The following is a 144,179-nucleotide window of genomic DNA, read 5'->3' as shown; positions in this document are numbered from 1 at the left end:
TATGTTTATTTCAAGCATTCATTTACATTCTTAATGCTAAAGTTATATCACCAGAAATAATGTAAAGTGCAGTTTGTAGTGCATGTACAGCAGTTTGAGAAATACTGTTATAAAATCTTCTCCCATTTTCGAATCTAGTATATTTCAAATTGAGTGTCAAAATTTAAAAAAAAAATCATTGATTTATGCACTTAAAAAATCTTAACAAGTTCAATTATACCATTAGTAGAATTAAGAAAAAAGGCGGATATGGTTCGCTTTTTTTTTACAAAAAATTTTAAATTGATGATCTGACACAATTCACATATTCAATTTGCCAATTTTTCTTTAAGGCAAGTTATCGACACTTGCCTTAAAGAAAATTGGCACTCGAAAAGATGAACTTTTCTTCAAAGTTCTGTTTCATTGAGGACGGCAATGTATATACAAATTTTGCATATCTAGCAGAACTGGGTTTGGCTCTATTATGAAGAATAGAATAATAGGCTAAGAATAATTTTTTCCCAGTTTCTGATCGACTACAGTAGTCTTAACTAATTCTTCTTGATAAATTAAAAGCAAACGACTTTCAGGCTATTTTTTTTAAATAAGTGAATTTAGTTACCAGATGACCCAAAACATTTGATTTTTGACCCATCGTCCTGGATTGGAAGAATGTCCTAGTTATCCTGATTTTTTATAGGTAAATAAGTAAAAAGAAATATTTAAATTTGTAATAAGCAAATTTTTGAGAAAGAAAATGTGACTTACATTATTTAAACACTTGTTTAAGGATCACTAGAAAAACAAGCAGTCGACTATTATTTAGTCGACTGGAAACTATCCTGTCGACTAAATAAAATGTAACATTATTTTGGTTGAAGCAGAATGCAGGTTCAAAGACATTGATGTGACTTAGTATTTTTAATTTCGTTTTATTCTCTTCTTGGAGACAGGCATGACTTATTACAGGAAGGCGCAGCACGACACAAAAGCAGAAGTAAGAAAGAAGGCAAAAAGGAACGAAACAAATGATCTCTAATCTTATATAACATAAGATTTCCGGCCACGTGCAAATGGAATATATATGATGCCTTTGACAAGGGCAACGGAAGAATCACTTTCATTTGATACGTAGTACTGATGGCGCATTATTTTTACAAAGGAATAAATTAAACCGAAAATGGAATAGGATCACGAAATAAGAGAATATTTTACTATGAAGTTACTATGGGCTAAATTAAGATAAAATCTTGGAAATTAATTAAATAGAAATTCGAATTAAAATATCAATACAATTTTCCCCCCACCGCAAACCATGGAAGTGCATCAGGGCCCTCGACACACATCCATACCTTACAGTGGTGTCTGAGTATGTTCAATTTAAAAGTATGTTGAAAGTGACACCTAAGTTTCCCTTCCTTTACATTATACAAATATTAATACAGACATCGAATTTTTCATTTTATATTAGAAGCATAAAAAAGAATTATATTTGTAAAAAATATTATATCAAAACTTTAATAATCAACAATAACAAAATATTAATAAATTTAACAGTATATTGCACAAAGCTATTTTGACCATTTTTATGTAAAAACAGAATTGATGAAATTAATTTAATGAAGTCAGTCTATGGTATATTTGCCTATGTTATTCTTAAATTATAGGAAATATGACTCAACAAAATTATTAATTTAAAAATAAAGTATTAAATTATTAAATATAATATCAGTATTGGTATGATTTCAAATAAAGTATTGAAACTGTAAATAAAAACACAAGATTCAAAACTTCAGGTAAAAACTTGGATATGAAATTAATACTTGCAAAAATCAACAATATCAAATGAAAAACTTAAAACCAAAAGTAAGAAATGCGAAATTTAAAGATTTCAAACAAAACACTTGTGAATGATCGCAACAAATTCACGAATCAAAATACTCTTATAATATTTCTGCGGGAAGGGGGAATGTAATATAAGAAATACTTGAGTAACTGAAGAAAAAAAAAAAAACATTTGTATTTTGTAAAAACAAGTATTTAGACACAGTGATAATAGAGGGCAGCTTAATAACTGTCAGGGGTGTAATAATTTCCCCTGTGTTATTTACTACCTTAGTCTAACTATCATGTGCCATTAATTCTGAAGTATATAAGAATCTTGGTATATTAGTTTTTTCGTTCACAAGATTTGTATGCATAATTTATTAAATAATAAATTTGAAAAAAAAATTAAAAACTCAATATTTTAAATTAAAACACATGATATTTTGAATAATAATATAAAAAGATTATTTGCAATTATATTATAATAGTAAAATGCAATTTAACATCAAATCAAAAGTGCGGAATATAAATTTTGAATTTCATCCGTTGAGTCAGTTGATGGAGGCTTTTTTTTTTCACACTAATAACTTTTTGATGAATCATGGCACAGGTTAGAACTACTTGAAAATAAGCAGCACAAACAAAGGGGGAAATAGAGCACAAACACGTCGGAGAGATGGAACGTCGGATGAGGTCGTAGATTACGGCGGAGTAGCGATGATACGGTAATAAAAACGGAAGCCATATCATTCGTAGAATTAAAGCGACGTTGTCGGATCTGAAGACGCTATGCCACGGGAGGTCACCTGTCAGGTCACGGAAAGCCAGCATGGAACCATCTTCAGAAGTACGGCAAATCAAGGAGCCGTACCGTAACATCAAATATCCGCTCACCCCGGGGAATAATTCTTTTAAAACTTTTTCACAGGAAACTATCCTGTCGATTAAACAGAATGTAACATTATTTTGGTTGAAGCAGAATGCAGGTTCGAAGACATTGATGAAACTTAGTATTTTTAATTTCGTTTCATTCTCTTCTTGGAGACAGGCATGACTTATTACAAGAAGGCGCAGGGCGACGCAAAAGCTGAAGTAAGAAAGATGGCAAAAAGGGACGAAACAAATGATCTCTAGTCTTATATAATATAAGATTTCCGGCCCCGTACCAAAAGAATATATATGATGACCTTTGACAAGGGCAACGGAAGAATCACTTTCATTTGATACGTAGTACTGATGGCGCATTATTTTTACAAAGGAATAAATTAAACCGAAAATGGAATAGGATCACGAAATAAGAGAATATTTTGCTATGAAGTTACTATGGGCTAAATTAAGATAAAATCATGGAAATTAATTAAATTGATATTCGAATTAAAATATCATTACAATTTTCCCCCCACCGCAAACCATGGAAGTGCATCAGGGCCACCGACACACATCCATACCTTACAGTGGTGTCTGAGTAAGTTCAATTTAAAAGTATGTTGAAAGTGACACCTCAGTTTCCCTTGCCTTTACATTATACAAATATTAATACAGACATCGAATTTATCATTTTATATTAGAAGTATAAAAAAGAATTATATTTGTAAAAAATATTATATTCAAACCTTAATAATCAACAATAACAAAATATTAATAAATTTAAAAGTATATTGCACAAAGCTATTTTTTTAATTTCGTTTCATTCTCTTCCTGGAGACAGGCATGACTTATTACAAGAAGGTGCACCGCAACACAAAAGAAGTAAGAAAGAAGGCAAAAAGGAACGGAACAAATGATCACTAGTCTTATATAATATAAGATTTCTGGATACGCGCAAATGAAATATATATGATGACCTTTGATAAGGGCAACGGAAGAATCACCTTCATTTGATACGTAGTACTAATGGCGCATTATTTTTACAAAGGAATTAATTAAACCGAAAGTGGAATTGGATTATGAAATAAGAGAATATTTTACTAAGGCCAAAATTAAGATAAAATCTTGGAAATTAATTAAATTGAAATTAGAATTAAAATATCATTTCATTACATATATATATATATAAACCAGAATTTTACGAATTGTTTAAGCTACAGTTTGGAAGACAAAGTTTTATTAATCTCTTTTGCAATTGTACATTAGTATTGCAAATGGGATTCGAGCTGCAGAAAAGAAGTGTATAGTACATTTGCCCATTGTCGAATTTTTGATCTCTGTAAGGATGGTATGTATCATAGTTTAGTGAAATGGTTGTAGCACCTTCAGAATATTTTACAGAAAAAAATTAAAATGAGCGAAAAGAGTTGTGCTAACAGCTCTGCAATCTAATACTTTTTATAGATTCCTGCTATTGGTTTAAGAGGAAGAGAATATTTTTGTTCTTCGATTAGTTAAAATGAAATCTATCATTTCCATACAAAATTTTAGAAATCAGGATAAAAATAAAAGCAGCATAGGGCATACCAAAATGGGTCTGTCATCATCACAAGTTTTGTTGATGACAGACCAAATAAGAGGTAAGGTAAATGAAAAGCCAAATCAATAAGAATAAAAAGAACAGCATATAACAGCATTGCATGACAATAAAATTGTAAATAGAATAGATGCAGCCAATTCATACGAATTTTATTCTTCTAAAAAATAACAGAAAAAAGGGATCATTAGCTGCAGTTTTATTTTACAATGTTGATTGTAGCATCTGCAATCGTGGATTTTCACAAAAGATAGCTTATAGCTTTAAAGAAGCATCATTTGACACATATGGGGGAGAAACCACATGTTTGTAGTGTGTGCAGTAAAGGCTTAACAACTAAGGGTAATTTGAAATCTCACTTCAAGCGCCAAACACGTGAGAAATCAAATGGTTGAATTACAATGTTGATTGCAGAGAGCTAAAATACAACAAAATAACTTTTTTTAAAAATGTTATTTCGAGGATTTTAATTTGCCCACTATATATCAACTTGAACTAATAAAAAACATCATAAAGAGGACACAACAAGAAAAGGAAGACTTTTAACATCAATATTTCTTTCATTAAATTGCAACACTGAAGGGAGGGGGCATTTTTGTTTTCAAAGATGAATATTTCCATGATATTTCACCAGAAGATCAAAAGTCTCTGTAGAATAGTTAAAGTATTTGTTTAGGATTTTTAAGAATAGGCATGTTTCCAAAAAATAAAGAATATATGGATGAGATGCTCATTTGCTATCATAAGCTTGGAATTCACATGATTCAGAAGATTCACTTTCTCCATGGCAACACTGATTTGTTTTCACACAATTATTGCATCAGTGATGAAAATATTGCTGCCACTGAGAAAAAGCATAAAGGGAAATGATAGATAGAAAAGATAGGAAACTAACTAATATTGGAAATCAGGTTTGGTTTGGATTAGTTTAGTTACATTAACGACCCATTTTAAAGCAAAACGTGGGCTATTTAGGGATGGACCTCGTAATTTTGAAAAGTGGGCCAATGACGAAGAATCGAGCTGTCAATCCCTCATCATAAAAACAAGAGGACATTTGGATTCAACATGCACCATAACTGCTTGGTTCTTTATTGGAATAGAGTATCAAACATAGGACCTTCCAGTACTGAAACTGAGATCTTATTACCAAAACATTGCAGCCCCATGGAAATCAAGAGACACTCCTCAGATATAATAAAATCTATAAGTTATGAGAAGTTGGATTATCAAATAGACAAATTAAAGACACTGTTTAAAAGTCAAAGATTTTTTTTTTTTGTTACATTTCTACAATAATCTAATTTAGTGCATTCATTTGAATTTATTGAAATTTTAGAAAATTATTCACAGGGTTTTTTTTCCTCTTCTTCTTCTTAATGTTTTCATATTTATTTATCGATCAATAAGGTTCAATTATTTCCATAGTTAACTGATTAACAGCTTGGCAAACTTTGCATTAGAATATTTAGGTTAAAAGTTTTATAATTTTCTTACGTTTTGTTTAAAATTACTTTTAAAATTAAAATATTATATGAGAGGCACTGACACCAACTGTCTTGAAAGTGATTTGTAATTAAATTATTTATTAGATCAGTTTGCCATGATATCTATTACATAAGTATTGCTTAAATAAAAATGAAATTAAAATCAATAATATATGTATATATGGCTTTGGAAGTTGAAAGGAGGCTACAAACCTCTACTGTCTAAAGGTCTCTAAAGTGCTAAGGGCAGTCTTGAAATTAAGAAAAAGTGCAAAGCTTGAAATCATCAAAACATTCATTTAATATATGAAAGATTTTTTTTTTAAATATCACCTTATAAGGAAGAATTGTACATTTCATTAATTTGTTGTACTATATCACAGATTTTAGAGCTAATGATTTGGTAATAAGATAATACTTGTCTTTTATGGTCACAGCAATGTAAATAAACTAATTTGAATGCTTTCATAAAATCTTCCAGAAAATTAGCTGAACTATGTGTTTCTTCTTTTTAATCTTTCTTGTAAGTTTGTTATAAAACAAATATTTATAAAAATACTTCAAATTGCAAATTAATTTAAGCCACAGTATTTCAAGATGCATCAATCAATTTCAATTTGTGCTAAATATACATATAATTTAAGTAATTGTATAACCTTTGTATTGTCTGTAACCTTTATTTAATTTTTAACTGCTTATATATTTTAAGTAAGAGAAACAAAATAAAAATGCAAGAACTAATGTTAGAAAAATAAACAGAAAGCAATTAAACTTAATCAAAATCAGAATACTAAAATTAAAAATAAAGTAACAAGTTTTAAAAAAATAAACATTTTTTTAAACAGAAACAAATGCTAATAGAATGGAACAGAAATAGTCCAAAATGAACAAGAATGGAATAATTTAAAATGATGCAAAAAGGAAATATTTCTAAAATGAAAGCAAATGCTGATAAAATGGAACAGAAATAGTCCAAAATGAACTAGAAATGGAATAATTTAAAATGATGCAAAAAGGAAATTATTTCTAAAATGAAAGCAAATGCTGATAGAATGGAACACAAATAGTCCAAAATGAACTAGAAATGGAATAATTTAAAATGATGCAAAAAGAAAAATATTTCTAAAATAAAAGAAAATGCTAATAGAATGGAATAAAAATAGTCCAAAAGAAACAAGAAATAAGATAATTTAAAACGTTGCAAGAAAGAAAATGTTTTGAGCAATAAAATGAAGGAAACAGGGCTCAGAGTAAAAAAAAGTTTATTTTACATAAACTGTACAAATGTATAGTTTATTCACTAATTAAGTTTTAAACATCATTGTTACAAAAAAACAAAAACAGTGACAATATTAAGTTTTGTAATTGTGATGATTTCATTAACAGAGCATTAGTTTCGATTTGAATACAAATGAGCGTGGCAATTTCTTTTAAGACCTGCACAGCAAACACATATTTGTCACAGACACAAATAAGATGACTTTGAATTCAATTGTACAATTATTTAACAAGTGATGCAATTGGGAGGGAGCAGCAGCCATATCAATAAGTCAGACACAACCTTAATCCTCATCAGAATCTAAGCAAGTACGTCTTCTGTCAAACTGAAATAAATAATGGGAATAAATAAGTTTTTTTAAAAAAATAAGATCAAAAAACTTAATTGCTTTTTGAAAAATCATCAAATTAATCACTGTCAAAATAAAGAAAAATATACTTAAATTCTGAAAAATATTCTAACACTGAAACAAAAGTTGAGAACAACTTTTAAACAACTAAACATGTGCAGGATATATATCTATAATATATATTTTATTATTAAATTATAATAAAATTAACCCTTTGCACTTGGAAGAGTAATTTGATGCATAATTATTCACCTGATATAAAAACTTATTTATTGCTCTGAAAAATAAATATATACAAATATTTTAAGTTGAATTCTCCCGTTTAATTAATTTGCAACTTCTTATTACTCAGCAAATATTTCTAAAAATCAAAAATAAATAAATAAAACATCAAAATGATGCATCATCTTGAATGGTGAGTAAGAGTCACCATCCAAGTGCAAAGGGTTAATTCAAATATACAGCAGGAACAAGTTTGCTTACCTTAAAAAATAGTTGTTTGGGTAAACATAATTGAAAAAACAATAATACACTTTTATATATAATTGCGTTTATTGTGAATCAATTTTATAAATGGCGCAGATGGAAAATTTCGCATGTTTAGTAAATAAAAATTGCAAAAATCATAGAATTTTGGTTGCATAGTCAAGTCCCAACTTAAATGTAGTATTCATATTCTAAAAATTGAAATTATGAATAAAAAAATTTTTACTATGCCCGAAATATATATTTGGCTAATTGTTATTTTTATTATTTAATACATGAACTACAGCCAATAACAAATATATATTATACTAATAATAAGGCAAAAAATGCATGTGTGAAGTACTTTACAAGAGAACCTAGCTGAAACTGGCACAGATATACTTTGGAGGATGAAATTGTATGCTTTGGATGTTTCTTTTAAAATTTATTAGAATATTATTTATTTAAAAACTAAGCACAAATCTGATCTTTTATTTTATTTATTTATTTTTTGCTATAAATTCCAAAACATTATAACACAAAAATTATTTTTACACCATCTTAAAATTTAAAAAATAGTCTTTGCAGTTATACTAATTTAGCTGGCAGAATTTTTTTTTGTCTAATATTAATTAATCTTTAATATAATTCACAGCAATACGTTTTATAAATTATAATGAAACTTAAATTTAAAGTGGCTGAAATATTCCAAACTTCGATTTTTCTTAAAACACTGATGATCAATGTTTGAAGTTTTGGCTTATTTTTCCAATTAAACAGGTTTATATTTAAAGCATGTTTTTAATTAACTTTTTATTTTAATTCTAAGGCAATTGTGATCAAGATTTAACATCAGATGAAAGAAATAGTGGAAAAATTCTAAAATTTGTTCACTTTTAAACATTTGTTTTCATTCTTGTAATACAGTAAAAATATATATTATCACTCATTTAGCATGAAGTTTTGACATCTCTTTATTTCACTGACTTTTTTTGGTTTCTTGATTCAGAAAAATTTTGAAGGAATAATCTTCTAAAATATTACATAAATTATAAAACATATAATAAAAAGTAAATTAATATAGTAAATATAAAATTCTATAACAGAATATTCCTACTTTCTTTTTTATATATTTTTTAAATGTGCTTCAATTAAGCAAGCATGTTATTGGATTAGTTGAAGTTTAATCACTTTCTGCTTCAAAATAAAGCAAAATTTTAGGTGAGAAAGTAATTAGTCAAGGCCATGCATAAAAGATTTCATTGGGCACCAACTGGTTACCAAAAACAACATAGTAATAAAAACAACAACAACAACAAAAATCCAATAAATATTGCTCAGCAATTATTGTCATATCTAAGTGCTTTTAATTTGGTTGATATCTAAGATGCATGAATTAGGCAAATTATACACTTATAAAACAGCCATTTATGTTTACATAGAATAATTTCATTATAAAAAGCTTTTATTTTTTATTATTATTGTTTAATAAAAGTAATTAAATTTACACAAAAAATACTTAAATGTCTGATTAATTTACTTAAAACTAAGAACTTCAATACATAAACAAAACCATTAACAAAGGATTCAAAGAATCTGATAAACACTTGATCACAATATTCTTTTTTTATGTTTTTTATGGAGTCAATGAGATAATGGTATAATTGTGGGAAATACAAATTACGATATAAATGGAACCATATACAGACATATTTCGTTCCAGAAATCAGGAGAAACCAGTAATACAGAAATAACAGCAATACATTACAGATGAAAACGTAATTATGGAGTAATTCTATATAAATAATAATTAAATTGTTCTGTTCAAATTTAAATCATATCTGTCATTTACATAAGCAGCAAATTACTGGCAACATTTTTTCAACAACAATAATGAATGAGAAACAATTATATCAATATACATAAAATACAATTTATTAAATAAAACATTATAAAATTGGAGAGAAAATAAATCCATTTATTAACACTTTGATTTCCGTGAAGATCACCAACGACCAGCACGTACATATAAATTACATTGTAAGAAATTCAGTGCAGCAGTTAATATTCTAAACAGCAAATGGAAAAAAAAAAAAAAAGAGTAGTAAATGATAAATAGGGGGGGGGACCATAATTGCACAAATTATTCTTACTAATAAAATTTGATTGTTTGTTTAGACTTAATAATAAATGAAGGATTACAAAAATATTTTTAAAATGCAGATACATACATAATAGAGAAAGAGCATTTCTACAAATTCTCTAAAAATAATTTCTGATTAGAACAAATCTCCCCCCCCCCATCATTGAAACTATTAATTCTTATTCATTTAAATCATTTTTTTTGTAGAAAATTCTTAATTTTTTTTTTTTTCATTTTTAAATTTTAAAAAAAAAAAAAAACTATTTGAGGTTAATTCTTAAAAGTTTTCATTCAAATAAACATTTTTAATCCTTAACAGAAGAGAAAAATAATCACAGAGTTTCTTGTTTAATTTTTATCAAACAATACTGATCCAAGGATAATATATCTACACTCACATTTAAAAAAAAAAGCATAATTGAAATAGATATTTGGAGATGAGAAGTATCTTATAATAATTAGTTCTGTAAGGAGAACTTATCACATGAACTGTTCATTTTAAAAGTAGTGTAAATCCATTTTCCAAAAAAAAAAAAAAAAAAAAAAAATTGTAAGCTTTTTATTTATAATTCATGTATATATATTTAATATCTTAAAAATGCTCTGCTCATATAAAATTGGACAATAAATGAAAGTTTACAGTGATTGATTATTAAAATGTTGTAATCCCATCACCTATATAAATAAACATAGGTGATGGGATCATATTTGTATTATTTTTCATATTGAAGATAACTATCCTTATTTTATTTTGTTCCAATGGATAATTTAAGTAATAATTTCATCCGATAGTTAAGAATTAATAAATCAATATTATTTTATAGTAATTGAAATACAACATAATAACAATATCTCACAGGAAGTGTAATAACATAAAGATATAATTCTAAAGTACAATTAACTTATAAGTAAATATAATTTAATTAACATTTACAATAAATTGATTTAATGCTAATTTTAGGTGATATCTAATTTTTTATAAATCAAAATTAAATGATTTTTAAAATTGATTAGTTATAAAAATGAAATAAATCCATTTACAACCAGTAAATATATATTGTTTTAATTAAATTCGTCTACAAGAAATTTTTATTATCAAATTACATATTGAAAAATTAGTAGAAACAATGCTAGATTTGACTTATTTAATTTACATTTTTGAACAAAAATACTAACTTTAATTTTCTTGAAACAAAAAGAAAAGAACTTGTACTATTTTCAAAATAAACAATTAACATATACTTTAAATATAATGTATCATACATCATAATTATGAACAAAAATAACAAATTAGCGAATGAAAAAAATTATTTAAAAAATAAAATATTTTCTCCTTCAAAACAATACTGTGAAATAATCTTCTATAAAAATTACCCAAATTACACTTTTCATACTAAGAAATATATAAAAATACAAAGGAATACAAGGTTCTTCAACATTTTCTTAATGCAAATTATCAATTAGCAAACACAATTTTTTGTAATAAGAATGTTACATAGAAATTTTTGAACTTCTATTTATTTAAGTTATGTTTCTTTAAAGCAAAGTAACAAAAATTTTATTATGTTTGATATTTTTTCTTAGTTAGTGTCTATATACCAGCAGTAAAAAGTACTAAACATGCTAATTTTTTTAAAACCCTTTTAATTAGAAATTCTATTGCTGATTTCCACAGAAGACTTAAAATGTTTTTCCTCCCTCTTCTTTTTCTTCTCATTTAAATATTCTCTTAAAAAGTTTCTTCTTATTTTAAGTCAGACAATAAAATTAAGCATATGATTATTTACTTTCTATATGAAGAATATTATAAAATAATTTTATAAATTAGCCAATTAGATAGGCATTCCATATAAAAGTTACTTAGTAGCTAATATGAGTGATTTCTTAATTAAATGTGATAATAGATTCACATCTAGATGCTTCATAACACTAATAATCAAATCAAGAAGCCAATATTTTACAATCAAGCTTTCAAAATGTTTTATTTTACTAAATACATTAAAATAATTAATAAATTAGATTTTTTTTAAAATTTAAAAATATCCATATATGCTCCTAACTAAATTAAAATTATTTTAGCTTTTTTATACGAGTTTTAAAATGGGGAAAGGATACCCCCCCTGGAAAATTATTTCAATGAATAAATCTTGTGCAAGATAATGTTAATAAGAATAATAATGAAAATTCGAATCATAGAAAATCTTCACTATGGACAAATAATTTTTAATGTGAAATTTTATGTACATATTTACAGTTTAAAGATTTTAATGTAAATGAATATTAAATAGATTTTTTAAATAATAAAACATACATAAGGATATCTTAACAGTAATTTTATATTATCCACACTTTATTGAATGAAAGTCAATTTGTAAAAACTTATCGGCTAATTTAAGGCATTAACATTTTTTTAATAACATATTTTACAATGAATACATCAATAAGATAATATTATAAAAAATTTCAAAAAATTATTAAGAGAAATTGCACCAATAAAGCAATGAAATGCTGAATTTTTAATAATCCAGAAGTATTAAAAAATGTCTAATGAAAATTCCAATTACCTTTACGGTAGGTGTGTTGTGTTTTATCTGACGATTTACCTCTTCCAAAAGATGGACAAATTCATTATCAGCTAACTGTAAAGATTTAAAAAAAATTACTAAAAACTAAGAAATACAAATATTAATTTTTTGAAAGAACATTTAACAAAAATATAATATTAATATAGTTTCATAGGGAAATGAAATATGCTTAAATTCACATCTTGACACTACACTAAATAAAAAATATATCATGTAATATATTGAACAAAAATTATTAGATTAAAATGAGCAAATTAATACTCATTAATGCTCAATATTCTAATTTGAGGACAAGTATATTTCAATTCTACAGTTAAATCAACTGCATTCCAAAGTTTCTCACTTTTTTTTTTTTTAATTATTTGTCTACCAATATGTGTATTTGCAAACTCCTAAAAAGACTTTAATTAGTGTATACAGCATATTACACAGATTTAAAATGGAGATAGGATATAATCAATTCAATATTTCCATTTATTTTTATTTTTCCCAAGTAATGCATGGAAATCATAAGTAATCTTTTAGTATTTTTATTTATATTTTAAAAATATTTTAATATTTATTTATAAAAAAGTTTTTAAAATTATTTTTTACTTATTTTCAAAATGTTATTATAAAAGAACTAATAATAGAATTTAGCTTTAGTTATTTTACCATATTTTTACTATAAAAATATATGTAACGTGAATTTTCCAGAAATTTTTGCTTAAGATTAATTTGAGCATTAATGAGATAAAAAAAAAAAAAAATAAGCTATGCTCCAAATATTTGAAAAGGAAAAGAAAATTAAAGAGGCAACATTTTTAATGTTGGCTGTGAAACAAAATTATTTTTCCAAATACAAATTTCTTCATTAAAAAATAAGAATCTGAAAAAATATGTAAGCTAGTTACCCACTTTGCAAGCAAGCAAAATCTCTCTCTCTCTCTCTTTTTTTTTAAATCCATTATTAAAATTGCTTAAGCTTTATTTTAAAGTTTGATTCTTAAGCCATTTTACACAAATATATTTCAACCAATTGTAGTCATTATATAATTAATAAGATATAGCTTAAAAATATATAAGTATATAGTTTGATTAATTTTTACCAAAACAAAGAAGAAAAAAGAATTTCTATGATGCAATTAAAATTAAGTTTCAGAATAATAACAATAAATAAATCATAATTTGGAATAAGCAAACTGCAAAGCTACTTAGAGCCTAATAGTAATGAACAAATACCTGTGATCTTATCTGGCCAGTACGAGCCATGTTAATAATCATGTTTTCTAACATTTTGCCATTCTCTGGTTTCGCAATTGATATGGTGCTCACTACAAGAAATATCAAATTAAATAGAGAAATATAAGGAAATAAAAGCAATAATCTTTTTATCAAAAATTTCAATAATTTAAAAGAAATATCTACTAACAATATTAATAATTTTTTTAAAAAAATTCAATCATAATTAAAATTTAATTTTAAGAAAATATTAACTTAGCTCAACCATTAGTTGCAAGAATGTGGTCATTACAAAACCCAATATGGATAAATGAATTGTACCAGTTATAAGTTACTTTCAAGAGTCTGCCAATGAAAGTGCAATTTATTTATGACAAATAGTAAATTTTGAGATGTGAATATCAAAAGACAGTAAAATTCAAATGCTAGCACACACCAAATAAACAAAACCTAGGTTTATGTATGCCCCAAACAAGAAAAAGAATTTTTATAGAAACTTAGTTTTCTTTTGAAACCATAGTATAAAAAAGAACAAAGATATTGGTAAATGTTTTCTTTTTAACAACATCCCTTGTCTTCCAGTAGCTTTCTTTCTTCAAAATATATCTTGTTCACATTATCTACGTTAAAAATTAACTCAAGGTCAGTACCAATTAATCTGATTGGATCTTTACATATAAATATGGAGGTAATTTGATAAGCAAATCTTCAAATGCTTTCAAACCTGCATGACATATATTTATAAAATTGAGGACTTCATTAAATTCTGAGTACCATTCGATTATTTTTATTTGCATATAAGGCACTGCTTTTATGACTATAAAAAAGGCTGAAGAAAGCACAAAAATATTTTTTTCAGAGGATTATAAATAATCGTACCTTATTTGAAATTCAGTTTTACAGTTATAATATAAGGCTTATATAACATACACCATTTAGATGTACAGTAATTTAATGATTGCATATAAATTCAAATTTTGAAAGGAAATCCCCCCCCCAAAAAAGTAACTTTCCTATTAAAATTTATTATAAAATATTTGTTGTACTGCAAAGATACTCGCTCTCAGAGAGCTTAATATCCTTGTTTAGATACAGATAAAACAGCAGTTTTTAATTTTTATCATTCAAAACTGTATTTGAATTGGAAAATGTATTTAAAGCCTCACTTGCGTATATTTTAGGGACAATTCAGTAGTAGCACAACAAAACAAAATTGTTTACATTTTGTGAATTACTCTCTTCCTACTAGAATTCATCATTTATAAAATTTGTTAAAATGTACATATAAGGTACTTCTTTATTAAAGATAAAAATGAATATGTGTATGTGTGCATGATGGAGTGAATCTGTGTGCTAACAAATTTGGCACATATATACCATAAAGGGCAAAAATGTGCACCTTTTTTTAAATTTTAATTAATTAAAAATTAAAGTGAATTTTGGCATTTATCCATGATAACTTTTAGAAATATTATCACCCAAAATGAATTTAATGCCATTTCAAAATTTTAAAATTTATCTTTTTAATGATACAAATTCAGTAGACAAGGGAAAACTTAAATTTAAAATTTTTGCATTTTTATATACCTAATTTTCAACAATAAATTACACTGTTACCCTGGAATTCGAACCACTTTCATTATTTCAGCAAATTCCAAATGAATTCCTTCCATCATTGAAAACAAAATAAAGATTGTATTTAACAATCTAAATAATTTACAAAATGAAAAAAAAGTGAAAAAATAATACTATGAAATTCAAAAGATAGATGAATTGCACATTTACATTTTTAATAGGGCTGATATCACGGAACTGGCCCCCATTACAAAGGTTGAGGAACAAAATGAAAAGAATATATGAATATCAATTAAAAATAGCACAGCCTTAATTTTTAACAAATTTATGGAACAGGGGACATGAACTTATATCTAAATTATTTATCTGAAATAAAATATAATCAATATTCTTCTGTGAACCAGCTGGTAGCCTGAGACCACTACAATAAAATAAATTGAATATTAAACAAAAGGTCAACATCGGCAGAAAAACATTTTGCTCATGACATTAGCTTTTCAACATTTGTAAAGATAAATATAAATTATAATAATCCAATGATTCTCAGATCATTTGGAAAAGCCAATTAAATTTAGTAATCATTTTTTAATTTGCTGAAAAATGAGGAAGATAAATAACTTCGTAAAATAATGCTGTGAAATACAAACTGAATTATAACAAATTAAAATTATGTATATTTTTTGTTTTGATCATACAATTATTTGAAAACATCCATACGTGTATTTAGGTACACATCTAATATCAATATTTTAAGTTAGTTGAAATTGTGTAAAATTATTATTCAAGAGCATGCTCCGACAATTTTGAAATTTAGTCCCAATCATCTTTCTTCAAACATTACATATTATAAGCACAAAATTTTATTTGTAGTACATTAAAAAAAAAAAAAAAACTGTGGTATTAACTAATTACAGCCTTATAAAATCTAATAAAATAAATATCATTCTTACATCTGCTACGAGCTTCTTTAGATAATACTTGAGTAAGAATTTGGTTTCTAAATTCTTCTTCTTTAGCTTTTGCTTCAGCAGCTGCAGCTGCGTCATTTCCTTGAAGACCCTTTAAAAAAATCCAGTATTTTCAACAGTTAATCTATGTTAATATATAACAAGATTCTTGTTAAATATTAAAAGAATACATATTTTTGCCAGCTTTTTATATTTCCAATACGATTCAAAATTACAACCATAGAAAATTAAATAATAAAAATAGGATTGAAATTGAAAAAAATAATTACATAATAAATATTAGCTATTCATAATAGGAAAATTATTCTTTGGCAACAATTTGAGGCAGATCATAGGAGTAAAATAAATATAAATCCACAGACTTATATTATTAAGACATATGTAAAAATAATCAAGATATATATATATATATATGATAATAGTTCCTAAGTATAAATTATCTAAAATTTTTGTTGTCTTTATTTTCCCTTTTCAATCTCTTTAATAAGAATTTTTGAGAGAGAAATCAAGAGATCATTTTAGAGAGAAAATGAATCTTATATATATATTGTCACCAAACTCGGAACAAGAAATGTTTAGATATTCACTCAAAATTCCTAGATACATCTAAAATATAATGTAAGATAACAAATTAGTTAAATCAATATATTCTAGAAAATAAACCAGTTTCTGATTAGCACTAGAACAGTTCGTCAAAGCGAAGTGCAAATCAAAATATTTGTATTTTAAAAGAATTTATTAAAAATATGCTAAATCATAAATCTTTTTCTTTAACATGGAAGATGCTGGGAACTCAACTAATGAAAAACAAAATGATTAAATAAAAGGTAACCAGAATAAAAAATTGCTACAAAAAAAAAGTGACATTATGAAATGTTTTTAAAATCGCATGTTGCATATTTTCATATGTAGCATAAAGATTTCAACACACTTTAAATGAAAGACAACAGAGAGATCAAATAAGAAACTCCAAAAAAAAAAATCCATGACTGTTGGTTTCTCTCTATTATAGCATATGATGCATTACCAATAAAGTGGTTGCAATTAAGGTTTCAACTCTCATTTTCTGTGCAGGGTTAATTGTCCTTCAAATTGAATATAGGCTACAATTACACAATAATTTAAAGGCCCTTAATAATGAACATCTACTGCCCCAATATTTATAAAAGAAAATGAATGTAAGAAGAAGATTTGTAAAAGAAAAGAACAGTGTCTAAAATGGCTACCAAATAAAATTTTGCAACTTAAAAAAAACACAAGCCTTTGCTAACCATAGATAATAGCATAGCAAGGGTACTTGAAGCCAGTGAACATGATTTTCTTCACCCTCGGTGACATGTGGTGGTCAGGACATGTTTCCATTGCCACAAATATACTCCAACAAATTTGATCTTATAAGATAGCATAATTGCACTAATATTTTATTCCATAATGCCACATTATTTCATTTACCATTGATAGGAATATAATTTCTTTATTATAAATTTTGCATGCATTTTAAAAGTCATTTTGTGGAATAATATTTATAAATACAGTTATTGAACCTATATTTATATAGCAAAAATTGCTTTAATAAAATATAGCCCTCTTCTACTAATAATTAAGCATAATTCAGTGCAGCGTAAGATATTGCAGTAGTGAATTAGCAAAATTTTTATTTATATATTTTGTATGTGTGTAATTTTGGCATTTTGAAATCCAAAAGCATCTATACAATTTCTTGTATTAATTTCATATAAAAATTTTCTTTAGTCACAACATACTAAATTAAATACTAAAATAGAAAATAATAGGTGCAATATAATGACATTAAAACTAATGTTTTAACTTATTTAATTTCACAATGACATAATATTTTTAAACCAAATTTCACAAAATTAAAATATAAATCAATTAATGTTAAACGAAAAAGATTTTAAATAATCACATAAAATATAATCTTTTAGCACTAATATTGTAAAATGTTTTCCGTATCATTAAAGAAGAAACAAAATTGATTGCTCAAAAAACCGGAATTCGTTATGACGAACAACTCATGAAATCATACATATATATTTTAATTTAAGGAAACGTAACAATCCTAAAGTTAAAAATCTTATATAAAGATATAGAAATTTTATATATTATAAGAGTTGAAACATAAATCAGAGTAAAAGTTAGAAAATAATTTTTAAAACTTCAGGTGTGAACATGCGGATTGCGTTAAAGAGCATCTCAGATCATTTTAAATAAAAATGAATGCATGGAACAATAATAATAATTTAATATAATAATACAAATTGTAATTACAGGATTTCGTTGCGCTTGCAGCTCTTGCATGCGTTTTGCTCGCAAAGCCTGCAGTTCTTCGTCATCCATAATTGCAATATTTCAGTTTCAATCCAAATTCCGTAACCAACAAACACCAAACAAGGGATTGATGAAAAGAGATGAGTTGTTCTTGGCTTCTTGGCAAATTCATAACCGTGTTTTTGTTCATTAGTTGCGTCACTAGCATATGATAGATATACAGTACATTAATTAGCTGTAAAATTTAATCGTTTAATTAATTTATAAGCTTATGCAACTAATAATAAGTAATTGGAGAAGACGGAATACTTCTTGGATTATGTCAAGAAAAATTTCAAAATACTGCATTATCATCACGACTGTAACTGAAATGTTGTTTACTGATTGTTGATTGTATTTATTACTTCCATGCGGCTAAATTTGATGAAATGCAATCCATTTGTTGAAATGCATCGTCATTCATTCCTACTTTATAGTACAAAGATATGAAAGTGAGAGCAATGTTCATTCATATTTTCCTTATGCTATTTATTTAATGTGTTTATAAAATGGGTGTTTTGGGACTGTGGCAGTTGTTAGCTCCTGTTGGCCAACCTGTTGCTCTCGAATCCCTAGAAAACAAAATATTTGCTGTAGATATAAGTATATGGTTAAATCAAGCCTTAAAAGGATATCGGGATTCACAAGGTGGTTCGGTAGCCAACGCTCATCTGCTTAGTTTATTCAGTAGATTATGCAAGCTTTTATTCTACAAAATTCGGCCAATAATTGTTTTCGATGGCGGTTTCCCAGAACTTAAGAAGCAAACCATTATTAATCGACATCAAAGGAGAGCTGCAGTGAAGCAAACTAGCAGAGACATTGGTTTAAAAATATTAACTAATTATTTGGCATCCAAAAATTTAGCTACTGTTGGTGGTGAAACAAATAGTAAAGCTGTTATACGACCAAAAGAGAAAGTGAGAGATGAAATATTCATGTTGCCGCCACTTCCTGATAATTCATTGAAAGAAGAAGAAGAAGGTGTTGATGATGCAGATTCTCTTGAATGGAAATTTACTAACTTTAGTAAAGAGGATATAAAATATCTGAATAAAATAGATCTTGAATCAGAGGATTTCAATAATTTGCCCCCTGATGTAAAACAAGAAATTTTAAGCACATTGAAAGAAAGTAGAAGGCACAGAACCTGGGATCAGTATGAAGAGTTACCAAAGGAATCACAGGAATTTTCAAGTTATCAAATGCAGTGTTTGCTTAAGAAGCGGTCATTATCTCGTAAACTTGAAGAAGTTCAAAAAGATATGCGAAAAATTAGTTCTGCTGATTTTATTGCCCAATATACAAGTGACCATGTCATTGGAGAGACAAATAAGATAATGTCAGATGATATTTCCCATTATGTTCTTTTAAAAAAGATTATACAGAAAAATGATGATTCTGTTAAAGATGGAAATTCCAAAAATAGTTCTTCAGTTATGTTGGACACAAAGAATGCTTTTATTAAAGATTTAGAGAACATTGACATAGATGATTATTCAGTCAGCAAAACTGATTTAAGTCAAAATGATAACAGTAAAAATATAAAAACAGAAGAGAATTTTGAAAGTAGTTTTTTAAATGAAGAGGATGTGGACAATCCTCCTAAATTTGTTGAATCAAAAATAAAATCTGAAAAATCAGATGCAAAGGAATCAAAATTATCACAGCAATTTATAGATGATACCCTTAGTTCTGATGATGATGAACTTGCATTAGCTGTTCAAATGAGTATGGAACATTCTAATGATGAAAAGACTTATACTGATTCATCCTTATCTCTATCACAGATTTCTGTAAATGATAGCATTGAAATTTTATCAGTAAAATCAAGAAGAATTGCTGATTCTAAAGAAAAAAGTACTGTGTGCTTGTCTTCAAGTGATGATGAATTAATTCCTTGTGAGGAAAAAATTGAAGCAGACACTAAAAATTTATCATTTGACACTTCTGAAAAGCAATGTGCTGAAATTGAAAGTCCTTTATTTAAAGCTGTAGTAACTTCTAATGTAGAAAATGAAATTTTCAATAAAAAATCACAGGCTGATGTTTCATGTTCTGTGACTGCTCCTAAAGAATTTGCAAAGACTGCAATTAATGCCATATCATCTAATTCTCAGATTGATAGTATTTCATCAGATGTGTCTAAACAAATTTCTGTTCCAAAATTCGATGATGAAATGTCACCAAAACATGTGTTGATTCAGAAACCTAAAAAAATTTCTGCTAATAACCAGTTTATTGATTCATATCCATCTACTTCGTATGCTAATTTGCCTTCATCATCATCTGAACTAACTGAAGTAGAGAAAGCCGAAATTGCTCAAAGGAACTTGCAACTCCAGGAGGACTTGGAATCTGCCACTGCTTTGCTTGAAGCAGATAAGGCTAAACAGGATAGACAGAATAGGACTGTACAAGAACACATGGTAGAAGAGTGCAAAGAATTGCTGCAACTTTTTGGTATACCTTTCATTGTAAGTCCAACAGAAGCTGAAGCCCAGTGTGCTTTTTATGATTATCAAAACTTAACTCATGGCACAATAACTGATGACAGTGATGTCTGGTTATTTGGTGGTAAAAGAGTGTATAAAAACTTTTTTACCCAGCAGAAATATGTTGAATTTTACAAAGACCATGAAATTTTTACACATTTTGGATTAAGTCGGAAAAAGTTAATCAATTTTGCCATACTGACTGGAAGTGATTATACGGAAGGCATAGATGGTGTTGGCCCAGTGACAGCTACAGAAATCTTAAGTGAATTTCCCAAAGAGGGCATTGAAGCTCTGTATGAATTCAAAGAATGGTGGACTAAGGCTAATAAGCATGCACTTCCACCAGAAAACAAGGTTCGTGCAAAACTTATGAAGTTAGTTCTGTCTGAAAATTTTCCAGATGAAAGAATACCTGATGCTTATCTTAATCCTGCTATAGATGACTCAACTGAAAAGTTCACCTGGGGTCGTCCAGATTTGGATGCTCTTCGTGATTATACAAAAGAACGATTTGGATGGAGTAAAGCAAAAGTAGATGATGCCCTTTTACCTGTGATAAAGAAATTGAGTGAAAGGGACACACAAACTCATATAGATAATTTTTTTACTGTGAGTTTAAAAAAGCAGACCAATCTATTTCCCAGTAAGAGAATAATGTCTGCATTAAAAAAATTGACCTCTCCACAAAAAGGAAATAACTGTGAGGAAGAAAACGTAAAAGCTCCAATTAAACGAAAAGCAAAAAATTCTGGGAAAAAAACTGTTCCAAAGAAAGTTTCAAAAGCTACTAAAAATTCCAAAAGAAAAGGGAAAATTTCAAAACCTCAAGGCCCAGTTCTTAGTGAAGAAAGTTCTGATGAATTATAAATTATCATTATAAAGTAATGAAAAGTTAAATTGCATTTTTTGACTCATCAGCTCAAAAATAGACAGTTCTTGAAAAAAAAAAATCAGTGGTTAAAATTCCCACTTAAAAAAATTAACATTTTGACAGTTACTCGATATTTTAAATGTGAATTACAGCATTTAACACTTACCTCAAATTACATGAAAGAACAACTTTGAGTTGTTAAATTTTTTCTGCCTGTTCTGCAGCAATAATAACAGTTCTTAATAGCAGTAATCCAAAAAAGCATATTCACTTTCTGAGCATTGAAACCATATTTTTTATGTTTATCATGTTCAGTTCAAAAGCAGATAATTTCTATTTAATTCTGTATTTTTGAAAATATTCACAGATAAAGCATTAAGATTTTCAATTTATTCATTAAAAGCTAATTTGTTTTACTTTAATGTTGCAAGATCAAAATAATTGGACACTCATAACAAATTGTTAATACAGAAACTCGCCAGATATGACATAATTTTTGTTTTGAAAATTGAAAAAAAATATATCTGATTAATTTTAATGAATAACCCTATGTTCTTTTGTATGATCTTTATCTGAATTAATTTTTAGGGGATTAACTTCTTATTTTTACCTAGTATGATTTGTTAAAAGAAAGAGATTACGACAGAATTAATTGAATAATATTTAACAAGCTAAAACCAAGTAATATTAAAGCAAAATATTTTTTTTTAAACAAAGAAAAATAAATCTTAAGTAAGGAGGAGTATTAAACAATAAAAAGTATCAACTGATATTAATTCTGTTATATTAATTTCAAATTTTTAATTGTAAATATTAAAAGTTGTAAGTATTGCTTTTTATCTTCTAAGCATCATTTTGTTAAACACATTGGAAAATTGTATGAATTTTTTGTACTATTTTTCTGTACAGCCTTATCCTTATTTATTCAGCCAGCCTTTGTATTTAATACTTATATCATTCTCTTTATTATTATTATTGATTTATTGCTTTTATTTCTAATGATCATTAAACTTTCAGTGAGACAAAGTAAAAAAAAATTACAAAAATTTAAAAAATATATTTATGCAATTTACAGTGAATAAATAATGAATGAACTTCCATACTTTATATTTATTATATTAGTTATTCCCAGTTTTGCTGAGGAAAAAAGTTATTTCAAACTGGTGAATTTTCAATCTTAAGTAAGCTATTCATCTCTGGTTATTTATTTAGATTGAAATCTTCTTTAATGTGCCTCTTTGCATTGCTAAGGTTGCCAATGCAACAAATATACAACTTAATAAGGCAAAAAAATGTATTAAAAAAAGTCACCAATAAGATTGCCGAAAAAATTGCTTTTTTGTGTTCAGGAAACAAACTCAAAGGAAATGCAAAGATAGATTTCGACCTTTATTTATTGTTTTATTTTTGTTATATTTTAATGAATAAGATTATTTACAATTTGGGGAAAATGTATTATTTATTGAAGGGTAATGACTTGAAAGCAAGCATAACTTATTTATTATTCTATAAATTCTTAAGTTTTATGAAGAACATTTATAGAATTGTTTATATAAATTTTTATTGATCATTTTTTATTTGTATTTTGTATTATAATTTCAGGAACATTGATTGAAACAAAATACTTTTATAACATGATATTTATACTATGACAGTGACAAAAAATATTTTATGAAAATATTTATAAAATAGCTGAATGGAAAAGTGATACCATTTGTTTAGAAAAGTCATATTATAAGGGATTCCATTGAAGACATTTTAATAATAAAGATTTTAATGAAATATTTGATTGTTAACTTGCAGTATTTTGTTGTTTATTTTACTAGAAAAAATTCAAATATTTAAAATTTTTGATTTAAATAGTAAAAAAAAAGTATATATACTTTTAACATGATCTACATATTTTTTGTACTTATAGGATTTAAAGATGTATGATTTAATTGATGCTTCTTATTCATAAAAGAATTATTATTATTTTTTTTAATTCAAGAATTTTCTCTTTATATTTTGTTATGTAGGAAATAGTTTCTTATGTAACTTTTCAAGATGTAAATTCCATTTTTATCACATTTTTATTAACTCTCTTCTTTTCTGTTCTATGCGAACTTTGCAATCAATTTTAAATTAACTTTCGAATGAATTAGAAACTTTAAACAAAGCTCAGAATTAGATTCACAATATATTATTTCATTTTATTGTCTGTCCAGAATAGCGTTGTATTCTTAAGCCCTTAAATGAAGGCTTAATTTGAATTTTTTGTACATAAAACATGCTTTTATTATTGATTTTTTTATTACAGTTAATACCAAATTATATTAGATATATTAGCAGTTTATTTATTGTTTTTTAAAAAAAGTGATAACTGTGTCTTTTTTTTTATTTATTTATTTATTTTTTTTTTTTTGGCAAAGTTGCATAGCAAAATTTTTAAAAATTATATTGATATAATTTCCTTTGAAGGAGGAGGGGGAAAACTATGACATTACTTCTTATTTTGCTGCAGCCCCAATGTTGGAAAATAAGTTTTTAAAAATGAAGCATTAATTACTGATTGCTAAAAAAAATAATAATAAATATAGAGAACATTAAAACACTCAGAATGAAAAGTCTCTGTGAGATATCCACCGTTGTGATTCTGATTCCATTGTGACTGTAGTTTAAGTTACTCTGCTACAAATAAATTTATTGCGTCATTTCATAAATAACATTTTTTTTTCATTCATCTCATGTTCTTTTTCTGCCTCAAATCGTACATTTGCTACTAAGGCCAGCAAAGCTACGCCTGTTTCATGCGATAAGCAGCCATCTAAAGAAAAAAAAATAATAAATAAATAACAAGAAGTGTTTAAAACACATTATCTTATTAATGTACTAAAAGATAGAATTTTGTTTTTGTTTTATACCTTTTAGTCTAATTTATGATTCATTATTAAAAATATTATGGAATCACAATATTAAATTTCCAGGTATTTACCACTAGGTAGCACCACATTGTATGGCATCAAAATTTAATTTAATCGATCGATTAATTTATAATTGTGTCTTCAAACTATCAAAATATCGTTTTCTCATAAAAAATGAGTAAGTATATAAAATTTCAAAATTCTAGCCTCTTCGTAAGTGAATGAAAGTTTGATTATAAAATTTCATCTTTGTGAACATGAAACAAATATGGTTAAATAAAAGCATACAAAAGATTAGTTAATACTTGAACGATATTTTTATAAGCATGTGAAAATATTAAATTATGACCATAACATTCATCTATGAAACAAAATATGCCATTATACAGAAAAAAAAAATCTAAACACAAAAATTTTATTTGATGTATTTTGTTTTTTAAAAAAGTACCTAAAAATAATTAAGAAGAAAAAAAAGGGGGGAGGGGGGGAATATTTCTTGCAATAATTCGTTTTTTTTTTTTTTTTTTTTTTTTTTTTGTACAAAAATGTCTTGAAAACAACAATGATTTTCTTTGAACAGTTTGATGGCGATTATAAAGTTAAATGCTTTCTTCTATTCCGCCTATTACTAACTTTCCTTCCCATGTTTCTTCCACTTTTATTTCACATAATATAAATTTCACGTTGCAAATGAATATACAACGTAACTGTTATTAACACTAAGAAATAATGCGCTCAAAATAGTTTCTTGTATTTAGATATGTTTTATGGTTATTCAAATTGAAAGCTGCTGTGGTTTAATGGAAGTATTTAGAAGATTGAAAAATCAAGATCAGATTCTTCTAAAAATCTGCCGTGCGCACGTTTTTCAGAAAGATGTGGTTCAAGTTTCCTGATCTCCTTAACCCTCTCGATTCCAGCGGGGCGGTTTGAGAATTTAGCCTATAACATCCACGTGGGGCGGTTTGGGGCGGCTGCTAGCCGTTTTAGGGGAGATGGGTATTAAAAGTGGCTATTCTACTGAACACTCCAGGAGGTCCTCGTTATCTTCGACAATCGCGGCTTTTTCACAGTAGTTTCCCCTGTGCCTTCGGGCGGTAGGGGTTGAGGAGGAATTCACTAAATAGGTTATTGGCGTTTATTTTGTATTTTAAAAGGGTTTTAGTTTCTATTTTCACGTGTTGTTAGCTCAAAATTGGAAAGATTTTATGGCCATTTATAAAAGAAATTTTCCACTGAAGTTCTCTGGTAACGATGAATGATATATAAGGATACCGACATGTTGTTTATTTTTCGGACAAGCATCAGAAGCCCTTTCCAGTAGTAAGACTATTGTAATGATATAAAGACAAACCATTGCATTGTCAATGCGGCCTATTCACATCGCAGTTTTCTTACAAAATGGGTAGCGATACTTGTTACTATGGAAGGAAGTCGTTTTACACTGCATCTTATTCTTTCATCAAAGGACTGTCGGAAATTCTGAGGCCGCGTACAAACTACCGCTTTTAACTCTTTAACATCCAAGCACTTTTCAAGTGCCACTCCCTTTAACATCCAGACTTTCTCAGCGTGTCTCTGAAAGACATGGACTCGTCCTAGCTGAGGGGCAGTAACCCCCAGCACTCGGAAGTAATAAAACTGTCGACGCTCTACCTTGAATAATTGCCTTGCGGTTTTCGACAACGAGATTCATTTTCCATCCGCTTAAGAGTTTTATTCTAATGTATTTATATTTTTTAGTGTGAAGTGTTTCGCTCATCATCTTTGCGGGGCATTTTTCTTTTTACAAAAAATTTGAAATTTATTCTATAATTTAAAAAATAGTTGTTTCTTTTTTCGTAAGTTTCATGTTAGGCTTCCAAACCATTTAAATAAAAACTGGCTTTACTAGCAATTTCAAAAACATCTTTATGTTCCATTTAATTCTCAATAGGCTTTTACATTTTTTTGTTGCCAAAATTAAATAATATGTCATATATTACCATGTAAAAAATTTTTACATAGTAATGTAAAACATACATTATGCATATATCAATGCAATTACTAAATTTTTTTTACATCGTATAGATGTCAATGCTTTTCAGTGATAAACAAGATAATGTTTTAAATCTTCATTTAATACCGAAATAAAAACAATCGTTGGATAAAAAAAATGTTATTACTCTTTTTGAAAGATGTTTCGAAAATAATATGTTCTTTCAACACTCAGCGAAGATTTGTTTTTTTCTTTTTATATTGTCTTTAGCATTTTTTTTTTTTTAGTATAAACGATTATCTTTATTGAATTTTTAAATATAAAATATTATTTTGCATTTTCGATAGTGATACTAAGAGAAAAATTTTAGAACTTTAATTAAATTTTTACAGAAGTTTTCACATTTTTATTTCTCCAAAACCGTACGCATTCTTGCTTTTACATTAAATAATCGAAAAAGAATGTAGAGTAAAGATAAATTCCAAAAATATCTGTATTTTGCCACTCATTTTTACTAATCTTTTAAAATATAACTATTAAAATTTTTTTCTAACCAAGGGAATATATTACGTCAAACGTTATATATCTCATATATCGAATTGTTTCGATAGATGAGATAACATATTTTTAAAACTTCATTTAATATTGAAACACAAAAATTTATGAAATAAAATTCGGGGGGAAAATTACTCAGCGAAATATATTTCAAAAATACATTCCTTCAGTATTCAGCCTGAACATTTTACTAAAACATTACATTCTTCATAAACTAAATATGAAGATTTAACACATTTAAAATTACATTAATCATAAATATTACTTTTTTAGTATGAACTGTCATGTTGAATTTTTCAAGCTGAATTTCTGATTTTAAAATGTTATGTGAAGTTTTCTATAATATTGTTAAGACAAGATAAATTTTTGAACAAAAGCTTCATATTAAATTTCCACAAATTTACACACGAGGGAATCATTTGCAAATTTTTGATAATATGTATATTATATAACATGTTTTGACTCCTCATCTCTATCTCTCTCGTTCACCTGACCCTCGTTAGTTTCATCTCCTACTTATTTGCTTAGAATAAACGAGAGATCAGCTAAAGTATCATTTTTTGGCCAACCATCATCTTCGCTGATAGATCACTGTCACTTTCATCAGAATCAAGTAAAATAGCTTTAATTTCTTCTTCAGTGTGTTCACGATTTCTTTTACTCATAATGAAGAAATAATAAGCGTTTCAATAGAAAAATTACTCTGATAATCCAAACACCCGATTCACAATACATAAAATAAAGAGTAGAAATTCACAACTGAAGAGAAATTTTCTGAATGGCATTCTAAAAAGGAACTCAGTATTTATATAAATTATCTCACTCTTTGAAGAGGGCGATAAAGAATACTCCAAATCTTTTTTTTTTTTTTTTTCTTTTTTGTCTTTAATTCTATTTTAAAGTGTAAAGCTTGCACAATTTGCACTTTCTAGGCATTCAGCTGAAGGTGATTCTTTGAGTTGTAATTTACGAATACATTATCGCTCTTCAGTATTATAAAATTCCTCCTACTATAGCATAAGATATATCTAATATCTCTACAATACAGGGTGTTCATTAATTATTGTTGGGGTTTCCATACCACATAATTTTCGAATAAAAAAATATTACGCAAAAATTGTGCAAGCTTTACACTTTAATATCATTAATAAAATTCTTTGAGTTGTAATTTACGAATACGTAATCGGTTTTTGCGTAATATTTTTTATTCGAAAGTTATGAGGTACGGAAACCCCGACAATAATTAATGAACACCCTATATTCTGAATGCTATATTATATCCGGCATTATAATATAGCCTTTGCATTTGGAGAACAATGGGCGATGCATATAAGATTTTCTTCCAAAAACTGAACATTGATCCTGTACATTTAATCTATCATAATATAAAATTCTATTAATAATTTTAAGAAATATCATACAAACGTCATCTTTTAAATTGAAAATTGTAGAGCATGTGGTATTATCAAATTAAAGCATAGATCTATTGAACAAAAGATAATTATAGTATTTTAATTATTTGCTGGTGATTTTAGATTAATTAATTGTTTCCATAAGTGATTAGTTAAAAAAAATCAGCTGAAATTCTTTGATTTTTTAAAAATCCTTGCTAATAATTAAAGCATAATTTTTAATGCATTTTTAGTGTCTTGTATAATAAGTGAAAATACTATAATTAATGAATTTAATTATAAGATTTTGACGAATTACCACATTTTATACCTCTTTAAATAAAAAAAGAAAAGAAAAAAAAAAAAAAAAGACTTGAGTCTCGGTTCTTCGGCTATGTATACGTGAGTGTGATAACTCCAAGCCACAACAAGCTTGATGGATGAAATTTGTAATTAGTCTTAATAAAAAAGGTTCTATATCGGCTTGTTTGGAAATTCCAATTTCAGGAAGATACATGTGATTGTAGTAACTAAAAAACTCTAATCGAATTTCTAGTATGAAACATTAATGTATAATTTTAAAATGCGTCGATTAAATCAGCATTATGTGTGTGATGACATCAAGGAATTAACAGAAAAAAAATGCATTTTGTCTTATTACAATTCTTTAATGCCGCATTTTGCAGCTTTTGAATGCCACTTAATTAAAAAAATTGTGGCATTAATTAATTAAGTGGCAATTAATGCCACTTAATTGTCATTTTTTTAATGCAATTGAAAAAGTTCCTTTCAGTCTGCGTTTTTACCTGAAAGTATTTTTTCTTCTCGTTTAACTCTGGTGTGACTCATCGCTGCCGGTACATCTGGAAAAAAAAAAAAAAAAAAAAGAAATTTATATAACATTAAAAAAATGAATAATTTTTGTACCAAATTTCATTTTTTTTTTTTTTTGCAGTTCACCAGTGTCCAATGCAGGATGTTCTTAAAATTCCTATACAAATCACACAGAAGATACACCCAACCTGCTGAAGCATGCGGAGTATCTGAACGGAATGACCATAATCTCGATAGCACGAATGCAGAAACTAAAGTTTAGTCCTTAGTTTCTGCATTGTGAACATCATCAAAGTACTATCCCTGTCGTTGGCGATTTAACCCGTCAGGAAATGGAGACTATATGTAACAACCCAGGAGCAACATTCTTACATGTGGTATCCCCCTCTAACCGGTGGGACAAAGCATGCTGAAGCAAAATCATTTTTTTATCACATGATATGGTCCCCCAAACCTAAGTGAGGATTGCTACTGATAGAGCCGGGTTATCAAATAGCAAAGTAAGCAATTGGCTAAAAAATTTTTTAACATTGTCTTCCTCTTAAATTGGGAAGATATTTTTTGAGGGTATATTCATTGGACAATTTAATTTCTTGCTTTTATTTAATGTAGAAGGGCCGTGTGCTTCAAATTATTTCAATTAGAATCAAGTAAAGTTTAATTTTTTAGAACATTCCATAAAGCTTACGTTAATAGGAATACTTTATTAACATTTTGTAAATTTCGTATTACGTTGTTTTGCAATTCTAAAAAATATGTTGCTTTAAAAAAATGTTTGATTCTCTAATAAAATATTATTTAAATAATGTTAAAGAAATTTTTTAATGCTATTTTATTCAAGATTACTTTTAACATTCTAATTTTTTTTAATATGCTAGATATCGATATCAGATTTTTTGAAAGTGACCCACAATCTCGATAAATGCTCAGTATGGTGTAATATTGGTTGCTTAAAAACTTCTCAATAAGAAATTAAATTAAATCCAATAAAAATAGTCTGATTTTGGAAATTAGGGAAAGAAGAGGCAGAATGAGATTTGCATTGTCTAAGAGGCAGTTGGCTAGTTCCAGATCAAACGATCTGTCTTGCAGGGCGCCGACAGACATACAGGTTTGCACATATTACCTACCAAAACATTCGTATTTCTTGGCAGATGCATAGCACCCTGATGGTTCTTGCCATTCTAGAATTTTGTCAAGCCACTCTGGTTTGTTGAAATCCTTGTAACCCCAGATGCCACACAGACCAACTGAAATATATATAATATATACAACGTCATAAAAAAATTTTGAAAATATTGTGTTATCATTGAGAATACACAAGTGTACAAAACTTCAAATCTCGAGCACATAAAGAAATGAGTCAAAATACAATTATAAGATTCCAACAAGTTGCTTTCAAATCCCCCTCGACAAACATTTATGGTTTCCTCTACAAATTAAGCATCAAATTGTGATAGATAAAGCGTTGTGTTATTTTATTTACCTTACACCTGTTATTTTTATTACAGTACACTCCCGATTATCCGCGGAATTGGGTGGCGCGGCCGCCGCGGATAACAAAAATCGCGGATAATCCGAAAAAAGCTAAAAACGGGTATAGCAAAAAAGAAAACAGTCATTACAACTTTGAAAAATCGTTTTATGTACAATAAAACGTAAAATAAACATAAGGAAATGTTTAACGAACGCTTAATATTTTAGTATATCACTCAAAACTAACCTAAAATGCATTTTGTTAATGAAAACAGAAAAGTGCTTTGTATTTACGAGAGGCGTCAAGGATGCAAAGAAAAATTAATACATATGTACTGTTTTAATACTGTAATGTATTATCTAATTACAAAAGCATAACTGTAAAACTGCACCTTTTTGGAAAAAAAAAAAAAATCTTTGTGCGGCAGGCGCGGATAATCCGCACCGCGGATAACCCGCTCGCGGATAACCCGCTCGCGGATAATCGGGAGTCTACTGTATGTGCCTAAACTTCCTATTGAAGTCGATGCTTGTAAATCATAAATTGTGAAATTTTAGAAGAAACGATGAATACGGTTTTCATTTCATCACAGCAATGAGATATATTATTCAAAATTATGGAAAAAAATAATAATTTGAAAAATTATCAGTATTTAGGAAAAAAGAATGTGGCAATAAAATTTGTATCATTAAAAAAAAAAATTCTTTTTTGAATTTCAAATGTGATGCAAAAATAATTTTTGTACGATAATTATTTTGGCAGATATCGAATAAAAATACGAGAGAAAAAAATTCGAAACTTTGATTAATATTTAATAAATTAAATTTTGATTAAAATTACAGAAAAATTGCAGCGAGGAAAAGATTTTGAAAGTATATATGAGCCAAACTTGGTAAGTTTAAGTCAAACCGTTTGGCATGTAGAGCACCAACATATATTCTCCTATATTAGTAGAGAATTCGTGAATAAATAATTGTTGGATAACTACACTAAGAATAAAGCTTTAATTTTATTTATTTTTTTGGCAACTATTTATATATCGGACGTTAAAAAATTTCTCAATAAATACAAAATCATCGTCTAGACTGCTAAAGCTAATGAGATAATTATTTATTCTTTTTGTTTCTGTTATAATTAAATAATAATAAGCTATTTATCTTTGCATTCAAAATTAGTTGTTTGGTTTGCCATTATTCTTTTCTATATAAAAGTTAAATTTTTTAAAAAAAATTAAGGATTCTGTTATTTACTTTTTTGAAACACGTAATGAATTTGTGATATTGCTTCCCAGTGTATTCAGTCTCCTAGTACGAAAGATAGTTTTACAAATATAGTAATGGCTGCTGAATGGATGTCGAATCAATGATTCTCGCCCTTATCGGTAAAAACAAAAGTTTCTGAAGCTCCTGGAATTTTGGTGATCTATCAATTAGGAGCACAGATACGATACCCTTCTAGAAGTTTCTTTGTCACTGAGCTGCCATTTTCTTTTCCACTGCCAAAAAGCAGAAGCAAAGCTAAGTGTTAGTCAACGGAATCGAACTCAAGCTAATAGTTAGTATTAGTAATCAAGAGAGTAGCTTTCTGGTTTGCTTTATGCTGTTGCGATTGTGCAATAGCAATCTGCTGCTGTTTACTGCAAGTGCTGTTCTTGTTCGTACTCTGCGGCTATGTTTTCATAATTCGTACTTTTGTGGAGAATAAAATGTCATTATTTGTTATCGAACCTTTAGGACTATTCACTGTACAGCCCATTAAAAAATTTTTTTTAATTTTTCCATAACAATAGAAAACATCAATTTACTAATTTTCGAATCATGTTAGTGAGAGCAGAGCTAGAATGTATAACCTTCCGGTTGTTGTTCCATAATCAACCACTAGCGGATAGTACAATATGATTCAGGCTGATAGAGTAGATGGAAACTCCAATGATACAGCATCTCAACAGCCCTTAAGAAAAAATTAAAAAATAACTTCCTAAATCAACTGAAATATCTAAAGTTTTAGCAATTTTTTTTTATTGCAACCCTTAAAACTGTTTATTGCCATTTCTTGTAGTCATTCAAAATGGGGAATTTTTGGTGAGATTTAGGGAAAGTTAGCGCTATCTTAGCATACTTGGTGAGAAATCAGACATTCATTTTAAGTCTTCCTGAGAAATTATTCCAATAATAACCATGCTGTTAAAAGTAGGAAGAGATCAGATATACTTTGCTCCATAAATAGGTCATGATGAGATCCAGGGAAACCGGTCAGTTCTGTTATTTTAGCATCTCGCATCACATTCGAGCATAATCTGTCTCTGAAGCTTACAGGTATGCTATTCGCACATTGCCACTGAAAATAAAAAGAAAGGAATTTAACACATATTTCTGCTTTATTGGTGAAATTTTATTTTATTTCGACTTCTGCGGGTATATAATTTCCTGGAATATTTATTATTATTGAGAATAACATTTTAATGGAAATAATTCGGAAAATCAAATTTTAGCATAATTGTCATAAATGGGATTTTTATGGGACAGCTAATTGAAATATTCAAATGTTGCTCAGGGTGAAATTATTTAAAGGTTGTTACTAAAGGAAAATTAACTATTTAATTATTTGACACAAAACTTTATTTAAAAATTCTCCTTATACTTCAATATTTAACAGTAAAATGAGAAGTATTAAAAAAATTATTGCGAAGATTAAAGTTGTCGCGTATTAAATAGTTTGTTGTATTTGCATAGTACAAACGTCGTAAACTATGAAATAAAAATACTGGGTGCAGCATAAATTCGTGCAAACTTCAAAAAGTCATTGTAAAAAAAGGAATGCTCGAAAAAATTTGCGCTTTGCGGGAAAGGTTTCAGAGAACCTTTGAATTTCGTTATTTCCATTAAAAATGTATTTAAAAATGACCGATAGATGGCGCTCACAAGGTCATACCGAGACGGTTTATGCAAATCAGGAAAACAGAGCACAATAACATTATAGTACATTTTATTTTAAAGCAAAAGATGCTCAACATGACCGCCACCACAAGGTATTAAGCAAGTGAGGCGCATAACTACGCCTATTACAGCTGCATGTAACATGTCGGCATCGATGCCACTAACGGCCAATTGAATGGCATCTTTCAGTTCCATGAAAGTGGCAGGAGAGCCCCGATAGACACGAGACTTCAGGTATCTCCACAACCAAAAGTCCTTTTGAGAAAGATCTGGCGATCGTGAGGGCCACTCATTTTTACATCCTCTGCTTATCACTCTGTCCTCAGTGAATGTGTCTAGAAGGAACATCTTAATGGAACTAGCAACGTGGAGCGGGGCACCATCCTGCATGAAGGTGAAGAAAGATAACGCACGCCTTTGCTGCAAAGCTGGCTTAACGTGGTCTCGCAAAAGCCTAAGATAGCGTTCTGCAGTGACGGAACAGTTTCCCAACCGAATACAGGACAACACTCTTCAAAAAAGAAAGGGCCTAGAATAAAGGACGCAGTGAAACCGCACCAAACAGTCACATGTGGAGAATGCAATGATTTGGTCGTGTACGCACGAGGATTTGATGCTGTCCAGATAGGACTGTTTTGCATATTGACGTCACCATGCAATGAAAAGTGGACTTCATCTGTCCACATGATGTTCAGTAACGATTGTGGGTCACGTTCCATTTGTGCGAGAACCCATGTTGCAAAGGCTTGTCATTTCTCGCAATCTGCTGGAAACAATTTGTGTAATGCTTCTATCTTGTACGGATGCAGTTACAAGATTTCGTGCAGAATGCGTCGGATCGACTTTTCTGAAATTCCTGTTATTTTTCCTGCTTCACGTGCACTGGAACTCCCCGTTGAAGTCTCGGCAGCCACATTTCTCATAGCTATACTGATTTGCATAAAGAGTCTCGGTATGACGTGTGAGCGCCATCTATCGGTCATTTTTAAATGCATTTTTTTATTATGACTTTTTGAAGTTTGCACGAATTTATGCCGCACCCGGTATATTTAATATCGACAGTTGTTAGAAACTCAATGCGCCTGTAAATAAAAGCTTTTTATTTATTATATATTTAGCATTTTTAATGTAAAGAAATTCTTTTATGTATATCTATGTAATTATTTTATTATAAAATACGAAATCTTACCATTGTCTGCAACTTCCTTTTTAATTAAATTAAGAAAATCTTTCGCACAAAGAATTTTAATGTGTAGTTATTTCTCGAAATTTTTAAAATTATCTCAAACGATTTTTAAAAATTGCTGTATTTAATAAATTATAAGTAATTTTTAAAGAATGATACAAATGCTTAACCGGGTGTCCCAAAAATGACCGATGGGTTTGAAAATCAATTTTAAAAAAAGACATGGAATGCGATAGAAATGTATCATTTACTGCCTTTTTCTTGGGAAATGAAGGAATTTTATCCACCAAATTGCGAATTAAGTTAAAATTGCCTCTGACAGGTGGTACTGCAAAATTGGAAAAATAAAAATTGATATGAAAATGTTTCAAACACTGTTGCAAAAATAAATAAAAATTAAAAAATAGACAACGATGTTTTTAATGTAGCCTCCATTTGCAGCAACAACGTGGTCTAAGGTAAAAAGTATCCGTGTAAACATCTCAGTTGGAAATGTTTCCCATGTTGGAAAGCGCCATCTGTTGGTCGCAATGTTAATTAAATTTTCAATTTCGTGGGATAAAAATTCCCTGTTTTCCCAGGCGTAAACCGCAAACGATACATTTCTATAAAATTCCATTTTTTAAAAAAATTTTTATATTGATATAAAAACCAACATTTAAAACTCAATCTCTAATGAACTTCAATTTTGATTAACTATCAAAAGCGTCTAATAAAATTCTAAATCAATTTTTGAAAAAAAAAAAAAACTGAAAAAAATCATAAAATTAAAGTAACTTTTTTCAATCTCAATAAGGCAAAATAAATATTATTTAAATATCTCATTTTACCATGCTTTGGTTATTTTCAATTAAATTTATTTAATAAATATTAGATTTCTCCGTGTTGTCTGCCTAATAAATACTGCATTTGCGCAATGAAGACAATTTTTAATAAATAAATAAATATATTATTACAGAACAGAAGATCATTTCATCCCCTCGTCTCCGTAACCATTCCGGCCTCTGAAGGGATTTACGGACATGACATCGGAAATTTAAAATTAAAACCAGAATAAAAATCTAATAAAAATAAATATTTACTGAAATTATATGCACAAATGACAAAAATAAATTGATGGAAAATTGTGTCTGATTACTGTAATTTTCTTCTTTGTGATAAGGAATGAAAAAAATATTTGGAATAATCGTAAGTACAAAGAGTGTTCAAATGAAAAGGTACGAAACGTCACTGTGGATATAAATGAAGACATTAGTCAAAGTATACACCATAGGCCTGAACACAACGATCCTATTGATTAACGAACCGAAGGATTCCATGTGCGCAGAATTCCTGTTGACGAGACCCAGTCCTTCACAACGTCATTGAGTTCGCCGTCCGAGATGAAGCGGTTCCTTTCAGATGTTTTTTCAGGGGACCATATGAAAATCGCAGGGCGACATGTCTGGTTTGTAGGGCTGATGGTTGAGCTGCTCCCACTGGAACTTGGCCAGTTCTACGTGTGTGACCCTGGAGACGTGCGGACGTGCGTTATCATGGAACAGAACCACACCCTTCTTAAGTAGCTCCGGTCTTTTGTTCTTGATGGACCTGTGTAGTCTTCGGAGTGTCTCACAGTAATACATCGAAATTAATGGTTCTGAAAAAGCATCTGAAAGAGAAGCGCTTCAACTCGAACTTGTTAATCAATGGGATCGTTGTGCTCAGGCCTATGATGCATACTCTGAATAAAATCTTCATTTATACCCACAGTGTCGTTTCGTACCTTTTCATTTGAACATCCCTTGTATAACTACATTATACTACCAGTGCTTATTGCATTTATTATCATAACCTGACACTTTAAAAAATCAGCAAAAAGAACATAATATAAATTAGAAAAATAATGATTTGATTAATAGTTATCCTTTTAATAAAAGGTTTTCTTTTCCTGTTAATTATATGTGCAAATGAATGCGAAGAATCTGTGATGCAGTTTTTTCCCTTGATCATTGAGTCTCGGACAATTACAATGCAAGACTAGGGAGACAGGAAGAAATATCCGTTTTTTATGATAAATAAAAATTATCTTATGGATTTTTTTTATCTAGAGAAGAAATCGCTGTCGACTCTTCTCAGAACCCCCATTTTTTTTTTCTTTTAAGTTTTGGTACTAGTTTCTTCATGTACTATGAATCTGTGAAGACGCACTCCTTTAGTGAAGTACCCATACTAATGTCATTCACAGTTGCAATGATCAGTACCAGAAAGGATGGGCTTTTGAAGGTTTACCAAGAATGAGCCAAGTTCAGAAAACAAAATAACATATTCTCTTATTCAGTTAGGGCCGCGGTGGCCTGGTGGTAAGGTGTCGGCTTTTGAGCCGTAGGGTTTCAGGTTCCAGACCCGATTCCCCCGAAGAACCGTCGTGTAAGGCGGTCTGTTGCACGTTAAAAACGTCAAGGCCAAACGTCCTCCCGCTGGTGTGGCGTGGTGGGGAGAGGGGGTGCCAGCTCAGGTGTCGTCCTCGTCATCTGACCGCGGTTCAAAATGACGAGGTCCATCCCTAAATAGCCCTACTGTTGCTTCAAACGGGACGTTAATATAACTGACTAACTTATTCAGTTAAAAGGATGAATGCAAACTGAGTGTATGACATAAAAACTTTCTTTGCCTGTGTCACCATAGTTTCAATATCTTAACCATTCTACTGGCATGTTTTCTCTGAAAGAAGTCTTTTATGTGTGGTTTAAGAAGCTTTGCTTGCATACAAAGTGGCCCGTTTCATTAAAGCTGTTTGATTCATGGCAGATAATAAGACATTTTTATTTCAGGATTTCTTTAATTTGAACTGGACAAAAGAGGTAATTTTAACACCAGAATTACAGATGTGCATCAAATTTCGAACCGAATCCTTTAAAGGGGTTAACCCTGTGTCAGTTTGTCTATTCATGGTCATATGAGAACAAAATTAAAAAATGCAGCAAATTAAATAAATGGTATTTGGTATGTTGTGTTGAAATAACCAACAGGAATGGTCTCCTCAAAAATTTCTCGCATACCCTCTAATAGACTTGTCATACCTGAGAAAACCTTTCATGGCACTGGCGTATAATAGTTACGAAATACTAACTTTTGGTGCGAATTTAGCACTTTTATTGCATCTATCGTGTCATCTTTGGCGAGTTATTTGGCGATTAATCCGTGGTATACGGTTAATAGTATCCGGAAATCGAATTTGTATTTTAAACACGTTTTTCTCAATGGATTGAAACAAAGATTTGACACAAAACTGCATTTGCAGTCACAAATTCGCATATATAATTTGATATATTTAAGTCATTGCGTTTTTGAATTATCGTGTTTAAATGTTTCTGAATGTATAGACCGACAGACAATCAACCTCTTCTTGGATTTGGTTCAAAATTTGATTGGTGCGTACACTGGAGACGCTAAATCTTTTACCGGACTTTATCAATCCAGCTCTTTTTATGTTATTGTTATCGTGTCAATTTATATTCAAACAACAGGATAGACAGACATCTTGTAACATTCCCCGTTTCCAAGTACTGATAAGACATTTACAGCCAGCTGTGTCGTCGCTGTTACTTACTAAACCCCTCGAGATAGCCAGATGGTGGATCCTGTCACCTGGGTGGTCTCACATCTGTTCATTAGCGACTACAGTGAAAGGCCACATGTGGAATTCCTCGTCCCAGAGGTATTGATAATACCTTTAAAGAGAAAGGGGTGTCCAAACATCTGGATGCCAGATGCTTCTTTTTGTGAAAGGACCTTCCCACTACCCACTGGCGCCGCTGAGAGAGCATATTGCTGAACCCTGATTGGCCGAAAGAGAGCTCAAATGACCAATGTAAATTAAGAGGCGAATATTGTCGCCGAAATAAAGCGCGGATATTTTTTATTTTTTTTAGCAGAAGAGAAGAAACGAATTGCAGTAGACGGTTGGACTACGCCCACGAGTTCGGAGTCTGAGAAACTACCCCTGGAGTGGTCGCGTTGACGTGATGGAGAACTGAGTTTCAAGAAAAACCTTCGATTTTGACTGTTGTATCTCCTACTACAGGTGTAAATAACTGTTTATTTAACCAAGATTAGAACAAGTTGTTCTTTGTATATATAGGGCTGTAAAATAAAGAATTGTCTGGAAATTCTGCTTCGTTATTTGATCAGTCTAGATCAGGACATTACAATCTGAATGGATTTTGCTCAAACTTTAGTAGAAATCTACAAATTTAGTGTAAATAACGGACATTTTCCAAAAAATGTGTTTTCCGAACTCATGATGGCCTAAAACGAGGAGATTCGTCAAAATCTCGATTTCGAACTTTCTGCCAATACTTTCTTTATACTACGCATACGAGAAAGCACAAATTGAAAATCTATATCAAATTCTACCTCTTCTAATAACTCCCAGTACAGCACTTGATGTGTTAACGTCCATCCACGTTGTCTTCGTTTTGTTTCATCGTCAAAACACCGGGAACTAATGCCACATGGATTGTCACTGTGGTAGCTGAAAAAATATTCTATAATATTCAAACTATCCAGAAAAATTAAATAAGAAATAATTGTAATGAATGAATGAATATCAGATTATGAATTTTCTCTATTTTGGAGACACATTGCGAATGCAAGCTGCCTACTCATCACCATTATGCAACTACAGTCATCATTTAAAAACTGCATTTATAAGAATATTAAAAAATATATAAAATTATAAACTCAAAACGCACTGTTAATTATATATTTTAAGTCAAATCTAATAATTTATGGAATCTAATAATTTATATTTTTTTTTTCCAAAAAACGCACAGAAATTTTCTTTCTTACAATATTGTTGTGATTTTATATCTTTAAAGAATATTTTCAATATCTAGGCTTATGATTTTCTTTCGATATATATATATATATATCCAATCCAAACTCTAAAATTTTATTTTCAAAAATCTAATTTTCTCACAATTTAACAGCATCCAAAGGGTTTGCAATAATAAAAATTCCTGTATTGAAGCATCAAATAATCTCTTTAAAAATTTAATTAACAATGAATGTCCAAGAAACTACTGTAATATCAACTTTTTGATTAAACAAACTACGATTTGGGATTAATTCTTTTCCTAAAATAAAAGTCGAACTTTCCTTGCATATTAGATCACTCACTGGATGGCACTGGGACTCTACAATTGTTTTTTACCTTAAATGCATTAGCTTGGGGGCGTTAAAAAGCGGGAATCACAAACAATAGCTTAAAATTTCTTTGCCTGCTTCTGTTATGTGCTTTCCTTTTTGTTTCATTACTGGTTTGAGTGTTATTATATGGTATTTTTGTTATTGTATTTTTGCTTATTAGTGGATGTATTCTTCTAATTTATTGTTTTGTATTTTCCTTTCTGTTGAAATGGTATATCTCTTGGGCCTAATTTCAGGGGATTTTCGGGTCACGAGGAATCATTATTTAACTGTTTAGTCTGCATTCATTCACAGAAAAAATCCCCTTTTTTTTGAATCCCTAACTGAGGGTGACCCTTGAAAAAGTCTCCAGGCCGGATTCTTTTTTTATTTGATTTATTTGATTTTCCTATTAACTTGATTTTTATTACTTATATATATATATATATATATATATATATATATATATATATATATATATATATATATATATATATATATATATATATATATATATATATATACACACACACACACAACACACACACACACACACAACACACACACACACACAACACACACACACACACACACACACACACATATATATATATGTGTGTGTGTGTGTGCGTTTTATTTTAGTACACTAACCAACGCGTGCTTTTTCTTTAAAAAAAATTATTTTTCGTATTGTCTACTTTTTAAACACTAACTTTTCCCATGACTTCTTATTTCAAATATTACGGAATTTCATTTGTAATAGTTTTTAAAAATTACTCTCAGATGACATATCTTGTATGTAATCGAAATTTTATTAAAATTAATCGATCAAGTTACAGTTAATTTTTGAAAATATTGAAATGTTATGTTATCGCAAAGAATCAGTTGTTGTATTTAATAAAAACCCATTATTTCTGGGAAGAATCGTCTATAGTAATAGTCTTTACAAATATAAGAAAAGTCAAATTAAATAAAATAGTATACTTAAATTATCAAAAAAAAAAAAAAAAAAAAAAAAAGAGTTCATCAAGCTTTTGTAAAAGACTTTATCCAGTTAACAGAAATGCAGTACTTTAAGACGATTTTATTAACTCACTTTCTTGTTTGTCCTTATATTTGTCTGTTCTGGACAAATTTTGCAATCGAATTTAAACTAACTTCCCGATGAGCTAGACTAGAAAGATTAAATATTGCTCAGAAGTAGATTACAATACAATATTAATTCGCTTTCTTATCTATTCGATACAGATTTTGTCTTTGGGTTACAGATCAAGAAGTTAGTTTAAAATGGATTACAAAATTTAACCAGATTAAAAAGCAGAAAATAATTATTTAAATAAAAAAATAATACACCACATTTTTAAAACGTAACAAAAATTACAAAATAAAATCTCCTATGTCCATATAGATCTCTAATCCCATACAAATTTTCTAAAAATTTATGATTGAGATTTTTTTTTTTTTTTAAATTCTCAATCGCAAATTTTTCGAAGCAATCCTAGAATTTTTAAATTTACAATCACATATTTTTAAGACAATCTGCACGGATTTACGAATTTGTGTGAGTCTATAAATCCGCATGGAATTAGAAATTATTTTGTACTTTATAATCCGTTTAAAAACGTGACATATTAAAAATTTCTATTTAAATAATTATTTCGAATAAAAATTATCTGACACATTCCTTGACATCACACAGTAAAATGCACTGATTCAGCTTATACTCAATCATCAGATCTACATATTTATACGAACAAATGTTTTCTAACTCGATTTTATAGAATATAAATTTAATAGTCAATTGACTCTTGCAATTGGGAACTGAGTGTGACTTTTTGATCAAATAACGCCGACGAGAAAAAAATTTCTGTGTCATATGATCTTTTGTCATAGCCAGTTTGTTTACCGCTAGAGTACTGTAAGCCGATAAGACACGCTAAGCGATGTAATTTTATTTCTCCATTGTTCCGGCTTCCATCAGAATTCTGTAATAAGTTCTGTGACAGTTTTCGTTTATTCGTTTAATATTAGGATGAATTGGTGTTATTTCTATTTGAAATTTCAAAATGCAGAAAAAAGTTTTTATATTATTTTAAAGTGATTTATTATTATTAATGGTAATATTTAGTTTTATTGTATTTTTATAGATGGCACCATGGGTTCTACTAATCGAAAGTGCTAGGTCACGTGACCATAAATTTTAATAAAGAAGCGAGCTGTTGGCATTCGCTCGAGAGCAGAGAAGGAGAGAGGCGTTACATAGTTTAGCTATGTTTTAGTTTAGTTTAGTTATTTAACATCCCGTTGTTAAGCAACACTAGGGCTATTTTGGGGCGGTCCTCGTAATTTTGAACCGCGGTCAGATGACGAGGACGACACCTGAGCTGATGAGCAGACATCTTGTTAGGTTTCGCCCTTGGTGCCATCTAAATATTTTACTTCTAACTTTAATGTAAATAATCTTTCCCGTCCTAATTGTTAATGTTCTTTTAATTTCGTTTACTGTAAATAAATTATTTGTTTTTCTTTAAAAGTTTCTTAATCAGTACCCTAGACACTGATCCAAATGGGATTGAATGGGCATTTTGTCCCACCCAGTCTTACACACACACACACACACACACACACACACACATATATATATATGTGTGTGTGTGTGTGTGTGTGTGTGTGTGTGTGTGTGTGTGTGTGTGTGTGTGTGTGTGTAAACACATATATTTTTAAGCAGTAGCATGGCCGAGAAGTTAGATGACACTTTGTATTTTTAAATTTCGCTTTTATTTCATCCTGGGAGGCTTTATGTACAAGAAGGGTGGACAAAACTGGCGTCCGTTCACAAGAGATTCAAGAGCAGACTAGAGGGCAACATAAATACTTTCTCCTTTGATTATATACCATGAGATTCTGATAGGGATTTCTTTACACATATCGATTTAGGTAAGGGAATAATAATAGGTATCTTTTAAAAGAATTTGTTTGGATCGTCAGATTTTTATCCCTTTACTCGAAGCGTGAGAACCACTGATTTGAGCAATTTTCCAGAGCTTCTGGTGCATTAATTAAATAGATAAACATTGTATTTTCAGATTATTTAAATGGAATGTGAAACAAAAGAGATTGAGAATATTTTTTACTAAATTTGCGTTTCGCATTTAACTGAACTATTAAGACCACTCTACTCGTGAAATCTGCCCATTTGCAAAAAAAACAATGCGAAATATACAAAGAGAAAGCATTGCAATCGTCAAAATATTTGACAGGATTTTGATGAATCTCTACATTTCAAACCTCAATGAGTCCAAAAAATACAATTTTGACTTAATATCTGTCTACCTTTGTCTTTGAACACGATAACTCAGAAACGATTTAAGCTAGAGCCATGAAATATAATATGAGATTTTGACACCAAATTTATTGATTTCTATCAAAGTTTCTAAGAAACCCGTTCAGAAAAAGTCGTCTATCTGGCTACCTGAGTACAAATGAACGCAATAACTAAAGAATGTAACGAGTTACATAAATAAAATTTAGTTCACAAATTCAGCATCTAAAGTACAGAATCTTATGAAATTTTGGACAGAAATCTTCAATGGTTGATCTGTATAATTTTATGCGTGTAAATACAATGACTTAGTTAAAAGGAATTATATATATGATTTTTTTAAAACTAAAACTGCAGTTCTGCTTGAAATTTTGGTTTCAATGAGTCGACAAAATATTGTCCAAAATACATATTCAGTTTTCTTCAATATACTATGAAACGGAAACCGCTTTTGTGCGGGGCTCCTCATTTGTGTGGGATAAAAATCTGACCAAAATTTACTACCTTGTCCGAGGTCCACAATGTTGTACGAGTTGGGGAGGATTAATGCTTTTATTAGATTTACAGTTATTTCTAAATCTTCTGAAATACATTTTGTGTCTACATTTAAATGGGATGTGCTATATACTCCCTAATCATACTCGCAGCATTTATGTTGTAGACTATTTCTCAGTAGGCATTGTAAAGTATATTCATAGACAGTAATGGGCATTCGATAGCCGCTTGCATGTGACTATCTAAATCTTCTGAAATACTTCTTGTTCAGTATACTCCCGAATATCCGGTACGCGACTATCCGGCTTCCATACTATTTGGTCTAGTTTTCTTTTATCATAATTAAATGGAAAAGCAAACCATCTATTAAGGACTTTTTCAAAACCTAAAAATTGTAAGCTTTGACTCTTATTTTAGGGTTACCTTTTCGTATCTGTGTAATCATTTATCAGAGAAAAATAAAATCACTTTGTGCCAATTTTCTTGAGAATTAGGCTTACGATTTACGTTACTGTTTTGTTTATGTTTAAGTTGGGCATTACAAAATTTATATTAAAATATGAACAATTTATATCCTTTAACTTACTTTTCACCTAGTAATTTCTTGAAACGTGCAGTGCAGTATATAAACATGCATACACCACCAGTACAGAGCCTTCTATTTTAACTCGGCACGTTACCGGCAACTGCTTCTATGATTCACCGAGTCGCGGTTGCGTTCATATTGAATTCATTGGAGAGCTTAATATTCAATAAGAAGTGAGAAAATACGTATTATAACAGTGAGTTTTGGATAAAACTTTGTCCTCTGGTATTGGTGGGCCAAGAAATGAATTCATGGAACTCTAGCCTAATCGGTATTTTTGTTATCCGGCCAGTCCTTCAAGCCACTTTAGGCCGGATACTCGGGAGTGAACTCTATTTTCCTTTAGATCTGTCGTATATTCCTTGATTATGTGAGCAATATTTAAACGGATAAACCGTTCACACCAAACACCGTCAAGCATTATGATAAATTGATTCCTCTTCAATAACTATATGCTCAATAGCTATATGCTCTGAAATTACTTCTAGAATATTTATTTCATAAAGATGCATCATATATTTCTTAGCCATAAGGGCAACATCCATACGGTGGACCGTTTCACACCAGATACTATAAACCAGACATTATAACATTGATATATCTATGATAGTCGTCTATATTTGACTACTTAAACTTTTTGAAATTACTTTTTTGTGTCTACATTTCATTGGGATACGCGATTTCCTTTGGCCATAAGAGAAACATCTATGAGTTTGATCGTTTCACATTAGATATTGTGAAGCACGTTAGTAGCCATTGATGCATCTGCGATAACCACCAGCATTGGAATATCTAAATTGTCTAACGTCATTGGGATATCTTGTATATTATGTCTTAATGCTTTACTTGCGTGCAACAGTTAACGAATTGAAGATCTACTCATAAAAACTATTGACAATATAATCGTCAAATGGACAGTCGTATTAATGGTACCCGTAAAATCAAAGATAGATGCTTAGGATGATTATTGTCACTCTAGACAATATTGCAATTTTGTAATTTGGCCAAATCTCTTTTCTTATCGTTGTTTATAAGGAAATAATCTTTTAAAACCTGAGCAAATATTTTGAATAATCTTTTACTTTTAAGTCTTTCTAACATTTTTTAATCGCTAAGAAATCCAGATTTCTCTCTTCCATTTCAACCATTTATCGAACCTTCATTTTGAATTATACCCAAACCAAATATTAGTCTGATTTACTCCATGACGGATGACACGCTTGTTACCTTGAATCAAACCAAGTGTTAGGAAAACTATCTTACCGAGGTCCGCTGATTTCATTAAAGCAGTTGTCGGATTGTGTATCGTTAAATCTCCCATCTTTACAAGAAACTGGTTCTTCCATTAATGATTCTGAAGTGTTTCGACTGGGGTACCACAGAAGTTGCAGACTCCTCTCCATCAGGAATCCGACCTCTGAAAGACCAATTTAAGTTACCGAAAACACATTTTCATTAATATGTGAATCTTGATTGTTTATAATATGAAGCATAAAATTCACCTATCTGTCGCAAGAACTCTTCTGAAATAGTGAAGTGTTGTGACATGAAATTCACTCATGTAATTTTGGAGTCCATTTCTAGATCAACTGTGCTGTTTTCAGCTTTTTAACATTTATTGTTTCTTGAAATAACTTTTAAAAATTAAAATAAGTTGCATCTTTTTTTCGATCAATAATTTAAAAAAAAATTATTTGCATTTAAATGGATTTATTTATCATCTTAAAGAGAATTTTTTTTATATATATTTATTTTATGAAACCAATGCGATTTTGGCTGGGTATTTTTTTTAATTCAATAATTGATTTTAGAGAATTTATTTAAGCAGAATATGAAACCATCTTTTCTATTTTCATATTTAAATTCATATCGGTTTAATTGTTTAACAAATTGTCTTTACCAACCAGTTGGTTCGCCGGAAATATAGATTGTATTTAATTTCAAATAAAACACTGACGATATAAATTGATATGCGTAATTTCTTCAACAAATAATTTTTAATGGTCAAATGGTGATAAATTTCAACACCGACTATTTTAATAGCTTTTTATCGATTTTATTTATTGTGTGCACGAGCCTTCTTAATGGAATCGAATCCCATGATCTAAGAGTGCTTTAAAATTTATATGTTTAACTTATAGCTTTTGCGCTATTCTAAATTTGCTTTCCTATTCCTCCTGAAATATGCAAAGAAAATAAGGAGTAACTTTTTTCCTTAGTTTTCGTCTATGGAAGAGAATCACGTGATCAAATATTTGATAAAATATTAAAAACAGTTTTAATTTTATTGTTTCTTAATGTTGAGAAATAAACAAAAAAATAGATAAATAATTTGTCAAAATTTAGGAAAAATTGTTCAACAACTAATTTGACATAAAAAAAAGATCATTTTAAAAAATTTCAATGGTATAAAAATTAGTATTGTTCAGTATTACTTTAGAGCTTATAACAGAAATAAACGCCAAAGTTTGGCTTAATTTTGAACTGAAATCCTAATTAAAATCTTAGGTGCACATTCTCACCCTCCAATAATATGTGTTAACTCCGAGACAAATGCCTTTCCTATAGAACGTCAATAGACATACAGATACACACACATTTTCTTTTATCATAAAACTAAATCCCTCTTTTATATATTTGTATACGTGTTAATGATAGAAACATTGCTTTCTATATACAGGTGGTTATCAAAATAATGGAAACACCTAGATTTATAAAGAATTCTTTATTAGTATGGTGTATGACCGCCTTTGGCATGTAATACAGATTGGATTCGCCTAGGAATCGATTCATACAAGTGTTGAATAGTGTTTAGAGGAATACTGTACCATTCTTCTTGAAGATACTGTGAAAGTTCTTCGAGAGATGCCGATCAATTCCGTATTGAACGTTCTAAAATAGAACGTAACGGTTCAGTATATTGAGGTCGAGTGACTGTGCGGGCCACGGCAGATGTTTAACTTCATCCTCGTGTTCATCAAACCATTATCCTCCTGAAAAATTCCATCTTTTGCTGAAAACAAAGTTTTCATCATAGGATGGACCTGGTTAGCTAAAATTCCTCTATACTTCTCCCCAGTGATCCTTCCTTTCAGGGTTATGATTGGTCTAAGAGAAAACCACGACATGGTTTCTCATATCATGACAGATCCACTTCCATGCTTGACAGTTGGAAGGAGACAATCACGATCATACGCTTGTGCAAGTGCCTTCCAAACGTGCACCCCCCCCCCCTCCTGTTATAGGGAAAGTGTGAAACACGATTCGTCAGATTATATTACTTTTTTCCACTTATCAATTGACCAGGTTTTGTGAGTTGACACCATTGTCGACATTGTTTACCATTAACATCTGTGACAATTGGCTTGGGAATTGCTGCCCAGCCATAAATGTTCGGTTTATGAAGGTGATTTCTAACTGTAGTATCCAGATGGGTCTGCGATCACTTTTGCTGCAATTGTTTATTTTTTAGACATTAAAATCCGCTTCAATACCCGTCGGTCTCTTTCATTGATCTTCTCTTTCCGCCCACTATTTTGCTTTGCCGAGTTTGCCTTCCCGCGCTATGTGTATGCTGTCATGACTTTAGACGCCATGCCTCTAAAAAAATCTAAAAGTTGGGGTGGTTCGGTCACACTTGCTCCAGCTAGACCAGTTCCAACAATTTGGCGTCTTTGAAAATCTGAGAGGTCCGACATTTAACTTTTTAGAAAAAACGAACAAACCCAAGAATTACAGAACTGTAATAAGGCTAACATATATTACTAGAATATATACATTGCTATTTATATATATATATATATATATAAATTGGTGGCTATTATTATAATGTAATGCTTACGAAGCGCATTCAAAATATCACTTTTATTCGCAGGTGTTTCCATTATTTTGATAATCACTTGTACATCAATTCTACTCTATTTCCTTTTCTTTCCAAAAAGAATAAATCATATTAATTTTTACTCACAAAAGTAGCAATATTTGTAGGTGAAAATATGTTTTTGTTTTGTTGAATTATCACAATTGATTGCAAATGTTTTCTTTTCTATAAAACAGATAAATTCTTACTCGAAGCATATTTCGGATGTTCTTTGAGAACAAGGCTCATTCCTTTATCTGCAGTCCTGTGAGCTTTGTTCTTAAGTTCCGTTAACTGGAGGTGAATCCCTCGAACGACTTCTGGTTCATACTGTAGAAGGGCTTCCAGCTGTTCTGATAAACCAAAAAAATTTATTAATTGCTTTATTACAAATAATTCGTTAGTGAGCTGAGAACTAAAGCAGATTCTAGTAATTCAAATAATTCTGGTAATTAGTAACATTTAGAAATAAAATAAAATATCACTCTAATTTGTGTAAACTCAGTTATTTGTACGATCTCGAAAAAGAAAAGCCACCCAATTTTATTCTAGTATCCTTCATTGTACGTTTATTAAAAAAAAGTTATCATTTGTAAAAAATTAAATAACCTTTAAAGAATTTCGAATTACAAATTTGAAAAAAAATATCGTATATATACTAAAACAAGAACAAGTTACAAAGTTGAAAACGGCCTCATTCGCTTTTCTTATCAGATTTTAAAGCTACAGCAAAAGCTATTCTCAGAAACCAAGTTTCATTAGTCTGTGTCTATTTGTTTCGAAATTATCAGTTAACAAAATCTTGACCCCATAATGTTAAATAAGGTAATTATATTGATATGAACTCTTTTTGTTATAAAATATGTTATTTTTAGATTTTACATACATATTTATCTTTAAAAATTAATTAATAAGTGATAATAGTAAAAAATTAGAGTTTAAAAATGTTTAAATGGCACCCAGCTTATATTTGATTATAAATCGAAAGACAAAGCCATTTTATGAAGACATGCAAAATTTTAACTCAGTTATAGAGCAGTTTGAAACCAAAATGGAATGAAATTAATACCTTGTAAAAATAAATAAGTAAATATCATTAGTTAAAAGTAATGCTTCCTTTAAAAATAGAGTGGCTCAAAAAATTGAGAGTACACCTTATTTTTACTTGATAAATCCAACTTTCAATATAAATTACACATTACCGGGAAATGCAAACATGTTTTTATTTTTCCACAAAACATATGATTTAATTTAGAGTAAAAATAAAGAAAAATCAACGAAAAACTTCTAAATTGAAAAGCTTCAGAAGCATTTTAAATAAACATACGCAGAATTTTGTCTCAAAAAATGGAGAACACACCAATAAAATTTTTGCAATATCACGCATAGAAACAAAGTGTCACTATTAAGTTGCATGTCTTTTGGCTCTTAAAATGGCCTCTAAACGTCATGGTAGAGATTCGACCCATTTTTTGGTGGCATCTGAAGATATTTTACCCTATTCTTCTTACAACACTTGTTTTAAACGGTTTTTTTTTCTAATTTTGTGTTTTTGGACCACTGTTTCGAGTGTGGTCCACAGATATTCAATGGTATTGATGTCGGGATATTGTGGTCGTGTGTGGAACTGCTATTTACAATGAAAAAACACACTGTATTTTGACGTTACGTGCATTCTGTTTGAGGTTCTTGTCCCACTGGAAAATGAAATTTCCATCAAAACTCAAATTTTTAGCACTTTCCTTTAGATTGCTGCGAAGTATATCCAAGAAAACCACATCGTTTATAATGCCAACTATAAAAATTAAATGTTCTACAACGGATGAGGTCATTCAACCTCAAATCAAGACAGAGTCACCGTCATGTTTATCATGTCACGTAAATTGCTTGGATCCAAAGCAGTATTAGGCTTTCCCCAAACAGCATTATTTCTGTCACTGCCAAAAATGTTGAGTTTTCTTTCATTACTAAATATAGCTTTCTTCCAAAGGTATTGATCTTCAATTGATGAGTTTTTGTAAACTTCAAATGATTTTTCTGAGTTTGCAAGCTGATTGCACTGTATGAAAAAAGCCTAAAATTGCTTTGGATCCAAATTTTTATGTCTTTCAGTTCAACATGACGGTGACTCCATTATGATTTAGGGTTGTATGGCTTCATCCGGGGTAGGAATTTTAGTTCGTATTGATGGCATTATAAACCATATGGTTTTCTTTGATATATTTTGCAGAAATTTAATAGAAAGTGCTAAAAAGCTGGGTTTAGATGGAAATTTAATTTTCCATCAGGACAACGACCCCAAACATACGACACGTAACTTCGAAACTTGGTGTCTTTTTCTTTGTAAACAATAGTTACACATATCACCACAGTCCCCCGACATCAATGTTATTGAAAATCTAAAGACACACTCGAAACAACGGTCCAAAAATACAAAATTAGAAACAAAACTAATTTAAAACAAGTGTTGCATGAAGAATGGGGTAAAATATCTTCAGATACCATCAAAAATAGGTCGAATCGGTACCATGACGTTTGGAGGTCATTATAAAAGATAAAAGACCTGCAATTAAATATTGACTCTTTTTTATTCTATATGTGATATTACTAGAATTTCACTGGTGTTTGTTTTTTTAGAATGCTTCAGAAACTTTTCAATTTGGAAATTTTTCTTTTCTTTTTCTTTATTCTTACTTTAAATTAAACCTTTTGTTATGTGTAAAAAAAAAAAAAACATGTTTTCACTTCTAGGTAATGTGTTATTTATGATGAAAGTCGGATTTATCAAGTAAAAGTAAGGTGTACTCTCAATTGTTTGAGCCACTGTATATAAAAATTTTTAATATATTTCATTGATTGAAATAATTCCCAGAAATGAAATTCGTGCAAAGTTTCAAATAATTGTAGTAATTTATTTTATATCAACTGCAATTAAGGTCCGTAAAACTACTTTCCAATGAGGAATTTGTAAAAATATGGAAAAAAAAAACCCTTAAAACTTTGGTAAGTTTTCGTATTTTAAAGAATTTTAGAACGTGGTTTAAATATTTTGTACCATAGCTTTCACCCTCAAAAAAGCAGCTTTCACCATAATTAAAAAATAAATAAATAAAACTCGAAAATGTATTAAGCAGCATCATCACAAAATTTCTATATCACACTCGGAAATAATTCTTTTGCGTATAAATATGATTCTACTCTTTTCAAACAGATGTCGTTTGGTATAGTTTTAATGCATCTAAATCTGAAAATGCTTGATTCTTGAAAGTTTGACATCAAGCTTACATTTGAGCCTTTAAGAGACATCTGTTTAAAATGTAAACAATATAACTGCTTCCCATAGAAAATGTGGAATTTTATAGAAAATTATTTATTTCTCTTGTTAAGAAACTAGCTCTGTTACAAAACAAAATGCGATATTTCGAATAATATTAGGTTTACTGAGATGATATTTTCTTCAAAATTTTAGTACTATGCTTGTGCCCAATACAAGTGAACAACTGACAGTAAAATGACATAAGAAATTCTTTTTCAAATATTCAAATTTGGTAAAAGATGGTCGTAATATGACATCTATTGTTTTCAGAATTATCTAGCTAATTGAAGGAAATGCTTTTATTTTAAATATTAATGACAGATATCTCTATTTCTACTTATGATAAATATAAATATGTGTGTTTGGCCCTTTACACAATAGTCAATTACAAAAGTACCAAATTCGGTACAGATTTACTTTGGAAAATAAAAATGTGCATGGTGGAGCATTTTTTTTTAATTATTAAAAATTAAGGGAAATTTAAAGATTTTTCACCATGGCATCCAAGATTATCAAAGCACAAAAATAACTTTTACATCATCCTAAAATACAAACAATTATTTTTTAAATTAATATTAATTTAGTTGCAGTATTTTTTTAATCTAATTTCATTTAATTTTTGAATAAATTTAATCATACTTTAGAACTATATATTTCACTGTCATAAAGAAATTAAATCGTTTTCATTGCTTCTATAAATATTTCCTTTTGAAATTTTCTTTCCATGTTAGAGTAAAGATATGAAGTTACGGCTTATTTTTCCATAACGAGCACTTATATTTAATATGTGCTTTTACTATGGCTTTTATAATTTATTGTACTTATAATTAAACTTTAACTTCACAGGTAAGTGATGACAAAAAAATTTTAAACTCCGGTTATTTTTAATCTAATAAAACTAGATGTATGTATTATCGTTTGAACATCATTTTCTCATAGTAAAGTGCATAATTTTTTGTTGAATCGGAATCTATTCAGAGGATTATTAAATAATCTTCTATTACACAAATTAAGAAAAGATTCTTTAATACAAATAAAACTTCAATTTGAACAGTTATATTTTTTATTCTTTATATTTTGAATGAATATATTAATTTTCAGCAAGAATTTTTTTTATTAGTTGTATTAAATATTTCAGATTTTCAAATTAAAATTCAATTTTTAGGTAAAATGGTAAAAAATTACAGACAGATATTAAACAATGAACAGAATGGTGCTGGGCTTTTAAAATAGTAATAAATGTAATATGAAAGTCTATCACATTTTGGTTTGTAAATACTTAGCTGAAAAAGAAATAAAGAGAAAGCTACAAAAAACATTTAATTGAAAATTTTTAAAATTATCATTCTTGGCTAAACAAATGGTCATCAAAAACAGTTTAGTTTTGAATAGTTGTGAAAATATGTTTGTAATTTAACTTTTGGTGTACATGCTTGCAGTTAAAATTAGAATTTTTCAAAATTTATATTAATCTAATTTCAACGTTGCATGGTAGCTTAAAATCAAATTATTGAAAAGTTTTAAATACTTATTTAATATTAAAATTAAAAGGTATTTTTTATATTAAAATTTTATTTAAAAAGAACTGTTATAAAACCTCTCCAAATGAATCATAATGCTTATTATATTATCACATATTCACAAAGCTATTTATGATTTGGCAATTTCTGACTATAGCAAACGATAAAAATCATCGGAATTTTGATGTAAAACTATGGCAATAAATTCGCAGTAAATTTATTTATTATATCTAGTTTCGAGTTTAATACCATTTTTTAATGCTAAGAATATATTTCTCGCAAAAAAAAAAAAAAAAAAAAATACGAGATCAGCTTTATTTTAGAATAATGCTTACCTGCCAGGCGTCTGATGCAGAATACAGCATCCAAATTTATTGAAGAAACTGTATCACTCATGTATTGTAAAGCCTTTTCTAATGCATCTAGGGCTTTATTTAATGGAGGATCATCTCTTCTTGCCACTTGGCAAAAACTGAACCCCAAGAACGTTAACAAGCAAACACAGAGAAACATCCGCATTCGCCTGGCTGTGAAATGTGAAGTGAGGAAAAAGAGCGCGAAAAGTGTTTGATTTCGGTGACGAAATAGCAGATTGTTACACATAAAACATGACGTATGCAGTAATACCTCTATTTTTCAGGAAAGTGAGCGTTAAATTTTAATACTTATTTATTTGTTGATATAGAAATAAAACATGCGATGATACTATTATTTGTATTTCGTAAAATGCATGTTTGCAATGGAATTCAGAATTTTTTCAGAATTCATTATTGATCCACAATCCCAGTTACGTGAAATTTAACATTGATTTTTCAAGCAAATTTTAATTGCATTGAAAAAATAAGCAAAACAATATTTTTAAGGCATACTTTTGTGAGAAAAAAAAAGGATTTAATAAAAACAAAGTTTTTCTAAAAAACTCATTTCGAAATAAATGTATCTACTGTCGAAATACCATAAATTTGATAATAAGCTTATCAAACTTCCCAAATGTATGCATTTTTTTAAAATTTGCATTTTCAAAAAAAAAAAAAAAAAGAATAAAGAGAATATTTTTGTTTTAAAAGATCATTAATTATCATTAATACTAAACATACTTTTAATCATATTTTTTATGGAATATTATTATTAAACATTATAATTATTATTAATTATTTTATATGGAATGGAATTTAAATAATTCAAACATTTTTAATTCGAATTCTGATACATTAAATTTTCTACGAGCATATGTTAAAATCATCTATAAATCAAATTTCTTGTGATTAATTCGGTGTCAAATTTTAAGATTATAAGAAATTACTTTATCTTAACGTTTATCTTAACGTTATCTTATTACGTCATCTTAAATTAAATGCATCTATAAGCAAGTATAATTATTAAATAATTTTCTAACAATTCAGATCTGTTGAGAATTTTGCTTCTTTACATGTATTCAATCAGATAAGTAGTAATACATGTCTCACTTTATTTACTCACTAATTTTTTAAAAATTTTAAAATTATTAGTTACGAAGCAAACTTTTTTATTTGAAATTAACAATTGTTGTATTTATTGAGCAATTATATTTGAAATATTGTTCATAGCTTTTTCATTAAAATTACTGTTTATTGATACTATCATTTATAAATATATTATCAGTTTTTTAATTAATTTAATTAATAACTTTAATTATTGGTTATTTATTAACTATGAGTTATTTATTGAAACCATTTATTATTTTAAAAAAATTTCCTGTTATTCTTAGCGTGAAAATTTATCGTATTTAAATTATTGGATAAACTAAATTTTTATGCTAATTCTTTTATCTATACTTATAATAAAGCTCAATGTGTGTTTGTGTGTGTTGGCGCTCTACAGGCCAGGTCATTTGACATACAGCTATCAAATTTGGTACATGTATACCTTAGAGGTCGGGAATGTGCACCTGGGGTCCCTTTTTTTGAAATTTTAATTAGAATTTTAATTATTAATTAAAAACTAACTTCCCCGCCAAAAAAATCTTCCATTTTTCCCACCGCCAAATGAGTAAGGCTTTAGTTTTTTTTTTCTCCCAACAGTAATAAGGCTAGGGTTAACATTTTTCGGCGGATTATTTCAAACGATTCTGTTTATTTTCTTAATGTTTTATGCATTTAAAATTAAACATTGTTAATTAATCCATGTTTCAGATTCATTCTGAAGTACTTTTGAATTAAAATAACACAGAATAAAGGAAATTAAAAATGTATAATCTGCATAGCGTTACCCCAACTGGCGTAGAAAAATTGACGCATTTGCGTTAACTTAACTGGCGAAGAAAATTCACGCATGCGCACTGTGTTCTGATTGTTGACATGACAACCAACGGATGATTTAAATTATTTTTAGGTTAGTTGCATGCTTTTGTAAGTAAATTGTATTTATGTTAGTTATATATTTTTTGTATATGCTTATAGTTTTAAGTACATCGTTTTTTAAGTAGTTTTTTTTAACCTGTTTTCAATGATTTAAATTATTTTTAGGCTAATTGCATGCTTTTGTAATTAAATTGTATTTATGTTAATTATATATATTTTTTGTATATGCTTATAGTTTTAAGTACATCGTTTTTTAAGTAGTTTTTTTAAATCTGTTTTCGGCCGATTATTTTAAACGATTCATTTTATTTTCTTAGTGTTTGATGCATTTAAAATTAAACATTGTTAATGAATCGATCTGTTCATGATGAATCTGAGAAATTTTTGTGGACGAATTCTTGAGATATTACATAAATTAAGAAAGATATTCTTTAGTGCCCATAAAGTTTAAACGCTCAGTGACTCTATTATCAGTAATCATATTATTAAAAAAGAATACTTTGTTTCAGTAAAAAATATTATTATATTAATTGCAGATTAATCATTTACACTTTAATTTAAAGCATAATTTCTACGAGGGGTAACATAAAATGAGAGAGATACATATCACGCTATGATTGAAGGCCTTTATAAAATTATGAGTGATTTATATGACTATCAAAATTTGAAGTTTTAAAATATTTTGCTGAAGAATCTATCAAAGTTGGAATTGCATAAAATATTTAATGGTACGACCGGAGTCTAACCCCCTGCTTGGCGAGATTTTTAAAAATCGCCAACAACGGCTTGCGAAATGTTCAAAAGCAAAGGAGCAGATGTTCAATTATAGTGCATAATAAAGATTGCCAGCTTTGGCGCGTTATCGCAACTTGGAGAAGAAGGGGGTTAAATTCCGGTTCAACCTATTTAATTATTAAAATTTAAACGAACATGAAGATTGGCGAACCGGCTGGTCGCCAAAGGCGGCTAGTTTATTAATAAACCAAGCTTGACTGTGAAAGCATGTATGATATTTTTTAAGTGTATGTTAATTAATTACTGACAGTATCATTTTATTTATTAAAACTTTTTATAATTGGCTTATTAATGTTGTATCATTTATTTAAAGTGTTATATATTAAAAATAAATATTTGTAGCTCATGTAAGTACTACTTAATCTTGTCATCCAATATTCATATTTTTAGATAGTTTTCTATATTTTACTATATTTGCTTGACAAAAAAAAAAATCGTTATCAATGTATAACTTGTTTAGATATTTTGTGATCCTAGTCAATGTATTTCGCGAGACCCTTTTTAATAAAATGGTCAGTTTAATTTCATATTTTAACTCATCTGTAATAAATTAGTGATTAATTTTTGGACTAATATAATTTTTATTTCATTAACTTTGTGAATATGTGTTTGTTTCTGTATAACTGTTATGACACAAACTTCACATTTCAGGGCAGAACACACCATATTATTTAAGCAGATGTTCAGTTTTATAAATACTCTAATCACTAAGGAACCCAGCTAATTCTACTTGATCTAGGGCTATATTATCTTAATATTTTATCATTTATAGAATTTGTATTTTTTTTTTAACTTAGTTTAACCAAGTAAGAAACTAAAGATTTTAAATCGACCTTCATGTGACCTCTGAAACATATTGGTGCAGCTGCTTACTTTGGATAGTTGGAAATTCGCCGCTGTTAATACATTACAATGGAAATTTACTTTAGACTTCACCTTAAAGGGGATGCACAGGCTATAAAAGAAAATTTTTTTCCTCTATGAATTAATCAGAATAGACCGGAGCTAGGCGTCTAATGTTTCCTTCCTTAACCTGTGTGCTTGGCTCTAGCACCTGCCTTTAAGCACCTTAATTTTACTTCACTAATATTTTTATGAGCGAAAATATGATCAAAAAATAATCCCAGTTTTGAGTGATGATTTTATTTTCGGATGTATTGAAAAAAGTGAGAACATATTTCTGTGGATTTTTAATTATTTATAGTATTTATTTATTTTTGGATTCACTTGTGGAAAAAAAATGCTCTGATATTAATTCATCTAAAGTGTAATCTTATATGTAATCATTTTTTGGAGTCAAAATTCCGCTGCGATCATAAACAAGGTGTCGCAAGGAAAAAAACCAATAAAAAGCATTCATTTCCTTAAATATTATGCGTAGATTAAACTTCCAGTTAAATGAGGTTAAAATTAATTAAAGTAAATAAAATTATATCAGTGCATTTTGGCTTCTTTAGATATCTGTACAAAAAGTTTTAAAATCTATTTTTAGAGGATTATTTGGAGGAGGAGGGGAAAAAAAATGGATAATTTTTGGTTTGAATATTCTGATTAATAAAATTGGATTTATGGCATCTTTTGATGATCTTGTCTTTTCAACAAAGTCATTTTTATTTTCAAAATATAATGCATATATTGACCTGAAATAAGAGGAATGCCACCAATTTTGTTGAAATTTAAAAAAAAATTTATAAAGAAGGATTTTCTTTTTCAAATTTGCGTTTTTATAAAATGTTCTCTTAATTTAATTAGGCTATCATAACGAACAGTAGTTGATTTTATAGATAATTTTAACAACTACAAATTTAATATTTTTGTTTTGTTTTAACCCTTTCTAGGGCCGTGGGAAGTATGCTTCCCACCAAATTTATCAATCTTTGTATGAAATTATGTAGGTTGGCATCAGTTCTGACAAATTCTTTTTAGTAAGTCAGAAACTTAAACGCTTCAGTTCTTTATCTCAGACAAAATGATGTGTCTTGATTTGTTACTTCATTATTAATTAACCAAATTAATTAATGAATCAAATTAAATTTATCTAATAAGCTAAATAAATCCCTTTTCTTATTCTAATTTCAAAAATATTTTAACATAAAATGACTAGAAAAAAATGGTCCTTTAAAGGGTTAATAGATATTTATTTGAAGATGAAAAACCGTGTTTCAACTTCCATTCCCTCGCCCTTTTCCAGTAACATATCAGAATTCAAAGTTAAAAGCCAGCTTTGGATACCCAACTCAACGACTTCAATCAATAAAATTGATATTACGTATTTTTATGTCAATTCCAGGTGACTATTAATGCCTTGAGTATCTCGAGAAATTGATAGCATGTCAATAATAACCTCTGAAAGAGCTATAAAATGAAACTATGATAGTTTTATTTTCATTTTCGATTTAACTTCAGAACTGAAAGCATTTACCCAAATAACGACAGTTTTCAGATTCATGTTATAAATCAAGATGATGCGAGAACTCTCATATCTTCTTTTCCATTTTTATATTTAATTCCTTTTTTTTTTTTTACTTTCTTATATACATAGATAAAATATTATAATCTTTAAAAAATTCGAGCTTGAGAATTCTCTTTGAGTTCGAAAAACATATCTTTGGCATTATATCTGTCTGTGAGCACGATACCTCAGAAATGCTTTGAGCTAAGCGGATGAAAATTGGTGTATGGGTTTTTACATCAAATTTGTAGATTTGTGTCAAATTTTGAATGAAATCCCTTCTGAGATAATCTGTCTGTCCGAGTATAAGTGAACATGATAACTACAAAACGAAAAGAGCCAGATAAATAATATTTAGTACACAAATTTAAGGACGGACGGGGAGGACACACAAGGGGAGGACGTTTGGTCTGACGGATCTAACGTACACCAGACCATCTTACTCTAAAGTATAAATAATTAACAAATTTGAAACCAAATACATTTAATGATTGGCCATCTGTCGGTCTGTATAATTCAGAAACGGATTCTAAAACCCTCCGCGTTTTTGCGTATGCTTTAGGATGGGTTTAATCCTTCAAAATAGGGGTGAAAGGAAAGATGAAAGGAGGAGATGTTTACATTTACTAGTATGTAATAGGGAAAATCCAAGGTCAAAGGGAATACCGGAAATGCACTCATCATTCCGCGTCTCACCCCTTAATGAGATGGAGTCGTCGAAATGTGGTCATCTCAGAATCCGTTGACGAACTATACTTTCACAAGAATGCAAATATGACAACTCAAAAGACTTAATATATAGAATTTGGTACATGTTGTTTTAACTGTAATTGCAGTTTTGTGTGAGATTTTGGTTTCAATACATTGGAAAAAAAACATGTATAAAACTCAAATCCTATGTTTTTGATATTATTAATTGCATACCAGTGATTAATCTCGCAAAAAATATTGCCAAGGATCATACGATAGATTCAGTACAGCTGGATGAATAAAATTCTGTACACAGATTTAACATCTAATGTATAGACATTTATCAAATTTTGAGTCAAATTCAAAGACTAGTTAACCACCTGTTGACCTGTATTTTCAGAGGCATGTAAACACGGTCACTCAAAAACACAATGGCTTAAATATATCAAACTTGGTATATGATTTTGCGACTACAAGTGTGTACTATGTCAAATTTTAATTTAAAAAAAAAAGCGTCTGAAACACAAATTCTATTTTTGAATACTATTAATCGCATGCCAGAGATTAGTGAAAAAACTCCTCAAAGATCTCACGAGAGGTATAGTAAAAATGCTAAATTCGAGCCAAAGGCTAATATTATTCCGTAACTATTGCATTGCAAGGCATTCTCTGGGTTCAGTTTAGTTATATTAACGTTCCGTTTTAAAGCCACACTAGGGACGGACTTCGTAATTTTGAGCCTCAGTCAGATGACTAGAACGACACCTGAGTTGGCACCTCCCCTCTCCAAATTTCTACACTACACCAAGGGGAGGACGTTCGGTCTGATGGATCTAACTTGCACCAGACCAGCTTACATGACGGCTTTTTGGTGCAATCGGGTCTAGTTCTTGAAACTCTCCTGTGAAGCCGTGACCTTACCACCAGGCCAACGTGGCCTAAGGCATTCTCAAATGATAATCCCTTTGTTAAAGAATCTGTGAGAAAGTTTTGAAAAGATCACTCCTGCTGGTTAATATCTGGAAAGTATGTCAAGATTTATAGATTAGAAAGCTTTTTCATTAATCCTAAGGCTTCCCTAGAATGTATCGGAAGTCATTGGTCATTTTTACATAATCTTGGATTCGAATTCTGCTGTTTTTTCTTTGCGATCGGTTTGACTCTTTTGGTGCAAAAACTGTTCTTCTGATTTATGAAAAACTATTATTTCAGCTTCGTGGCAATTTGTTCCCTATCAGTTTGGGTGTTTACTTGTCATATTAGGACTTAACATAAATTTATTTTCTCAAATATACTGGAAAAAGGATTATTTGGGTTTTCAAAAATTGATTTTCTGGTAAGTGTTTTTGAATTATTATTTTCTTTGAATTCTGATATATATGTTTTCCATTATTTAAGTCAGTGGATTAATTCATTGTGATAGATCTGAAACCTAAAATTTATGCTATTGTCACTAAATATCAGAAGATCGATTCCATATATTTTTGCAATGTAATTAACTTTTTATCTATTTGACATAATATTTATGCCTTATTATAGCGGATTCTATTTCCAACTGAAGGTTATAAGTAAAAGATAATGAAATTCATATTGCGCCAAGATATTGAAAGTAATAGAGCTATTTTGTTGCTTATATTTTAATTTAAGCTTTTGTCAAAAACAAAGTTGAATTATCTTGAAAAGAAATTTAAAAATCTACTATAACATTGAGGCTAGCTGAATTAATCAATAAACCTATTCTCCAAATGATAAAATTCTTATTCTCTTGCTTTCTAGACCGATTGTTCTTATTTTGATTATCTTGTTTTTTGAATAGTTATTAAATTGAAGAAATGTGATGTATTATTGAACTTTATAGGACTTCAATAAGTTCTCAAATAAATGTTGAGGATTTTTTTTCAAAACTTTTATGATACATGAAATAAATTTAAAAGAAATTCATAAATTGAACTATATAGAATAAAGATCACTGGTGGTTGTAGAACTTGCTTGCAGATACTCCTTCAAAATTCAAGTAATTTGTTGCATTAGAAATAATGGTTGAATCCTAGTTTAATCTGCCTCCGAGTTTGTCGCCAATATAGTAACCCCAAAAAGAAAGAGCAATAATTTTCCTAGTAACCCAAATATAGATTTTTTTTTTAAATAATTTTTTTCGCTTGTTGAATTGCAGATCTAATGTAGAAATTTTTTTAAGAAAAGGAAAATAAAAAGTATGGACAAATAAACATCCATTAAAGAATTTAATTAAATTACGTTTTATAATTAAAAGTATTATTAATGCTAAAAGAACATTCAGTGTTATTTTTAAAGTGAATTACGAACAAATAATATTTGACGAATTATTTTATGTTAATTAAAATCGTTTTACAAAGTTTGTCAAAAAAGAAAAAAAAAAAAAAAAAAAAAAAGACACATCGGCTCGATTTTTTTTGAAATATTTTGTCTTTATTTCACAGTTTTTCATATTAATATTATCTTACCATTGTCACGGAATTCTTTGCGATTATTGTTATTTCCATAGCTTTCCTGTAATTATTCATAAATCTGTGAGTGTTTAATAATCCGACTTCTGATTATTGGGATAATCAGAAATATTATGATCACATATGTTATGAGAGATGCTGTATTTGAAAAATCAATATCTATATTTCAAAATATGTATTTGGCACCGAAAGAAATGAAAAGTTCCATTGTTTTTTTAATGGAAATTTCTAAATCATTCCCTACTCAAATCAAGAATTAAATGAACTGGGTAAGTGTATTTATTCCACCAAATTTCTTTTAAAAAAAATCACCAGTCTCTAGTAGAAAAGCCATTAAGAACAGATGCTTTCATTTTTCCTTGTGTTGTTCTTGTCATTCTCAAAATCTTTAAGTTTAAAGAACTAGCGAAGTTACTAGGTTCCTTCTACCGATGCTAGCAAAGCAGTAGGATGTTTTAATTTATTTAAGTTAAAAAATTCAGCCCGGTTCCTTCTTCAGATGCCGAAGACATCGATTGTACGAATTTTATAGTCTTATTCTTATTCCGTTAGTGTGTCAACAAAAATGGAATGAGGACAAACTGACTATTAAACGAAATCTTACTACATTATCTATACTTATAATAAAGCTCAATGTGTGTGTGTGTGTGTGTGTGTGTGTGTGTGTGTGTTGGCGCTCTACAGGCCAGGTCATTTGACATACAGCTACCAAATTTGGTGCATGTATACCTTAGAGGTCGGGAATGTGCACCTGGGGTCCTTTTTTTGAAACTTTAATTAGAATTTTAATTATTAATTAAAAACTAACTTTCCAGCCAAAAAAAATCTTCCATTTTCCTCACCGCCAACTTTTCCGACAAAAAGAATCTTTCATTTTCCCCACCGCCAAATTAGTAAGGCGTCAGTTTTTTTTTTTTCTCCCAACAGTAATGAGGCTAGCGTTAACATTTTTCGGCGGATTATTTCAAACGATTCTGTTTATTTTCTTAATGTTTTATGCATTTAAAATTAAACATTGTTAATTAATCCATGTTTCAGATTCATTCTGAAGTACTTTTGAATTAAAATAACACAGAATAAAGGAAATTAAAAATGTATAATCTGCATAGCGTTACCCCAACTGGCGTAGAAAAATTCACGAATCTGCGTTACCGTAACTGGCGAAGAAAATTCACGCATGCTCATTGTGTTCTGATTGTTGTCATGACAACCATTATCAACGTATGATTTAAATTATTTTTAGGTTAGTTGCATGCTTTTGTAAGTAAATTGTATTTATGTTAGTTATATATTTTTTTGTATATGCTTATAGTTTTAAGTACATCGTTTTTTAAGTAGTTTTTTTAAACCTGTTTTCGACCGATTATTTTAAACGATTCATTTTATTTTCTTAGTGTTTGATGCATTTAAAATTAAACATTGTTAATGAATCGATCTGTTCATGATGAATCTGAGAAAATTTTGTTGACCAACTCTTGAGATATTACATAAATTAAGAAAGATATTCTTTAGTGCCCATAAATTTAAACGCTCAGTGACTCTATTATCAGTATTCATATTATTAAAAAAAAATGCATCAAACACTAAGAAAATAAAATGAATCGTTTAAAATAATCGGTCGAAAACAGGTTTAAAAAAAAAACTACTTTTTTTAAGTAGTTTTTTTAAGTAGTTAAAATTTTCTTAGATTCATTATGAGCAGATCGATTAATTAACAATGTGTAATTTTAAATGCATCAAACACTAAGAAAATAAAATGAATCGTTTAAAATAATCGTTCGAAAACAGGTTTAAAAAAAAAACTACTTTTTTTAAGTAGTTTTTTTTTAAACCTGTTTTTGACCGATTATTTTAAACGATTCATTTTATTTTCTTAGTGTTTGATGCATTTAAAATTACACATTGTTAATTAATCGATCTGCTCATAATGAATCTAAGAAAATTTTGTTGACCAACTCTTGAGATATTACATAAATTAAGAAAGATATTCTTTAGTGCCCATAAATTTAAACGCTCAGTGACTCTATTATCAGTATTCATATTATTAAAAAAAATGCTTTGTTTCAGTAAAAAATATTATTATATTAATTGCAGGTTAATCATTTACACTTTAATTTAAAGCATAAATTCTACGAGGGGTAACTAAAAATTTGAGAGATACATATCACGTTATGACTGAAGGCCTTTATAAAATTATGAGTGATTTATATGACTATCAAAATTTGAAGTTTTAAAATATTTTTCTGAAGAATCTATTAAAGTTGGAATTGCATAAAATATTTAATGATACGACCGGAGTCTAACCCCCTGCTTGGCGAAATTTTTAAAAATCGCCAAGAACGGCCTTGCGAAATGTTCAAAAGCAAAGGAGCAGATGTTCAATTATAGTGCATAATAAAGATCGCCAGCTTTGGCGCGTTATCCCAACTTGGCGAAGAAGGGGGTTAAACTCCGGTTCAACCTATTTAATTATTAAAATTTAAACGAACATTAAGATTAGCGAACCGGCTGGTCGCCAAAGGCGGCTAGTAAATAATATTACCAAATTAACATCAACTTATTTTTATTCAAACTCTAGTATCTTTTGAAACAATAACATATCACTGTAAAAGTTCAATAACATATCAATGTTGCCACTCTGAATTAACAATTTATAAAATAATATTTATAATTTTACTGAGTAAAAAGTCATTCAAAAGTTCGTTCTTTAAACGCCATGAGTACTTTCATTTAAAAGTACTCGTGAGTTACTTTTAAATGATATATTTATAATTTTTGTTGCAACATTCAAGTCCGTAGCCGGTTTGCAAAAGTTCTTTAGTCCAGAATTCAAAAGAAATTAATCAATTGTGACCCAAAAAGGTCAAAAAGAAATGTTCTTAAATAAAACAATCGTGATCGTATGTCGTAATTTTAATCGAAATGGTGGGCAATCGTAATTGTTCACAATATTGTTTATAGAAGCAGCCATCTTGATTGGCGACTTGGAACTATTGGCATCCTCGGCGATGTAAGAGGTTCACTGAATTAGGGTTCTACTGAAATACTAAATTCTGCCGCAAATGTTAAGCTATTATATGGTCAATATTCAAAATTAGATAACAATAAAAAAAATTCTGATATGTCGAAAAAAAAACGGCATTTAAAAATAATATTGCACGAAATCATTTGAGAAATCACTAAAGATCAGTTCTTTAAAGATCTTATCTCTCCAGAATGACGTTTTGTTCTATAAGCATACAAAAAATTTTAATACTTCTGTAGGTCTGGAAACCTTAGGATAAATTCAGTTGAATCTAATACTCGTTTTTTTTTTTATCGAAAATGATCGTTGATTGCATATCCAATGAGTATTTTATCACACTGATGATTCCCTTTGGGATAGATAAGCTCAAAATGTTAGCTATTAATTACATGTGGTAGCGTTTGTTATTAGTGTGGTAATCACGATAGACACATCCAATGCGGCGATCATGTTTCAATTTCTAGAAATAACAATAAATGCTTTTGTAAAAGTGCGAGTACAATGCTGACTCGATATTAGAAATAAAACATCTAAGCATGAGCAGGATTTGTCTTCTTTTAAGTCGTTTCTTATGCTTGTTCAATATCCATAACCTAGCAATTTATACAATAGTGAACATTTTAGCATGCGTTTATTAACTAATTTTTTTGTTTGTCTGTCTGCCTATATGTTTGTATGTTCGGTACAAATTTTGAAATCAGTTTTAAATTAACTTCTCGATGAACGAGAGAATTGAAACTTTAATCACAGCTCAGAACTTGATGATAATGTAATATTTGTCTTTCTTGTCTGTTCAGTACAAATTCTGTCATCGGCTGTAGCTCATCTGGACGTAATAAAAGTGTTAATATTTCAATCGCAGTATTAAAAAAAATATTATGATAGTGCATTTAATACTAGTGGTTTAAATTAATGGAAACAATTCTATTCCCTAAAAAAAATCTTCACCATCGGATATATCTATCAGTATATGTAAGGTAAATATTAATGTTGGTTCTTGATACTAATTCAATTTAGTGTTTCAAATTATGGTCTTCCAGGTTTCAGGTCAAAATATCTTCAGTTGATTTTGCATGTGATTGGGCCTTGGAAAGCAGATTGCAAATCAAAGTGAATAGTGATAGCTTATTTGTCTATCGAGATTCATAGCACTGCTAAAGTAAAATCTAAATATGTTCTTAGATTTAAAGAAAATTTATGTAAGTCAAATCATCTGTTACCTGCTTCAAGATGCAAGCCAGGGACTAAGGTAATGAATTGACTGATAACATATTCCATATTATCGAGAAGAGAGATTTCTATCGGTTCCATACTCAAAATAACTTTTTATAGCAGGTAATGAGTTAAAGAATATTTTGAAATTACAGGTTCAAATATTTTAATCTATACTTATATAAAGCTCAGTGCGCGCGCGCGCGCGCGCGCGCGCGCGTGTGTGTGTGTGTGTGTGTGTGTGTGTGTGTGTGTGTGTGTGTGTGTGCTGGCGCTATACAGGCCAGACCGTTCGACCTATAGCTAACAAATTTGGCACATGCATACCTTGGAGGTCAGGAATGTGCACCTGGGCTCCCTTTTTTTTGAATTTTTAACTATTAATTTATATTCCCACGCTAAAGAGGATAGGCTTAAGGAATTTTCGGCAGATTATTTCAAAGGATTCTGTTTATTTTCTTAAGATTTGATGCATTTAAAGCTAAACATTGTTAATTAATCGATCTTTCAGATTCATTCTGAAGTACTTTTGAATTAAAATAAAACAGAATAAAGGAAAAATTTCTAATCTGCATAGCGTTACTCCAACTAGCGTAGAAAATTCACGCATTTACATTACTATAATTGGCGTTGAAAATTCAAGCATGCGCACTGTGTTCTGATTGTTGACAACGGATACGGACTTGATTTTGAAGGCTTAATATGTTTTCGACAGATTATTTCAAACGATTCTGTTTATTTTTTTAGTGTTTGATGCATTTAAACTAAACATTGTTAATGAATCGATCTGTTCATGATGAATCTGAGAAAATTTTGTTGAAAACTTCTTGAGATATTATATAAATTAAGAAGAATATTCTTTAGTGTCCATAAGGTTTAAATATGCAACGACTCTGTTTTCAGTACTCATATTTGAAAAAAATGCTTCGTTTCAATAAAAAAAAATATTATTATATTTATTGCAGTTTAATCATTTCCACTTTAATTTAAAGCATAAATTCTACGGCAGCTAATAGAAAATTAGAGAGATACATATTATGTTATGGCTGAAGCCTTTATAATATTATGAGTGAACTATATGCCTATCAAAATTTGAAGTTTTAAAATATTTTGATGGAGAAGCAATTAAAATGGGAGTTCTATAAAATAATTAATTATTAAAATTTTAACGTGCATTAAGATTGGCGAACCGGCTGGTCGCCAAAGGCGGCTAGTATGAAATAAAATTCAAATTTACATTTTCATCAATCACGAGCATTGGCTTACTTGTATTGTTTTAGCACTTTTGACAATTGACAATCCTAACAGTCCTTATGGGAATTACGTCAATGCAAACATTCTATCTTTTGAGTCGCAAAAAGAAATCAAAATTGTAGGAGACGAAGATTCTTGATATTAAAAAAACTCCATTGGTAATCTCTCGAAAACTGTAACATTATAGATGTATTATTGTGGGTGTTAATTATACGTTAATTATGTCGAAATAAGCCATGCCGGTTTATTTGGATAGAGTGATGTACTTTTCGAAGATATTCACAACAAACATTGGCGATAATGACTGCATCATTTCTCAAAAAATCTGAAGGGGAAAAAATGCATCTTCTCTTGGTATAAGGAAGTTAAGTTCCCGTATAAATCAGCATGTTCGCATGTTACCTGAGTGTGCAGTAATGGAGGTGTGGGTGGAGTACCAGCATTTGCATTATTTAATAAATCGTACTGGACAAGTTTCATGCATATCGATTTTCTTAATCAATATCGCACCGTACAACGAAACTTATGTCTGTTTCTTTTTGCATATGATTCTAATTAATCGGAAAGAATGTGTGCTTTTGCAATTTCAGTTCATATGCGGCTTAAATTACTAATGGAATTTTACTTTCTGGTCAAGCTATGCATGAATTATTATTGTTTAGTATAGAAAGTATAATGGATCATTTTCTAGTGATATTCAACCATCAAAAATCAAATAAAGCACATGTGATTTGCTACATGGAGATGGGGCGCGATGGTAAGGTCTCGACTCGTGAGCCGTAGAGTTTCAGGTTCGAGACCTGATTCCACCGAAGAACCGTCGTGTAAGGGGGTCTGTTGAACGTTAAATCCGTCAAGGTCAAATGTCCTTCTGCTGGTGTGGTATGGGGAGAGGGGTGCCAGCTCAGGTGTCGTCCTCGCCATCTGATCACGGTTAAAAATTACGAGGCCCGTCCCAAAATAGCCATGGTGTTGTTTTACAACGGGACGTTAATAAAACTAAACCAAACTAGAGCTAGATGGAGGTAAATTTTTAATTAAAATCCATTGTATCAAATATAAGAAACCACGCATTGAATTATAAAGGGTTTAAGTTACGCGTTTCGATTTAGTGAGATCATTTAGAATAACTTTTTAATTGGGGAAATTATACATTTTATTGATTTCGCCTCTTTAACATTTAAATCAAATAATATTTAAATCAATTCTAATAGTTGATAGGTAATCATTAATTAGAATATTTTAATGAAATTTACTGTATTATTATTTATATGTGGAACGTGTATCGTTAATTGCGATCTAATTTTAATATTATTTTATTTTAATTTTTGGCAAAATAAAGATTTGAAGATTAACAAAAATTTAATCGAAAATATACTTTAATAAGTCATCACAAATGAAATATATTTTAGGCCAGGAAGAGTATTCTGCTTGATTTTTTCTTTTGCATAAAATTTTAATATATTTTAAATTTTGAACCTCTTTCAATTATAATATTATGTACAAACATAGATGCAGAATAGTCAAAATTGTAATAAAGGCAAATATATTTTTGTTATGTTAATAAAAAAAAAAGGATTAACCTAAAATAAATCACTAACATGTCAAAAATACGTGGAAAAATAAAATTAAACCGATCGTTTAATTAAAAGAAAAGCCTCATAATGTGATAGTCTTGAGCTACAAAATACTTAAACCCGCCATTTTGGGGTGAGAATTATAAACATCAACTTATGCATAAGGGATTTAACTTGAATAAAACAAATCAATATTCCCTGCAACATCTACGTGACAAAAGCAACTCAAGCCTATAAAGTAACAGTTTAATTATCATGTATTCAAAGTATCCGCTCTTTAGATGATTTCTTTCCTACGATGGTTTTTTCCTCCGAAAATAAAACTCAATCTCGTTGCGTGTTTAACTCATAAAGAGTTTTACAATTTAACTGAGGATGTACAGTTTATCTATTTTGAATATTTCAAAAGAAGTTTTTCACCACTAATGTATTAGCAGAACAATGAGGGTACATTTTCAAGGTTTTTAGATGAAGTCTACACGGAAATATATTCGCTTAAATAATTTTTCCTTTAGTTTTAAAAGTCATTCATTCAAAATATTTACTCTTAAATAAAAATATAATTTTTGATTAAGGGAGATTTTCAAAAGCAGTGAATCCTATGAACTATTCCAATAATTGTACGACCTTGCCTAACTTTAAAATATATATTTTTATTTTTCTCACTTTTTACAAATTTTATTATAAATATCTTTTTTTCTTAATTTTATTATCGATTTATTAGCTTATTGTCTTGCATTTATAGATTCTATTGTGAGTGCCCTTGGTTTTTCGTTCCTACGAACGTTTATTAATTCCTATGACGTTTATTAATTTATTACACATACCAACACATAATTTGGAGCCGATGATTTTTAAGTACTTTTATGTGTTTTTCATTTGTTAAAAAATATTAATCTAATGGGATTACTACTTACTCCAATTTAATCAGCCGAATTGTCATAAAAAATAGCAAAATGCGGAAAATAAATAAATGATAGTTTTACTGATTAAAATTGTTGAACTGACTGTCCAAAACAGGTCTCCAAGTGTGTAACCGGATTTGTTATCGTATAAGGAGTCCGAGGGGGGCACCTCGTAATTGAGAATGAAAAGCTTCTGTTATGAGGATCGGTTCTCGTCACATTTCTGGTTACACGAAAAGGTATGAGGCTACTCCTTCTATCGATGACGAGACGTACTTCTTTACGGAAGGGGTTGTACTGTAGCCGGTGATGGCCCTTAGGATTCAACCACAGTTCGCGCCAGTGTTCCTGTTGTGGCGGTCCGGTCATTCAATTGTTTCCGCGTCCCTTCCAGTGGTTCTCCGGTGAGTTCTCAGTTTGTGATTACCATATAAAGGATAGAATGGTAGTAAAAGTCTTAAAACCGTTTATTTATTTATTTTTGCGTTTAAACAAAAAGTTATTAATTTCATATGAAACTTTTAAATGAAAGAAGCGTATATAAAATTCCTATGCAATAAGCCAAAAAAAAAAAAAAAAACGTATGGACGTTTTATTAGATCAGGAGTAAATTTTAAAAATCTGCTTGTTTATTAATTAAAGTAGCTGAAAATGAGGAACAATGCTTCAAGTGATTGAAATGTTGTAGATTAAATAAGAAAACTGTCATTTGTTCCAGATAACATTATTTCCATCATTTATATATTAGTAGGACTGAGTGTTAATTCAAGCTGTCATTTCACGGAAAAGAACTCATCACATCATTGTGCCAGTTCATATAGTTCTGAATATGGTTTTAAATTATTTAAAGGAAATTTGCATATTATGAGCAATAAAATTTTATGTTGAAAGCGAAAATTAACTGTTTTTTTTTTACCTTTCAAACGCGTAAGTGGTACATAATATTATCGCCATATTATCAACTAAAATTGTTACTGATTATAAGTATGTTACTTGCTGTATAATATAAAAGACAAAATGGCAACAATTTGTTTATTACAGTATTTACAAGTTTATTTACATAGGGTAACTGAAGTGGTAAAGAACAATACAGTTTTTAAAATCATGCATATCGTTCCATTTTGCACAGCAGGAATATTGAATAACGCACTATTCATTCGAACTTCAGGGGTGTTCCAAAAGAATTTTCTCCTTAAATTTCTCACGATCTTTCATCCTATATTTGTCTTGATTGAAATAAGATAGTATTTTTCAACTGTATTTTTGAATGAAGGAGGTATGAAATCTACGGATCATTTCAGACATTTTCAGTATCTTCTCCTTGGAAGGTAAAATTGTGAACCTGCAAAAAAAATTTCATATATAATCTTAGTATAAAAAGTCATTGTAGCTATATATATATATGTACCAAATCTCTCTTAAAACAACTGGGCCAAATTGAATGAGCATCATACAGTTATAATTTAAGGTGTGCGTACACACTTGAAGATTTTTTTTTTTAAATTTTAACTTTAAAAATCCAGTTTTTTCACAGTAGGTTATTAATATATGTTTAAACTCATTTCAGTGAGAAAAAACCGTATTACACTAATTATTAATTAAATAATATTTAATGAGCTAATGAGCCTATTTTTTTAAACATGATATCTTAAATTCTAATTTGTACAGACACACAATTCTAGTTGGAAATGATGCCTAATATTAGTCTTGATGTTGTCTGCCTCAAACAAGTTATAAAAATGTATAGTTTTTTTTAAACAATTTTTTCATCAACGATGAATAGAAAAAGCGAGATTTTTTTTGTCATTTTAACTTTTAAACAGCTATTAAAAATTTATTTCTATAAATATAACTCTGATTGAGGCACAAAACATCCGCTATTTCATACAGATTATTTTGATATATAAATAACTGTATTTGGTTCATTTCTTGTTGAGTTATGATTGTTTGAATGAAGCAGCATAGTGGAAAAATATCATTCTTCATAAAATGAGTTTTAAAAACACCGTAACTGGAGTTTTTAATGAAAGCATCTCAAGAAAAATAATTATAACTCGTGAAATATTTGGAATATTGGCAACATCTTGGTATCGTTTGAAAGCTAAAGAATCAGAGAACATTATTAAGCAATAAAAAAATATTCGATATTTTGAACGATTTTCGAAGTTTCAAGTGTGTACATACACCTTAAGACAAGGGGAAGAAAATCTGTCAACTTTTCAAAGTACAAAAGTTATATAGAAATTAACCAAAATGTAGCCTTTTTCCATCGGAAATCTCTAGCAAATAATTAATACCAAATTCATTTATGTACAACTTTTTCATTTTTAATAATTATTCAAAATCTAATAAATAAACAGAGGCAGAAATTTTGAAAATAGAAAAGGTATAGATACTCCGGTGCTAAAGGACGATGAGACTTGAACTGCTCTATATTTATACTTTGATATTTCTGTTTTATTTTTTTAACATACCTGGCAAACGCTTTTTTTATCGTTTTTAGAAGAATTCTAATGCTTTAAAAATGAAATTGTAGATGGCTGAAAGATTTTTAGCATTATATTATTTTATATAAAATAAGTTTTTATAGTAAATAAGTTAAAACTAGGTTTGCTTACAGAGGCATTTGATTTCGTCGTTGATAATATTAAGCAGATTCTTACTTTTCCACATATAACGCATAATTAATCTTTTGATTAAAGATTTTAACTATAAGTAGAACTTTAAAAATCAAATAGTTAATGGTACAACCTATAATTCTTAACTTATAGTATAAGCAGATTCCTAATATAGTAGTAACTTTAGAAATCAAATAGTTAAAATTTACACACAAATATTGAAGTGTGTGTAAGGTTTGAATGAAATTTTAAGACAATAAGTTAAACCATGTTTTTCATTAGTAAAAAAAAAAAAAAAAAAAAAAAAAATGAAAATTTTATCCCAGCCGACGCTGAATTTAGTTGTTAAATATATGTATTAAAAAACATTTTTAATGCTAATTGTAAGCCTGATTCATTGAAGAAATTTTAAAATTTAATTACATTTTTTCCAATATACAGTATTGTTCTTACACATATTATTTCCAGCCTTTCATTTTAACTTGAAGATTGTAAACGATGTAATATTTTTTTTATCAATTTACTTTTTAATATACAAGAATTGTGAAATTTTCTGTATTCTCGATGACAATATGCTATTTAAATATAAGCTAGTAATTAATTTTATTAAATTTCGGTTCCACCCCAAAGGCAACACCTTGTAGTGAATTTTTGAAATAATACTCGTAAATATCAATATAAAAAAGTTAGAAGCGATTAAAACAAAACAAAAAAAAACTGCTGTTTAACATCTAATAAGAATATACTTTAAAAATCTTTTTCAATTAAATTTATTTTGAAAGTCAGAAAATTTCATTAAAAATATAAAGTAAAAAGAATCAAAGATGCAGTTTAAAACCTTTAAAACAATTAGACAGACTAACTATTATCAAGTCCTTGACGAATCTGATCTAAAATTTGACATGTGACCTTGACTTGTCGTGTTTATATGCATGTGGACGGACAGACAGGCCCGACTTCCCTTATTGAAATTTCCTCCAAAATGTTATCAAAATTGACAGATTTGATGTTTTTTGAGGGCAAATTTTGTTTTTCTATATGTTAGTGTTTTTGAACTATCGAGTTCAAAGACTAAAAGACAGACAGACGTATGAATTTCCAAAAAATTTTATACATCTTGAAGAGGTCTAAAACAATTTCGATCAAGTATAAAAATAAACATACATTTCATTTCTATGCTAGAGCTTCTGTCAGCAAAATTGGCAAATTCTGAGATCATTCTGTGTGGTAGCATATTTTGTAATGCAAATATTACTATATGCATCCTGTTCTTTTTTTTAGTAATTGTTACTGATGGTAAAATGGCAAATTTGGAGAGTATTTTGGCTGCAATTGGGTCAGCAAAGTGTTGCTTTGTTTAACGTATATTTCTAACTGCCTGGTAAAGTGTTCTACTTTAATACTACAGTGAATGATAGCACGTTTCCCATCACTTGATAAGATGCTTTACACACGTGTCATCTGAATTTAAAGTAATAAATGAATATGACAAGTTCTAAAGACAAGTTAAAATTTTATATTACCTTAAATGATATGTGCCAGGTAGTTGGCCATAGAGTGCTCCAGGCTGAGAACAAATGCCAGTTTCTTCGAGGAGATTTAAAGCGTAAAATGTATCTGGGCTGACTCCTTTCGTCTAAAAAGGAATTAAAATGATATTACAAGGATTAAGCTAAAGCATGCTTTGAACAGGCATTTTAAAAAAACACTGATTCATTTGTTTAATGAATAGTTTGGATTGTGAATAATTTGAAAAACGAGCAATTTTTACGAGAATTTCTTTGGGTTCCTAATTACGTACATGACACAGAAATTTAAAAAACAAGAGGTGATTGCGCATGTAAGATTTGTGGGATTAGAAATTTTACACACTATTCTCCCTACATAAAATTTCCGTTTAAATAATGCTTAAATATAAGATAGTTAAAATATAATCATCAGATTTTAGCTCTTTATAATTCAAAAAATCTTCTAAGCATGAAAATATTCAATTCCTCTTAAAAAATGCTAATATTTCGATTGCATCCGTACAGTTCCAATCCTCAGAGCTTCTCATTTAGACACATCTCTGCAACAATTCAACTACAGATCTAGAACTTCTCATTTACGCACATCTGCACAATAGTTTAATCCAAGAACTGTACAAATCCTCCAAGAGTAAGAGCTTCTCATTATACATCTGTACAGTTCCAATCTTCAGAGCTTCTCATTTAGACACATCTCTGCAACATTTCAATCACAGATCTTCCAAGATTTAGAATTTCTCATTTACGCACATCTGCACAATAGTTCAATCCAAGAATTGTACAGATCCTCTGAAAGTAAGAGCTTCTCATTTGCCCACATATGTACAAGAGTTCAACCAAGAATTGCACAGATCATCAGATGAGTTTGGAACTCATCCAATTTTGCTGGAAATCATGGCATCTATACAAACGTTGCTTCAATGGAGCTCAAAATGAAAAAAATTGCAAATTGTAAGATCTGTTGTCTGACAAAGGCACCTAAAGAAGGCTAAATCGTCAGCACCGTGTCGGCCAAATCCGTGCCTTTAGATACAAGAATGTTCTATTTTTCTTTTATTGCTTGACTCGAGAAAGCATTTATATTGCATATAGTAGCTTATGCAATCGGATGAAAGAATGGAAATAATTATTTAGCATTTGCTTCTTCTTTCACCAATTAGCATTATTAGATGTAATCCATAATTTTAAAATTATATTGTTTCAAATTCGTTGATTACTTTGTAGTTAACTTTGACATAAATTATTTCTAAATACGAAAAGTTGATATTTGGCATTACATTAACGTTTAGTAAATAGCGTTCCTATAATTTATATTGAACGAATTCAGATGAGTTCCTTCAATGTAAGTTGTAAAAAGTAAGTAAAAAGTTATTTATTTCTGAAAAACTGAAATGTGACATTTTTAAAAAATGTTTTGATAAATGATATTTCATTTTCTACATACATCTAAATAATTCCATATTCACATCCTCTTCAGTAGCGATGAAGTATTCAAATGTTTGAACGAAATTTATCATTTATTTATACGTGTATGTGTGCTTAAAATGACATCGTTTCCAGTGGTCCGAAAATTCAATATTCACATCCTCTTTATTAGCGATGAAGCATTCTAATGTTTGAACGAAATTTATCATTTATTTATGCGTGTATGAGTGATTAAAATGACATCAGTTCCAGTGGTCTGAAAATCAAGTTTTTCAAATAAACATGATCTTACTTTAGCTTCATCAATCGCCTTCTGCGGGAGATAGATTTTGGGAAAAACGAAAGTTGCCGCTGTTAGCGGATTGCATTCGAAACCACTGATTTCGTTCAAGCAGTTGATCAAGATGATTGCTTTCTCGTTCAAGGACTGCATGATATCTGTCCATTCCTAAGAAAAGAATTTTTAAAAGTCATTTTTATCTTTGCTATTTTTAGTTATTATTCATTGTTCACATTTAAATACAATATACAGACTTAATTTCTCGTATATTCTCTGATAAATGTACTTGTGTATTATTAACTGTCATCGCCGAACAAAAGTAATGAAAGAACATATTAGCAAGCGATCTTTCACGGTTTTATTATCATGACTGAACGCTGGAATGCAGGTATTACACAAATACCAGAATACCTATTGTGTATTTTGGACTTTTTCTTTGATCGATTTAAACCGAAATTAACCACATAATTTTAGTTCAAAGAAGGTGATCATTTTACTGAACAGCGGTGTATGTGTATTTGAATACATCCGATTCCTCTAATTCTGAGCTTAAAAATTAAAATTGTAAGAAAAATTTACTTTTATTTTATTCGAGAATCCTTTAATAGAGTACAAACAACTCTATATTAAACATGTAAGAAAATAAATGGATACATATGATAATATAAATTCTAGGGTTTATACAAAAACCGGTGTTCAAATCCCATATTTCCAAAAAAAACGGTTTTAGTTGGTTTTCGAATTTTTGTCAAAAAAATAGCATAGGGAAAAATATTTTCTCTAAGTTATATAAAATAACAAAAGACGAAATCAATATCAAATTTAATAAAATTAAAGATTACATATACATATTATTTACACATAAAATAACGAAAATTTAAGCACAAATTTTGAAAAATATTTATATTGTTTTCACTAATTTTAATTTCTCCTAAAAAAATAGAATTTTAAAAAACATAAAATATCCATTGAACGGTGGCTAAGTCTTGTTCTTATTTTGGGCACAATATTGCCTGAAATTGAAAACACTCGTTCACTATCTACTGAGCTTGGTTTTATAGTTTTCATGGCATCAAATAACAAATCTTTGTTCTTTTATTCGTTGCCTCAAATAATGAAAAGTCAGCTTTCAATGTCTTTGGATTTGCAAGTTTTTCTTCAGGGTCTGCAAGAAACTTATGAATTCATTTTTCCATGGCTTCTTTTAAAAAAGAATTACTCTGAACGAGTAGTTTCTGCCATTTGTTCTTCATCAGAATCGGTTTCCACATAAGAGTTTGGAAATAATCTAGACAATATCTTTCCAGGTAACTTAATAATTTCGGTTTTTGAAACTAAAGAAATTACACTAGATTTCTTCGCTGAACTAGAAGTGTGCGAATACAGCAAAAGAGTCGCTAATTCTAATTCTACTTTCTTGAATTCGTTCTTCTAAAGCATATAACAATTTCAAACTTATTTCAGTGTTCAAATTTTTTAGTTCATTTAACAGAAATTCAAATATACTTACACTTGTTAATAAATTCGAATCTCGTTGCCTTAAGCTCCCAGTTACTAGACAAATCGGTCCCAACCATTTTTTTTTTTTGAAGAATTGGAATATTTAGGTGCTCCGGAAAACCGGTTTTCTTACTTTAAAAACCGGTTTTCGAATGTGACAAATTTACTTCAAAAAACCGTTTTTTTTAAACCGGGTTTGAAAAACAACCTCCAAAGCCTAATAAATTCTTTACATTTTTTCTGCGCGTTTTTTTTTTTTTTTTTTTTTTTTATAGTATAAAGAAATTTTTTCTATTTGTTCTGAAATAAGTTTTTACGGACCCATTTTACATGTAATCATGTTTTTACATGTTTTATATTAGAGTCATGACAGCATATCTATTAGGAGCTGAGATCCAGAGATGCTTCTTGAATATTTTACACAGTGTTACAGAATTTATATAAACAGAAGCACTCACACGAATAGGAATTCTCTCTTTGATGTGAAGATTACAAAGTGAATTTTCTAACCCTGTTATGAGCACTAGAGTGGTATTGCAGCTGCTATTTAACAACGATCTGCTGTTTGCTTGTATATAATTGACACCTGAAAGGGATCTGTTTTGCTACCTAGGTTTAATGTTTTCTTGTTATCAGTTGTTGAGTTTGTTCGATTTCTTACACCGAATTTATTTTCCTAACAGTACGCAAGTGAAACATTTAATAAAACTTATTATATTAGTTTTGAAAATATTCATTTAGGTTTTTAATAAAGCTTTAGTCGATTAAGTTTCCATAATTTTTGTTAACAATTGTATCATAAGAATCGAGTGGTATCAAATGTTGTATTTTTGAAACCATAAAGTTATATATTCGCACCCACTCATGATTGGTGCCCGTAGTTTCAGTATCCTTGTAATAAATAAATATTGTTATAGTAAATTGCAAGGAAAATTCCTGGGAATTTTTAAGAAATAGTTTTAGAAATAGCAAATAATAAGGGAAATTTCACATATAATTATAAATTTCTTAAATTTTTACTCCTTTCATACATTTTTAAAATTCTTTTTATTAAAAAAATTATATTTTACCTGTATAAAATTTTGGTAAGATGGCTCTGTTGGCAAGGGAGGGCAAATCATGCAATCCAGTGCAATCTGTAAAATTGAAAACCATTAATTGCTTTTGCAATTTGCTGACATTTTTTTTTATTTAATTCAAATATGAAAGAATGAACCTGCATGACTGAACAACAAGACACATATTTAAAAATATTAAAAATTACGAACTTGAATCATAGATTAAATGGAAATTGAATAATACTTCCTAAATACAAAATTCAATTCTGAGTATTATTTTCAGAATTATAAATAATGTTAATTGAATAGATTATGAGTAATGGTAAATGAATAGATTATGAGTGAAGGTAAATGAATAGATTAGGAGTAACGGTAAATGAATAGATATTAGGAGTAATGGTAAATGAATAGATATTAGGAGTAACGGTAAATGAATAGATATTAGGAGTAACGGTAAATGAATAGATATTAGGAGTAACGGTAAATGAATAGATATTAGGAGTAACGGTAAATGAATAGATATTAGGAGTAACGGTAAATGAATAGATATTAGGAGTAACGGTAAATGAATAGATATTAGGAGTAACGGTAAATGAATAGATATTAGGAGTAACGGTGAATGAATAGATATTAGGAGTAACGGTGAATGAATAGATTAGGAGTAACGGTGAATGAATAGATTAGGAGTAACGGTGAATGAATAGATTAGGAGTAACGGTGAATGAATAGATTAGGAGTAACGGTGAATGAATAGATTAGGAGTAACGGTAAATGAACAGATTAGGAGTAATGGAAATTGATAAATAATCCAACGTCTTATACACATTATGATGTTTTTAATTTTTCATCTATCTTCTTTTACTCCTTAAGACATGCTATGCAAGTGTATTTGTATATATATTCTATTGTGTTCGCAGCATCGTGCTAAGTTTTATTAGGTTGTTGTGGTAGAAATATATACATAAAATAGATAAGATGGCTTAATGATATGAACATATTTATAACTAATCGCCTATGGAGACCAGCTGATTCACTGCGCATATTGGTTATATTTAATTTGTTAAATCGTTCAGATAAAACTCTGTGTCAGTGATTTCAGCAAATTGTAAGATATTAAAGCCGTGCTACTTAAATTGCCTGTCATAGGCACTGTTCATTGTGTGCATAGACTCTTTCAGTGACGACCAGGCCCATTACATCATAGCGCAATTAAAAACCTAAATATGCGGTATAGCTATCTTTTAATTTTTGGGTATTGTTACTTACTTGTTTTTATTCATGTTGTAAACTATATAAAATTAAACTGTATTTTTCTTCTTTAGTTTTCAACAATAGAATAAAATAATACTATTAAATATTTGAGGAAACAATAAAAACACTTTGAATTTCCGGGAAACAAAATTAGACAAAAAATGCCAAAATTGAAGAAAATTTGCACGAATTTCGTAATGGTATCATTAAAAAGACAAATTTTTAAAGAGTGTAAAATTCATATTTGTGTAATAATATTTTATAAGTATCACGAAAAAAGGATGAAATTCAGACGAATTTTTATTTAATTGAAACTCTTATCAAAATTTCTTTAAAAAAAAGCTCTCATCGAGATGTACATTACTACCCTCCAAGATATGTATGTGCTAAAGTTGGAAGCTGTAGATTAAACGATCTGCCTGTATAGAGCTAACATACACACACATATATACAAACATATTTAACTTTATTTTTAAAACATATTTCATTAGTAGTAATTTGTAGAATGCATTATATGAATTACTGATGCCTTCTATATCATTCATCCGAAATGCGCGAAGGAAAATGCTTATTTAAATGTTTTTAATGTCAGAAAACATTAAAAAAATCATCGCTACTATATTCGTAAGGTATTTAAAAATTATAGGGGTATTTTTCAATTTCTAGAAATTATTCATTCCTTGAAATTCAATGTTTCGTTGTTTCATCCAATATTTAATAGTTGGATTTTCTCCTGTTTTTAAAAGCGGAGGAAAATTATTATCACTTGTGTAGCTTACAACGGGAAATAAAAAGGTGAAACAGTATTGCGAAATTCAAAAGATAGATGAACCGAACATTTATATTTATCATACCACAATGACATCATGGGATTGGCCTCTGTTAGAAAGGTTCATATATACAATGAATAGAATATAAAAGACAATTAAAATATCACGGCTCAAATTTCTAATAATTGGACGTAATCATGCATATGAAGTTATATCTAAACGATTTAATTGAGATTAAATATAATCAATACTCCCAGCGAGCCGGCTGGTCCCCAAAGCCGGCTAGTAATTTATCCATTTTCAAAGGTATTATCCAGGTAATTACATACCTGGCCCAGAACTGTAGAACACATTTTAATGCAAATAGATTTTTTGTAAACTTTGATGACGTCTTCTCCCAGATTAACCATTTCATAACAACCACATCGAAGGCCACATCTGAAATGAAGTAGAGGATATTAAACACACAAGTAAACAGTTAAATCCTTTGAAAAAGCATGCAATTGCGTACAATTAAAGTAAAACAATGACAAATACGAGCAATGCATTTTGAAACTAAATCTTGAAACAAGATAAAATTCCTTTTATTTATTTACTAGCCGCCTTTGGCGACCAGCCGGTTCGCCAATCTTAATGTTCGTTTAAATTTTAATAATTAAACAGATTGAACCGGAGTTTAACCCCCTTCTTCGCCAAGTTGCGATAACGCGCTAAAGCTGGCAATCTTTATTATGCACTATAATTGAACATCTGCTCCTTTGCTTTTGAACATTTCGCAAGGTCGTTGTTGGCGATTTTTAAAAATTTTGCCAAGCAGGGGGTTACACTCCGGTCGTACCATTAAATATTTTACGCAATTCCAACTTTAATAGATTCTTCAGCAAAATATTTTAAAACTTCAAATTTTGATAGTCATATAATTCACTCATAATATTATAAAGGCCTTCAGTCATAGCGTGATATGTATCACTCTAATTTTTTGTTACCCCTCGTAGAAATTATGCTTTAAATTAAAGTGTAAATGATTAATCTGCAATTAATATAATAATATTTTTTACTGAAACAAAGCATTTTTTTAATAATATGATTACTGATAATAGAGTCACTGAGCGTTTACACTTTATGGGCACTAAAGAATATCTTTCTTAATTTATGTAATATCTCAAGAATTTGTCCACAAAAATTTCTCAGATTCATCAGGAACAGATCGATTCATTAACAATGTTTCATTTTAAATGCATCAAACACTAAGAAAATAAAATGAATCGTTTAAAATAATCGGTCGGAAACAGGTTTAAAAAAACTACTTAAAAAACGATGTACTCAAAACTATAAGCATATACAAAAAAATATATAATTAACATAAATACAAATTTCTAATAATAGTAGTAGAAGGTTTCTGAAATGCTATTTACATTATTAATGATAGGAATTATTATTGACAAGCAAAATAATCTTCTTCCTCAAAAACAGATTATGACTAGTATTCAAAACTAATGAAAAGTCTCAAGGGGGATTAATCTAGATCCTCGCAAACTTAATGGGATCAAGGCTGCCGAAAGAATTTTTTTTAACATTATTTCCGAAGTAATTTACGTGCGTGGTTTCATTTAATATATTACAATCATGAACTTATAGCTTGAACTTGTTCAAATTATAAGCATGGTTCAATTTCCTGATAATTATTCTTAGGAATTTTATGTCATATTTTTAAATTATCTTGCAGATAAGTGCAACTCGATTTGTATTGTTATTGCTTAACAGACTCGCAAATAAACATTTCCATAAAAAATAAATATCTTATACTTCATAACCGAATGTCTGAAATGAATTAAAAGATTTCGAGTTTTATACAATTTTATTTTAAATTATTTTAAAATTTCTATTTCGCGAGAGGATCGAGCCAATTTTCTTGATATGACCCAACCATCGATAACTAAATAACAAAAAAAAAGTAACAAATAACGAAAAAATTTCAGTGTTTTTGCTATTTCCTAAGTAGCAAATATTTTGTTCACAAAATAGCTACTTAAATATTATTTACACACATATTAAATTAAAATTATCAAAAAAAAAAGATTTTAGAAGTTAGGGCAGGAGAGAGGACTCAAAATTTGCATTGTTTATAAGTACTTTAAAGTTCAATCCGTCAATGAGTAAGCATCCTACCTTCAGCAGATAGATATCCATCGATAAGGAGCATAGTTATCGTCTTTGAGATTGAGATAATCAAAAGCGATTTTTACTAAAATTTGTTTTTTAATTAGATTAACAAGGGTATGACCTGATGGCACAGTTTTCGAAGTCGAGGAGAGGAGGAGGAAAGGGGCAAAAAATTTTAATTGAAGAAATTTTCTTTTATTTTTTTCTTTTTGCTAGAAATAGGGGCTTATGTACGATATCCACAGTGTATTCATAAAGCAATATAATAAGACCTTCAACATGTCGTACAATTATCCTGTTTGGGATAACTGTACCCCATGTTGGAAAAAGAGTCCCCAAGAAAGGATGAAAGAAGGTGTTTTCTTCAAAATTTGCTTTCTAATTTAATGTTATCTGTATATAATAATCTGGTTATATAGTTTTCAAAAATTTCTAATCAACTCATAAGACTCATGAGTCAACTTATATGTGATATCCATAGAGCACTTCATCGAACAGAAAGATTATCAAGATTTTTAACACAGAACAGGGTTATCATCTCATATAGATTTGATTGACTCTAAATCAATCCACAGGATTCAATCAACTCATATGTGACATTCATAAAGCCTTCATCAAACAATAAAATTTGACACAAAACAGGGATATCAACTCATATAGATATGATTATTTCTAAATCAACCCTCAGGACTCAATCAACTCATGTGTGACATCCATGGAGTCTTCATCGAATAGGCAAGCACATTAATATTTTTAACACAGAGCATGATATCGATTTAAAGTGCTAATGACTGCTTTTTTCATATAATAGGCATTTTAATTAGTTTAATAAGAGTGTGGTATCATAACGACTTGGTACCCAATCTTTATGCGACAAATCCTTGTGACTGAACGCTTTCCAAATATTTAGGAAAGCATATGCCACTTCAGGCGTTATTTTTGCTATGACTCAAGGTTCTATCAAAATTATGCAGATAGATCCAAAATTAATAATACTTTCAGAATAGTTAATCCAACTAAAATAAGTTAAAACTCCTCACAGAGATATTCTTAGAATCTATGAGGTCCAACAGATTCAAAATGGCATGCATACAATTGACTATAAAATATCATATAAGAAAATTGGATGCATACAATTGACTATAAAATATCATATAAGAAAATTGGATGCATACAATTGACTATAAAATATCATATAAGAAAATTGGATGCATACAATTGACTATAAAATATCATATAAGAAAATTGGATGCATACAATTGACTATAAAATATCATATAAGAAAATTGGATGCATACAATTGACTATAAAATATCATATAAGAAAATGGCATGCATACAATTGACTATAAAATATCATAGAAGAAAATGGCATGCTTACTCTCCCAAAATCCCCGCTGAGCCAGACATGAAACTGACCAGCTCCAGGGCATCGTACGGAGGATCCATTTGCATCATGGTTTTCTTAAAAGACTGAAAATAACAACCTTGGGCAAAGGCATTAAACTGATAGGCCTGTAAATTAACAATAATTTATTAAATCAAGGAACATAATGATAAAGAAAATGTCATCAATAAATACATAGAACTTCTCCAAATAATTTACCATCAATTCAATATATAATCTATATTAAAAGGAAGTTAAGGAAAAAATCGATTTTGGTCAAATTTATGTCTCAATTTATAAAATATTTCCTGTAAATGGACCTTATAATTTGGAGAACCATTTAATACTATGCAGGATTAGAAAATAAATTGAGGTTATCAAGTCGAGTTCAATTAATTTGATCTAGATATTTATCTAGCCTTGCCGGTACGACCGGAGTTTAACCCCCTGCTTGGCGGAATTTTCAAAAATCGCCAACTTGCCAACGACGGTCTTGCGCCGTGTTTTGCGAAATGTTTAAAAGCGATGGAGAAGATGTCCAATCATAGCGCTTAATAAAGGTGAAAGATAATAGATTTGCCAGTCTGGAGTAAACGGAGGTTGTCAGCTTTGGCGCGTTATTGCAACTTGGCGAAGAAGAGTGTCAAACTCCGGTTCACCCAACCTTGCTTTCCAACACAAACATTGACATTCTAATATATTGACTTACTATTCGGTTTTTTTTTCATTGTTTTTATTGTGGAGAATTTCTTTTGACGCATTAGCATGGGACGTTTTAGTTACCGAATAATGCTGAGGAAGCATTGTGGGAAAGTACTAAGGAACCTCTACGTACCGCTCACCTCATCAGCCAAAAGTACCAGCTTTCTCCTAGCTGCAAAAAGCACTATGTCCTCCATGTTTGAACGAGATAGAACGGAACCTGTAAAGACAATTTCTTCTGTTAATTAATATATTTTTAGCAAGGTAAATGGTTTTACATAGAAAGATTTATCTATTCCAAATGTCTATGTGGACGTAAAGTCAGACAGAATCTGTTAATCGATTTTGGCAACAGCTCGCATGTTCGGATTGTTTACATGCGGGAAAATCTGAGACAACACTGTGAGGCAAGTATAGTAATCGTTAAAAAAATTGAACTCGAGATTTTGATGAATTTCTACGTTTGACTTTAGCGAGTTCAAAAAACACATTTTTGGAAAATATCCGCTTCTCTGTCTTTGACAAGGATAACTCGAACACGTTTTGAGCCAGATGGATGTAATTTGATCTCTATACCAAATTTGTAGATTTCTATCAAATTTTGAGGAAAATCCGCTCCGAGGAAGTCTGGCTGTTCAGCTGTTCGAATATAATTTAGCATAAAAACTACAAAACGAAAAGAACTAGATATATAAAATTCGATACACAGATTTAACATCTATATCTTATACTGCTTGATTTCGATATTTATTTGTCAAGGCCAGATCAATTTTTCTCGTCACTTTAAGTGTTAAAAACGGGTATTGTGAAAAACTCGACATTTTAACTAAGAAGTATTCTAAGTAAGATTAGAAGCAGCAGGACTGGTCTCCTAAAATGTAACTTCAAAGATGTTTTTTCTATCTTGAGTATTTTTATGATCTTCTTACTGACTTCTAATATTTTCTCACCTATTTTTTTTTTCTTTAGTTTCGAAATGATTTTATAGAAAACTCTCATTTCAGAGAATAAACAATTCTAGGTTTGAAAGCTGATTCTACAAAAGATAAACGAGCACAACAGCTGGTGAATATTTCATCAGGTATTAAGCAGCAGGAAGTTTCTGAATGTTGCTTTTCATAGCTTCAAAATTACAAGGTGCCTTCCCCCATTTAAACTTTCTATTAATTCAAAATGAGACACTAATATTTTTTAACTAAACGTTTTTTTTTAAAATTAATCTTGATATTTCATCTACGATTTTAACAATGCTTTTTTTATTAAATGGCCTTTTATAATTATTACATAATGGCGTTGAAATGTTTGTTATTAAATGACACTGAATAATTTTTGCGTAATGATATTTAATTTTTTCTATTAACTGGCATTTTAATATTTAAATTATTTATAGCATTTTATAATTTTCAATTTTCCACTTCAACCATATTTCTTGAACAGCATATTTAATTTCAGCTTTAGAGTTTGCAAATTTCGCCGCCAACTAATAAATCTATCATCATATTCAGTAATTCATTTATATCCACCGTATCGATGAATAAATCTCTGGTCATTGATGAGGGCTGCAGTGGCTTAGAGGTAAGGTTTTGAATTCGGAGGATTTCAAATTCGAGTGCTAATTCTACCGAAAAACTGTTGTGTAAGCGGGTTTGGCGCACGTTAAATCCGTTCTCGTCATCTGATCGCGGTACAAAATTACGAGGTCCGTCCCAAAATAGCTCTAGTGTTGCCTTAAAAAATGGGACGTTAATATAACTAAATTAAATTGATCATTGATAAGTTTATATTTTTAAACATTTTTTTAATATATAACAAGAAATGCAATAACTTCATTAAGTTTTTTCTAATTAAATCTTCTTGATTTTTTATAAATGATGAATTATAATACATTTTTATAAATGAACCTTAATTTTTGAAATAACAAAAATTGCTATTATTTATAAATAAAAGTAATATTTCGATGGTTATTTCAGTACGAGGTCATTTTAATTGTTTAGATAAAATGAATATAGTTATGCATAATCCAAAATTCATAATGTGACTCTGACGAGCTGGTAGCTGTCTATTGACCACAGGTAGACGAGTGCACTTTCTGAGAGGGGGTAAACTATTAAGCAAAGTGTAGGTCGCGAAGAAATAATATGATTAAAATAAATACTATATTTTGAATCATTTTTCCTTATTTACCACTATCGATTTTTAATCTTATATTATAAATGACCGATGAACACCTAGATTTGACAAACTTTTGACTCAAGTCTATCTCCTAACTTATAAAATAGACTCGCCTGATATCCCGCATTTCTCAAATTGAACCTGCCAACTCGTCAGATCCCGATTATACTATCGTTTTATGGATTTTGGGTTCAACATTGTATTTATTAGCTGCACGTATTTTACAATATAAATTTGATTTGACTTACAAAGCACTGCGGGGCGTAAAAATTTATGGGCCGCATTTTATAAAACAAATAATTAATTTTGAAAAAGTATAACATTCGAACTTTTCTAAAAAATTTGTAATCAACAGTTGCATTTGAAAATGTGCACTTTAAAAGTGCTACTCTCCAGTGCATTTGACAGAATAGATCTTGAACTAAAAGAATGAAATAGAAACGTACCTGTGGGATTGCCTGGATTAATGACCAGTATAGCTTTCGGAATACAAAATCTGCTTTCTGCTTCAAATGCTGCGGCAAGCTCTTTAGTATTTATTGACCAGTTATCATCCTCCTCCAAATAATAATTTATCTGAAAGATACAGGGATGTTACGATTCTGAATTGATAAAAATAAATCTATGAAACATTCTTAGAGATGTAGTCATTCTTTCTGTATACACTTATTTATTATTTCATTTAGTTAAATACTTGCCTAATTATACAGACAAAAAGTCGACTTGATTGTTTAAAAAATTCTTGGGAAAATTTTTCACTTTGTTCGATAGTATTTGCTTGTTGTGTAATTGTTAATTCGGGATGTATCTTTTTTGCAAGTATTTGGTGGTACTAATAAAGGTTGATTTTATAACAATTGTTCTCTATATAATTGTTCGTTTGGGTCATGTCTTTTAGCTAGTAATTGGTGGGCCTGACAAAAGTTAATTTAATAGTAATTGGACAATTACTAAATTTTGCAATCTTAGATATGAATTAAACATTTCATGTGGCAAGGCTGCCACATTTGGCAAATCGGCATTTAATCAGTTTTATTTTAATTGTTAATCTATTAGTAAAAAAGTGGCACGTTTGGAGGATAATTAACTTTTATTTAATAATGTTGAAATATTTTATATGCATTCATTAAACTGAGTTTGAGTTTTATTATAATTATTAGCATCCATTGAATTTAAATAACAATACATAGTTAATTTCCCCTCTGCCTTTTATTAAGTCTTTCTTGAGTCGCAATAAATGGTTAGACGTAAAATCTTAGTAAGGTAATTTTGGCACGTGGAATGCTCTCCAAAAGTAAAAATGTTCGCCAAATGGATGTCACTTTCAATGACGCTAAAAAATGTGTTTCAGAAGCATTCAATGTTAATATCTCAGACTCACAAAAGAAATTTTGTGGATTGCTATATTTGGCCAGATATTGCTTGAAAAAAATTATACCATCATTTTTAAACTAGTTAAGATTCAAAAAGAATACTTTTTCAAATTAGCTGCATCCAATAATGCGAAATCCTAACACTTATTGCCTCATATTTCAAATTTAATTTAATTTAAGAATCATAAATTTTGGCCGATACTTATCTATATTTATGATGTGAATCAAGAAATTTATACCGTCTTTGTTTCACTCGAAATTCAAAGTATTGGTCAATATTTATTATATTTAAATTAAATTTTGTTTGAAATTTAAGTAAAATGCATATGATCTTACCTGAACAATACCAAGCTCATCTAAGAGTGCTGTGAAAGTTGGATCTCTAGGAACGGGCGCCAGAATTCCGATTGGAATTTGATTCTGCGGCAGGTTTAGGACGTTCAGGATACTCTGCATCAAACGAGGAACAATAAGTTGTGATCAGTGAATCAGTAACTCAGAAAAACTGAAAAACATCAACTGAAAGTGAGGGAAAGAAAGAAGCTTTTACCCTTTACCCGCAAGGCCTCGATGGAACCGGAGGACAGATAGACATCATCTTTTTCTGCAGGAAATCCATCTCTTTTCTCGATGTATTGTGCCACGTGGAGTCTGATCAAGTCGATGCCTTCACTATATGTATAAGAACCTGTGAAATGAAAGAGTATTAAAAGTACAAATTAGTGCGATGGCTTGTATAAACATACCATCTTACAAAGAGCTACAATCAAACATACTACCTACAACATATTACAATCAAAAATGACTTTTGACTTGGATAACACAATATTAACCGCAACTGATAACATTGCATTACAGGATTTTAAAAATATTCTATATCAATTGAATTTAACTATTTGAAGTGTTTAAACTATGGTCAACGTGTTTCTGCATAATGAAGTTTATGATATCCAAGATATTTAAAAAATAATGCAATGTTAAACGAATAAAAAAAAATCAAGAAAGTTAAGATCTTTTGAAAGTTTGAATAACTTAATTTGATACTCCAATAAAGAATATATTTTTTTTATTTTATTAAATCTTTCCCTAAATATTTGCAGAATTACTTTTTACTTATTTCTACCAATTTTGTTTCTCATCGGTTTGTTCGACACTACTATCTACAGCTTGAAAATTTTAACCTTTCACCTTGACTTTCTCGAATATTTCTACATTATTGCGATTTGTATTTTCTTCTTTACAGAAAAGAGTATATAGTTTCGAGCTTTAGCCATTTAGTATAAAATTGTAAGCAGATTAAAATTCTGATGGATCAAACTATATGGCATATGCCATATCTTTAACTTTTAGCACTTATTGAATTTACGAATCTACATTCATATGAAAACATTAACAAACTTTCACAGAACATTTTGTAAAACATTTATAACAGATCTTCAATTATAGTATGAAGATCACATGTCAAATGCGTTTCAGGTCGATCCTTCGCTTACTGAGCTATGGTATTCAGAAGCACACACATCGAAGGTTACTATACAGAGAGGCATAACAATTCAAAAGATTATTTTCTGGGCCTGTTAAAAACTAATACCCGGCGATTCCTTAAAAATTTTTTGATGACAACGATATTTTCCCCTTTGAATAAGAGGAAGCAAAAGTATATCAAGGTCACTGGGATCGATAGATATCCTGTAGTTATGATAATTATTTTGTAGGCATAAAAAAATGTTTTATACCTGCACTACGTCCTCCGCATTCATCAAGAATCTGATTGGCTCGCATTTTCACGTCACTGGGAATGGAAGGATCATTCAGTAATAAAGGATATGTGCATGTAGTGAGAACCTATGAAAACAAAATAAAAATGTAAGCCAACAGAAGTAACATGCCCAAAACTTTCTCTCATACTCTCTAATAATATATTCGTTTATTATTAACCGTCTGCATTTGCCGAACAATATTTCAAAAAAGCAATATTCAAAAATAGCCTGGTTGGTAAAGCGTTGGATTCGCATCCCTTGGGTTGTGTGTTCGAACCCCGCCGGCCGAAGACTCCCCGTGTATGTGATGGCTGGTGCACGTATAAATCTTTCATGGCCTTAATGTCCACCATGTCGTGATAATATCACTAGGGGCACTGATTCAGAGGTGATCGTTCTCTGATTCAGGTCTAAATTACGATCTGTGGATGAGTGAATGAAACGCATGAAGTCCGTCCAGTAAAAAGGGTTGTGACGCTAAGTAGCATGAGTAGCTAAGTCGTATTCTTGTCCCTAGATGACGCTACTGAAACAAGAGACACTAAAATTCAGCTTAAAATCGCTGACTTCGTCAACGGGCTTGTCTATGGGTGGGTTGGGGGTTTTTGGCGCAAGAGCCAATATTTGCTAGACTGCGCGGGCTTCTCTGTGACAAGTGCCATAAGAAAAAACAACAACAGCATATTTAAAAAAAACCTTGCCATGGGATTTTTGAGGACCAATCACAGAGATGTGGATTATAAACAAGTATTTGAAAACCAAATAAGCGTTTTGGGAGTCTTTATTCCACGAAGATTAAAACCAAAATTTGAAAAATGACAGAAAACTACAATTGTTGTCACAAGGATCATAAACAAAATTTCATATATTCAAGTCATCACTCGCATTTTGGATGATTGCGTTTACATGCTTGTGAAAATGCAGGTCGAAAGACGGTTAAGCAATTGACAAGTGTGATTAAAAATTTGATAATTAACTACACTTCAGATGCTAAAATTTTAAACTAAAATTCATTTCTATAAATTGCTACGTTTTTGAATTGCCTTGTGTAAATGTATGCAGAAGTACAGAAGGACAGATGGCTTTTCAAGAGGAATCTGGTTCAAAATTTGATAAATATCTATATTCTAGATATTGAATCTGTGTACTGAACTTTACTCATCTAGTTCGCTTCGTTCTGTTGTTATCGTATTAAGTTATACAGGCGGAAGTCAGATTTTCTCTGAATGGATTGCATTCAAAATTTGATAGATTTGTTGATTGATTTTGAAATCTACAGATTCGGTGTAAAAGCTACCACCGAAAAGGATGTATAAATGAAGCTTTGCATCGTGTTATGATGCAATTATCATGAATCAATTATGTATCATACTACGATAATTATGGTCACACCAGCCATAATTATCGTGTTCAAAGAAAGACAAACACAATTCCAAAAATGTGTTTTTCGATTTGAAAATGGAGATTCCTTAATACTAAGAGATTCATTTTTTATATAATTATACTTCTTCGATTACATTTACGTATGCTTCGTATATGAGAAATAAAAAAAGAACATTATAAACAGGAAAAAAGAAACGCAATAAGAACCAAAATTTTTATTCTTTTTCCGCGTCAAAATGCGTAAAATATCAAAGTTTTTTGCATTGGAAGCGATAAAATGTGACACACTCTAAGTACTCTGAAGCACCATTTATTAGTTTTTCACTTTAATATCGTTTCCTTAAATATGCCATCACAATCCCAATTCATTTATAACTGGTAATACATGTATTTTGTTAAAGCTATGCAAAGCTTCGGTTATACATAATTTTCAATGTAGTAAATGACTAGAAGTTTCTAAGAATTGATATCGCTCTCGAAGAATTAATTCTAATAACGATATCAAGGCTTCGAACTTTTTCGTAATTGATAAATTAATAGGAGAAAAATTAACGTATTAATTTAAACAATGGTTAAGAAGAATATGCAAAATTTCCTTAACTCTGTCAATACTAAAAGACACCAAATACCCGTTCAACGAAACTTTGGCGGCCGCCCAATGCGCTAGGATATCACTGCGACATTTCCCTCTTCTGTCGTTAAGTGTAACATATTGAATAAACGCAGCTCGTAGTTTGTTCGCTAAAGACGCTCGTCTAGATGGGATCAGCGAACAAGAAGGTTTTCTGAGAACTCTTATAGATGTTTGTGCACACATATTCTAAATAGTCACCAATTGTGATCAAAGAGCATTTAGAAGGCTTCATTTAAATTACATCTATAGTAGATTTCTTCAAATATTTCAACAAATTCTATCTACTTTTGGCTGCGTTCAAGCATTTATTTCATTTTATCGCCTGAATATAAATTTCTTTTCAATATTGTAAAATTTTAACTTTTTTTATTTTCTAAAATTAGTGAATGCAATTGAGTAAAAATTATGCATTGAAATTTGTTCGCGTGGAGCAATTCTTGCCTAAAAAAATTTGAAATCTTTCTAAAAGCTTTTAAAGATAACTATTTTTATAAACAAGGGTATTTGAGTAGAATAAAATTTTGAAACAAGGTAGAGAATCTGTCATAAAGAAATGACACTTTATAGTACTAACTATTTATATAACAATAAGATCAGAGTGAACTTATCAATATAACAATAAGATCAGAGTGAACTTATCAATATAACAATAAGATCAGAGAATTGGTACTTAGTGATCATCATTTAACTATTAGAGTCATTATTGAAGAACTTCTATAAAAATCGAAAATAATATAAACTGTGAACGAATTACTGTTATATTGCTTAACTCCTTACTTAAGTTTTAAGTTTTTTAAGTTTTTTCGAAATTATCATTTATGAATATTTGACAAAAATAATATAATATGGCCCCACAAGTTCCGTATTGATCGGCTATGGCACCATGTGACTTTTCTGTTTAAGGCTAAATTGTCTTTTCATGGTTGTCGTATTGAATTCAATAATTAAATCAAAGAAAATTCGTTACGAACTCCAAAGGGATTTCATAAAACCATGCTTTGATTTTTATTAATAAACGTTGGCCAGACATATGGATATTTGTATAAAAGTTTGTAATGGAACAGATATGCATATTCTCACCTGTCTGATGAAAGTAATTGGTTTCTGCCCCATGGCTTGAATGTCATTCATGTCAGCTCGAATGACTTCCGTAAATGGTTTCATGACTCCCTGAAAAGGAAAAAACAATTTCAAAACTTTGATTTAAATAAAATTACGTATAAGTGTTATTGTGCAGTGAAAAAAAATGAATTTAAGGTGTTTCGGATGATTTATCTTCTTTTAACAAGCTGAATGCCTAGTCACTCACATTCACATGTCAGCAAAAATTGTTGTTGTTCTTATGGGACTTGCCATGGACAAGCCCGCTGTTACGAAGACAGCGATTACAGGCGGTGGGGGAGCGTCTCTTGTTTTTTTAGTAGCGCCAATTAAGGCCAAGAGTACGACTTAGCTACTGACACATCACTCATTCGCTTGCACAACCCCTTTTTACAGGAGGGAACATTCATACATCCCACAGATAGAACAACGGAAGAACAACCATGCCCAAACTGGGACTCGAACCCAGGACGTCCAGATCACGGGGAAGACGCGCTACCTCTATGCCAGAACGCCGGCGCAACAAAAGTTCTCAATCAATATAGAATTTGATGCGAGCAGAACAAGTCTGTTTAACTTATATCTCCTTGTTTTAACCCGTTGTTCAGCGCGTTAATCGAATGTCATTCATACATACTGCCTAATTAGATATTTTCCTCCTTGCAGCAATTAAAAGAGAGCAAATAAGTGAGCATATTATTAGATAGTGGTTCGAGTCATAGGTATAAATCATGGAAGAGAACGAGTTAAATTTCAGATGAAAGATATATTGATATAAATGTATGTAACTCAAAATTTAACGAATTATGAAAAAGATTTGAAAATGGTTGAGTTTTTCTCATTGGAAATTATATATTTAAGAACGAAAGATTTAAAGAAAAAGAAAAAAGAAAGAAAATTAAACGTCTTTGGAAAGTAATAAGTATTTACGGTTATTAGTTATACTCCGGAAGTTTCTTAAAAACAATTCCACGGTTTATTTTCAGAATCATTCGGGTTTCATTTTTAGATTTTTGGATGTATTTATATTTTCTCAAACTAAGTCTCTCCCAAAACTTCTCGCATATTCTCGAATAAACTTGTCAAACCAGAAAATGCCTCATGTGGCTTTCGCGAACAATAGCTAACTTTTGGCATGAATCTAGCATTTTTACTGAATCTATCCTTGGCGAGTTATTTGGCGATTGATCCAAGGCATGTCTTAATAGTATCCAAAAATCGAATTTTTGTTTTAGAAGTATTTTTAACAACCGATTCAAACCGAAATTCGAATAGAACTACATTAAATTTGATGTATTTAAGTCATTGCGTTTTTGAATGATCGCGTTTACATGTTTCTGAAAGTACAGACCGACAGACAATCAACCCGTAGTTGGATTAGGCTCAAAATTTGATAGGTGTCTACACCTTATATGTTAAATCTGTGTACCGAATTTTATCAATCTAGCTCTCTTCGTTTTGTAAATAAAAACGAACTTTCTCTGAACAGATTTCACTCAAAATTTGATAGAAACCTGCAAATTTAGTGTAAAGACAACATACCAAATTTCAACTATCTTACTCAAAGCTCGCTTTTGAGTTATCTTTGTCACAGACAGACATTTTATAAAAATGTGTGTTTCGTACTCAGATTGATCTAAAACGTGGGGATTCGTCAAAATCTCGAGTTCGAATTTTTTGACGATTACTATTCTTCCTCTATACTACGTAAACGAGAAAATAGAAACAATGAAAAACTTGGAAACTAATATACTTTGGTTTCAAAAGAAATTGTGGTATATATATTTCTTCTAGTGTTGGATTAGTTTAGACTGGTGCTGAACTAATCTCAACTCCAGAAAACTTCATCAAATATATTCCTATAATTTTCCAAAACATTTCAGCATTGCTAATTTTCAAATTCATTTTATATCTAAGATTTTAGATACTTTAAAAATTGCTTGAAGTGATTTAATTATATACAATATAAAAAAAAGATATTACCTTTTTTTGTTTAGTTCATTACATACGTGTTGGTCCTTGGAATTTAAAAAGATTTCCAATTAAAATCAAACGGGTGTGAACATCCCACAACTTTTTCATATACTCTCTAATAAATGTATTCTTTCTTTACCGCATAAAATTGTGGACCTTGGCCAAGGCCATGAACATCATGAGTGAACTATTTATTTTTATAAATCCTATTGTATACTTCTTAAGATTCAATTGAATATCTAGACTATTAATATTCTTTGTCTTATTTAATATTTTAAAGCTGGCAACATTATCATTATTTATTTTAGATTTTTATTGAAAAATTAATATGATGATGTATCAACTCCTAACTGAATCTTAAAATAGGGTCTTATATCTTCTCATATATGTGTTGTTACATACTGATTCTGATAGCACTTGTCATAGACAAGCCAGCTGACTAAGTTAGCGAATTCAAGCTGAAATTTTTGCGTCTCTTGTTTTTTAGTAGCGCCTTCTAGGGCCAAGAGTACGACTCAGCTACTCACGCGTCACAACCCTTTTTATGGGGCAGACTTTTTCATGCATTTCATTCATTCAACCACAGATCGTAATTTAAACCTGAATCACAGAACGATCACCTCTGATCCAGTAGCCCCAGTGGTATTACTCTCAACATGGAGGACTTTGTGACCACGACAGATTTATACGTGCGCCAGCCACCACCACACACGGAGAGTCTTCGGCTGGTGGGTTCGAACTCACAACCTAAGGGATGCGAATCCAACCCCCTACCAACCAGGCTATTCCAGCCTCTCATATATGTAATATAGAGAAAGTATAATAACCACCAAAAATTTCAAACTCGAGATTTTGACGAATCCCCACGTTTTAGAGATCTCATGAGATCGAAAAACACATTTTTGGAAAATGTCCTTCTGTCTGTCTGCAACAACGATAGCTAAAAAACGATTACAGTTAAACGGCTGAAATTTGTTATGCAATCTTTGCACCAAATTTGCAGATTTTTATAAAATTGTGAATGAAATTCGTTCAATAGAAGTAAGTCTGTTTGGCTGTTCGAATATAAATTAACACGATAGCGACAAAACGAAGAGATCCAATAGATAAAATTCGGTACACAGCTTTAACATCTATAGTGTAAACACCTACAAATTTTGAGCCAAATCCAACAAAGGTTTGACTGTCTCTCGGTCTGTACTTTCAGAAATAAGTAGACATGAAAACTCAAAAACGCAAAGACTAAAATATATCAAGTTGGTATGAGAATTTGTGACTACATGCGCAGTTTAATGTCAAATTTTTGTTTCAATTAGTTAAGAAAAACATGCCTAAAACACAAATTCGAATTTTGGATACTAATAAAACATGGCAGGGATTCATCGCCAAATAACTCGCCAAGAGTGATACGATACATTCAGTAAAAAAGCTTAATTTACGCCAAAAAATAACATTTCGTAGCTATTGTACGCCAATGCCATGTAAGGCGTTCTCTGGATTGATAAATTTATTACAGAGTTTGAAAAAAAATTTGGGGAAGTCTACTCCAGCTGGTTATGTTATATTTTTTTTACCATCATATTTTATTATTTTCATCAAATTTTTAACATAAAATCTTTTTCTGCTTTGTATCAAATAAACATATACTTATGCGTATTTTTATCCTAATTATTTCAGAGAAAAAAAGTTATTTCTATTATGCAAGCTCTTCCTTACCAGACACTTTAGTTGTACTGTACACTTCCACAAGAATAAATTTAACATTCAGTAACAAAATCTAAATTCTGTTCAAACCACATTAAAATTCTACCAAATCTTGCACCTCATTCTTTTCCGACGTCCTCATCTCCCACAACTGTTTCTCTACGTCAAAAATTACATGAAAATTCATTGAGAGACAACCAAAGTATTTGGCATCTTGCCTATCTGCCGTCTGAATACCAACCCCAGTTGCTCCCGCAGAAATCTAATTGAAATGTATCACATCGGAGTATAAAATTAGAAAGAGGATACGCAATGCACACTTGAAGTTATTAACACGAAAAGATATTTTTAAGTCCTTCAACTGTTTATCTTAGAGGGTTTTTGTTTCTTCTTATTTTTAGAACGAAACTGTAACGTTTCACGGCAGGAATTGAAACATTCTATTACGATTAGATATTGCGCCATAGTGACTTCATAATAAAGACTAAAAGACACGAATACTGTTATCTATAAGCCACAGATATCTCCATTAATAATAAAGGAGACTGGGGTTTGTGTGTGTTGGTGCACTATTATCCAGATAGTTTGAACCAGAGCTAACCACTTTGGCACAGATATACATTGGAAGGTAGGATTATGCACCTCATAGTAATTTTTTTTATTTTTTCAGTCAATTAAAACCAGATTAATTAAAAAAAAATTCCGCGGTAATTTTCTAAAATACTGCACAAAAATTCTTTTTTATCATTTTAAAACACTATATATTTTTTTTCTTTTATTGACATCATATTTAATTGCTATGAAATTCTTCCTAAATTTAAACTATATCGAAAAGATTTTTGCAAAATTTTAAACACTACTTATCAGTGCTACAAAGAAATTCAAACCTTTTTTATTGTTTCTCTATCGAGCGACCAACTGGTCAGCAGAAAATAGTAGATGTGTTTAATTTCATTTAAATTTCTCATGCATAATTTGAAGTTTGTGATTCCTTCAAACAATTTTTTTTACATATCTAATTATATAATATAGACTTTAAAGCCATACTATTTTAATAGCTTTACTTGTTTCATTTAATGTGCACATGAAACTTCTTAATTGATCGAATCCCATGACATCATAGTGTCATTAATAACTGTTTCCCACGAGTATTGCGCAGATGTTAATATTTGATTTGTAATGTTTTGATCTGTTTTTTTGAAAAAAAAAACCCCAATGTAAACTGTTTGGAATGATCACGTGACTATTATATTGCGCAATCGCCAACTTTTAGAAAAATAATAATTTTTTCCCCTCATCTCAAAATTGTTTGAGTTCCAGAACTTTTTTGCCAGCTAGAAAAATTGAAAATTAAAAAAAAATTACATATATATATATATATAAACTTTCGCTATTTTCTTCTCTCTACTTCTTCAACCTACAACTTCTTACCACCATGTCTTTTATTAGCCAGGCAGAAGAATCGGGTACATGGTGGACAATCGCGCCAAGTTGAAATTTTTTGTTGGCTATAAATCGCCACATGTGATAACCTTCTTTATTATTTTTTTAATAACCCTAAAAGCGAAAATTGATGCTTCAAAAACCATAAATCACCAATTTTCTGACAGTACATTTTGAGGCTTCAAAAACCTCAAACCAAAACAACATCAAAAGACAGCATAGTTCTCACATGATAGCATTATTAAAAACATCCTTATAATGCCAATAGGTCGCATTTGGTTGCATAAGACCCAGGCTCTATTACTTCACACAACAGATTACCAGTGACATCCTCAGGTAGATGACTACAAAAAAAAAAGTTGGACATTTTTTTCCCTCTCTGAAGATGGTAGCAGCATTTTATTGTGAATGGAACTCGTCCATGAAATGACGTCCCCCACTACGCGTTTGGACGAGGGCCAAAACCTCGATTTGAAATATGCCTCCTACGCGTCGCTAAACAATACAAGACAGATGAGAATCGCAGCAAGCTCTAATTTTAGAAGATTCTTAGATGATATTATGCACATTCTTCAAGAGGAATTCAGAACCACTCTCCTTCCTTTTGAAAATGTGGTGGCATTTCATTGTGAATGGGAAAAAGGGGTTTAATTAACCTACTTCTGGCACACGTGCATTTCCTTGAAAATCTATGGATGCTAGATGCTTTAATTTTATGGATTTGCAGTATGTGGTACTAGCATATACTAGCGCGAAGTTACTAGTGATATGATGTATGTTAGAGAAATCAAACTGAAGTTAAAATAAGAGTAATGGATATGATATTAAACAAATCAGTGGGAATGGTCTTCCAGAAACTTTCTCACATATTCTTTAACCCCTTACCTGCCGAGGATAACTTGCGAGATTCGGTCCCCAGTGCCACGTATATATGCGTATATAGTTAATTGCGAGACGTATATATAAGCCAGGGGCAGTTAACACATTGACTTATATACTTAGACTTGATTTACGCCCGCAGCAGGCAAGGGGTTAATAAAGGTGTTATAATAAGGCTTTACTAAAAAGGTAAGGGTGTTAGTGCTTTAAGTTAATGGATTTGGAGTATGTGCTACTAGTATCAAATTACTAGTACGTATAGTTTCTAGTACGAAGTTACGAATGATATAATGGATGCCAGCAAAATCAAAACCATGATAGCTTCAGTTAAAATAAGAATAATGAATATGATATAGAACTAATCAATGTGAATGGTCTCCCAGAAACTTTATCTCATACCCTTTAATAAAGTGTTATTCTTTCTTTCTCTACATAAAATTGTGGGTTTCGAGTGGGTTTTTTATTTTCAGAATCTCGTGTAAAAGAGTTTTGGAATTCATTACAATTTAGACTAGTTGCAATCGAAACTTGAAATGGAATACAGTTTTAGAAAAATGGATCACACACCAAATTTCCTTTATCTTCTATTGTGACCAAAAAGTACTCGGAATGATGACATAAAACGAAAGGTATTAAATTTTTGGTTAAACTTATTGCATCGCCTTGAAAGACAAAAAATGAAGAACCTGGAATAGCGAAGAATATATTTTTCTCATTTTCAAGAATACTATTTTTTTTTTAATATTCCTGATAAATGGAATTTAGTATGAGCTGAATTATATTTTTAACCCTTTGCAAAGTAATTCGATGCAAGATTATTAATACAACGGCTTGTTTATTGTTCCGAAAAATAAATGTATATATATGTGTAGAAAAATAAATGAAAAATATTTGTTTCAAGTTGAATTTCACCGAAAAATGAATTTGCATCTTTTTATCATTCTGTAGGCGTTTTTAACAATCCAAATCGAAAAATAAATAAATAAATAAATAAAACGTCCAAATGAGGCATCATCTTCAATGGAGCCTGAGAGGCATCATCCGAGTGTAAAAGGTTAAATTTATTTTCTATGGATATAAGACTCGTAGATTGCCATTATTTTAAGAATCAACTCCAATCATGTGCCTCATTTGGCCAATCTATATTTTATTTGAAATCTCCTGACATCAAGATATGTTAGTAACAGTCGCTTGATCCTTCCCCCCCCCCCCCCTCCATTTTTCAATTTTGAGAGATATTTCAACAACAACAAAAAAAAATCCCATTACCCGCAGTCTCAAGAACTAGGCCGATTTCATCACTTCGCGTTAATAGGCAATTTATCTATTTTTACCAAAGATAATCATTTAAAATGGACATCAGGTTATTGCAAAAATTCAAAAATCTCGTCAGATTATACTTTATAGGGAAATGCCGATATCGACTGTGTTCCTAGCTCTTGAAAGATAAAAGTGTCTTTTGTCCCTACAAGTTTACACATAGATAAAATAGATCGATTTTATAAGACAAATAATGAGACAAATTTTCAAAAATGAACAATAAAAATTTTCATTTTAGACATTGTAATGCTTTATGAATGATTGTTGGAACTGCATTAAAAAATACATTTGGTTATTTATATGGATTATGTTCTGGCCATAAGGATTGTGAAAAATGCTTTGGTATATTTCAGAATGGTGATTTTACACTGGAAGATCAACCCAGATCAGAATGGCTTTTCATTATTGATAATAATATTATGAGTGCTTTAGTTTTAAAATCCTAGCTAATAAAACTGAAGAATTTGTGGTGACGCTGAAATTGATAATTCGATCGCGTTCAACCTTTAAAAAAGATTTTAAACGCTTCCAAGCTCGATACCTGAGCACCCTGTCTCTTTCTCCTCGCTATCCTTTTCTTTCCTTGCACATTACAATAAGGAATATTTTTTTTGGGGGGGGTGGCAACAGGCGATGAGAAATAGTTTCTATATAACAATGTTTCATGTAAAAGAACAAGGCAGGTAAGTGAAAGTGCAAAATCTGTCGTATTCTAAAATTTAATTGCGTGTTTTCTAGGGCACCATTGGAGTTATTCATTTTGAATTACTCCAACGAGGATAACGATCGCGATGGAAAGGTACTGTGGACAACTCGCTAGACTCATTTGAGAAAAACGTCCGGTCCAAGCAAACAAGAAAGGTATAATCTGTCTCCATGACAATGTCAACATATGTAATATAACAAACAATTAAAAATTGCATATATGAAAATTTTGATATTCACTGCATTCTACAGATCTTGCTCCATCCGATTACCATCTGTTTTGGTTTTCTCAGAATAGTTTAAGCAACAATAACTTAAAATCCGAAGCAATGTACAAAAACACCTCACAATCTTTTTCTCAAAGAAAGAAAACAATATTCTTCAAAACTGAAATTGACAAACTTGTAAATCGGTAGAAAAACTGTCATAGTGGTGAATATATTCTTAATTATTTGTATTATATTGTCTAAATTTCGTTTGTTTGAAAGTTATCAATCTGAAAGTTTCATTCAATTTAACCCTTTCTAAAGGCATGGGAAGTATGCTTCCCACCAAATTTATCAATATTTGTATGAAATTATGTAGGTTGGCATAAGTTCTGACAAATTTTTTTAGAAAGACAGAAACTTAGATGCTTCAGTTCTTTTTTATCTCACACAAAATGATGTGTCTTGATTTGTTACTTAATTATTAATTAACCAAATTAATTAATTAATCAAATTAAATTTATCTAATAAGCTAAATGAATCCCTTTTCTTATTCTAATTTCAAGCCTAAAAATATTTTAACATATGACTAGAAAAAAAATGGCCCTTTAAAGGGTTAAACGATGTAGTTCTTCAATGTTAGTTGACATTACCAAATCTATGTTTCTAACAGAGTGAGCATACAACTAATCGCCGATGGCGGCTAATTAGATATCGAAATTTATTAACACAGTTGCATTACAGATCGACCAATAAAATGATTCCTCTGTATTTTAGAAAATCCATTGGAAGTAAATGCTCAATTCTATTAATATAGAATAGATAGAAAACAAAATGTGTGTATTTTTAAATTTTAACCAGCGAGAGTGGTCACTCCAAAACTTTCTCATATTCTCTCTAATAAAAGTGTCATCCTAGAGAATATCTTGCATGGCATTGGCGAACAATAATTGCGAAATATTACTCTTTGGAGTGAATTTAGCATTTTCACTGGATCTATCGTGTCATTCTTGGCGAGGTGTTTTGGCGATAAATTCTTGACATCGGTTAGTAGTATCCGAAAATCAAATTTGTGTTTCAGACGCGTTTATCAGAACCAAAACAAACAAAACTTTGTCACAAAATTACACTTGTAGTCACAAAATCCTATACCAAATATGATATATTTAAGTCATTGCATTTTTGAATGATCGCATTTATATGTTTCTGAAAGTACCGACCGACAGACAATCAACCCACATTTGGATATGGTTCAGAATTTGACAAATGTCTACCCTATAGATGTTAAATCTGAATACCGAATTTAATCCATCTAGTATTTACGTTTTGTAGCAACCGAGTTAGTTTATATACGAACAGCCGGACAGACAAACTTCCTCGGAGCGGATTTTGCTCAAAATCTGACGAAAGTCTACAAATTTAGTGTAAAGATCATATGCCAAATTTCATCCGTCTTGCTCAGAGCGTTTTGAAATTATCTTTGTCACAGACAGACATTTTTAAAAAATGTGTTTTTCGAACTCAGGGAATCTCGAGTTCTAATTTTTTGACGATTACAATACTTTCTCTATATTACGTATACGAGAAAATAAAAAACATCTATGATGGTATTCTTATGTCAAATTGATAACAATTGCATTCTTCTCAAGTTGCATGAAAGAATGGAACTATTTATAATAATATTGCAGGTGACAAAAGCATTTGAACAGAGGCCAATTCAACATTTGGATTCTGTATTTCATTCCATTGGATGGCTGCCACCCTTGCTGAAGTGTGATAGATTGCACATTTGGAAATTTTAATTTCCGTAAAATAAATAATTAGATTGAGAAGAAGAAAAAAGAATAATTGAATGTCTTTTAGATTTTTTTTTTTTTACAAATAAAAGTTAATCTTTAAACGATGTTAATGGCAAAATATAGAGAATGTTTTCTTGTGGCCAAATTCTACAGTAATTAACATTAAACCTAAGTAAAATTCATAACGAAGGCATTTAAAGATAAATTACGTGTTGAATTGTCCTTTTGTATTCTTTGTTATAATTACTTTTGAACGTTGGACTAGTATTTTTTTATATGTCAATACAATTTGCGCATAATTAATTTTTAAATATTGTTCCGAAAATTGATTTATGATTTTAAAAAAGGAAGTAGCACGTTTAAGGATGTTTATCCCATCATTATGTGCCGCGCAGAAAGTGGAGTTACAGTATCACGAAAGACAACTGCAATTTGAAGAGAGATTACCGTGGCATTTAAGTCATGGGACGACATCATTAGGAAACTCCAGACAAACAAGGTGATTTTATCAATTCTGACAAATGGAACAGTGTCGTAGATGAACCCATGGGAACCCCATAGCAACCCTGTCCCATCTCCAACCGTTTACAAGTTATGGCAAATACAATAATTTTGCATAAAATCATGAAAAAAATCCAAATCAAAAAACTTTTGGTCTCATCCTCACTCAAAGTAAGCACATATTCTGAAAGAACAGTTAAAATCCTTTAAGATGATACCAGTTTCATGAAAATACATGGATTTATAACCGAGTAATAAGCACTAAAACTTTGGCGACATTCAAAATCGGAATGTCGCCAAACTTTTTAATTCAGAATTCCGAAAAAACCATACAAGCTATAATTTGTCAAATTTACCCAAAACCTTGTCCATACCATCGACTTTCGAATGAGACCATCATAAACAATGCAAGTGTATTATTTCAAGAGATATGAAGTCTTTCGTTGGCAATACATAAGTGAAATCAGTGTTCATTGAAAGATACTTCCGACAAAAATTCGCCAAGCAAAACAATTTCGGATAAATGGAAAGTATGCAAATCTGCTGTTATGAACGTTTGAGATGTGCAGATGTATTGTAATCAACCTCTGTGCGCATCTGACGCTGGTACAAAAGGCAAGAGAATCCATTGATTAAATCATCATCTTGTCAATCTTTCAGGTGTTTGTTGTTGTTCTTGCTACAACAATTCAGGACGTCGCTTCAACACGATTGTATTTTTTTTTTCACGTTGTGCCTATTACTAGTTGCTTCTCAATGGGTAAGTCTCGTTTTACAAGCTAAGAGTACGCCGGTATTTATTTCGAGTACGGATTTTGCACTGGTAACTCTGGGGGAACCTAGGAAGAATATCGTCTGCGTTACCCAAATCGTCATACACCTAACTCTACTGTATTTGCCGCAGTTCACCAGAAGCTAAGGGAGACTGTTTAGTTTAGTAAGATGTTTGAAAAAAGTAAGAATCGTCGATTCCTCACCATTAAGGGGAATTTACTTGATACTTTAGATGAAAATTCAAGTATTCAAATACACTTGCTGATAAAGTTGGAACTTCACAAAGTGCTGTGTTGAAAATCTTGCACGAAAACGCATATCGCCCATACCATTTTACACAGGTACAAGAATTACGGAATTCAGACTTCCAAAAGCAGGTAACATTTTGCCGTTGGGCGATACAAAGAAATATCGAAGAAAGGCATTTCCTGAGAATGATACTCTAGACGACATTTTCAATTAGCACAAGTGGCAACATTACGCGCAATAAAATCCGCACGTAGCAGACTGGGGCACTCTCCATTCCAAACGCGATTCAGCTTAAGTGTTTGACTTGGAATGATCGGCGATTGCCCCACATACACCACTTGTTTTCCAAGGTCATTTGACAAGCAATGCGTATTTGTAATTCTTTTAAAGTCATCTGCCAGGATTATTTGTTGCATTTTAATTGATGTAATCCTGCACCCGAGCAATAGAGTTAGAGAACAATCATTCTCTAACAAGATGAAAAGGAGAGGGGTCCTTACACATTCTTGAACGGCAGTTCAGGATTTCCTAAATGAGCATGATCCACAATGGATTGATCGCATGGGCCACCACCAATGGCCAATGGATTTGGCCGGCTAGATCGCCAGATTTGACTCCAATGGACTTCTCTGTTTGGGTTTTTCTCAAGCAAGAAGTTTAACGCACAGAAGTTTCCAATTTAGAAGACATAAATAGTGAGTTTGATGAGACGATATTATAACTTACGGCCGAACTATTATTTAAAAAAGGCTGTTAAATCCATTCGGAAAAGAGCAAGAGCAAGTAAAATTAAACATGTAGCATACAAGATCTTGTGGTGGCAACCAAATTCAGCAGCAACTTTAAATTCCTTATATTGTTTTAAGTTCAGCATTTTTCTGTATTTTTGCATATTTCTTTGTGAAAAATCATACTACTTTTTTTTTTCCTATTATAGTTTTTTTTTTTTTTTTTTTTTTTTACTATTCCCAATAAAATTGTTATATTTTTTATTTGACTTGAATCCTTCTTTCTTGCTCCTAATTTAAACAGCAGGATGAAGGTAAGTAAAGTTGAAATTAAAATCAGAAGAGGCTATGGTTCCTCTAAAGTTTTCTTTTTTGATCAACTCCGATTTCAGGAATGTGTTGCAAAAAATGCAATTATTCCTGAAATAAAACACTTATATGATTTGTGGTGGTCTCAATCGAAAGCTGATTATATGAACAAGTTTTTAGTTAATTTGCCAAATTGTATGTTTTTTTTCGGAATTAAGAATTAAAAATTTTGGCGACATTTCGATTTTGAATTTCACCAGTGGTTCAGAGACTATTACTTGATTGTAAATAAATATATTTTCATGAAACTGGTATCATTCTTAAGGGGTTTTAACTGTTCTTTCAGAATATGTGCTTACTTTGAGTGAGGATATGACCAAAATTTTTTTAATTTGGAATTTTTCATGATTTTATGCAAAAACATTGTATTTGCCATAACTTGTAAACGGTTGGAGATGGGACAGGGTTGCCATAGTGTTTTATGATCCCCACGGGCTCTTCTACGACACTGTTCCGTTTGTCAGAATTAATCAAACTCAACCTGTATGTTTGGAGCTTCCTAATCATGTCAAATCCCATGACTTAAATGCCTGGGTAATCTCTCTTCGAATTGCAGTTGTCTTTCGTGATACTGTAACTCCACTTTCTTATTCCTTACGTAATGATAATAAATAGAATATTTATACTTCCTGGGCAGATAATAAACAGAATATATCCTTCTCAACTTTCATCAATAAAAAGAATTATTTGTTGAAACAATATAATTTTCGCATGTTTGATGTAATAAAGATATAAGTTTGAATTTTATTTCAACACCGATAATTATTCAAAATTTAAAAAAAAAATACCATTTTTTTCAAAGAATAACGATAACTAAAATATTACTATTAAAGAAACGATTTTTTTTTTGAAACAATAATTTCGAAAGTGATTGCGGAATAACGCCAGAGCCTCGCTTAATTTTTAATTGTTTACATTTTTATTCAAAATTTCAAAAAATTCTAAAGCAAAGGGGCACATTCCCTCTATTTAAAATATATTTGTGTCGAATTGGTAAATGTAGATCAAATTGTCTTATCTATAGATTAACTAACGAGACACACATACCCTAATCATTAGTAATTAAGAGGCTCCAATCACTAATAAAAAAATTAGAATAGTATTTTTTTTTAAATATACTGAGCTTAGCATTCCTTCTTAATTCTTTTTACAGTACATAAATATGTTTTCTTTAGAATATGAATCAAATTTATAAAATGCATAATTATCAATAAAAGAAAAATTTACAAATGAAGACTTTTCTCCATGATCTCTATCTCACTTTACCATTTTCATTCTTCAAGAAAATTTTAACTTTGGAACATCAAATTATTTACAAATTCAAAATTTAATTTATTAATAAATTATTTATTAACTTATTTAATTATTAAAAAAATTATTAGAATGCACTCGCAATCTGATGACACATTGAGGGCATGGACATATTTAATGTCTTTACCATTCTAAGAATTAAAACCGCATCTGATCAATCCTTCAGAAAGCCCTCAAGCTGTCAAGCCTTAGTAAGTTATTTTGAGAGAAAAAAGAAATTTTTGAAGTAAAATTTTCCAGAATTCAAACCGAAATTTACATAAAGAAAAATAAATGCAGGATTCTATCCAAGAAATTCAGCCTTCGTTCAAAATAGAAATATCCTGAAAACTGCGAAAATATACAAAGGTATTATTATCCCAATACTTTTTGGGGAAAAAAATATTACCATGCAATGTCAACTAGACATCACATTGGGGACGCGAACTACATTCTGCAATCATGTAAAAGAACAATTCTCATCACCCTATTATCAGTTTAAACCGTATCTGACATCCTCACACACAAACATCTTTTGTTTGGTGAAGAGTGTCCCAAATGTACAACGTGCCATGTTGAATTTACGGTCATTCATATATTAAGTACAAGAACAATTCTTATTCTATTCTATCCAAGAAATTCAACCTTCGTTCAAAACAGAAATATACTGAAAACTGTGAAAATATACAAAGGTATTATCCCAATACTTTTTTGGGAAAAAAATATTACCATGCAATCTCAACTAAACGTCACATTGGGGACACGAACTGCATTCTGCAATCATGTACAAGAACAATTCTTATCATCCCATCACCAGTTTAAACCGTATCTGACATCCTCACACACAAACACCTTTTGTTTGGTGAAGGGTGTCCCAAATGTACAACGTGCCATGTTGAATTTACGGTCATTCATATATTATCAGAATGCCCTGTGTTTAATCATTTCTGAAAACAATTGGATTTTATCATCTTATTTAAATATTACGTTTTCTTACACTTTTTATCCTGTTCAGTAAAGTGAAACTTTCGCATTTTAAAACTGGCATTTCATAGTAACTGATATATTTTACCGTACCAATTGAAGAATAAGTTCTACCATGGTATTGGCGCAGCATGGCCAAGTCTGGCTCTTTCGCCATAAAAGTACCAAACTAACTAACTAACCCTCAAAAACCCTCTAGCCTTTGTAAGTTATTTTGAGACAACAAAAGAATATATTTGAGTTGAATTTTCCAGAATTTAAACTTAAATATACATAAAAAAGAATAAATGCAGGATTCTATCCAAGAAACTCAATCATCGTCCAAAACAGAAATATCCTGCAAACTGTGAGAATATACAAAGGTATTATCCCAATACTTTTTTGGAGCGTAAAGACAATATTAGCATGCCATCTCAACCAGACGTCAAATTGGGGGCGCGAACTACATTCTGCTAACATGCACCGGAACAATGCCTTCCACCCCTATCACCAGTTTAAACTGGATCTAATCAATCCATTCCTTTGTGGTAAAGCACTGAAGCTGTCACAAAACAAACGTCAAGCGAAAACGAATTACAAAAGGTGAGAGACAATGTCTCGAAACCTGCCAACGACGTGTCCTAACTTGTTGGAATCGTTCCATCCGACCCTTTTCTACCTCTGATTCTCAAGACACCTGTTTGTTGGGTTTATTTTTTCTTTTCCACGCCCACAAGATCACCAGGAAGTGCTTCAAAGAGATGTTTGTTTAACGGAGTACTCTTTTGGAACTGCATAATAAATCAGTACCATGAGAGTTTTTTTCGCCTACCTTTTGAGCGGGGTGTAAAGAATACCTGGCATCAGATGTTTGTTTAAAAATATTTCACGTCTCGTGATTATCTTATTTAACTATCCTGTGCTCTTATTTAACAAGTTCAATTAGCTAGTCACAGCTTTCTTCCCTGATTAAAATTTACTTCACATTGCGACCAGATTTGGTTATGCAGATAGTAATATATATAGTTTTAAGTAAAGACGGTTAACATTATATGATTTCATATATTATTCTTGCTATTTGGCCCCGTGCCAATTTGGGACATTCATTCAATCATTTCCCATCGGTTAAGAGTAGGCGTGTCGTTTCTTAACTAAGTTACAAATCTAAAAGAAACTTTTTTTTGATTTTTTTTCTAAATTATTTCCGTCATTCCTAAAATACGCTGCGTTGTAGTGTCACGATAATGGACATAAACTTTTAATTACTATCAACAAGCCGCCTGCGGTGGCCAGTTGTTCTTCAACCATATTTGTAATATTAATTCTAATAATGTCTATCATTTGTAATGGATTACATCTTGTCACAGCAAATGAAAATATTATTTTAAATTAAACTAAAATAACAAACATAAAAAGTTGAATTGAATAGAAGTATCTGCTAATTGGCTAGAAATTGGCTCATTACACTAGGGGGGAGATGCCTAATTTTTATTTTGTGGTATCTCTCAAAACTTTAAGACAGTGAAGGCAAAAGACCACGCATGGGTTAAACAGAAGTTAACCCTATTGGGATGCCCCAAATGCAGAGATTTGAAGTATCTGGTATGATGATTGGTTCTCTCTGCCCTAGTGGGTATATTAACTATATGGGATTAAGTTACCCCTTTTACCATGATCAGGGAAAGTACCTCCTATGGGAATTGTTATATCGTGACCGGTGATCCGCATATCTTTGAACAGATCAAGCTCATTTTGATGTGGTATTTAAAGGTCAAAGAATTTTATACAAAATAAAAATTTTCGTCAATGGCTCAGTCCTCGTGTTGGAGAATTCTGACAAGGTTTTCTCGCTTTAGAGAATGAACAGTGAAATTTCTCTCGAAAGTGCAGGCTATTGGGGAGTGGCAGATGATCATTGATAATGTGTCTAGAGGTCATAAACTCTGATGCGAAACAAAAATCGGTGGCATCCCATTAGCAGTTGGAGTTTAGGGGTTGTTTTCGGACTTTGGTTATTATTTTAAATATATTATGTCAGATGATATTTAAAGTCCTGTCATGTGCAGTTTTATTTTTATTCAATGTTTATTTAAGTTTACTTTTATTAATTTCTTTTATACTTTCTAACTTTGTTAAGCTTTCTCTCAGCTTAACAAAATTCCCATCTTTTATGTTTAATTATTTGGCTTTATATACTTATATAGCATTATGTAATTAACAATTAAAACGCTTTTTGTGAGAGAAAGAGGGAAGTGTAACCTTCGAAAATTTTCATAGATAAGCTGATTATAATTTTCATTAACAGTCCACTGGGAGGAAACCAATCTAATGATATATACATTTCAATAACGTCTTGATATTGTTGCTATTAGCGATAGGCGAGGATCGAACTCGCAACCTTTGGGTTCGTAGCCGAGTAACAAGACCACTAGACAAAAGAAATTTCTCATGTCTCGTTGCTGTTATCTGGCTTATAAAGCGTCACCACAATATAAATTCAAATAACAAAATTAAGAACAATCTGCCGGCGTCCTGGCATAGGAGTAGCGCGGCATCTTCCCCGTGATCTGTGCGCCCTGGGTTCGAGTCCCGGTTTGGGCATGGTTGTTCTTCAGCTGTTCTATCTGTGAGATGTGTGAATGTGCCCTCCTGTAAAAAAGGGTTGTGCAAGCGAATGAGAGATGCGTGAGGAGCAAAGTCGTACTCTTGGCCCTAGTTGGCGCTATTAAAAAAACAAGAGATGCTCCCCCACCGGCATAAAATCGCTATCTTTGTAACAGCGGACATGGCCATGGCAAATGCCATAAGAAACAACAACAAGAACAATGTGAACATAAAAATTAAAATTTAGAAATCAGAAATTGTTCAAAGCTAATGCTGTGAGAAAAAACACGTGATTATTGGTTTGTTTAGTCTATGATTAGATCATATCTAATTTTATTCAAAATCATCATCATGTTTGAATGTTTATATTAGTGTCAAAAATCTTGCTTTTTTGCGCCAAGCAAATAAGTTTTCAAAATTGGACTTGCAGGCATAAATTTTTAGTCAAAGGTTACAAAAAGTTTGGAACAGGTTTACTACTGATGCAACAGATGTTTCATGCGACATAAACCAACATTATGGATATAAGCAAATTCAATGATGTATCGATTACTTTCTTCTATAGATAGTATACAGAAAGTATAGTAATCGTCAAAAAATTAGAACTCGAGATTTTGACGAATGTCCACGCTTTAAACCATCCTGAGTACGAAACATAATTTTTAGAAAATGTCTGTCTATCTGCCTGTTTATTTATGACAAAGATAACTCAAAAAAGCTTTGAGATAGACGGTTGAAATTTGGTATACGGTCTATGCAACAAATCTGCAGATTTTTATCAAATTTTGAATAAAATCTGTTTAGAGGAAGTTCGTCTGTCCAGTTGTTTGAATATAAGTTAACACGATAATCAAAAAACAGAGACAGCTAGATCGATAAAATTTGGGGTACAGATTAAACCTGTCAAATTTTGAGCCAACTCCAACTACGGGGTTGACTATCTGTCGGTCAGTACTTTTAGAAACATTTAAACGCGATAATTCAACGACGCAATGACTTAACTATATGAAAAATGTATCTAAAACACAAATTCGATTTTTGGATATTAGTAATTGCATGCCACTAATTAATCGCCAAATAACTTGCCGAGGATGGCACACTATAATCAGTAAAAATACTAAATTTACGCCAAAAGTTAATATTTCGTTATCATTGTACGCCAATGTCTGTGTTTTCTGGCATGGCAAGTTGATTAGAGAGTATGCGAGGAAAGTTTTCGTGAGACCATTCCCGCTGGTTTTTCCTAATAAATCATATTCAGAAGCTTCTTATTTCTCTTAATATCCTATTAAGACCTGAGCAAAAACTGATAGATATTTCTTAATAACTTTAGTAACATTTTTTAAATAAATATCATCATTAAAAGAGAAAAATAAATATAACAGGACTCAAATTCTTAGGTAAGAAAAATGATGGCAAATTAGTAAATAATATTTTGCATTTCAAACAAGAAGTTTTTATTATTTTATAAACTTATTTTTAAAAATTACATTCATGCACCAAGTAACAAGAAAAAAGTTTAATGATCTTTCGACAAAAAATTTTTTATTTTGAAATTATTTAAAGATTCCATTATACTAAATCGAAATTGATATTGAAAATGTTTCTTTCTGTTATTCGTTATAATTATTTTTAATTTTCTTTTTAATCGTATTTATGGTTCAACAGATTTTAGACTTTAGTTTTTAAAAAATGAAAAGTTTAAAAAGAATTTTTTAAATATGAATATACAATCATATATGAAATTTCTGACAGATTTTATTATTCTGACAGATTTCATATATGAAATTTCTTTAATTTCTGTTAAAATAATTCATAATGTACAAATATTATATTATTCTAATTATTTTTCATATTAAATCTAAGATTAATATTGGAACAAAATATTAGAACCCTTTCATTTTTGTCATAGTGAACTCATCTTTTCTCTAATACAATTCGTGAAGTTAAAAAAAATAGAGTTATAAGTTTTGAACAAGTATATCTCTTCAGCAATATTTTTAATATTTATGTAAAATTTATTGTAAAAACACGTATCCATGACTTTACGACACATGAAAATATTACCTTAATTTACGTAGTTTTCATTTACTAAACAATATTAAAATGTTGCTAGTTTTTTTTTCTTCATTTGTTCCATTACTAAATTTGATATGAAAATTATATTCTGTATTATATAATATAAAAATTATAGTTCAAATTTATACAAAATTATAAGAAGCAATCTACTCCAAATATGATATTATATTAAACTAAAGCATAATTTTTAAATAATAATTTCCACATAAATGTCTTATATATAGTTTAGAATGGAGTATAAATGATGACAATTAATCTTCTCATTAAAATAAAAGTAATAAATAATATATTTTTTGGTAAGAAATTTCTTGATATGAAATAAAAAAATTTGATTATGTTAAAACGGTTAAGTTGTATTAAATTATGATTATGTTGCCTTGCTTCGTTTTGATGTCTGTTTTTGATTTAAACGAAGTTTCTTTTTGTCTTGCAAACGATAATAGCAAATTGTAGTATAAAATGTGGAACTAAAAAGGTAAAGAATATTATAACGAGAAAAAGATTTTTAAAAATCTAATCAAGTGCAATTATATAATTTAGAATTTCTTACATTTTTAAATATATTATATTTGAGTAACTGCTTCTTAGCTATTAATTAAACTTTTTTGTTGACATTAAATTTGTAATTTTTTATATTTATATTTTGCAGTGATTTTTCGGTTTCATTTCATTTTAAAATCTCAGAATTTGCACGAGAGCTTAGTTTTAGTACAGTTTTTTTTAAATGTACATTCCTTATTTTTTAAATAATTTTAAAGATCTTTTTTTAAAATTGATACTTTTTTTTGTTTTTTAGGATGTAATGTTTATGCCTAGCATTCTCTCGGCAAATTGTGCTATAAAATGTAAATGATGAGATGGGCAAGATGAAAACTGCTGAAAATACTCTAGATGGCAAATAATTCAACTTAGGACTTTCAACTTTGCTAAGTAGTTATTTCTTGGATAGTAGGCGCTCATTGAGGTACTTTTTTTTTAAATTTTAATTAAAAATTAAAAATATTTTTTCTCAATAACTTTTGCTTATATTAGGACACAAAAACTTTTTTAGACCAGTTTAAAATTCAAAAAATAAGATTTATAATCATAGCAATTTTATTCACGAAGAATAACTTTTCTAATTTTAACAAATTTTTAAAATATTTTCAAATATATTCTACAATATTTTTCAATTTTTCCGTTACTACATTTACACACACGAGCTTGTAAGAATATGAACATTGTTTTATGTGATGTGTTTTCACGTCATCGCTTCTATAAAATTAAAAGAAATTTTCAAGGGTAACATAAAAATAGATAAATAAGTCTTAAAACATTATCAAGCTAGAATGTTTTGGATTAGAGCTTCGAATTCTCGTTCAAATTTTATTTAATAGATCTATGACTTTCATAGTTACCTTTCTGAGTTCTCTCTCAATTTCTCTGGCTCTTCTAACTGTGTGTGACATTTCCACGTCCTGCATGTTTCTGACGTGGGGGTTTACGGTGTCGACAGTAAGTAGCTTCTTTGCCATTCCGTACGACCTCAAATCTTCCCCATGAATGAAATGAAATGGTGGGTGGTGTCGCAAGACCACCTATTCCGATGTCTCAATGACTCATGGCGAAGAATGTCGCCAAATGGCCTTCACCCACGGCGCCAAAATGTATGGAAATAACTTACTCGAATGACGCACGTCTCTCGAATTTTATTCACTAGGGATAAGATTAGATTTTTTTTTCGGAAGTTTTTCGGTACAGAAAAAAAAATACATATGTTTTTGGGAAATAAATAGCAGGCTAGATAGATAAGTAAGGAAAAATAAAAATTCGTCTTGTGTCTTGTTAAAAAAGCATAAAAGTCACCAAAGATTTCCAACGACTCTCTTGCAACCTAAATATACGGAGGGAATAATATTTCCTGTCTTGACTGATGCCGTGAATCTACTAAGTACTTTATTGAAAAATAAAAATAAAAATGCATAAATAATATTTTAGAAAAAGGCCTTTTATTTCAAATAGAAATGAAAATTTGATATAAACTATTCTGAAACGGAAAAAACAAGAAAACAACAGTTCCCCATTTGCATTGCTACTATTAGGGAATAGTAACTTACCTCGAAACACGGTAGATAATCCAATCGATTATTTTATCGTTGTTCTGTATGCAAAAATGAATGTATCGTAATCGTCAAAAAATTCAACCCCGAGATATTGATGAATCTCCATGTCTCAGACATTCTTAAGCCCGAAAAACAATTTTGTAAAGGTATGACTGTATGTCTGCGAGACGATAATTCAAAAACGCTTTGAGCTGGATGCATAGAATATGGTATATGATCTTTATAACAAATTTGTTGATTTCTATTAAATTTTGAATAAAAACTGTTCGCTGAAAATCTGACTGTGAACACGATAATATAAAACGTAAAGATATGAGCGGATGAAATTTAATACACAGATTTAAAAACGCAGATGCATGTCAAATTTTTAAACTAAATTCGTCAAGGAGTTGATTGTCTGTTAGTTTGTAATTTCACATACAGTACACTCCCGATTATCCGCGGAATTGGATGGCGCGGATAACAAAAATCGCGGATAATCCGAAAAAAAGCTAAAAACGGGTATAGCAAAAGAGAAAACAGTCATTCCAACTTTGAAAAATCGTTTTATCTACAATAAAACGTAAAATAAACAGCAGGAAATGTTTAACTAACGCTTAATATTTTAGTATATCACTCAAAACTAACCTAAAGTGCACTTTGTTAATGAAAACAGAAAAGTGCTTTGTACTTACGAGAGGCGTCAAGGATACACAGAAAAATGAATACATATGTACTGTTTTAATACTGTAATGTATTATGTAATTACAAAAGCATAACTGTAAAACTACACCTTTTTGAAGAAATCAATCATTTGTGTTTGCTTCTTGCTTTGGAAGCATTTTCTCTTTGCTTTCTTGCTTGGAAGCAAGAAAAAAAACTTAGGGCGGCAGGCGCGGATAACCCGCCCGCGGATAATTGGGAGTCTACTGCACTTGTAAACGCGATCTAAACTTGTAGCTCCGAGTCACATTTTGGTATAAATCAGTGTGAAAAAAAAAAGGTATCCAAAATATACATAGTTTTTTTTAACATACATTGGAACAAAGCAGGCCTTAAGAGGAGTGAGGCCCATTTGGGAACAATTTTCGAAAATACCTGGTTCTAACCCAATTTTCACCCAAAATATGAAATAAATTTGATTTTAAAAAATACATTTAAAAAAGCCAGTTCATTAACCAACAAGGAAATATAATTTTTTAATATTTTGATTGGTTTTTTTCCAATTTTTATTCATTAATTTTATTATTATTATATACATTATGGAATCTTAAAAAAAATCAAAAATTTCTTAACAAGTCATACCACACACATGGAATTAAAATTGGTGTAAATTTACAGAACAATTCATACTTAGATTCCGTCAAAACTAAACTTGGGCATGGTCATAAAGAATACAAACGTGTGTACAGTTTCAAAACTCTATCACATCAAGAAGTTAGCAAAAATTCGAATACAAATAAAAATATTCCATTATTAACACCCTTTAAGAATTCCGTTACAAAGTGTCTTAAAAAGAGAGATAAATAATTAATATATATAAATCGCATGATTTTTTAAAATAAATATTTCCATGATTTAAATCAAAATGCTTATTATTATTTAAATGATTTAATAGAAAAAAAGTTAAATCGCAATATTTCAGATTATCAGCATTGATAAAAAGGACAAACGATTCTGAGTTAATGAAAATTATAAAAAGGACAAACGATTCTGAGTTAATGAAAATTATAAAAAGGACAAACGATTCTGAGTTAACGAAAATTATAAAAAGGACAAACGATTCTGAGTTAACGAAAATTATAAAAAGGACAAACGATTCTGAGTTAATGAAAATTGTTTCGAAATTAAACTGCAATTTTCATTCATTATTATTATGTTTGTTACGGATTACAATGTCTAAGGAGTAGATGGCGCTGTGTATATTCACTTTCATTTGTATATATTATTGTACATACTCTTTTATATATTGCTCTATTCTGTAAATATCTCGCTCAATAAATATGTATGTTTAAGAATTCAGAATTTTTTTCTTGACAAATATTAACATAATATTTTTTCTAACTTCAGATAGTGAGTCTCCTACAATGTTTATAGGAATGTGCGAAAAAAAAATACTCTTATTTCTCATAATAGCATTTGAAAAATTTCCTTTCTTTTATTTAATTATTTATTTTATCACGAACATTCAAAGGTAGTTTATATCTGTATATATTTATAGATGTCTTAAAACAAATGTTTCTGTAAGCAAATAACGCAAAATAAGGAAAATTGCGAAAGTTGACTAATACGGAGCTCCACAAAATAAGTAATTTATCCAAAAATTGGAATTGACAAAACTTCTAGAAGAAATGTAGTAAGAGAAAGTGAATTTTAAACTAAAATAGGTAAACAGTATTATATTTAACAGTTTGTTAGTAAAAGTGAATTTTAAACTAAAATAGGTAAATAGTATTATATTTAACAGTTTTAATAAACTGTACAAAATGAATGAATACACCAGGAGGGTTTAAAAACTAATAAAAGGATGTTCCATTTAAAAAATAATTTTAAAATAATAATTTTATTAAATTTGCTTTAATTTTTTCTAATTCAGAAATTAACAGCATTTTGTTTTTTTTTTCTATTGGATACATTTAATAGCAATCAAGTATACTAGAGAATTAAGGGCCTTAAAAATTTATTTATTTGTAATCACTGTGGACATAAAGTAAGACTGTATTTAAATAATAATAAAAAATTCTGAAATTTTTTTTAAAATTACAATTGGCTTTTTTAAAAACTAAGCAAAATAAATTTGTTTTGCAAGTAATATTTTAACACTATATTAATAAGAACAAGAAATTCAAGTAAAAAGATGTCAAGTAAAATGGTTAAAGTTGTAAAATTAAAATATCTTATTTTTGACGAATTACAATTAAAAAGAACAATTAAAATTCAGAAATAATAGAATTTTTGTCCTTTTTTATCGGATACATTGAATAGCAATCAAGGGCAGGGGGGAGGGAATTAAGGGCCTCAAAAATTTGTTTATTCGGAATACAGTGGACATGAAGTAATTTATTTAATGAAAGCAATTCAGAAATTTTTTTAAAAAATTATAATTTGTAGGCTTGACTTTAAACTAAACAAAATAAATTCGTCATACAGGTAATATTTTGACATTATATTAATAAGAATAAGAAATTTAAACAGTCATAGAGGAAAAAAAATTTTCTTATTTTTTCCGAATTCGAGTTAAAAACGCTTACATTAACCAAGCTACCCAGTTCGGTCATAAATCTATCAGGGTCCGTCTATCTCGAACCTCCTTTTCACAATTGTTGCAATCTGAAGATATCATCGGATCATACCATTTGCCATCAACCAGTTTATCAGCTTGCTGGATGGCAACGGGTCCCTTTAAGCGTACGACTGTATGGATCGCCCCTCCCCTACAGGATATGTGTGTATGAGGAAGAGAAGTGAAGTGAAGAATTTGGACTTGCACAGGATTGCTGAATTTCCAGCGTCTTTTCTCAAATAAATCAACAAATAGTTATGAATTTTATGTTACAATCAAAAAATCTTTTCAGTGCAGTTTCTGGCCGAAAAGAGAGTTTTAATATTTTTTTTATGGCAGCTGAGGCTCGCGGCAAAGCGAAAGAGGAGTTCAGTTCAGTTATATTAATGTCCTGTTTTAAAGCAACACTAGGGATATTTTGGGACGGATTTCGTAGTTTTGAACCGCAGTCAGATAATGGGGACGATACCTGAGCTGGCATTCCTCTCTCCAAATTTCCGCACCATACAAGAAGTGGAAGAAAAATGGTGATCTTTAGGAGAAACGACCTACTTTTTGCACTTTTGCAAAACTAAAAAAAATAAAAGCTCCACGTAGATCAGCAAACAAATTTAAAAACACGAAAAAAAAAACCTAAATATAATTATCTAAAAATAAATTGCATTTGGATTTATTTTGAATAAGTTAGAGTACATTTTTTGTAGCACTCGGACGCAAGGCCCTCCTTACACGCGGGGTCATTGGAATCAATTGGTTCACTTAATTAAAGGTCGATTCTGTTATGAAACACAAAACTACCTTGTGTGGAGTCTGAAAATAAAAAAAACTGAGTATTATGGGACGCCGCATAAAATTGTGGCCTTGCTCATGATTCACAATTTTATATAGGGTGAGGACATAAGATACTGTGCAAGTAAGTGTCGTGAAGACCCCTCTCTCTGGCTTTATTCTACAATATATATAATTTCTCTTGAGCTAAATTATAATTATGGCGATAATGATCTCATTTTCTACTTAATCTTTTTCTACTTTCTTACATAAAATGATAATACTGCAATCACCCAAAAAAATTGTCTTCGAAAATTTAATTTGTCAAATTTTCAACTTAGCTGTTGCCTATATATATATATATATATATATATATATATATATAATATGATAGACAAAAGCTATATTTCCTGAATATATTAATTTTAGGCTTTCATTTTATCTGCGTAGTATCTTGCTCTCGAAGTGATTCAAATAGAAATCAAGTATTGTTAAATGTTAGAATATTATTCTAATATTCCTAATTAACTATATTTTAAAAAATTTGTATTATGTTGCTTAATAACTTTAAAAAATATATTACTTTTTAATTTTAAAAAATACTCAGTTTTACGATAAGTGTTTAAACTTTGTTCAAAGGGTGTTTTTTTTGTGTGTATGTGTTTTTAGTATCTTTTTTGTTCTTGTTGTTGTTTTTGTTATTTAATTCAAAATACTTTTTAAATTTGAATCGAATTTAATATATATACGAAATATTAAAACTGTTTCGAGAAGTTCTTGTATTTGAATATTCTGTCCATTAGTTTCGATACAAAAATTTGCTTATAGAGAGAATTAAAATTAATTTTTAAAAAGTCTAGTTTTGAAAATTAGAAAGGATAAAATACGGCCATCGAGACCTATAGTACCTAAAGACCCCTAGAGAATTTAACCCGGCCCTGACTGCATTAAACAAATTTATCTAGTAAGGACTTAAGAGATACACGATAGGGATAAATAAATAACTTATTTTTGTAAAATTAATATTTAATTACAAATAATGATTAATAAATCAAATAACAAAAATAATTGTTTAATAAACTTACCAAATACAAACTGGTATGAAGAATCAAGTTTCTAGTATCAAATTTACATGTGTATCGGGGCCGCGGTGGCCTGGTGGTAAGGTCTCGGCTTCGGAACCGGAGGGTTTCAGGTTCGAGACCCGATTCCACCGAAGAACCGTCGTGTAAGGGGGTCTGTTGCACGTTAAATCCGTCCTGACCAAACGTCCTCCCGCTGGTGTGGTGTGGAGAGGGGGGTGCCAGCTCAGGTGTCGTCCTCGTCATCTGACCATGGTTCAAAATTACGAGGTCCGTCCCAAAATAGCCCAAGTGTTGCTTCAAACGGGACGTTAATATAACTAAACAAACAAACAAACAAACCATGTGTATCTTTTGTTTCATTTTATTATTGGTTTTATCTCATATTCATTGATAGCATTTTCATTATTTTGAAGGTTTTTCTCTCCCCCCCCCCCTCTGGTTTTTCTTTTTCCTTTTGATGATTCGGATTTCATAGATCAGTTGAGTTATGAGCTGAATATTTCCTAACGCTGGATTTCAAAAAAAAAAAAAAAAATGTTTAGTTCTTTTCAATTAAATAATTATTTATGGAAATAATAATTATCTTATTATTTTCAGTCCTTGGAAGTATGTTTCTGCAACAGCTAGGGTCATTGGTAAAGCCAGCATAATTTTTTGGAGTAGAGACAAATGTAGATAAAATTCAGATATATTCATTTGAAGTAAGTATTGTAATTGTTAATTATTGAAATCTCAGCCAGCAAAGCTGGATGATAAATTTTGATTTCATTAAATCCTACATAGTCTCTTTTAAATTTTGAAAACCATCATCAACCATTTGCAAAAAAATAAATAAATAAAATAAAAATAAAATGAATTCTAAAAAGTAAAAATGAAATCTACGATTACAAATTTCAAGTTATCATGTGAGAAAATTATTATTTTTTAAGTCCTTATTTGTCTTAATTAATTTAAGTCATTAACCAGTTTAAACAGGTTTAAAACAAGCACGAAACTTCTCTATCGGTCTCTCTCTCTCTCTCTCTATATATATATATATATATATATATATATATATATATATATATATATATATATATATATATAATTTTTTTTTTCATTTTCAATCTTTCTAGCTGGCAAACAAAGTTTTGGATCTCGACCGATTTTGAGATGAAATAACAGCTATGATGTCATAATTCGACGTCAACCTTTTAAAAACGCATCTGGTGTCAAAGAAGCATGCTTAATGATAAAGCAATACTGGTAAAAGCAGGTCAATCTTTTAAAAAGCATTTGCTTTCAAAGAAATATACATAATAATAATGCAATACTGGTAAAAGCAGGTAAAAAATATATGCGATTAAAAGATGATGATGAAACGTGCCATTTATGCTTTATTCATTGTCTATGCGATTTCGAGCTTCAAAACCCCCTAACCAAAACAATATCATGTTCTTATATGATAAAAAAAACATTAACCATTTTTTATGAAATTATGTTTTATGTCCATACAAAACTTTCGAATCTTTTCCTAAAAGAAACGACATTTTGAGTTAAGAGGAGAAATATGTAATAAAACAAAATAGTGGAAGAGGCTTGTGGAACCGTTTTCACTTCCTGGTCAGTGGCGGATTTAAGCATAATGTTGCCCTAGGCAGTGACCATTATGAGGCTCCTTCTTTTAAGTAATGACTGATTTAGTTTCATAGAACAGTACATTTTTAACTTAACCCTTTAAAGGTTGATTGATTAATTAATTTGGTTAATTAATAATTAAGTAACAAATCAAAATGCTTTTTTTTCTGTGAGATAAGGAACTGGAGCATTTAAGTTTCTGTCTTAAATGAAAAATTTGTCAGAACTTAAGCCAACCTACATAACTTCATTCAAAGATTGATGAATTTGGTGGGATCATACTTCCCATATGCCTAGAAAGGGTTAATCAACATATTTAAAATTTATTTTAGTTCAAATTTTAATTTTTTATTTTAGTAAATTATAGAAAATATGTTTTATTTTAAGACATTCTAATGACCTAATAAATAATAAACAATTATTAAAATTTTCTTTCAGTTGCTCTTAAAATCTTTTTATATGGAATTTAAAAACACTTCAATGCTCCTGTAGTTGCTTATTAATTTATAATGCAAAATAAAAATATTTATTTAGCTACTTCTATTTATTTTTAGATTTTAAATGCAAATAACGATTTATATTTTAAAATTATGAAACTGATGGATTTCACTATACCGCTTAATCAGATATATCCGTCATCAAATTAACCGGTAATATGAAAGAGCTGTTTTTTTAATGTATAAACGTTAAGAGAGAGGAGCGCTTAGAATTAAACAGTTTTAACGATATTTAGCAGTTAAAAGAGGAGAACGATTAGAGTTTGTTTGAAAACATATTTGTCAAATTTGGTTTTATAAATAAATTCTACTTCATATTAATTTTATAAAATTTTCAACAAGTTCTGTAAAGAATTTGATGTTTTTAATGCGTAGTTTGGTATTTTTAAAATCAAATGACTTCAGCGTTTGAATTCATAAGGTTTTTTTTAAAAGTTTTTAGACAGGAATGAGCTCAACTTTTAAATTTTTAATAGACTCATTAATGTTTTTTTATCGTTGAATATATTCAGTTTTTGAAGTTTAAATGTTTAATATATGTTACTAATAATGTTAATAATATTTAATTGATTACATTCAGCTTTCAAATTCGGAATGCGTTTTTAATGTTTTTGAAATCGCATATATTTAGCTTTTTTAATTTTTTTTATATTTTTAAAAAGATTTTCCAAAGAAGACTAATTATATTCAGCTTTCAAATTCGTGATATGTTTTCAATATTTTTTTAATTGCACAAATTAAGCTTTTTAAATCTCTTGTACATTTTAATGGTTTTTCGAAGAAGATTGATTATAATCAAATTTCAATTCATGGTGTATCTTTAATGTTTTTGAAATCGAGTATATTTTGCTTTTTAAATCTCTTGTACATTTTTAATGGTTTTTCGAAGAAGATTGATTATAATCAAATTTCAATTCATGATGTGTTTTTAATATTTTTTGAAATTGATTACATTTTGCTTTTCAAATCCCTTGTGCATTTTAATGAATTTTCGAAAAATATCGATTATATTAAAATTTTAATTTATAATGGGTTTTTAATGTTTTTGAAATTGCACATATTTTGGTTCTTATACATTTTGGTTCTTTTACTGATTTTTCGAAGAAGATTGATTATATTCAGCTTTCAAATTCATCATGTGTCTTTAATGTTTTTGAAATTGCACATTTTTAACTTTTTAAATTTTTTGTACTTTGTAAAGGATTTTAAAGAAGTTCATTCACATTTCACAACTTCTTAATTCTTAGTGAGTGTCTTTCTTAATATTTTAGGCGGACAGTATAGTTCTGTTAAATATCTAATATTACAATATTCTTGTCTTTCTCTACTTATAGTTTTTATTTTGTTTATCTATTTCTTTTTTCCATTCTGTAACGCACTTTCTAAATTGGTTTTTTTTTTTCGGTGGAATATTTTTTTTGTTAAAGAATCAAACGAGAAGTTCCGGTTTATGAGACTTAAAAATAATACTATAGGTTAGAAGAAAAGACCGAAAGAATTAGATGTAGATTCTCACACTCTATTTTTGATGATGGCGAAGGAATAAAATTTTTATTATGATAAGTAAAAGGTAATGAGATAGAAGAGTAATAATTCAGATTAAAACGGCCCTCAGATCAAACAATTATATGAAAAGAAACAAAGGGAACTTCGCTGAATAATAATTATGAATTATAATTATAAAATATCCAAAAAATGTCAGCAAATGATATTAGGAAACATCATTGTATTTGAATATTTAGACCCATATCTCATAAGCAATTGCAACTATCAGAAAATTTCCCTTGCAGAATATTTCTTATGATGAGGAGATAATTTGCCTAGTTTGATTCATCTTTAGAATTTTATAGGAGTAACGGGAATACGAAAATTTCAATCATTCCCATTTCAATCGACTTTTAACAAAATGATCTCTTAACGAACTTGACCAAGATTTTCACAATCTATATAACATAACCTTCATGTATTCAAATCCAAATAAAAAGCATTCTATTTATAGTGTGCATAAGATAGTATGAGCAAAGCATTATACATAACGACATTTACTCAGAGGCTGGTTTTTGTTTATATAGACCATAATAGATCTGAGTATTCTCAATTGAATCATGAGAACAATTGCAACAAACAGTCTTCCTGTAAGGAATCTACATAAAATGTTATGAGCTAGTATGACACAAAACTCACATTTTTATTAATAATAAAGATGAATGTATGCCAGTATATTGGAGCTTTACGAGCCAGGCCTTTTCTCAGAGCTACTAAACTTGGCATGTACATAATTGGAGGATGATAATGTGTACCTCGGAATGATTATTTTATTTATTTGGGGTGTTTGATTATGATCTGCTATTGCAATGTTTCAAAGCCACATGTGATGCGCAATATAAACTGAGTTAGTTTGCTAACGAAGACGCTCTAGCCTCTCCCTGTGGTAGGACGTAACGCTACCTCCTTGTGGAAGACCCTGTGCAACGACTTCGGCTGGCTAAAGTGCTCACGTCCGACCTTATCTATGCGGGTTTTTTCGTGCGGCTTTTTATTTTGAGCTCTTCATACTTGTCTACAGTGCCTTTGCTTATTTCCCGATGGCCTCTGCTGTTCTGATTCTAAGAGCCAGGGTAACCCGCCTATTATCATGGCTGCTGTTGAGAGCTTCTGCTGCCTCTACATTTGGATCCGAGAGAGGACTCGGAGTGCACAAGCAGAGAAGTCACCCGATCGAGTACAATGATGAAATTACGATCCTCAGATCAAAAGCCCGTTGGACCGTAGAAGAACTGACGTTACTGGCCATGAAAGAAGCCGATCTTATCTCCCTGGGAAGGACTCAAGACATCAACCTCCAACTGCATGCTGCCTTTCCTGGAAGAATCCACCAATCGATTAAATCTCAGAGGAAGTCAAAACGCTACCGGGATCTTCTGGAGGAAGCACTCATGAAGCGAGCAACTTGTTCTGCCGCCACTCTGAGGACCTTGGAAGACCCTCTGCTACTGCTGTAAACACCTCCGATTCTCCTTCAAGGATCGGCCAAGGTAACTCTCCCACCCCAACTCGAGGACCAATAACTAGGAGCAGGCTGGAGAGAGCCGTCCCCCTTGAAGAGGAACAGAGAGGATTCATCGCCTCTGACGGAATTGCCCAAAATACCTTTCTCCTGGACCACGTATTGCGTCACGCTTCTGAGAAAATAAGGAGAACATTCATCGCCTCGATTGACATCAGAAAGGCGTTTGACTCTATTCAGCATAAGACCAAATTTACGGCACTGGAGAATCACAACGTTGATTCAGACTTTATTAATTTTATAAGAATTTTTTATTCAAATTTTAGAACTAGCTTTGCTCCTTACCCCGGCCAACATGTGGTGTTCTATAGGGCGATCCCCTTTCAGCCTTGTTATTCAACCTTGTAAGGTACGAAGTTATACAAAATATCAAAAGGGAGCCAATTTGCTTGCACCTTGATGGCAATAAAATAACAATTGCGGCGCATGCCAACGTTCTTACACTCTTTTCTTCCAGCACCCCTGGGCTGCAATTTATCTTGGACCAGGCAGGTCAGTTGCTGGCCCCGTTGAATCTTTAAATCAATAGTACTAAATCTTTCACTATTTCAACAGACGAAAACAGCCAACAGCTAAAAATAAAAGAACTAAAATAGGCAATGACTCTTTCACCCTTTCTGGCTCATCCCTTCCAGCTCTTAAAATTCAAGACAAATTTAAACCTTGGTGTCTACTTCCCGGCTAAAGGGCTCTTGGCAGCAGATGTCGCTCCAGCCCTCTTAAATTATATACAAACTCTTAAAAAGGCTCCACTCAAACTCGGAGGAGACTACAAACTCGACTCCTGTGTACGAGCATGCGTCTTCCCGTCGATTGCCCCAATGCCTACCTCTACTCATCTGTTTCGGATGGTGGGCTTGATGTTTTTTTTTCGGGTTTCGGTACCCTCGTGGCGGTTATCGAGGCTTGGCCGACTTAGTACGGTCTTGTTCCGGGACTGTCTTAGGGAGCTGCTGGAGACTACATGCAGCGGCTGCAGGACAGAGTGAGTAATGTCCATATTTCCTCAGACACCACTACACATTTCTCTGACAAACTCTATCGGTCGGTTGATAGGGCACCACTGTGTGGCAGTCGCCTGGTACCCCGTCAACAGACCATCTAAAGATAAATATTACCGGGCAGGCTTTAATCAAAAAGAAACGTTTAGCCATATTTCTCAAGCCTACCCGAGGACTCATGGATAAATAATTTCCGGGCATAATGCCATTAATAACTATTCAGAGCTCTCAAAAGACGTAATTACATGGTCCAACAGGAACCAATCTTTGACACACCTTCTGGCAAGGGAAAACGGGATATCGTCGAAATAAAAGATAATGAGATCTTTGTCATTGACACCCAAGTGGTTGACGACACGGTTGATCTTGCCAGAGCACACCGCCGGAAGACTATTTATTACGGAGAAAATGAGCGATTAATTTGTGAGATCACCTCCTTTTATAACATCTACGAAATCTACTTTTCAAGTCTCACATTAAACTTCTGAGTTGTGTGGCCTTTACATTCCAAGACCGACCTGGTGGACCGCTGAAAAATGCTATCCAATGCCGACATCCCGATTATTTCAACTCAAGTACTACTTGGTACTCTCTCTGCCTTTACAGCCTTCAACATATCCACATTCCGTTCCGGAGGGGCCGGAGATGAGCTTGGCTGGGCTATGGACCTTTTATAACAACAAATGCAGTTTCTGTCTGGAGAACTGGCTTTTATGCATTTTATTTGTGTGTGGAAGGATTTTATAATGTTTTTAATTATTTTAATTTGTCTTGTCGTGTTTTCGTATGTCAGGTTCTAGCCACTCTCCTCTAAAGCTGCAAATGTAACTTTTATGTGTGTTTAATAACAGTTTTTAATAGATTCCTGTAGGAAGACTACCTATTGCAATGGTTTTCAGGGCAAGACTTCAGAAAAACTTCTGCAGATCTTCACCGATGAGAGTAACCAAAACGCAAAACAACCCTTCATTCAAATATATATATATATATATATATATATATATATATATATATATATATATATATATATATATATATATATATATATATATATATATATATATATATATAACATAATTTTTTTAAGCAGAATCGTAGTCGAAGGTAGAGAGAAGACACTTTCTTTGAAATTTTTAAACTTCGTTTATATTCCATCCCGAGAGGCATGATTTATGTACAAGTAGAAGCGACGAGCACATCAACAGAAAACGACAGAAGAACGAAAAAAAGAGGCAAGAGCTAAAAGGGGAGAAATTATTTTCCCCGATGATTATATACCGTGAGATTCTCATAGGGATTTCTTTACACGTGTCGATTTAAGTAAGGGGAAATTGGTATCTTTTAAAAATAATTGGCTTAGCTATACAATATTTTATCTCTTCACTCGGAACGGTAAACTGCTGATTTCAGCATTTTTACAAAATAAAAAAAAGAAACAATTAAAAGAAAAAGTGAAATCGGATCAGGAAAAAATAGAACTTTTTAGAATCAAGTTAATATGGGCTAAATTCATATTAGGAAATTAATTAAGTTTAAATTCGACTTTAAAATATCATTACATACACACACACACGATATGCGTATAACGCTTTCCCCATGTTAACTTTTGAGCAGGAAAACTAGAGTAACTTGTTTGGATTTTAACTGGCTTAGAATATGTTGTAAGAAATTTAAAAATCTTGAACGAATTCATAGATAGCTCAACGGGCTTAGAAATAGTGGGGAGTTGAAATTCTCATTTTGCTTTAGGATTTGGATTAGGATTTGCTTTAGGATTTTAACTGGCTTAGAATATGTTGTAAGAAATTTAAAAATCTTGAACGAATTCATAGATAGCTCAACGGGCTTAGAAATAGTGGGGAGTTGAAATTCTCATTTTGCTTTAGGATTTGGATTAGGATTTGCTTTAGGATTTTAACTGGCTTAGAATATGTTGTAAGAAATTTAAAAATCTTGAACGAATTCATAGATAGCTCAACGGGCTTAGAAATAGTGCGGAGTTGAAATTCTCATTTTGCTTTAGGATTTGGATTAGGATTTGCTTTAGGATTTTAACTGGCTTAGAATATGTTGTAAGAAATTTAAAAATCTTGAACGAATTCATAGATAGCTCAACGGGCTTAGAAATAGTGGGGAGTTGAAATTCTCATTTTGCTTTAGGATTTGGATTAGGATTTGCTTTACGATTTTAACTGGCTTAGAATATGTTGTAAGAAATTTAAAAATCTTGAACGAATTCATAGATAGCTCAACGGGCTTAGAAATAGTGGGAAGTTGAAATTCTCATTTTGCTTTAGGATTTGGATTAGGATTTGCTTTAGGATTTTAACTGGCTTAGAATATGTTGTAAGAAATTTAAAAATCTTGAACGAATTCATAGATAGCTCAACGGGCTTAGAAATAGTGGGGAGTTGAAATTCTCATTTTGCTTTAGGATTTGGATTAGGATTTGCTTTAGGATTTTAACTGGCTTAGAATATGTTGTAAGAAATTTAAAAATCTTGAACGAATTCATAGATAGCTCAACGGGCTTAGAAATAGTGGGGAGTTGAAATTCTCATTTTGCTTTAGGATTTGGATTAGGATTTGCTTTAGGATTTTAACTGGCTTAGAATATGTTGTAAGAAATTTAAAAATCTTGAACGAATTCATAGATAGCTCAACGGGCTTAGAAATAGTGGGGAGTTGAAATTCTCATTTTGCTTTAGGATTTGGATTAGGATTTGCTTTAGGATTTTAACTGGCTTAGAATATGTTGTAAGAAATTTAAAAATCTTGAACGAATTCATAGATAGCTCAACGGGCTTAGAAATAGTGGGGAGTTGAAATTCTCATTTTGCTTTAGGATTTGGATTAGGATTTGCTTTAGGATTTTAACTGGCTTAGAATATGTTGTAAGAAATTTAAAAATCTTGAACGAATTCATAGATAGCTCAACGGGCTTAGAAATAGTGGGGAGTTGAAATTCTCATTTTGCTTTAGGATTTGGATTAGGATTTGCTTTAGGATTTTAACTGGCTTAGAATATGTTGTAAGAAATTTAAAAATCTTGAACGAATTCATAGATAGCTCAACGGGCTTAGAAATAGTGGGGAGTTGAAATTCTCATTTTGCTTTAGGATTTGGATTAGGATTTGCTTTAGGATTTTAACTGGCTTAGAATATGTTGTAAGAAATTTAAAAATCTTGAACGAATTCATAGATAGCTCAACGGGCTTAGAAATAGTGGGGAGTTGAAATTCTCATTTTGCTTTAGGATTTGGATTAGGATTTGCTTTAGGATTTTAACTGGCTTAGAATATGTTGTAAGAAATTTAAAAATCTTGAACGAATTCATAGATAGCTCAACGGGCTTAGAAATAGTGGGGAGTTGAAATTCTCATTTTGCTTTAGGATTTGGATTAGGATTTGCTTTAGGATTTTAACTGGCTTAGAATATGTTGTAAGAAATTTAAAAATCTTGAACGAATTCATAGATAGCTCAACGGGCTTAGAAATAGTGGGGAGTTGAAATTCTCATTTTGCTTTAGGATTTGGATTAGGATTTGCTTTTGGATTTTAACTGGCTTAGAATATGTTGTAAGAAATTTAAAAATCTTGAACGAATTCATAGATAGCTCAACGGGCTTAGAAATAGTGGGGAGTTGAAATTCTCATTTTGCTATGACTTCCTTAATATTGAAAATAGAAAAATAAATTGAATTAGACAAATTAGGAGTATCATAAAGACAAATAACTTTTGTATTTAAAGTTTTTTTTTATAGCAGCAATATCTTAGAAGTTAGGAGCTAAATAATGATTTCCAAGCCCTAATTTTGACTGTTTCTGACATCGACAACTGATGTTTGCCAATTTTGAAAGGGAAAAAATGAAATCAAACTTTTATTTTTCTTTCATTTTCATATTTTTAAATTGTGTAAATGCGCATATTGAAAATATTACTAAATGAATTGAATTAAATGAACTTGAATTGAATGAACTTGAATTAAACTAATGAAATAAAAGATAGAAAGATCTGATTGTAACATAATGTAAAGATATTCAGCTTAAAAATTTCAGAAGCTGCATGTTTCTTAGTTCTTTATATATATATATATATATATTATTAATGAATCTTATTATTTTAAATTGTAATTAGTTGAAATTTTTAGAGTTATTTCGCTATTGAAAATATTACCGGATTAAAGTTATTTTTAAGTTATCTTAAAATTCTATGGAATCTCTTTCTATTGATGACAACTTTTTGTTTTAAGTCTTTTCCCACTTTTAACTTAAAAAAAAAATATTTTAAGCATATTTTACAACAATATATTCTCTTGTTGAAATGAAACTCAAATTTATTTCATTTTTGCTATTAATATTTCATTATAACTTTTTTTTCCATTTTTTTTAATATATGAAAATTTGACTTATTTTTCTATGTAGAGTATATTTTAATATAATTTAATAATATTTTAATATAATAATTTTTTTTTCTTATTTTATTACTACTATGACATAACTTCAGAATCTAGCGATAGTGAAAAACTTTTAAAGATCGCCCATTTTAAAACTTATCTGCTCTTTATTGTGTTATAATTGAATGTATGCAAATATAAACAGAAAGCTGGGGAAATGCATAGCACAATGAACAGAACAGCTAAGGCATCTAAAATATAAAATTGATAGCTATATATCATATCAAAATTTAAAGTTTAAAAACATAATTTTGAGGAAGCCATAAAAACCAAGTTGCCGGCGTCCTGGCATAGGGGAAGCGTGTCTTCCCCGTGATCTGGGCGTCCCGGGTTCGAATCCCGGTTTGGGCATGGTTGTTCTTCATCTGTGTTCTATCTGTGAAGTGTGTGAATGTGCCCCTCTGTAAAAAGGGGTTGTGCAAGCGGATGTGTGAGTTTCATCTTCCTATGAGCTAGAAGTCAGACTTCTGCCCTCGGGTACTCAGGGGTCTTTACCCTCAGAAGCTACTGCAACCCCTTTCCCTGGTAACGCGGACACGGCATCATCAGCATCATTAAAACCAAGTTACACAGAATATTTAATTAAAATTTTTAGAAACTGTAAACCCCGGCTAGCCAACTAGTAGCATAAGGCGGCTATTATTAATATAAACTGGCATTCAAGAATAAGTATAATCTTAAATTTTAAAAAAAGGCATAAATAAATATATGAGAAAATAAAATGCTTAAATATCCCTGAAGTTATGCTTAATAAAAAATTGTGGCATAAAATTAAATATTTTTTCTTTTAGCCCATTTACTGGCAAACTTTTCATACTCTGTCTTCATCAAATAAGATTAAAAACAAACAAATAGTAACAATGTATCTTTATGTTCGCAAGCAACATTGTAGGTACGAAGGTTAGACAATCAAAAACACATTGTAGCTATTTCTTCAATAATGGCTTAGTCATTGACAGCATATTTTATTACACATAAACAGTTTGACAAGGCGCGTGGAAAGAAAAATAAACATTTCAAGTTACGACCATCGAGCACAACAATGAGCATGAACGACAATACCGGATTATTAAATAAAAAAAATCGATAAAAAAACTGAACGCTCAAAAATTTTTACTGTGATCCGGGAGATTCAGAAAATTTAATCAGTGTCTTCTGAGAATTTACATTGGCCCATGAACGGAAAATTATTCAAATTAAAACAGTGCATCGCTTAAATTATCCAACCTTATTCTAACATCATTCTTAATTTATTTTGTAATTTGTATACACATTTAATTTTAAATACCAAAGAGAGTAGTTTCCTCAAAATTTTCTCGCATGCTGTCTCATAAAGTTGTCATACCTGTGAACGCTTTACATAGCATTGGCGTACAATAGTTACAAAATATTACCGTTTGGCGTGAATTTAGCATTTTGACCATTTTTCGTGTTATCTTTGGCGATTAATACCTACCGTGCGGTTAAGAGTATCCTAAAACCGAATTTGTGTTTTAGGCAAGTTTTTCTCAGCAGAATGAAACAAAAATCTGACACAAAAATGCACTTGTAGTCACAAAATCTCATGCCAAATTTTATATATTTAAGTCATTGCATTCTGGAATTATTGCGTTTACGTGTTTCTGAAAGTACAGACCGACAGACAGTCAATTTCTTTTTTGATTTGGTTTAAAATTTGGTAGGTGCATACATTCTAGATGTTAAATAAGTATACTGAATTTTATTCATTTTGCTCTCTTCGTTTTGTTATTATCGTATTAACTCATATTCGAACAGCCGGACCTCCTCTGAACAGATTTACTCAAAATTTGATGTAAATCTGCAAATTTGGTGTAAAGACCGAATATCTTTAATCCGTCTGGTTCAGAGTGTTTTTGAGTTATCTTTGTCACAGACAGATGGACAGTTTCTAAAAATTTGTTTTTCAAATTTTGGTAGTCTGAAACGTGGAGATTCGTCAAAATCTTGAGTTCGAATTCTTTGACGATTACAATAGTTTCTCTATACTACGAATGCGAGAAACTAAAAATATGTTGCTTTGCAATACAAAAGTGTGGCCATTCGTATTGTTCAATAGTATTAAATTGTGTTAAAAAATATGTTTTTCTTTTACTCATTAGATTTATTTTTAAATTTCAGTTTTGCGATTTTTTTTATACGCGTTATTCTGAAAATCAACTCATATTTATGTAACGTGCAATTTATTGTTTAGAATTTCATTTTGTCAAAATTTACTGAAATTATAACTATGTACAATTTATATGGCATAGACAAATTAATAATATGTTAATTTTAATTCATCTTTGAATCAAAGCTTTTACTTTTAATTTCATACTTGCATTTTAACTTGCCACAGGGTGCTAGATGTATTATTGAACGGTAGATAAATTGAACACTATGCGTGAAATAATTTTACATATTATTATAGATATTAATTTAGTTACTAGGTCTTTTGGATGATTTTATATGTAGAAGAAGTTCATTTGTCTAGCTGCCTGCTGAATGGAAATAAGTTAAACGATAAAAAAGAAGAAAGCTAGATGCATAAAATTTAGTACACAAATTCAACATCTAAAATGTACAAGGGGTGCGCAATTAAAAGGTACGAAACGTTGTTAACATATAACCGTTAACATATTTGCCTATGCCGCTATGGGAGAGCGTAGCGAGACATCTAGTGATGCGATTGGATTCTGCGGCGTAGATCGGAGCATGCGCGGGTGCCAGTATATGCAGGAGAGAGCAAAGGCTCTTATAAAGAGCGCCGTCCAATTGACGTTAGTTGTTGAATTCCTCGAGCACAGATGAACTAATAATTTATTGTGAGACACTCTGAAGACTACGCAGGTCCATCAAGAACAAAAGACCAGGGCGTCTCACGAAGGGTGTGGTTCTGCTCCATGATAACGCGCATTCACACGTCTCCAGGGTCACACATGCTGAACTGGCCAAGTTCAAGTGGGAGCAGCTCAACCATCCGCCCTACAGCCCGGACATGTCGTCCTGCGATTTTCATGTGTTTGGTCCTCTGAAAAAACTTCTGAAAGGGAAGCGCTTCAACTCAAACGGCGAACTCAAGGACACTATTAAGGACTGGGTTTCGTCCACGGGAATTGTGGGAACAAGGAATCCTTCGGTTCGTTAATCAGTGTGATCGTTGTGCTCAGGCCTGTGGTGTATACTTTGAATAAAGTCTTCATTTATACCCACAGTGTCGTTTCGTACCTTTTCATTTGGTCAAACCTTGTAATTTGGAAGCAAATGTGTCAAAGGATTGATTGTCTGTTGATTTGAACTTTAGCAGGCATGTAAAAGCAATATCTCAAAAACGCAGTGGCTTAAATGTATATGAAATTTTGGTGTGTGATTTTGTCATTACAATTGTAACTTTGTCTCAAATTTTGGCTACACTTGGATAGAAATAATGTGTCTAAAAAACAAATTATCAAACGCAAGCCGTTGATTAATCACTTAAAATCATACGATAGACACAGTAAAAAAGCTAAATTAAGCCAGAAAACAATATTTCATAACTATTGTTTGTCAGTCCCGTGCAAGACATTCCTGGCTTTACACAAGGTCCAACCTCGAAGGAAAAAACGTGATTTTCAGAGAGAATGCGAGAAATTGTAGCGGAGATTACTCCATCTGGTTTTCTTACATTTTCTCCTACATTTTAATATCGAATTAATTTGGACATAATATCGAATTAAAGAAATAGTGAATATTCACTGAAAAAGTTTGTGAATCATATTGTATCAACTTGTATCTTTATTGTCTCTTTGGAATTCGAATATAACAGCCAGATTTGCTGAATTTCAATCTGGAGCCCTAGGAGAAGTCGAAGGTATTCGAAAAGATCTAAATTTATGTTTAAATGCGCAAAACAAATGTGTTTAAAAGCAATGAAATAGCTAAAGTTGAAAAATTTTAAAAAGCAGGAAAAGGAAAAAAATAGGTTCTAGATTTAAAATAGAAAAATAGGTTCTTAATTTTATTTAGCTAGCCTGATAAATTTTTGAATTATGTTCACATGCGCATGGATGACTGATCATGATCATAGAAAGTAATGCGTTTTTTTTAATCATATACAGAGTATTAGAAAAGTATTGTTATCATCAAGAAATTCCAACTTCAGATTTTGACGAATCTCCACGTTTTAGACTTCTCTGGAAATTCGAAAAACACATTTTTGGAAAATATCTTTCTATTTGTAATAAAGAAAACTCAAAAATACTTTCAGCTAGATGGCTAAAATTTGGTATGCTGTCTTAATTTGTCTAGAATTAAGTGCCTAGGGTAGTATTTTGGTATGCTGTCTTAATTCGGTTATGAGTTAATTTGGTCTTAGCACCAAATTTGTAGATTTTTATCAAATTTTGAACAAACTCCATCCACAGGAAGTCTGTCTGTCCGGTTTTCCAAATATACATTGATATGATAACTAAAAAATGGAGAGAGCTAGATAGATAAAATTCGGTACACAGATTTGGCATCTATAGTGTAGACAACTGTCCAATTTTGAGCCATATCCAATAAGAAGTTTATCGTCTGTCTGTCTGTACTTTCAGAAATAAGTAAATGCAGTAAATCAAAAACAAAAAACAAAAAAACATAAACATATCAAATTCTTTATGGGATTTACGACTACAAGCGTAATTGTATACCAAATTTTTGTTTTAATTGGTTGGAAAAACATGTCTAAAAGAGAAATGTGATTTTCTGATACTGTTGACCGTATGGCAGGAATTAATCGCCAAAAAAACTCGCCAAGGAATCTATCCCATATATATTCTGTAAAAATGCTACTTTCTCACCAAAGATTAATACTTCGCAATTATTGTATACCAATGCCATGCATGCAAGGCGTTTTGTAACGTTATCTGGGTTGACCTCTCCCGCTGGTTATATTGAAGGATTTCAAACTGCAGAAATTTATCAATCTCTCCCTATCGAATTTTTCGATGATTAAAACTCGTTTTCTTCGAATATGCAGGGTGATTATAATTAAAATTCCACTTTGAAATGGTCATAAAAGAAAAACTACTGAACCAAATGTTATCAAACTTGGTAATAGTTTAAAGGAGGTAATGAGAATTTCTTTACCACCAAAAAAAATCAAAAACTCACCACCAGGGGGGGAAATGGCGCTGTATGCAATATCGTTAAACAAAATAAGCCATGTAGACATCGGTTTAAAATGTGTTTAATTGTTTCTGAAACGAAACTGCTTTTGGGGGTTATGTAAAACCGCAATGTCTTGCTATTGGCTTCGGCAGGAAGAAGAAAATGATTTATGCAAATGCACTTTACACATCATTTGGTTTTCCAGATAAAAGCGAGTCTGTTTGTCAGAGTTCCCATCGTTACGAATTGACAATGTCACTAACCATGCAAGACCATGCTTTTCTCGTTATTGTGAATGCGATAGCATTGATTAGCGCGCTTTGCAAAGGTATCATTCAGTAAGAGGAATACGCCAAGAGGCATATGCTAAGAGCTTTTGCTGAAAATGCAGCAATGCCATTGAACTTGCTTTCAGAAAATGATAAATGCCACGTTGAACATGTTGAACGATTATACACATTTTAAAGCATTGTCTTCCTGTTTAACAATGCTGTATACAGCGCCATTTTCTCCTCTAATGGTTAGTTTGTGAACTTTTTTTTTTTTGGGGGGGGGGAGAAACATTTCATTACCTCCTTTAAATTATTACCAAGTTTGATAACATTTGGGCCAGTAGTTTTCCTTTTATGACCATTCCAACGTGGAACTTTAATTATAACCATCCTGCACATTATATAAAAAGAAACACGAATCATTCTGTTCAGAAAACAGCTGATAACCCCTGAAGTAAATTTTTCTTTAATGTGTACGCACACACTAGAAGATTTTTTTTTTTTTAATTTTAACTTTAAAAATCCAGTTTTTTCATAGTAGGTCATTAATATATGTTTAAACTCATTTCAGTGAGAAAAAACCATATTACACTAATTATTAATTAATTAAATAATATTTAACGAGCTAATTAGCCTATTTTTTGAAACATGATATCTTAAATTCTAATTTGTACAGACACACAATTCTAGTTGGAAATGATGCCTAATATTAGTCTTCATGTTGTCTGCCTCAATCAAGTTATAAAAATATATAGTTTTTTTTTTTTTCATCAACGATGAATAGAAAAAGCGAGATTTTTTTTTAGTTTTAACTTTTAAATAGCTATTAAAAATTTATTTCTATAAATACAACTTTGATTGAGGCACAAAACATCCGCTATTTCATACAGATTATTTTGATATATAAATAATTGTATTTGGTTCATTTCTTGTTGAGTTATGATTGTTCGAATGAAGCAACATAGTAAAAAAATATCATTCTTCATAAAATGAGTTTTAAAAACACCGTAACTAGAGTTTTTAATGAAAGCACCTCAAGAAAAATAATTATAACTCGAGAACTATTTCGAATATTGACAACATCTTGGTATCGTTTGAAAGCTAAAGGATTAGAGAACATTATTAAGCAATAAAAAAAATATTCGATATTTTGAACGATTTTCGAAGTTTCAAGTGTGTACATACATACACCTTAATAATAATATCGCTTTTAATAAATTACTTAAGTTGTTGGTGGATTCCAGTTGTTCAAAGGATAAATATTTAGCTTAGAGCAATAATTTAAAGTTCCTCATCTAAAATTATATTCTACGGCTTAATGTCGGATTACCGAAACTTCTCTGAATAAGAAGCTCTTTGAATAAGATTATTACCAATCAGTGCTGAAGTTTAGTGATTCTTTAAGTAAGTGCCTATGGGTTGCTAAGTTCCTTACAAAGAAACTGTAAGCTATTTATTATATAATATTATTTACATTTTTATTTTAGTTTGCGTATTTTTTAGACCTTTATCACATCTTATTATTTGAATTGAGAAATATACTTTCAAAATAATAGCATCAATAATTTTGCTTGGATTCAAGGTTTACTAAATACATTGCTCCATTTTCATTTACTATTGAAGGAGAAAATAATCTTTATTGAGTTCATCTTGTGACAATTAATTAAAATAATAATTATCAGCTTAATTAAATGAATTTAAGTAGTCAGTTAAAGATGAATATCTCAGCATAAAAGCAAACACTTAAAAATTTTTAATGCCATTTATTTATTATTTGAGAGGGAAAAAATTTTGTGGTTCTATCATAAAGAGTAACTATATGTCCAATGATGTCAGAAAATGTGTAGTTATCAACAGGATCATTCATTTCGATAATTATTATTCTTATTTTACTGAATAAATTTTTATCTAAAATAAAACTAAACTTTTTACTTTTACTTTCTCGTACACGTAGTATAGAGAATTTATAGTAGTTGTCAAAAAATTCGAAATCGAGAATTTGACGACTCGCCACATTTCAAACCTTTCTAAATTCGAAAAACGCATTATTGAAAAATGTCTGCGTGTCTATATGTGACAAAGATAACTTAAAAAATGTTTGAGCTATGCGGTTGAAATTGCGAATACGGTCTTAACATAACATTTTCAGATTTCTGTCCTATTTTGAGTAAACTCTGTTCACTAGAAGTTCGAATATAAGTTAAAACGACAAAATATGTCGTGTTAACTTATAATGTGTCGTGTTGTTAATACTGCAAACAAAGGGAGCTAGATAGATAAAATTCGGTATTCAGATTTAACATCTATAATGTAAACGCTTGTCAAATTTTAAGGAAAATTCAACAAGGGGTTGACTATCTACCGGTCCACCCTTTTCTAAACATGTAAATGGGATAACTTAAAAACGCAATGACTTAAATATATCATATTTGTTCTATGATTTTGTGACTACAAATGCAGTTTTGTGTCAAATCTTGTTTCAGTCAAAACGTGTCTGAAGCACAAATTCGCTTTTCGGACGTTATTAACGGCATGGAAGGAATCAATCGCCAAAACAGCCGCCAAGGATGACACGATAGATTCAGCAAAAATGCTAAATTCAAGCCAAAAAATATTTCGTAACTATTGTACGCCAATGCCATACAAGTATTTAGAGTATGCAAGAAAGTTTTTGACAGAATACTCCTCCAGTTTTTGAATGAATTTACAAGTGGAGTCAAAAAGAGAAATTACATTACTATAAAAAAACAGTGTGCAGTTTGAAATAAAAATTTTAATAGCACTATAATTCGGGACTGAATTCCATTAGAAAGCTTCATGAATGCAATAAAAGGAACATTTGTACTGATAATAGGAATGGAACGAATGGAACCTCTGTCACAATTCTATAATAAAACAAAACACTATAAAGTTATGAAAATTAAGTCATGCATAAGAGATTTAATTGCAGTTAATTACAAGTAATATTCATTGCGAAGCCTAAGTCATTAATAATTAGCTAACATAGAATTGTCGGTAACCGGTAACACATAGATCATCCTCATTTTTTTTGTTACAATTCGAAAAAAAAATGCAGTTAAGATTCCAATAAGAATCCTTAGTTAGTTTTCGCCTGAGGGAGTTCCAAATTTCCAAAAGCGCGTTTTCCCCTCAAATACCTTCTTTCCATTGTTCTAGTGTCAAATTGGGATAGTTAACAGTCGTCCCGGAGTGAATTGTGTCCCATCTCTATCTCGGAGGTGGTGTGGTGAAATGAAGAGAAAAAACAAATAAAAATCGGAAGGAACGTTTACGAACAAGACACGCTTTATGTCCTGCATGACCCTGGGGTGTCAACCTCCATCATTAAAAGAGGAAGGAGACTCTGATACGAATACTAGAAAAATAAGCATAAAAATAACGAAAATGAGAGGTATTTTGAATTTCTTAGCCACGAAGAAGGTGAATTTTTTCGGTGTTCATTGAGGAAAGTTGGGAAATCTCTGCCTATATAAGCCGAGAACAATTCTTGGATCTTCACACTTGCGCTTTGCGATCCTCTGTCAACTCTTGTGGAATAGTAGCAGCAGTTGCTCAATACCTACAGTCATGAACTCATTGGTAAGTTCCTCACGATCTTGGTCGAAAATTTTTCTCGCATTTCTTTGGGAAATAAATGGGAATATAGACGAGTTTAAATGATATATTTTATGTTAATCTTTCTTTGTCTTTTCTTACGTCTATATATAATAACACTTCATCAAGTCTAAACAAATTGATTAAAGAGGTTACTGAGTAAAATAATTTAATGCTATTTCGACGTACCACCGAATAACTTCGTAAATATTTAGTCAAAAACATACAAAATTGCTTAAAAATTCATATCTATTATTCAATTTGATGGCTCTTCTTTTATAAAAGATATTTAACTGATGGAAAAATCTAAAGTTTATTATTTTTTTTAATCCGTGTTAATTACTGTTTTCAATTTTATTTATTAATAATCGAAATTCCTTAAGAAATGCGAATTTCTAGATTGACGAATCCTCTGAAAATTTTATATGAAAAGAAATATACAAATAGAAAATGAAATTCTAGAATATTATCTTAAAGATCAAGTTAAATTATTGGAGAATATTGAATATTATAAATAAAATTATCAGAATCCGATAATGCCTTGTATGTGAGTAAATTTTAACACAGAGAACCTTAAAAGTTCAGAAAATTTACTATTAAACTCAGACAGTAAATTGTGATTGCAATTTAAGTTATTTTTTTAAAACAATCTCTTATGAAAAATATGCTGATTTTCTAAATTTTTTTCATATACCAATCGTCAAAATAAAACCCAAATAAAATTAACATAGAATAAAATTCAAATGTCATCACAATTTTATAATCCTTTCATGTTAAACTTTTAATCAAAACAGAGACAAAATTACTTATATGAACTCATTGAATTCTATTTGAATAATGTTCTTTTAACCACTCTAAATCGTAATATTTCATTTCTTTAATATAGATTAATTGATAAATATTTTGAATTGAGCTGATATTTCGAAATTCAAGAATAGCTGCCTGTTATTAGAAATTCCCGATTAGCCTAAAATTCTGTACAAAAAAAATTTACTAACAAAATTATAGTATACTGTACTATTTGAATAATATTCTTTTTTTTTATTTTAATTCTTTAATATCGGTTGATTGATAACTATTTCAAATTAAGCTGGTAATTCGAATTTCAGAAAGAACTGCCTTTTATCACAAATTGCCGTCTACCTAGAAAATTCTGTATTAAAAATTACTAATAAAATAGTAGTATATAATCTTAAAGATCTTATCTTAACCTAGTATATTATCTTAAAGTAATTCAAACGTATTGAAAACGAAACCATAACTATTCTGGATAAATTCGTGGAAATATTTTTTTAAATTACAGAGAAATCTGAAAACTCAGAAAAATTACAATCAGAAACAAAATGTGAATAGAATTTTTGGTTTAATTGTTAACATATAATCCATTTCGATCCCTGAACAATTATATTGCTACTAGTTAAATTTTAAATTGAACTAGTTGGTTAATTAGAGTTGTTGTCATTTATAATATAAAAGTACAAGGTTAAATATATTAAAAATATAATTTTAAAATGTTTCTTTTTTCAGATATCCTTCGCCTGTCTCGTCGCTTTGTTCTGCTGCACAGCCTCAGCTGGCCCTCTATTTCCATATGCACCATATGCCGCTTATGGAAAAGGCTACTATACACCACTCTTACCAGGTCCAGCTGCAGTAGCCGCTGTGCCCGCAGCTCCAGCAGTACCAGCTGTACCTGCCCGTTATGCTGCCCCTGCCTATCCAGCTCCAGCTGCTGCCGTGGCGGCTCCTGTAGCACCAGCTGTACCTGCTGCTGTCGTACCAGAATACTACCCTTACCCCGCTGCTGCTGCCGCCCTCAATTATCTTGGTTACCCCTATGGATACCCCTATTACCCCTACGGATATGGTGCCTTGGTTGCTCCATACAAAAAATGAATGACATCCTAAGAACTGGACTGATTTTGTCAAGGTCTTTGATTCATGCATTGGTAAGGAGGGTTATTTTGCTTTCATTGTTGAGTTGTAAATTAATAACTTTTCTTTAATATTGTTAAGTCATTCAATCTTTCACAGAAATTTCCAAAAGCAAAACCAACACATTTTATTATAACTTTTTTTCCAAAAAAACCCTGTTATGTCCTATTTTTGTATGGAAGCTATCCTAAACCAAATTATCAATTTTAGAACAAACAAAGTATAAGAATGGAAAAATTCGCATTATAAGAGAATATTCGCGTAAGAATTCTTGTATAAGAAAAAATTCTAATCTTCATATGTGATAACCATGCTGTCAAAACACCTTGTTATAAGAAATTTGTCTGTGTTAAACTGTAGTATAATTCTTTTCGCATTATATTAAAATCATTCTAAGCAAAATCATTAAACATTTTGCACCCCTGCTTAGTTTACTTTATATAATCCCTCTTTAAATAAATTTCCCAATTTAATCTCGCATTTTAAATTAATCAACGTTTTAATAATTTATTCAAGTTAATTATTTTTAGTTTAATAAACTTTTTGAAAATGTTATTTTTTTTAAGCTTGATCACTAGTGTAGCATCCAAGTTTGCACACTAGTCACTGCCAGGTATGATAGCTAATTGCTTAAAAATAGCTGTAATAGTTAATTGAGAATAATAAAATAGATAGAATTGCACTTTAACCAAGTAGCATCATCTTACCTTTTTATAATTCATACAGTCTGTTTTTTTTTCTAAATTATTTTGCAACTTGCTTATAACAGTTTTTTAACACATTGATTGCAGGATTATGCACTTGTGCTTTACAGATAATATGTAATTGTACCAAACCCTCTGTCTTATTAGATTACCCCCTTTTCTATTATAGTTAAGAGGTAGCAAAGGAGGGGTCATCTAATTAGATAGGTGACCCAAATATCAGGTGTGAGTGGCGGCAGCGAACGATTTTAATGAATTGTTTGCGCCATCCTTTCAACCTATTAGAAGCCCTAGTCGACTCTTAGTCTGCCTTGCTGGAAATCCGTCGCTAAATAGAGTGGACAACAATTCGTGTTCTTATGAGAATGTAGGTCGTAATAAGGATATTCTCTTCTTCCAAGTTATAAAAAGATCTTCCACTGTTTTGACTGTCTCTTTTTATGATTTGATATCCATTGACAATATGTACATCTATATGCCCAACATCCCAAAATGATTATGGAATCAAATTATTTAAAATTTCATCTAAAAGTATTGATCTAAAATCTTTGATAGCTTAAGATTTATTAGGAAATTGTAATAAATAATCTTTTAATGCTTTTTGTAACTAATGATATTCTCTTCTAAACTCATCAAAGATAAATCACCGTATAACTATACTTCTCATAAGTCAGTATTTATATTTTTATATAAAATTTTAACAAATAACCTAAGAGAAATTTCAGGCTGTAAATCTAATTATAGTACAGTTATTAAAATCATGAATTGTGAAAATTTCTTCTTGCAGATCTCACTTTTGAGAAATAATTTTTACTTACTCGAAATTTATATATTGCGATGATTTTTGAAAAAGACCAGATTAATTACGTTATTAATTTTTATAACAGCATTTAATAAACTTGATTGTTTATGATATAACTTCTTTGTTTATTTATTTTATTTTTATATTGCAGGGGAAACAAGTGGTTGATTTGGTACAAAATGGTGGAAACTGGGGACAATAACTTCTCTTCCGCATTGCGTTAGAAACAGTTCTTTTTCAAATCAAGCATCGGATTTTTTTCTCTGCATGTAATTTAAGACCAAATAAATGAGTTTTTATACATCTTAACATTTTGTATTTGTCATTTAATTTGTAGTGTCACATTTTTACCTCGGTTTTTAAACCTTCGAATGTTAAATTGTTTGTAAAAATATTTATTTGTAAGCACTTTTTTTTTAACTTTTTATATGTTTCTATCAATGGAATTTTGCAAACGATTTTTCACTCATTTTAATGTTGACCGGAAATTCTACAGTTTTCTTTTTACTGTTGTATGCTTGTCTCAGCTGGTAATATAATATTTTACTATTTTCAGATCTGAATTATCTTTTTATAAATTGAATTTTAGTAAAATTTGATTCCTTTAAGAGCGCCATCTTGTAAGGAACTTGTGAAAAATTGATTAACGAATTTTTAATAATTCTAACAAAAAATTAGGAAATATATTTAAGATTAGGAAAAGAAATTAATTACTAATGAATGAAAAATAATTCTGAAAACACTATTTTAGTAGTAAACTTATAAAGAATTATTATTTTTTTTATTAAAAATAATCTCATGATTAAACCAAAACTATAAGAACAGGAAGCACTGATAAAATACATTCGAAATAAATTGTAATTTTAATCAAG

The 144,179-nt window shown here is 30.2% G+C and overlaps 5 protein-coding genes across 5 annotated transcripts; 2 read left to right on the top strand and 3 right to left on the bottom strand.

Moving 5' to 3' along the window:
• Window positions 1-7,005: 7,005 nt before the first annotated feature.
• On the bottom strand, window positions 7,006-18,783 carry LOC129988089 (uncharacterized protein D2005.3-like). The gene is made up of 5 exons (XM_056096213.1): window positions 18,635-18,783; window positions 16,328-16,436; window positions 13,803-13,894; window positions 12,561-12,635; window positions 7,006-7,364 (listed from the first exon to the last, which is right to left on the bottom strand). The coding sequence occupies exons 1-5, from the start codon at window positions 18,701-18,703 to the stop codon at window positions 7,323-7,325; spliced, it is 387 nt and encodes a 128-aa protein (XP_055952188.1). The 5' UTR covers window positions 18,704-18,783; the 3' UTR covers window positions 7,006-7,322.
• Window positions 18,784-19,025: 242 nt separating this feature from the next.
• On the top strand, window positions 19,026-22,525 carry LOC129988087 (DNA excision repair protein ERCC-5-like). The gene has a single exon (XM_056096211.1). It carries the CDS (start codon window positions 19,183-19,185, stop codon window positions 22,036-22,038), a length of 2,856 nt encoding a protein of 951 aa, XP_055952186.1. The 5' UTR covers window positions 19,026-19,182; the 3' UTR covers window positions 22,039-22,525.
• Window positions 22,526-23,737: 1,212 nt separating this feature from the next.
• Window positions 23,738-54,112, bottom strand: LOC129988088 (UPF0764 protein C16orf89 homolog). The gene is made up of 8 exons (XM_056096212.1): window positions 53,908-54,112; window positions 48,946-49,089; window positions 46,141-46,294; window positions 39,701-39,818; window positions 33,391-33,517; window positions 30,834-30,953; window positions 29,676-29,732; window positions 23,738-24,848 (listed from the first exon to the last, which is right to left on the bottom strand). Exons 1-8 carry the CDS (start codon window positions 54,089-54,091, stop codon window positions 24,733-24,735), a joined length of 1,020 nt encoding a protein of 339 aa, XP_055952187.1. The 5' UTR covers window positions 54,092-54,112; the 3' UTR covers window positions 23,738-24,732.
• A 17,213-nt stretch (window positions 54,113-71,325) lies between these two features.
• Window positions 71,326-114,550, bottom strand: LOC129989503 (alanine aminotransferase 2-like). The gene is made up of 13 exons (XM_056098075.1): window positions 114,394-114,550; window positions 93,389-93,478; window positions 90,268-90,376; window positions 89,089-89,219; window positions 88,868-88,981; window positions 87,605-87,734; window positions 85,127-85,206; window positions 84,279-84,412; window positions 81,065-81,173; window positions 78,727-78,792; window positions 76,169-76,324; window positions 74,449-74,561; window positions 71,326-71,649 (listed from the first exon to the last, which is right to left on the bottom strand). The coding sequence occupies exons 1-13, from the start codon at window positions 114,508-114,510 to the stop codon at window positions 71,559-71,561; spliced, it is 1,440 nt and encodes a 479-aa protein (XP_055954050.1). The 5' UTR covers window positions 114,511-114,550; the 3' UTR covers window positions 71,326-71,558.
• Window positions 114,551-139,705: 25,155 nt separating this feature from the next.
• Window positions 139,706-143,616, top strand: LOC129988977 (uncharacterized). The gene is made up of 3 exons (XM_056097277.1): window positions 139,706-139,851; window positions 141,394-141,815; window positions 143,459-143,616. Exons 1-2 carry the CDS (start codon window positions 139,840-139,842, stop codon window positions 141,760-141,762), a joined length of 381 nt encoding a protein of 126 aa, XP_055953252.1. The 5' UTR covers window positions 139,706-139,839; the 3' UTR covers window positions 141,763-141,815; window positions 143,459-143,616.
• Window positions 143,617-144,179: the final 563 nt, after the last annotated feature.

The sequence above is a fragment of the Argiope bruennichi genome, chromosome 10 (genome assembly GCF_947563725.1).
Source record: "Argiope bruennichi chromosome 10, qqArgBrue1.1, whole genome shotgun sequence".
Lineage (NCBI taxonomy): Eukaryota > Metazoa > Arthropoda > Arachnida > Araneae > Araneidae > Argiope > Argiope bruennichi.
This window is presented reverse-complemented; position numbering and strand designations above follow the sequence as displayed.

Excerpts from the sequence above, each read along its gene's own strand:
- LOC129988089 (XM_056096213.1), bottom strand. The coding sequence starts at position 18,703 with ATGGATGACGAAGAACTGCAGGCTTTGCGAGCAAAACGCATGCAAGAG. Across the intron at positions 16,437-18,634 it reads TGCAAGCGCAACGAAATCCT|GGTCTTCAAGGAAATGACGC; the intron begins GTAATTACAATT and ends ATTTTTTTAAAG. Across the intron at positions 12,636-13,802 it reads CTGGCCAGATAAGATCACAG|TTAGCTGATAATGAATTTGT; the intron begins GTATTTGTTCAT and ends AAATCTTTACAG.
- LOC129989503 (XM_056098075.1), bottom strand. The coding sequence starts at position 114,510 with ATGGCAAAGAAGCTACTTACTGTCGACACCGTAAACCCCCACGTCAGA. Across the intron at positions 93,479-114,393 it reads TTGAGAGAGAACTCAGAAAG|GGAGTCATGAAACCATTTAC; the intron begins GTAACTATGAAA and ends TTTCCTTTTCAG. Across the intron at positions 89,220-90,267 it reads ATGCGGAGGACGTAGTGCAG|GTTCTTATACATATAGTGAA; the intron begins GTATAAAACATT and ends TTCATTTCACAG.
- LOC129988088 (XM_056096212.1), bottom strand. The coding sequence starts at position 54,091 with ATGCGGATGTTTCTCTGTGTTTGCTTGTTAACGTTCTTGGGGTTCAGT. Across the intron at positions 46,295-48,945 it reads ACATCCGAAATATGCTTCGA|AGGTCGGATTCCTGATGGAG; the intron begins GTAAGAATTTAT and ends TTGGTCTTTCAG. Across the intron at positions 30,954-33,390 it reads TGACCTATTTATGGAGCAAA|TTGGTCTGTGTGGCATCTGG; the intron begins GTATATCTGATC and ends TATATATTTCAG.
- LOC129988087 (XM_056096211.1), top strand. The coding sequence starts at position 19,183 with ATGGGTGTTTTGGGACTGTGGCAGTTGTTAGCTCCTGTTGGCCAACCT.